Here is a 144,179-nt window from a genome sequence, read left to right on the forward strand (position 1 = left end):
CCTCCCCAGAACTCTTTTCAGGTGTTGATTCGGATGAAGCCTATGTGGATTCGCAGGTATGTGTTCATGGAAGGGATACTGTTCTGTCCGACCCACCTGCACCAGGGGTAGAGCCCACTATGGGGATGTCAGTGTTGGTAGGTGCGCCTGTGGTGGTGACGGATGCAGGGCCACACTCCGCAACATCTGATCCTGTTCCTGGGCCAGCAATTCAGAGGGGAAATGCAGTCCTGCAGCCTCAGGCAGTGCTGACACAGCAAGGCGCAGTTCGCCTTGCCCCAGACAGGTGTGGTGCCCGCCAACGCGGTGGCCGTCCGCCACCAGGCAATACCGCATGGGAGCAATCCATTTACGGTATGGCCAACCAACAGGCAGCATCATCCGAAATGATTGCTCAGGCCATGGAGAGGGTGGCCACTTCCATTGTCCCCTCAGAAAGGCAGATGGAGCTACTACAGCAGGCAACAGACTCCATTTGCCAATCAGTCAGGGAGGACATGTTGGCGTCCAACAGGGACAGACAGGCGGCCCTGGACAATCTGAGGGAATCAATTTCTATAGATGCCCAGGGACAGAGGGAAGCCCTGAGGGGAGAGGTCCGGCACCTCAGGCAGACTCTTGTAGACCTTGAGGCTTCCACTGTCACCAGGACGGAACAGCTGCTTGAGCGCATCACCCGTACGCTCTCAGCAGAGATGCAGGCAACTCGGGCTGAGGTCCGGGCAACACGCCGGGTGTTGCATGGGCATCTCCGCACCATATCCCTCCAGAACGAGGCCTTCCAGGCCCGCATGCTTGCTGCCATGGAGGACCAAACTAGGGCATTGCGTGGGCTGCCTCCCATGGCACCACCACCTCCTGTGGCAGCAGCAGCAGAGGTTGAGGAGAGCGAATCCAGCAGTGAATCTCCCACTATTTAGTAGCCGTGCAGGCCATGAGCCCATGGAGGTGTTTTTTTTTTCGTAACATTCACGCAGGTGACTGTTGGTGGGCACCCTGTCCTCGGACCTCCTGGGTGGCCTCCCCCACCACCCATGGCCCACACATGGCCATTTTTGATTTTTGATTTTTTGTTGCAGTGTGTTGCCTTGTGTGGCTCCCGTGGGCATCCACTGTATTCCGGCTGGGCACATGCAGGCTTGTCCTGAGTTTGGGTTAGATGCTTGGGTCAGTGAGACACACACCCCTCCTGCTTCCCGTTTCCATGGGCTTGCAAAGGGTGTGCCCAAGTGACAGTGAATTACACAGTGACGTTGGACTCCCATGAGCTGTGTGGGCAGTCTGTAGTCAATACTGTGTATACATTCCTAGTGCATATTGTTGTTGTATTGTGCACTGCATGGTGTATTGATATGTGCTTGTGCATCCATGTCTCCCTCCTGATTTGCAGGTTCATTCCTCATGTCTTCACAAGGCCGTCCACTTTGGAGATGGGGCTCATGTTGTGAGCAGTGGACTTCCAGATGTGAGTGGCAACAACACTGTACAGTTGGAGGTGGTGGATGTGCTGGCATTCTCATGTTGTAAGACTACGTATCCTTTGCCTTAGTACTGTCATGTTTATGCTATGTCGATTGTATTGTGGTAAGTATTTGGTCATGTGTGTTGTTGTTTCTACATTCATGTGGGCATATTGTGTGTGGCCAGTTTCCATTAGGGACACTGTACTTTGTGACACGTGTCATGTTTGGGGGATGACTTTGTTTGCTCTCACATGGCATGTCATGCCATGGTGTGTTGGGTGGTGGTGCTGGGGAGGGGTTGGGTGACATGGCACTGTTGTGTCTTGCAAGGGGGTAATGATTTCAGCAGCATAGTGTGTCTTTTGAACACAACATTGGTGCTGTTTGTGTAGTTTGGGAAGCACACAATGGAACACTTCCAGATGTACAATCTCAGGCTGGTATGGTTGTGACAGTTGACTGTCCATTGACACATCATAATTGTCAGTAACAATCATCATTGATTGTCAGCTGGTATGTGCCAGGGCTGTGTGCACTCCACAGGGGTGTGATTTTATGTGAAATAATTAGCCAAGAGCTGCTTATGGGCTCCCTCACCCTGTGCCCTTTCCCCTCCCATGCGCAGTGGGCATGCATGTGGTTGGGGATGTGGGGGCACCACCATGTCCACGGCCAGGCCCCGGCGTGTTGCAACGTTGTGCAGGACACATGCTGCCACTATGATCCTGCACACTACTGGAGGAGCGTATAACAGCTGCCCGCCAGAACGGTCAAGGGAGCGGAAGCGTGACTTGAGCACTCCGAATGTGCGCTCCACGATGCCCCAGGTTGCAATGTGGGCTGTGTTGTACCTTATCTTACGGGGTGGCGTGGTGGGGTTCTGAATTGGCGTCATCATGTGGGTGCTGAGAGGGTAGGCACTGTCCCCTGGGGAGGTGGTGATGGGTATCATCAGTGGGGTTGTGACATTACTCAGTATCTGACATGCATGCATGCGCAGTGGCATTTATACTCGCCGAGCAGCCATGTATCGCCATGCCGCCCAGCTTCTATGTCCCGGTTTAGGGTAGACATTCTGTAGATGAAACTGTCGTGGGTGGAGCCTGGATAGTTGGCGTATACTGAGGTGATGATTCCCTTGGCATCACATACTACCTGGGCGTTGATGGAATGCCAGTGCTTGCGGTTTCTATAGATGTGCTCAGTTGCCCTGGGGGGACGTAGAGCCACATGGGTGCAATCAATGGCACCTAGCACTTTGGGGAATTGTGCCACCCTGTAGAAGTCCTGGGCAACAGCCTGCCTTTCTGCAGGTGTTCTGGGCAGGTATATGTGCCTGCGGACTGATGGGCGTGCAGTGATGATGGCCAAGACCTGGTGTAGGCAGCGTGACTGCATGGCCTGTGACACCCCCCCCACTATGGCACTTGTCCACTGAAATGATCCAGTGGCCAGGAAGTGCAGTACATTGAGGACCTTCTCCAGGGGGCTGAGTGCTTGGGAGCACAGGGTGGTTGATGTGAGGTCATCCTCCCACTCACTGACCAGGTCGAGTATTATGTGAGGTGGAAACCTGTACCTCCCATACACATGGTCATCAGGCATCCCAAAAAGGCTGGTTCTGGGTGTAAAAATTCTGGCCCAGACTATCCTCCTCCTCCTCCTTCTGTATCCCACGGCCACTGCTGCTAGGAACGGTATGTTCATCCTGGCGTCTGAGCTTGTTTGTTGTTTGCGTGCACTTTTATGCTGTGCGGGTGGACGTACGCCTACTTCCTACTGGCGTACGTGTTTCCAGATTGGCCACGTTCGTTTCCATGAATACGTGTTGTAGGCGAGCGTGTAAAACTTCCGGCGCAGCCCTGGAATACCCGCACCCAGCCCAATCGCGTGTGGTACTTCTCACGCACCCCTGAAATACACGTACCCCGCTCCCACAGGCCCGATCGCGTGTGAAACCACCCGCGAGCCCCTGAAATGCACGCACACGCTCCCCCAGGCCCGATCGCGTGTGACACCACCCGCGAGCCCCTGAAATACACGCACAGGCTCCCCCAGGGCCAATTGCGTCTGAAACCACTCGCGAGCCCCTGAAATACACGCACACGCTCCCCCAGGCCCGATCGCGTGTGAAACCACCCGCGAGCCCCTGAAATACACGCGCCCAGGCCAATCGCGTGTGGAACTTCTCGCGCACCCCTGAAATACACGCACACGCTCCCCCAGGCCCGATCGCGTGTGAAACCACCCGCGAGCCCCTGAAATACACGCGCCCAGGCCAATCGCGTGTGGAACTTCTCGCGCACCCCTGGAATACACGCACATGCTCCCCCAGGCCCGATCGCGTGTGAAACCACCCGCGAGCCCCTGAAATACACGCACACGCTCCCCCAGCCCCGATCGCGTGTGAAACCACCCGCGAGCCCCTGAAATACACGCGCCCAGGCCAATCGTGTCTGGGACTTCTCGCGCACCCCTGAAATACACGCACACGCTCACCCAGGCCCGATCGCGTGTGAAACCACCCGCGAGCCTCTGAAATACACGCGCCCAGGCCAATCGCGTGTGGAACTTCTCGCGCACCCCTGAAATACACGCACATGCTCCCCCAGGCCTGATCGCGTGTGAAACCACCCGCGAGCCCCTGAAATACATGCGCCCAGGCCAATCGCGTGTGGAACTTCTCGCGCACCCCTGGAATACACGCACACGCTCCCCCAGGCCCGATCGCGTGTGAAACCACCCGCGAGCCCCTGAAATACACGCACACGCTCCCCCAGGCCCGATCGCGTGTGAAACCACCCGCGAGCCCCTGAAATACACGCGCCCAGGCCAATCGCGTGTGGAACTTCTCGCGCACCCCTGAAATACACGCACACGCTCCCCCAGGCCCAATCCCGTGTGAAACCACCCGCGAGCCCCTGAAATACACACGCCCAGGCCAATCGCGTGTGGAACTTCTCGCGCACCCCTGAAATACACGCACCCAGGCCATTCACGTGTAATACTTCTTGTGCACCCCTGAAATACACGCACACGCTCCCCCAGGCCAGGTCGCGTGTGTAACTTCTCGCACTGGTACAGGGTTGGCGCAGCCCTTTGCGATGGTTTTGCGATCTTGATGGGTTTTCCTTGTGCGAGGGCGTTCTTGGGGGCGCTGCTGCAGGGTCGCTGCGCCACTCTGCGCCACGTCTGCTTTTGGAGGTGGGAATCCATGAATACGCTGTGCACGGAAATTGATTTTATCGCACGCGGCTGGCGCAGACATTCGCACGGGCACGCTGTGCGCCAGCCGCGTGCAACACTTTTGAGAGGAATTACATGAATCGGCCTGTTTGAGTTTAGAACAGTAAGCAAGCAAGAAGTTAACAACATTATAGATCACCTCAAGCCAACTTTTTGCAGAGGGGATGTTTGTCTCACCACTGTTGTGAATAAATGTGCACCACTGCTGACTCCCATTATTACACAATTCATTAATAAATCCTTCATGATGTGTGTGGTACCACTCTGCATCAATCAAGCTCTGATGTCCCTGTTATTAAAGAAACCTACTTTAGATCCTAAAACACCAGCAAATTACAGGCCCATCACAAATGTGCCTTTTTTACTCAAAATCGTAGCCAGGCCGGTGTACATTAAAGTTCAGGACTTTCTTAATAATATCTTAGGCCATTGACAATCTGGTTGCATTGCCCATGGCACTGAGACCGCACTTTTAGATCTTAAAGAAAACATCTTACCGATATTTCAATATGGCGGTACGGCACTGTTCATGCTTCTAGACCTGTCTGCAGCCTTTGACCTCCTGGATCATGAATTGCTTGTTAAAAGACTATTAACACTCTGCTTTCTTTACATCTACTGCTGTGTGAGGAATTCAACTATCCTTACAGTGGGAGTGTGCTCGCCTGTGCTTTTTTAACTTTTAAATGAAATTGAACAATAGTAGGTCAACCTCCGGAAAATGTGTGGGGCTAATCCACACTCATTTCCTATGCTCCCTGCACGATATAAGCATAGACCTGTGTACTCTGGGTGGACACACACTACAGTGGCAGTCCCCCCTGTCATATTTAGTTGGGATATGACAGCCAGCAATAGACTATGTCATCTCAGAAGTGGGAGGGCCGAAACTTCCCCCTGCCATGGCCAGCCTAATTAGCTAATAAAGGCTTCATGATCCGACCTGTCCATTGTTGAGCTGTGTAGCTGGTGGCAGCATTCATATATTAATCAGAGTTTAATTTAAACAGGCCAACTGCAGAGGCTAACAAAGGAGAGTGGAAACCCCAACAAACTTTCATATGCACTGTGTGAACCTGATGCCAGTTCCCGCCCTCCGTATCGATTGTCAGTGAAATGTCATGCCTGGGACTGCGTGTTTACCATATTCAGAAGGTGAGAGTATGTGTGATTGACAGAGCCAGGTCTCACTGCAGCTTCAAGGGAGACCTGACACTTTAATCAAGAACCACAGAGAGCTTCATTAAACAGAGTCCCTTTGACCCACACCAGACAGAGATGGGTGGGACTTAGTGGTACAAGGTTTCACCCTTTTACCTTTTCTGTTGCAAAGCACTCTGGTTATGACCTCACCCATACAGGAGATTGTTGGTGGGGGACCCAGGATTGGTCAATTAAGGTAGACCCACCTATACACCAATCCCTGTGGTCAATTTGGCTTGAAAAGAGGGCTGAGTCCCTCTTTTGGCAGATCATCTGAAGGCTTCATCAGAAGGAAGAACTCATCATTTGATTCTGAACGTAGGATGGAAAACCATGGCAACATTTCAGGTATCTGAATCTATGTTAGATGATGAAACATTTTGGTGGAGATGTTTAAATGTTAAGAATACTTGGGAAGGTATTACGATATCGGCTTTCATCAGGAGTATGAATTTGAACTAATTTTTTTATGTATGTGAGATTACTGATGTAATTCATTAAACTTCCTAATGTTTTACCTTATGGTTGGATGAAACTTCATCTTTCTTTTTAACTGTTTTGATGTATCTATGTAACATGTCAAATATAATTTCCTTTTTATTCTGTTCTATTTGTAAAGGTTTTTGTTAAATCATAGACAATAAAATGAAATAATAATAATTGGAACCTGGCTGAAGGTACAGTCTGCCTTACATCCTCCGCCAGTGAAGGAAGGCCAGGAGCTCCAAGAGGGAAGCAAATCTCTCCCCTAAACATCTCCCAGGGAACAGAGGGAGATTCCGAAACCAGAGGGCCCTCCAGCAACTCCAGAATCTGTACCCAGCTAGCACACCGCATGCCCTGCTAGGCTATGCAGGTGGGAGGTGCCAGAGAGTCTCTGAACCCAACCCAAACCAAGGGCAAGGCAGCTTCCTGCAACACTCTCCTCAGCTTTGGGCTGTCCACCCTACAGGATGACCCAAGCCAAGTGAAGAAGCCAGGAGAAGTGCATCCACAAGCAACTACCAACGTCTGCCTTAAAGGACATTTTTGAGCCAGTCGAGTTTGTTGAGCTGCAACCGACTGCAACGCTGACCGTTGCTATGCCGCAGTCGCTAAAGCCGTCCAAGACACCTCGACCAGTGCTTCTGATCTGCCGACCACCACTGAAACAATGATTTCTGACCCTATTCCGCAGTGTAGGCCAGCCTGCAGCTGTCAGTCCAGCTTTGCTCGATGAACTGTTGCTGCTTGATACCCACAGTTGTCTGCCATCTGGAATTCTTTCACAGAAGCTGCAAAGTGTCCTGAAACCGTATCAACACTGTCGAGCACCAAGAACTCCTACAGCACAAGGTACATTGTGGTTCTGTCCGAATACCCTCCATCAGTATCCATAGTGCATCCCTTTTCCTTCTTTGAAACGGTATGTGCTCTGCATTATTTTACAGGGTGGGTTGTATTTTGTTGTGTGCTACAACTGTCTGTTCTGAGAATAATGAAGTAGATATTTTTATACAACCTTGACTGGACAGTCCCTTTTATCATTGTCTAATAATTGTATTTTCACTGTGTTGCAACTAACCAACGATCAACAACCTTTTGGAGATAAGCCTTCCGTTCCATCTATGTTACTAAAATTGGACAAAGAGGTTTATAATTTGCTTGTGTTTCCAATCTGTTTGGATCCCTTCTGGTGTAGTTCAGGTGTGGGGCTGATTGATGGTTTAGAAATCGAAATTCATCCCTGGACCACTGGTTCCTTGGAAGGTGATTCATCACATGCTGCCAACTGGGTTAAGTCCTTTTTAGCCAGAGTTTTCTTTGGTAACTCCATCTCTGATGATTGTAAAGTTAAATGTGGAGTCGCCCAGGGATCGTGTCTCCCCCAGGGATCGTGTCTATCTCCAACACTTTATAACATCACCAAGCCACTGTTCGAACTGCTGGATAAGAACGGCATCACATACACCAATTATGCTGATAATACCCAATGTTTAAAACCTCTGACTGAGAACTACACCAAAGATCCAAATAATGTCAATTCAGTCTACTTTGTGATCCAGCAATGGATGGCTGAAAACAACAAAGTTCTCAATGACTCAGAAACAGAGTTGATGATTGCGAGTACGGCTCATCATCTGAAGAGAGTTGATTGTAAATTAGCTACATTTCTTATAGCTGGATGTCCTATTGCAACCGTGCCCAAAGTCAAACCCCTCTGTGCCATGCTTGACCAAGAGATTAATATGAAGTTTCTGTGTCTGCTTATTACATCATGTTGCTTGGCCAACTAAGCCCCTTCCTTACGCCAAGCAACCGTGAGACCATTGCCAGAGCTATTGTTGGGGCTTAACTTGATTATTGCTCTGGCTTGCTGCAGGAGGTTGGAAAAGGTGTGATTTCCAAACTGCAGATCATTTTGAAACTCTGCTGTGCGTGTGGTTGAAGGCTGAAGCATGAAAGAACACATCACCACAGCTATAAGAACCTACATTGGCTGCCAATGGCTGCTAGCATTAAGGTTGTGTGTGCTCTGTTGTACACATAAATGTCTTTTTGGGCTTAGCCCAATCTATCTTTCTGAGAGATTGGGATGGTAGCCTGTTCGAGGAACATTGTGGTCCAATAATAATCAACTGTTGCAGGTACCCAGATCAAAATTGCCCTTGGTTAACTAGGGCGCATTTCACCATGCAGCCCCAAATGCTGGAATGCCCTGCCCTCTGACCATGGGGGTTATGCTGTCCTTAATTGCTTTAAGCAATGATTAAAGACTCTCCTATTTGATTAAATCCCTGACTTGTTATTTTAGTAACTGTGCATTGCGTCCAGGCATCCTTTTGCAAAGTTGAGGATATGTCTTTGTCATTTGTTTTTGTTTGTCTTGTTAGCTCTCTGATGACTACGGGCTGTGTTTATAGTGCTCTACAAATAAATAAATACATACATACATTGTGGGATGTTTTTAAAATGGAGGACTACCTGCTCCAGATCTGCCCCCAGAGTCTACCAAGATTCTAATTACACCACCCTTTCCTATCCTTCCATTTAAAGTAGGACATGGGCATCGATAAGGTTTATTATGGTTAAATGGGGTGACATTGCGTGGAACCAATTGTATTATTAGGAATTGATGAATGGTCACACATAGTTGCTAATGGGCACGTGCAAAGGCACTTAATTCGGTTATTAATCACTCAATACAGTCAGTGTGTATAGAAATAAAATAATGTCTACCTTATTTATCCAAATTAGAATATAACGTAATCTAAAACTATTTTCATCGATTCTTTTAATGCTACAGAAACAAGGCACATTTTCAGATAAATGTGTTCTTTGTTGGTACTGAAGTCATCACCAATTTCACTGAAAATAGGGTAGGTATTGAGGGGTCCTTAACTACATTAAGAGAAAACCTCTATTAATTAGCAAAATTCCCCCAAAACCAAAGCAAGTGAGATGATGAGAAAATGGGAGAAAAAAACAGGGACGTGGTATTGGTAGGCATAGATGGGGGAAATGGGGTGAAGTGGAAGTAGATGGATGGGATACCCCGACCCCCTCATAGAGTGAAGAAGGGGCAGCACTACTACCAAATCTGCCAGATCCCAATGGGAACACAAGACATAGTTGGACATGTTGTGGGACCCGCTGATTGTTAAATGTGGCTGTGAATGTGGGGCTAGACTTATGTCACCATTTTACCGATCTTCAAGATTTGCAACCATTTTTCCGGTGACGTTTGGGAGCAGACTGACTTTACGTGTCCGCCTTCTGATCCCATTCAGCCTGACACAGGTGCTTCACCATCAGCATTTCTTTTCGTGCTTGTGATAATGCAATGGATTCCTACGACATCTGCCTGAAGTCACCACTTGATTAAAAAGATGGCATCAATAGGAATGCATTGGAAATGCCTCCTGCATTTTCATTTACTTTTCTACAAATGGAGTGGAAAAATAAAGTGTGTAGGGTATTTTGCCCTTGTGTCAACTGTTTACATTTCCACGATGTGGTGGGATAGTTCAGAACTGAACAGAGGAGACATTTTGCATTCAGTCCAGTCTTTGCAATTCGGGGATCCATTGAAAAAGACCCCTAAAGGGGATCATTTTCAATTGAAAATGACCCTCGTTGGCAGTCATTTTCCCCAAAGTGGATATTGCATAGATGGGACAGGATTCATGTTCACTTTTGTGCAAAAAGCTTCCCTCCATGCAACATTCATAATTTCTGTGGTGTAGTCTAATACAAATATGCAAAACCTGGAAGCTACAGTTTTTACACGCTTGTTTTACTCTAAGTTTTCAGAAAAAGTGGAGATGCCTCCTGTAATTTATGATTTCGCAAGGCACTTATAAAGTATTCCAATGGAATCTGCCTGTTATTGCAGGTGAAAAAAGGCAGATTCCATTGGAATCCATTGGTTTCTCTCCAGCATGAGATATTGACAGATTTGGCAGTCGATTGCCAAAGCTGGGGGATGGGTTTAGTACGTACAGCTTCAAATATACCCCCTGAATGACTTAAAATTCTGCAGAGCGTACAAAAAGTGCACGTAAACCTTTACCACAACTTTACTGATCTGCGGAATCTAGAAGATTATCACCACAGATCCCATTTCTAAATCCAGAATCCTGTATCCCCTGTGCAAGTATGCAAATCTGAATGCTTATCAGGAAGTGTTTGGGCAAGTGACATTGTCTTGGACATTCAAAGCCCTGATTGTCGCATGATACAGATGGGATACATTTCAAGTGTTGGCCTGTTAAAATCTTTGAAATATACGCGGCCGGGCGCTAAGTTTAACACATTTTAGGTAGAAGCTGATTGCAACATTGTCTGAGACAATTACCGTCACATGCATTTTATTGTGTGATTTTCACAGGGTGGGACACACATTTAAAAAAAAAATGGAGCGATATCTGACGCTCTTCCCTGATCCTGAATTGAGGAGGTTCATATTACTAATGGGTTTGGGCCAACTTCCAACATTAGCAGTTAGGGGTTCTGAAATGAATATACCCTTGGAAAATTGAACTGGTAAAATTTGGAGAATTGAAAACATGACTGGGAAAAATAGACACCTGCTGGCCTCTTTCAGAATTCTGGAAGACATATATATATGCTCTTCTTGGGACCATTTGTAAATGGTTATCGTAGTATTACATCTGAGGAATTCTGAACATATGCACGCAACTCTGAGAGCATTGCATTAAAGATTGCTCTGCTCAGACTCTGGAAAAAGCTTAAAGAGCATTCTCCTGATGTAGTCAAGAGGCTCAGTAAATGCTCACATGGACAGTTCTTTCTCAGAAATGCCAATTGACTTCTGTAAACAAAACAGCTGTGGCTTTGTGGTATTTTGCTATTATTTGTGTTGAATTGCAGATTGAATAACAGACAGTGGATTGTTTTCGGTTGTGATATGTGTTATGTTGTCAACCTTGTCTGGAGTGCGTTTTATATATATATGAGGGGTCATTTTATGTAAGAAATGTTTTATACTTCTGAATTATTTTGCAAATGTGTAATTTATATGTGAAAAGTTCTATGTACTGCGGCACATTAAAGAATAATCATTTATGAGTTTTAGTCTTCAAATGCTTTGAATCAATGATGATTATTCCTAAAAATACAGGCACCTTTACCATCAATATGAGCTCCTCCGCCAGCAACTCTGCACTCGTAGGGGCTAATTTTCGATTTCCCTGTAAATTGACATCGGTACCTGTTACGTACACACTTTGACATACACGGGTTCCCGCCGCCAAATTTTCCTCATTTCCACACACTTTGACATACACGGGTTCCCGCCGCCAAATTTTCCTCATTTCCACGATGCCGTGCACAAGCATGGGGCCGGGGCAAAACTCTGCCGTGCAAATTGAGAACATGCTGGCTGCCATGTACTTTGGCAGGTGGCATTTACAATGGATTCCTATGGAGTCGGCATGCTTTTTGCTGACTCCATAGCAATCCCCAGCATTTGTGCCAGAATGAAAATCCACGCCGGCGCAAATGCTGGAGTATTTGTATGGCAGAGAGGAAGGGAGCGGCGGTAACATAATTTACGTGAAAGATATACGAAAGGCTTTTATGCATTTTGCTTATGTTATGTCTCTTTGAAATATGTTCACCACAATGTTTTGAATCGAGAAATTGTTAATTCATGACTAGTGCAGCTTTCTACATGTTCTATATTTTTTGGTCAATAAGTGATGTCTTGTTTAAAATGATTTCATCTGCATCAAAGTGCTAATTCTCATTTTGGCAAAGAAACTAGGCTTCCACCGACACCTATACTAGGGACCATCATATTAAATATGCTCTAATTCTTCAAAAATATTTTAGGAACGTTTGAGCAGGTCCACTGGGCTCCCACAGGTTTTCTGGATCCCCAAACTTATGCACGTGTTGCGACCTCGAGTTGATGTCTCAGATAGATTTGTGTTTGAAATCACATTCAAATTTCTGAAGGTGGAGCCTCATGATGATTTGAATAGAGCTGGCGGAGCCAGGGAAATCTAGGGTAGGGCTGATCCAGGGCCGAGCCTGGGGGTCTGGCCTGGCTGTAGGGGCTAACGCGGGCCAAACCCGGGAAAAACAAGAAGAGGGTAAGGGGAGGGGCAGTGTCAGGGTCAAAAAGTGGGCTTTGGGGAAGAAAAGGGTTATAAAAAGCACAAGAGGAAGCACAACCTTACCGCCACATTGAAACACTGATCCTTGGCTCGCCGGCCTCGTTTTCTTCAACAGTCTGTTTCTTCGGCCGACAACATTGCCCGACTTCCTGGCCTGCCCCAGCCAATCAATGTGGGGCTCGGGAGGCACTGGCAGTCAGGCGGCTGGGATTGGAAGATAGGCAGACACCCTCCTGTAAGTGTTCCGGCAACACTTTAAGGAGTGTTTTTTTTTTTTTTCTTCTTTTTCCAAGGGACCCAGTGGTGATCGTGCCGTTCCCTGCTCTGGGCAAGCACTGGCCTGAGGTGGGGGTTTGGCCAGAGCCCTAGGTGGAGCTCGGGCCAGCCCGAGCCATGCCGTGCTTGCCCAGCTCTAGATTTCAAGACCCACTCAGGGAAGGTCGCAAACTTCAGGGAGGAGGTTTAAGAAGCAGAAGTTTCAGATTTCCATAATTAAGTATGAGGCTCTTAAAAAGGTACAGGCCCATGCTGTTCCTTTGTGGTTGAGTTCATAACTGGATAGATGTCAGCAGAGTTTTTATTCTGTTTTGTAGTCAGGCTAAGTACTTTTTGTTGTACCTAGACAGAATGCTATCTGTGATCATTCTCATACACGGGATACCAACAAGTAGAGCCCAGGTTTGATACAAGACATCAATATATATGATTGAATTAAAATTTGCTCAGAGCATTTAAAGATAAAACTGGCCTCAATGAAAACACTAGAACATATACCCTCAAGTACACCCACTAGCAGAACCTCAGAAGTAATGTCAATTCAAACTATTCTGTGCAATATCCTTCGCAATCCACAGTGAAGGCAGCATACCAAACTCCAACACCTATAGGCTTTGAAAAAGACTGGCATGGGCGAAACACGTGTTGGCTGTACAGAGCAAGGTTACACTTATCACTAAGCCCTTCTTTTTGAAAGCAAGCATGCTAGGAAAAATCATTACCTGGATGAACAGACATTTTATCAGATTGAACTCAAGCACAATTTATACGTGTATTAATGACCATTATATCAGAAATTGTCTTTTCAACATTAACTTATTTGTGTTCCAAGAATATTCAGAACAACTACATTACAAGTCTTATCCGAGTCAAACATACCAGCTGTTATCACAAATACAAGCTGATCCGTGCGACTGTGCCATTGTAAAGATTTGTGAACTAGATACACTATTGTTGTTTGGAGCAGAGCCACTCCTTTACTGAAGCACACACTGGAGCCAGTATTCCAACCCGGACACTGAGGCACGGTTAGACATGCACAATGCCGCCATAGACCTTTGAGCCTCTGAGGGCACACTAGCCTTATCTTTTTTTTTTTTTTTTTATTAATGATACAGGTAGCTCTGTCTCCGAGTGTGATGTTTGTAAATTCATAACAACTGCCCTATTTCCTGAGGACAAAGCCCTCTGTTTATGATCTCAGCAGGATCAAGATTCTGAAAATCAGCCAGGACTGGTCCCTTTAACAAAGACTAGAAGAGAACAAATCAGCTACAGACAATTGCCTGGTTAACGTTGTGATCTCTCCCTCTTTGTTAAATCATCGTTGAACATCTGAAGAGAAGGATTTAATCTGGAAGTCTGTTGGGAGAAGAGTCTGCTCCAAGCCTTCTTCCACAGAGGTAAAGACAGACACCCCTAAGAAAAGGGCATGCCTTTTACTTTAACAATCTCTGAGGAAACTTTATTTTGATCCACAGAATGGACAAGCGCTACTGCAACAGAGTCCACAGGTACCTAGGAGCCTGTTCACTGGAGGCGACAGAATCCTGTATGTGCTTTTTAAGACCTTTCTTTCTTTGAAGTGCAAAATAAAATGTTTTACCTTGTCCCTGGATACCCTTGACAGAGTCCCCAAGCAACCAAGAAATCAGTGATCCAAGCTCCCTGTGTATCTCTGAACCGCTTTGACCGTTTGGATGCCTTCAATGCCATACAAGCTGCTGCAAGTGACTGGAGTAATTTTATACCTTGACACTCATCCGCCTCGGGCATCTCTGAGCTTCACTGATGCCTGCGCTGAAGCTCTACTGTCTCTGCATCCGAGACCTTCTGAGACATAAAGCATCCCAAACTGGACAAGCCTGCATGTTTATCAGCTTCAACGGGACCCAAGACATCACTGCAGCAGTACCACAATGTAGTGTTTAGCTAGTTGATCCCATTTGCTCCTGAATGCACGTATCCGCTTCTCCACATCTGAGGAAACTGAGTCTTCAAGTCCTGCTGACCTGACCATCGCCACTGCCATACTGCACCACATTTTTGGATCCCATCGATGCCGCTTCCCGGCTCAATCCTTGCTTGGTGCCAAAATCACCCACACTTCTGGTTCGACACAGAAGGACCTGAAAAGCAATGGTAAATGTACTGACAGTGGTTCTGTCCTCGTGCCCTGCTTGAAAGTGCCCTTTTGGCATTTAAGACCCCATTGCTTACTGTTTTAAGACAAAACATTAAACTGGAGCATGTGCTGCCGTAATTATTTTCCTGGCTACCACTGTCGCCACACCCACAGTTCTCCTTCATCCCAAAGTCTGCATTCTCTGTGTTGTCCCTTAAACTGGTGGGTCATAATTGTGTTTATTAGTTGTGTGTATTGTTAGTTTAATTAAAGTATCCTATTAGTGTTGAACCTTGTTTGAACATTATTCTAGTTTGGTACTGGAGCAGTATTGCTGTTTATTCAGCTTCTGCACTAGCTTGCACCACTCTTGGAGAGTATATTCTGCCCTGTGCCCATACCACCTTAAAGAGGTGAAGGATATCTAATGGTCCAGGCTGTGCTGTTTCACGTTTATGACCAGGATCATTTTTAGTTTAGTATTAGTGTGGGGCTGAGTAGGACTTTTATCCACTACTCATCCATGTTCTCCTGCACAGCAGCAGTCATTTTGTCACAGTACCGCGTTCTGATTTTGTGTGTTTGACTTTGTGAAGGGCCTGCTTTCTTTACCCGTATCTTCCCTTAAAACATATAAAAAAATGTCTCCATCCCTTCTTGTACTTTCTTCAGGAACAACAATATTAATGTTAAAGGATATTTGTACCGCACACTATCACCACTGGAGTGGGCGGGGGGGGGTTGAGTTAGTGGGAATAAGCTGGAAAAGTGCAAGAGAGCAGTGATGTGCTGTTGGCAGCCTCACCCTGGTGGGTCCGTTGGCTGGGCTTGGGGTGTTTTTCCGGTCGGTAGTCTTCGTGTTCTGTTGTGCGATTCTATGTGTAGTTTGTTTTGTTGTTGCAGTGTAGTGAAGTTTGTGCGGATTGTTGTGTTATAGGCTTCTGGTTATGTTTGGTTACAGTTTGGTTAGAGTTTGAGAGGTGTATGCAGAGGGGTGAAATTGTTATTGGATTGGTTAATTGGGCAAATGCTAACAATCAAAATTCTATCTAAGTGTGGCATAATAACAAACAAAAAGCATACCTTTTTGTCCGTTCCATTTCCCCTTTTGTCATCTCCAAGTTTATTGTTTGTACTTGTGTCGGCGTGTTTGGATTTTGTTTTACTTTTCTTTTGCGTTTTATGGAATTAGTGAGGCGCAGCAAATGTACAAAGGGAGAGAAAATATCACGCAAGCAGTTGTTACGATAGCTGCTTCCCCCCCCCCCTTGGAAATAATAGGCAAAGTGGGCGTGAGGGAGAGAATCCTACATGCAGGGGACTATAGAGTCCAACAAATAGTCATACAAATGTGATGGGGATGCCATTGACTTGTCAGGTGATGAGAACGGGATGCTAGTGCACATGGAGGGTGGTGGTGAACCTGCTCTGCTTGTAAAGTGGGAGAAGGGATTAACTTGGTCAGAAGGCCTTTGGTTTTAGGTGTACAAGGTTTGTGGTGTGGTTGCAGTTTAGCAGGTTATGGCTCAGTCCTGCATTTACCTGATTGTGCTTCCTCTATTCTCAGCACAGCTAAACGATTGCCTCTTCCTATTTGTGTTAGGTCCCACAAGAAATAAGGAGGATTGTGATACATATCGGATTACATACATGCATTGTGGTCTTTTAAAAATGCACACCAAACATGACACATGCTCCAAATATGAGGGTGTCTGTGATATATTTTTCATTTTAACGTGCAAATTGGATATCTCACCCATGCAGAGACTTTCTTTATGTGCCATCTATATTTTTAATTTATTTCTTATCTCATATTTATTGCAGTAACATAATTTATGTGCACTTTACAGTTGGGGACGTTAGTGTCTGACACTAAATAGCAGATGAAGAAAGTCCCCAAATGACTAAAAAAGGTGGGAGAGAGAAGAGAGATTTGGAGAACAGTGACAGAAGTGTCCAACGGGGGGTGGAGGATGAGGAGTTTGTGGCGAAGACTGGTGATAGTGTGGATGAGGTTTGTGAAGGAATTCAGACGTAGGATGGTTAAATACTGCAGGAGGTCGGAGACTATCAAGTAGCGTTAGGCTGGACTTGGAGAAATCTACATTGACAAAGGCAGTTTGGAGAGGAAGCTGAAGAGAGATAGATAGACAGGGGTGATAGAATAAGAGAATGGGTAGGCAGGATGATAACAAGCACTGGCTGAAAAAAGGAAGGAGGCATTTAGAGAATATCAGAGGTCTGTTGAGGAGAATAATGAGGAACCCAAAGGACACCAGGAGGAGCCAAGGGAAGCTGAATATAGTTAGAGAAGGAAGGTTGCATTTAAATACGTTGGCCCGAGGTGAATATTAAAGGGAGGAAGAGGAATGAGAATGCGAGTTTACAGTAGGCTGAGAATTGGGCGAGGGGAACGAGAACCAGGAGCTGGTTGTAGGGCATTGACAGATTCAAGAGACGGTCCTCCTCCGTAGCTATGCCTAAGTCCATGGGAACAGCATTCCCCAGAAGGTGCAATGTGCAGAGGGGGCTTGATGCCCTTCTGAGTGGTCACCTTGGCTCTCGCTATACTTCCATGAGGAGGCACAAGAAACCTGTGGGCTGGTGATGGAGTATCACCATCTTCCCTGGCTGGAGCCTCTTGCTTTCTCGTTTCTGGGGTTGTCTTCACCACCCTTCTAACAGCTTATCCACCCTCTTCTTTCATCTTCTATCTCTTTTCCTCCTCAAAACTCCTGCCAACCACCTCTCTGCCGTTCTTCCAAAGCTTCCTCACAGTACTATCTCTTCCTTCCTCTTCTCCTCGCTTACTATTCTCCTTACTCCACATTCACTCCAAATCCATGTTCTGCTTTGCCAGAACATCCTCTCGTCTGCACTCTGTTCGTTTTTTCACCCACTGTAAGACCCACCCTGAAGGTAAGGTGGTTGCAGCTATTATTTGGCTCTAGTCCCTCCTTTTGGGCTGCTGATGCACCTGCTGCAACCAATAATTGATTCAGGGTTTTGGTTGGTTTACAGTATCTCACTGCCCCTGTGCACCTGTAGGCAATGTGAACCAGCAGAGCCACAGACTGACATGGACAGATCTCTCATAATGCTTGTCCGCTGTTAAGACGGATTTCTGAACTCTCTCCTGGAGGCGCATAGGTTCAGAAGACCAACCTAATTACTTGGAACAGGGTAACCTCTGGACAAGCCAGACCAATCAGGGTAGCGATCGCGGCGGTCAAGACTAGATCTGAAGAGGGGTGAGGGTGACTGAAAGCCCCCAATGAGCACACAAAGCAACAACACTTACAAATTACTCCAAGCAGGTGTTATATTAAAAATATATACACATTTATTCGATGGCCTTTGCAACAATGACCGTAGCGAATAATCACAATAAAACTCTAGTAAACCAACACATACCAAACCAATACAATATATATACAAATACAAACGCGTCTAAAGCGTTAGATGCACGAAATGTGTAGTCCACCTAGAAGGGGAGGAAAACAGGCAGTGCGAAATAGTGATTAGACCCCGTCCGCCTTCAGAGGCACCTAACTAAAAGGAAGTCCAAGCCCTACGAAGAGTGGAGCCTTGTGCTCAGAAGTACCTGCACACGCTGGTGCCAACGGGCAAAAAGGGGAGTCTCTTTGAGGGAATCAGGCAGTTCAGTTCGGTGCACAAAAGAAGATGAACAGAGTTCCGTGACTCAAGCGCAGCCTCTACTGTGGGCAGAAGCAGAGCGCGAGTACGGAAAGGCGTGCTGTTTGACACAGCGGGGAAAAGCTATGGGCTCCTGCAGGAGGGCGACCACTTCCTAGCTATGCTACTCACCGGTCCCCGATGCAAGCAGACCCAGGCTTCTCCGCGTCAGTTTCAGTGCTGGCAGGTTCAGGGGAGCAGGGGACGTCTCATTGTCGTGTAGATTCTGCAGCAGCAGAGTTGAGTTGAGGGAGTCCCAAACGCAGTGAACCCGCACAGTTTGTTACCACAGCAGGGCAACGGAGCAGCCGTGTGTATCTCAGCCAAATGTACACTACTCACTTCAGACCTGGGAATGCCAAGTGTACGAATCGTGTGAGAGTGACAAGGACTCGAAATACAACACAACCTGGCGGCGGTTACAGAGCAAGACTCCTGGGTAGGCTGGTCAGTCTGCTGGATGGCCCAGAGACACTTCCGAAGGCTTACGTGCAGGAGATGGTGAAGATGCCGAGAATAGCTGTCCCCGCTATTCCAAGGGTCGAAGTACCAGTACAGGCCTTCTGGTTTGATCAGAGGTAGAAAGGGTTTCACAAAGCGACAGCAGTGCAAAGGAGCAGTCCTTCAGCGGGTCACCAGCGATTCCTCGGTTCAGCCTCGTGGTTGCAGGATACTTGGCTCCTGTATTCCTTTGTTCGTGAGAACTCAGGAGATCGACCTGGTAGTGGTGTTTCCAGCCTCCTCTTATCCACGGTTCCCTTTGCGCCAAAATGGAGGGGACCCAATGGGAGATCTGCTCACAAAACACTCACACCATACATGGACCTATCACGGACCACGGTGGTCCCAGGCATTCACACCACACTAGACTCTCTGCCACCCAGGATGTGTATTGGGACCAGACATCCCAGTCCACATCCTGGAGGCACACACAAGGCCTGTAGAAGCCCGCAAAAGCATCTGTGTTTCGCGGGAAAGTACATGCCCAAATAAGGAAGGCCCCGGGTCGGCTCGACCTGGAGGAGGTGAAGGGGCAAGACGGTCAGCAGACAGGACAAAGAGCCTCGTGGCCTGGCCATTTTGGGAGCCAGGCCACCATTTTGGGCTAAGCATGAGAAACGCACTTAAAATGCCAAAAGGAGCTCAAAAACACAAGAAACAATCGCTGCCACCATTCCCGTACGTGATTCACTTGCACCGATCATTTACAATCCAAGCAGAGTATCTAGGGCCTGTAGAAGACTAGAGACCCAAGAGAGCAGTAACTTAGCTTACAGTGCCCTCTTGTGTCATGTTGCACGAAAGCTGCAACATGATAAAGAAACTACGGAAAACAGCGTTTCCCGGTACTGACTGTCTTAAGGGCATGTCAGTTTCCCCGTAAGAATGGAGCGAAAGCCCAGAGGAGTGCAGCAGAAGGCTGCACTTCTCTGGCAAAGTCTAGATCATGGTGAAAACAACAGCAAAAAGTTTAGGGGTTGCCACATGGAAGGAAAATTACCCACAGTTACGAAATCTTTCCTAACATCCGCCATCTTCGGTTGGACATGCGCAGTTTGTGTTCTGCTGGACAGGCAGCCTCACAAAAAGGTCTATTGCAAGGTGACTGCAGCCTCTGCACTGCATTATGTGATGCCAAACAAAACACTGTAATCTCATGAGTTAAATTATATTTATTTTGAAGCTGCTCTTTGGCTACTGGGCTGATTTAGCGTTAGAAAAAAAACTGGACATGAAAGCAGCAATGTGAGTTCTACACCAGGATGCCCCTTCAAGGGACAAGCAGAGCATGCTTCCAGAGGGCAGCCCTCTGCCCCAGAACTGGGGCGGGGTGAGATTGTCCAGGGGAATCCTCAAACTACCGCCTCCTGACTGAGCATCACTCATTGGCTAATGGGAGGTGATGTGTCCTTCTCCTCTCCATCCCCAGGACATGGATATATCAGCAGCACGTGGCATGCAGGCAGACATGGACAGGAGTCATGTGCCTCCCTTCACCCTTCTCTCACTCTGCATCATAATCAGGCTGGGAATATGAGTTACTCTCTGATCCCTCCCATGGCCTTGGGCAGAACATGATAGAATGAAGTGAAGAGTCCTTCATTGTGTCCAAGAAGCAGCCAAATTGGCCACTATTTATTTATTTATTTATTTATTCATTTATGCATTTATTGTATTTGTTGCTAGCATCCAGACCCAGAGGTATCACAGTGCTAATACCATCCGTTACAACAAGGTTAGGAACAGTAAGGTTACCTTACATCAAAGGTAGTCCAAGTATAGATAGTAGGCTGTTGGAGTTACACATATTTGTTGAATAGTAAAGTTTTTACTTTCTTACGAAACAGTGTGTAGGTAAGCTAGTTTTGGATGATTTGAGGGAGTGCTTTGCAGAGGGTGGGAGTGATGGTGGTGAAACAGGAGCCCCCAGCTGTCTGTCTGGCAAATCGAGCTATGCGCAGGGCAGATGGAGGAACAGAGATTGTGTGTGTTATGTTTCTTGGTGATACAGTTCTTGAGGTAGGGGGGCAGTGTTATGTAGGCAGCGGTAAGTGAGGGTGAGGAGTTTGAAGTCGATGCAGGCTTTGATGGGGAGCCAGTGAGTCTCCCGTCTGATTTGTGAGATTTGGTCGGAGCATTGCATACCCCAGACAGCTCTAAGAGCGTTATTTTGAAGCAATTGGAGTTTATTGATGTTTTTGGTAGAGGTCCTAGCTAGGATGTCATTGCAATAGTCTAGTTTGCTGCCTATGATGGCTCTAACTAGGGGGAGGCAGTTGTTGGGAGTAAGGAATCTTCTAGAGAGGTTTATTAATTTGGTGGAATATTCTGCTGAGGAGGAGATTGATTTGACATGTTTTTTGCATGTTGAGTTCAGCATCAAGGTAAACGCCTAGTGTTTTGACATGGGTGGAGACCGGGATGGTGTTGCCGTCATTAAAAAAGGAAGAGAAGGCAGGGCTGAAGTGTTTGAGGTGGTGTGGCAGCAACCTCATTTTACTGACTCCTAACACCCTGCACAATGCTTCACATGGATCATGGTCTTGGTGGCCAGTGGCCAGATCCTGGCGGATGCACAAGTCCATAAAGAGCATTAGGCACACTAATATTTGCACTTGAAAAGAATCAGACTCGTTTTCGAACCACTGTGAAGTGGGAGAATGGGAGAAAAAGCTCCCCCCAATCTCCTCGCGACCATGGCCCAGAGGATCGCGGCCCAGACACCCACCACGAGATGAATTCGTCTATCCACCAGACGACCAAATACCCTGGTTCAAGAACATAAGGATATGCCCACCAGCCTGCCCTACTTAAGCCGACACCTGCGCATGGATGAACTCGACTAAGACCTCAACAACAAGCACCCACATCGTTAGAGATGCCATGACGACCTAGCCAACTGCAAAGAACACACGTGCCACCATGCACACTGGACACTCACGCACCAACCCACACAAAGAATATATTCAGTGCTATGACGTAGGTGACGGATACACCCACTGACGCGCCTCTTTATTATTTTTCACATAGGATTTCCGTAATGCAGAAACGCAAGACGCATAAAGCACTCGCGTATACGCTTGCTGACGCTTCTCCCACCCCTCGCATCGTGATGAGAATATAACGAAGGCGTAATACTGCCTATGAAGCCATGTCACACCGCAACACAGGTGCCGTGCATTACACACCCCCACCCATGAGCCAGGCCCAAGTAGGCCGCAAGCAAGAGCTGCCATGAACACTGAATGAGCGAGAGTACAAGTGCTGATCCCGCAGAACGAGCCCAGCGAGAGCTCACAGCCAAGGGGGCGATGTTGCAACTCGTATGCTACCAGCCGGCGCCAAGGTCACACCTGTAAGCAAAGCCAAGCACACAGAAGCAAAATACAACTTTAAATGTGCAGAATTCGGCCCAGCCACGGTCTCTTCCACACGTGACCAAGCCAACCTGACAGGGTGCCAGACCCACGAGGGAGAAGTCGCCTGGGTCCCACGTTTGGGACACAGGTTGCAACAATGAAATGACCCGATGGACACCTACAGCGATGGGAATGGTCTGCTCTCAAGCCTATGAGCAAAACCGCACATTGTCTGCACGAACACATAGTTACACATTGTTGCTAGTGACCAGTACACCGCGAGCTGGGAACAACGATGGTCCCAGACTGGGGGCTCGCGGGTGGACCAATCAGAACATGGGGGCACTCATTACTGATGCCACTAACATTAGCCAATCATTAGGGGTCTTCGTGTAACAATTTTCAAGTATCTAATAGAAGGGACAACCCAAGTACACCACCTGACTCATCCTCAACAAAAAATACTGTTCTCTATATGTATGCTGTACTAACCCTACCACTCGAGGAACCAATCCAGAGTGGCAATAGGTTTTTCGCTAACTTTCCCAGGTGGCGCAAGTAGCACGTCATACTGCGGCAAAAAGGGCCTGCGAGCCCCACGAATTTTGAGAGTCTGGACGGACACGTACGATCCTAGACCCATCCCTGCCGTTGTTTTAATAAACAGCAGAACCACCTTGCTTCTTGTGTGTGTCTCATACTCATTTTTGGGAACACGGGAGGAGTTGGGCCCTCCCAGCCCAGAGGTCCGCGGACGGCCCATCCGACCCCGGGAGAATCACCCCGACAAGTTGGAGGCACTGCTGAGATCTGTTTACGATCTTCGTTTTTATTTTTCCAAGCCTCTCGTTGCGAGGAGGCCCGGCAGCGCGGCCCCCTCTGCCGCTGCCCCCTTTTGAGGACTACAGGACCATCGCGGAACTGCGAGAAGACCGGACGGCGCAATCCGGATATTGGCCCTCGGGAGCCGGTTGAGATGTATCCCGCCCGCGGTTGGCGAGTGTCCAGACGTGGTCCAGACGAGGGGAGGTGGCGAGCCGCCTGGAGGGGTGCACGCAGTCGAGCAGCCCCACTTCAAGAGAACTTGGTGAGTATGTCACACCCAACAAGCAATGTGAAATTGTGAGGGAGGGGGGAGGAGTGCAATAAGGGCGGTGGGAGGTGTTACTAAGGTGTGCGGCGAAGATTTGATCAATTAGTGTTAACGGTAAAGTGAATGGTAGCAGGACAGGCCCGAGAGCCGTCCACTACCACGTCACGGGAAAAGGGTGGGAGGAGCAAGAAAACATCACGTGCGGTTGCTCGTAGACACTGATTGGCCTAGGTCGTGGCCACCTGTAAGGGGGGTGTGTGTGTGTGGCTTCCTATGAATTGGCGGTTATTGATCAATGAGTAGATGAGGATCCCTATTGATCGAGCAGTGAAACTCGATAGATAGATGACGTTTTCCTGTAGGTGGTAGCTAACTGGTTGCCTAGTACAGAAGATAATTGGCTGGTTAAGCCCTCCCATTGAGGGGCGTATCACACGCGAGGCGACGCAGTGTGCGCAGTCCGATTATATTCTTGGTTACCTTGTTCCAGGCGTAACAAGGGGACAGCTGTGGGGTTAACGGGGACAAACAGCAAAAAAACCTATTGCGAGCTTTCTGAAGTGTAAAAGATCTTACCGGTAGTTTTGGAAGAGGTCAGTGACGTCACCCGTAGGGCTTTCATAGGATACCTTGACCACGCAGCATTGTTGAGGGGTGTTGGGGAAGTGAATAGAGGACAAGGGGGTGTGCACGGAGGTTGTCGGCCACCCCAAATACGAAACAGGTGGAGAGGGGGGAAGTGACCATGCACAGAGAACGCCGGCCACGCAGAGTGAGGTAGGAGGAAGAGGGAGGATAAAAGTGGGAAGGCTGTATAAGCACGTCACACAGGGCACGCAGCCGCAGGGGGCTTCGTGCGCCGTGGCCGCAGGGGGCCGTAACGGTATTAAGGAAGAAAAACAAATACAGGATATTTGCAATTGTTATTTTCCCTTTTAGCGGACGGTCGCAAGTCCCCAGACTACGGGGCCAGGTAACATATCTGCAATTGTCATATTCGACTGGTTTTCTTTTAGCGGACGGTCGCAAGTCCCCAAACTACGGGGCCAGGTAACGACAACTATATTGAAGGGAGCTAACAACACAGTGTAACCATGTCATACGGGTCAGGATCGGGAGGGTGGGGGAATACCCTCACTACCCCGCTGCAGCATATGTGTAAAACACTATCGCCCCATAGAGGAAAAACTGATCAAATACAGCATAGAATGGACACAAGGAACAGACAACAAAATGACGACACCCTGGCCGCCTAACGGCAGTTTCGACCCGTACGTCCAACACTCACTACTGACACATATACATAACACATACAAGGGGAAGAAGTTGGCGCATCACGATGAGGTGTTTAACTTATGGAGGATGTTCCAGGGGTCCCGACCAGGACCAACCGGGATGTTCACTGTGGAGGAAACGAAGGAGGGGAAGAAGATTAAGGAGGAAGAGGTAAATGGGGAAAAGGAGGTTGACAGCGCACAGTGCGCGGGAAAAGACCGGAAGGGGGAGGAAAAGCTTAGCATCGCAAATGAAATAGAAATAAAAAAGGAAAGGACCGACGACATGCCTTTAGCGAAAGTAGTGAAAAAGGAGGAAGGGGGGGTTATATCCTGTGACGGAACTACGAGAAGCGGTAAGGCAACAACTAACGGCGGCTGAGGGGTATTCGAACCCAGCGTACAGCCCACCCCCATTTACAGCTACAGGCGGCTACACAGGAGGGGAGGTGACAAGTACGGTAGGCCCAACTCATACGAAGATGCACGCAAGGGAAGGGAAGAATAGTGAAGAACCAATCCCAACCATAGGACACGACGAGTGGGTAGCAGCGCAGGTGCTGTTAAAATTGCGAGGGACACTAACGGGAGAAGAAAAGGAGGTAGTAAGGAAAATGAACGAGGACAATGAGGGTAGCAGTGAAATAAGAGGGGAGGAAGGTAAAAGGAAAGAAGGGGAGCTGTTACGAGCAGAGGAGATGTTGGAGGAACGATTGGCAGAATTAAGGAATGAGCAAAACGCCCTGATCAAACAACTTGAGAAAGAGGAACGAGAAAGAAGGAGGGAAAGGAAGGAAAGGAAGGATGAGTTAGAAAAAATGAGGGAACGAACTGAAGAACGGAAGAGGGAAGCTGAAAGGATGAAGGCGATAGCAGAAAGGGTATCTCGAGCAGCACAACGTGACAGGAAAAGAGAGGAAGAAGAGAAAGAAAAGGAAATGGAAATATGGAAGAAGAAAATACTATCAGAAACCACCAAGAAATACGAGGAAGGCAAAGTAATAGAAAGCATATTAGAAAGGGAGAGAGAGAGATGGGAAAGGAGGAGAGAGGAAGAGAGGATATAAGAGAAGGTGAGTAGTGAGGTGATGGAGGAATTAAAAAAGAAAAGAGAGGAAATAGGTGGTGAAATAGTGGAGAAGAGGGAAGGGGAAAGAAGAGATAGGAAAGGGGAGAGTGGGGTAAGGAAATATGTACGCAGGGATGAAGAAGTAGCCACAACATCAGCACAAAGGGGAGCAATTGGTAAAGAAGAAGTGGAAGGAACGGATTTAATAGACTTAAAAACAGTGACGATTAGGGGGAAAAAGACAGATTGGGGATTGTCGCTCCTGGATGACTTTTGCAGCGAAGAAGAGGATGGAATGGGGGGAGAAGGAAGAAGCGGCGATAGGGAAAGCTTAGACAAATTGTACATCACCCGCACCAACCGGGAATCACCATGGGCATGCAGAAAGAAGGAAGAACTGGGGGGAAGTGAGGAGAAAGAACGAGAAGTGGCGGGAAGACAAACACGTGCAGCTACACCCACATCATCCCGTCCAACATGTCCGCCCACACCCGCTCCTGAACACACCCCCTACGCCAGCAGGCTTAGAGATCTTTCCGGAAGTAGGCAGGAAGAACGGACACACACACCCACATCAAATAAAGAAAATAATAAGAGAAGGGGAAGAGATGAAGGGGAAGCTGCAACAAGCGGCGGTATTATGGACATGACAGATGATCTAGACGACACAGAAGAAGAGGAGGGGTATGCGGACTCCACACCGCGACAACTGGGGGGACAGACGGGACACAATTTAATGCCACTATTGGAGAGGGGGGGGTTAGACCACAATACGTCCCTTGGAAGCATGCCAATAAGGAAAATATAAAGTGTAGGCTCCCATCACTAAGTGGAGGAGCGGGAAAATGGATATACGAGATGGAAAAACACACTGCAGGACAGAAACTAGCAGTAGGAGACGTGAAGGGCCTACTCGTATCAATATTAGGGGATGCGGCAGATGACATCTGGAAGAGAGCGGGTTTCCCCGGGGTCACAATAACGAACACATCACACGACGGGGCGCCATTTGCGAATTGCAGGCATGCATTATGGCAAGCTCTGAGGGTACAATACCCAGACACCTCAGACATAGGAGCAATTATGTCGCGCAAAATGCGTGAGAATGAAGATCCTGTTGATTATATCGAGGAGATTCAGGAGAAGTGGCGTATGGAAACTAGAGAGCAATGGGACAAGACACCGGCAATATTTTACCACTTTACCACATACTAATACAAGGGCTCCCGGAGGCAGTACAAAAACAATTGAAGAAAGTAGTGGGGATGGAAGCCAAGGCTTGGCCGGAAATACAACTGACAATAGTACACCATTGTAGGACGTGGCAAGAAAAGATGAAACAAAAGGAAGAAGATAGAAAAGCAGAAGAGGCTAAATTAGTGCAGAAAAAACAGACTAAATACACCATGGAAGGTGCACTAATAACTACACCAACAACAATGACACCAAACCCCACGCAAGTAGTGGCCGCACAGGATCCCTCACAACTACAAATACCACCATTTCCACAATCACCACGACTTATAACACAACAGCTGTCACCACAACCCCACCATACACGGCTAACATGGGAGGAGGGTACATGGCCCCAGGAAATGGATATTATAATAACATAAGGGGAAGGGGAGGAATGATGAGGGGGAGGGGATATGGCCAACCTGCACAACAGCAAGGGGGAGGATTCTGAAGCTTCTACCCCACTGGGCAACCAGTGTACCAAGATAATGCAGGAAGTTTCCCATGGCAGACCAGGGAACCACCTGTATGTTGGGTTTGTGGGATGTTAGGACACATGTCACATACGTGTAGAATGAGACCCTCCACACCAACATGGGGGGAACAAGGACAACACGGGCCCATGAGGGAGCAGCAGGGTTACCAACAACCACAGGGGCTACCACAGAGCAGCACACAGCAACAATTAGCAACGCAACAACAGCTGCCGACATATTCACTACCGCAACAACAGGTAGCAATAACAAAACAACACCAAGTGCAGCCAGTGCAGCAGCTCACTCAAATACAGGACCATAAGGTAACCTCCACCGATACACAGCTACAACAAACACAATTGGGAAGGGTGACTGTCCTGGGACACAACCCTTACACTGGAAGCGGTCAGTCATTATACCCACAATAGGACAGCCCACAGACGTCCTTGGTGTGCCCCATCCTGTCGATAACACCTAATAGTGCGGAGGAACCACGCATTGAGGTAACGATAGGTGACAAAAAATTATCATTCCTTGTTGACACTAGGGCAACCCGGTCTTGCATAAGGGAGGGTAGATTTAAAATGTCAGGTGAGGCCATGAACACCAAAGGATTCTCTGGGGCTAGGGGGTTGGTTTGCTTTACTGATAACATCTCCTTATCGATTGGAGATTATGACATGTCTGTCCCACTCCTGTATTCAAGGGAGTCGCCAGTGAACATACTTGGGAGGGACATAATGAGCAGGCTAAATATGACAATCTCCTTCACGGAGGATGGCATAATTTGCTCCACTCCAGGAATAAACATGCTTACTGCACGACAAATACTGCAAGCGTACTGTGGCCAGACAGTAGCTCGGGCTGAGCCAGTGAATGGCGAACTGTTCCAGTACGGAACAGACATGGCATTTACCTGGATGCAAGTAATAGAAGGAAAGATATGGAGGAGGCCAGCAGCATATTTGTTCAGGCCTGAGACACCAGCCAATGAACAAGAAGGGAAGGTGATTTCGGTGAGCATCGAGAGTATTATAGCGACTGCTGATTATATCGCAGTACATGCCCAAGACCGGGAAGGGAGAGCATGGAGGGCAGTGATAGCCCTGGCTGAGGGGTGCAGGCTCACCTAGGTGTCTGATGAAGAGCTCTTTTCAGAAGACAAGGAAGAAGGTGAGATGGTATTTATGATGAGTGTAGATATATGGCTAAAAGTGACCTATAAGCAAGTGGCGCAGAAAATGGCCATGGCACTTGAGGCACCCACATCTACCCCAGTTCCATTCTATGAGGAAGATATGGCAAAAGTTCCATAATCACTGTGGACCACCAGTCCCTATGACGTGGGCTGCATAAAGAGTATCGGGGGAGTGAGAATAAAGCTGAAGAAGGGTGCAATACTACCTAGAGTGAAACAATACCCACTATCAAAGGAGGCAGATGAGGGCATATACGAAACCATAACGGCCCTAATAAACAATGGCATATTGGTACCATCAGAATCACCATGTAACACGGCCGTGTACCCAGTGCGCAAAGCTAAAGGAGGGTCTTGGCGTTTTATCCAGGACCTCAGACCCTTGAACAACATCGTAGAAGCAGAGTACCCCATAGCAGCAAACCCGGCCACAATATTATGTGGAATTCCGGCAGAGGCCTCATGGTTCACCGTGATTGACCTCAAAAATGCCTTTTTCTCAATACCACTGCACCCGGATTCACAAGACTTGACAAGCTTCACATACAGAAACACAAAATGGAAACACACCAGGCTACCACAAGGGTACTGCGAGTCACCCTCAATTTTCAACAGAGTAATACAGATGGACTTGGGAAACATTGAATTGGAAAGTACGGTGCTACAATATGTTGACGATATAATAATTTGCAGCACAAGCAAGAAAAGGTGCAGGGAGGACTCATTGAAAATGCTGACAGTGTTGGCTGAAAAGGGTTACAAGGTAGACAAAGAAAAGTTACAGTACTGTTAGGAACAAGTACTATACATTGGTCAACTAATATCCCAACACGGAAGAAAGATTGCACCACAAAGAGCACAAGCTATATCCAACACGCCACTACCACAAACGGTGAGGGAGCTACAGCAGTTCCTGGGATTATGTAACTACTGTAGAGCATGGGTTTTTCACTACAGCTCATACATAGGACCCCTACTTGAAGCATTGAGAGAAGTACACAAAGGGAACAAAACATTGGGATGTACAAGGGAAATGAAGGAGGCATTTGACGAGTTGAAGCACGCCATATCCACTGCTCCGGTACTAGCCACCCCAGATTATGAGCGACAGTTCTTTATCTTTTCGCATTGCGACTCAGCAGTAATGAAAGCAGTATGGACTCAGAAAACCAGCATGGGACACAAGCCAATAGCGTTCTACAGCGGTCACTTGGACCCTGTTATGTTAGGACATATTCCTTGCGAACAGAGTCTCGCCGCGGCTGCATTTGTGGTAGAGAAATCATCATCAATTACAATGGGGTCACCAACCACACTATTTGTGGAGCATGCGCTGTTTGCAATATTGAATAAGCCTAAGTCCACACTAACAACACAGAGGGCATCAGGTTATGAGATCATCTTGTCTAGACCTGAACTGTCAATTGTCAGATGCAGTACAGTTAACCCAGCCAGATTTATAGCGGAAGTTATTGAGGAAGGTGATTATGCTCATGATTGTACACAGACTATCGAAACGTACTCATGCACTAGAAAAGTTGAAGAGGGTGCACTCAAGGGTGGAGAGATTTTGTACATTGATGGATCATCAACAATAGACCAACGTGATGGGATAAGGAGAACTGGGGCAGCAGTTGTGAAAATAACAAAAGATTTGATTTATGTACCGGTGAAATGTGTGCAGTTACCACAGCATTATTCGGCTCAAGCAGCGGAATTGGTTGCGCTGATCTTGGCGTTGAAGGAAAGCGTTGACAAAAGAGTTACTATATATTCTGATAGCGCATATGTCACGTGAACTGTCCACTCGGGGTTGATAAAATGGCAGAGAAGGGGGTTTAGAAGAGCTGATGGAACCCCAGTGCAACATGCTCTCTTGTTAGCAGAATTAATTGAAGTAATAAATGATCCGCAAGAGATAGCTTTGGTTAAATGCCCGGCACACACTAATGGAGACGACCATATTTCGAAAGGGAATGAAACAGCAGACGCACATGCCAAACATGCGGCATACTTTGGTGAAATATGGAACCCCCCAGAGTCAGAGAGAGAGAGAGGGAGGGGGATGGCAAAACAGATGTTGATGAAAGAAGGGTACACCCATCCCCCCGCCACACAGATAATGGAATTACAGGCAGCCGCACCAATGGCAGAAAAGGAACTATGGGTAAAAAGAGGATGTACGATGTCCCCAACTGACGCACTGTGGCGTCAAAATAATACTGGAAAGGTGGTCATGCCGTTGGCACTGCTGAACACCGCCCTGGCACAGCTCCAACACCCAGCTCATACAGGAAAGGAAGTAATTGCAGCACGAATTAGGGAACACTTGTTCTGCCCCGAGTTAAATTCTCATGTAACAAATTTCATCAGCAATTGCCTCACATGCCAACAGTTTACGGACGGTCACACGCTGCAAGTGATAAAAGGTACTATACCCCGGCCAGAGGGACCCTTCCTGCACATTCATATTGACTACGTTGATATGATCAATGTATGTCAAGGAAATAGGTATATGATTGTAGTGGTGTGCCCATTCTCCAGGTGGATCGAGGCCGGACCCAGCTCACACGCGGATGCGTTCAGAGCAGCAACATTTTTAGTGAGAGAGGTTTTCCCCAGGTGGGGTGTGTGCGAAGTGCTGCGGTCAGATAACGGCCCACACTTCGCTAATGAAATGTTTCAGCACATCACGTCCTTGCTGGGTATTAAGCATAAATTTGCATGTGCATATCACCCGCAGGCCAACGGTCTATGTGAACGCCTGAATGGCCTATTGAAAGAAGAAATAGCAAAAATCCAGCAAACTACAAAGAAGAGCTGGTTGTACTGTCTCCCGCTAGCTCTATTTGAGCTAAGGAATAGGCCAGGGTCTGATCACCACCTCAATCCTCACGAGGTGGTGACAGGACGTCAAATGCGCCTTCCTCTAATGCCTACATCAAGAGCAGTCACAGACCATGAAAACACTGCAACTGTTCTTGGTGACAAAATGTATCAATATGTGTCTTCTTTGATTACTAGTGTAGCGTTTGTATCTCAACAGCTCGAGCGCACGCGGGGCGGGTCGAAGAGTTCTCAACAAGAAGACACCAACAAGGAACTGGAAAAGGAAGGACTATGCAAAATTGCTAAAGGCGACCATGTGCTACTGCGCAACTTCAATAGAAAGTGGAACGGCCCACGCTTTACTGGTCCTCATTTGGTAGAGGAGGTAGCTACCAGAGCGGTGAAATTGCAGGATAAGCGTGCCTGGAATCACCTATACGACGTGAAGATCTACAAACTCCAGACCCGCCCTAGCGTTAACGACAGGGCCATTGGAAGAGCAACGACAGCAACAGCATCCGCTACAGAGAAGGAGACGTCGACCACAGCTGATGACAGCAGTGTCACTACACCTGATCACCCCCCAGATTCCCCAAAGGCAACTACTGAAATAGACATTGGACGCTTGCCCACAGCCCATCCCATGGTCACGAGATCACAAAGTAAATTACCGCCATTGAGCCCCAACCCCCTCCCCTCTAAGTTTACACCCGATTGAAGGACATTGTATAACAAACTTGGGTATTGCACACACACACATGTAAAACACTTGTATGTTTTCTCTTTTCTTCTCCCGCACATGCAGGTACCGTGTATAATTGTATTATTAAGGAAATAAGTAACTAACAGTGTACTCTGCCCAGGAGTAGATGCTGCCCACAGATGATAACACCCCTGAAGCCCTATCACACCAATTTGTATATCACGTAAGAAGGCCAAAGTACCTAAAAAGAAGGAGGGTATGCGTATATTACACCGAATTTGTTTTGGCCATAGAACAATCATTTCCCCATCTTCACCAGCACTTACCTGGTCTAAGAGATAGATCACTAAGATTAGCATGGGAACAGCTCTTCGCCTGGGGACTGAACGATTACTTGATAGGGAGAGCTTAATAACAACGACTAACAATAATAACAAGCGTATTGAGGATTTTCACGCGGGCACCTTTAACGTCGCAAGAATAAGCTGCCGGACTGCAGCAAGGTAAGAGCAAAATGCCGGTGAGACTAGCTTTTGTAATAAAAATGATAGGAGTGTTGGTCATCACTGGTCTGTTGGCTGCCTCTGTATGGCAGAAAAGTTATGCTATCAATATTATGGCTGTACCCAAAACTAACATGCCCCCTCCCATGGCTGCCACAGGTATGACGTCAGGTGGTACTAGCAACCCTACGCATAAGGGAAGTAGAGTTAAACGCAGCACATATACAGATAACAAGGGTATTGATAATTACATAACAGATTCAGCGCACGTCTCAAACAACATGTGGTACCAGCACATGACCCAAATTGGTAAGCAGACAACAGAAGACAGCTGTTATGTGTGCTCACTGATCCCATACGCCATGAGCGCCTCTCGAACATTCGTCGCCACAGAAATACAAGAAAAGACGGCGCGATGTATAGTATATCTGGCACTATTTCAAACGAGAGGACGATTTCAAGGAACGGTGGTGAGAATGCAGTGGGAAACAAGAGACACATACCCATACGAAAACAATTTCCTCAAGTCATATTTGAGTTACCATAAGAGCAGTTTACACGCTGAAGCGTTCAGATACATGACGAGTGGCCCTGATAAGGGAGAAACGAAGGAAGTAACACTACAATACCTACCATGTGATTGGTACGCCACTGAAGTTCCTGGTATACAAGGCTGTTGGGAAAGGCCACTGATAACAATAACAGGGAAGGTATACATGAACAATGAATGGGAAATAGGAGTGGTCGGTAGCAACATGATAACAAGAGAGAATATTACCACCATGCAGGAACACAACGACAGATGTTGGACGACATGGGGCAAATACGTACCCATGCTGACATGGATGGAGAAGGATGAAGACCCAATAAGCATACTACCGCTGACCGCGCCCAATTTATGCTACCAACACAGAGGAGATGTGGAGGTGGGATACAACACCAACTGTGGAAGTGTGTTAGAATTACCAGAGGGGGGTGCTGGAACGGCAGTGATAATGGATCACTATTGGGCCTGTGGAAATAAGGCATATCACACCCTGCCCCCATTGTGGAATGGTATATGCACAATGGTACACATCAACGTACCATCACTAGTGGTGCCCCAAAAACATGTCAACATGGCCAATTTCCCCAAAATGGATGAAGGGAACAAGAGGAAGAAGAGATCCGTACAACCACAGGAGGGAGAGAACAACAACAACAACAATAATGTCCTAAAAAGGATAAAGAGACAAGGAGAACCCCTGACAGGAAACTACCTGTGGGGAAGTTCGGAAACAGCACTCACTTCTATCCCACCAGAACATAGACTATTTAGCAGGGCTGCTATGTTCTTCTCGTCAATAATACACCCTGGGCTGCAAACTTATGCAAACGCTAAATGGCTCCAGATCACCCGATGGGAACTAATGATGACGATTAATTCAACAGTAAACGGATTCAATGCAATAAAAGAGGAACTGCGAGCGGTAAGAATGGTAGCACAACAGAACAGATATGTACTGGATCTTCTCACAGCGATGGAAGGAGGAGTTTGTGCAAAAATAGGACAATCATGCTGCACATTTATTCCTGCTAACGATGCAGACAATGGTACACTCACCGAAGCAGTATCACAACTGGCCCAGATGCACTCCAAGATGATGGAAGAAAGTAAAGGAGTAAAGAAGGATGATAGCTGGTTTTCATTGTTATGGTCATGGATGCCATCATGGTTGTCGGACGGGCTGAAGATAATAGTTGGATGCATAATACTGGCTGCAGCTGTATTGATTGTAATAAGGTTTTGGAAAGCCAGGAAGGCACGCACTACAGACGAAATGATCGACATGCACCCCTTGATGCCAACTGACGATGACCAGCACACCGACGTGATAATAAAGGAAAGAGAGAAACTGCGCAAACAGATCATCACCAATCACTTAGACCCACCATCCGTAAAGCTTGAGAACCCAAGAAACCCGAGGAGCTATATCGGAAGATGGGTATACTGCAAACCGGGAGGAAGCTGTGTATACATGTACTGGTCATTTGAAGACCATGTCAACCACTATGGACACCTGGGAGGAGTGACGAAAATATGGAGAGTAAGAGGAGATAAAGAAAAAGATATGTTTGTGGTCGACAAGTCGACCAGAGGGAGGACTGAAGTGGGAGAATGGGAGAAAAAGCTCCCCCCAATCTCCTCGCGACCATGGCCCAGAGGATCGCGGCCCAGACACCCACCACGAGATGAATTTGTCTATCCACCAGACGACCAAATACCCTGGTTCAAGAACATAAGGATATGCCCACCAGCCTGCCCTACTTAAGCCGACACCTGCGCATGGATGAACTCGACTAAGACCTCAACAACAAGCACCCACATCGTTAGAGATGCCATGACGACCTAGCCAACTGCAAAGAACACACGTGCCACCATGCACACTGGACACTCACGCACCAACCCACACAAAGAATATATTCAGTGCTATGACTTAGGTGACGGATACACCCACTGACGCGCCTCTTTATTATTTTTCACATAGGTTTTCCGTAATGCAGAAACGCAAGACGCATAAAGCACTCACGTATACGCTTGCTGACGCTTCTCCCACCCCTCGCATCGTGATGAGAATATAACGAAGGCGTAATACTGCCTATGAAGCCATGTCACACCGCAACACAGGTGCCGTGCATTACACACCCCCACCCATGAGCCAGGCCCAAGTAGGCCGCAAGCAAGAGCTGCCATGAACACTGAATGAGCGAGAGTACAAGTGCTGATCCCGCAGAACGAGCCCAGCGAGAGCTCACAGCCAAGGGGGCGATGTTGCAACTCGTATGCTACCAGCCGGCACCAAGGTCACACCTGTAAGCAAAGCCAAGCACACAGAAGCAAAATACAACTTTAAATGTGCAGAATTCGGGCCAGCCACGGTCTCTTTCACACGTGACCAAGCCAACCTGACAGGGTGCCAGACCCACGAGGGAGAAGTCGCCTGGGTCCGACGTTTGGGACACAGGTTGCAACAATGAAATGACCCGATGGACACCTACAGTGATGGGAATGGTCTGCTCTCAAGCCTATGAGCAAAACCGCACATTGTTTGCACGAACACATAGTTACACATTGTTGCTAGTGACAGGTACACCGCGAGCTGGGAACAACGATGGTCCCAGACTGTGGGCTCGCGGGTGGACCAATCAGAACATGGGGGCACTCATTACTGACGCCACTAACATTAGCCAATCATTAGGAGTCTTCGTGTAACAATTTTCAAGTATCTAATAGAAGGGACAACCCAAGTACACCACCTGACTCATCCTCAACAAATAATACTGTTCTCTATATGTATGCTATACTAACCCTACCACTCGAGGAACCAATCCGGAGTGGCAATAGGTTTTTCGCTAACTTTCCCAGGTGACGCAAGTAGCGCGTCATACTGCAGCAAAAAGGGCCTGCGAGCCCCACGAATTTTGAGAGTCTGGACGGACGCGTACGATCCTAGACCCCTCCCTGCCGTTGTTTTAATAAACAGCAGAACCACCTTGCTTCTTGTGTGTGTCTCATACTCATTTTTGGGAACACGGGAGGAGTTGGGGCCTCCCAGGGCGGAGGTCCGCGGATGGCCCAGCCGACCCCGGGAGAATCGCCCCGACAACTGAAAAATAAATAATCGCAAATTCAGAAACGTTTGCATTATTGAGCAAATGAAAGACATACACTCCACAATACCTCATTAAGTATTTGGCAGTATTTCCTATGTCAATGCCAACAAACTCAGTTACCATTAAAACAGTATACAGTGATTGTCCGTCCCATTATAAATTGGGGTTTATCCCCTTTACCAGGTAATACTGCATGCACAGTTACCATCACTGTGAGTAGAAGTATTACCTCCAGCTATAACCCATAATCAGTCAGAATGCTAAAACAGGCAATAATGGTATAACTGTCTGATTTGACCGCTGCTGCCAAACTTATAAAAAGTCCCCAATTAGCATTTGCAGGGGCAGAGAGGGCCCTGAAAAGTGGAGGAGCAGTGCCCGGCTATCCCAATAAAACAAAACAGTAACCACTAAGAAAATCACTATATTTTATAAGCAGAAACCAAACAAGACCCTTTTATCAGATGAGAGTGAACACATTTAATTTATAGAGATGAACAGCTAGGGGTTGAGTTCTACCTGGAAGTCATCCTGTCGATCCTATCCTAATATTTTTAATTTGTCCTCTTATTGACGGGGAAGCTTGAACTTTTACAATTACTCTACTCTTAGCTTAATATAAGAACATAGTCTCTCTCTCTCTCTTGCTTTCTCTCTTTCTCTCTTTCTCTATCAGTGTCTCTCTCTCTCTCACTCTTTCTGTCTTTGTCTCTTTTTCGCCCTCTCTTCCTCTCTCTCACTTTCCCCACAGAGGAGCCACATAAGGGGTCAAATGTCCAGGCTCTGGAATTTGCCACACGCTCATTTGAATATGGTGTCCATCCATTGCAGTTGGCTACTTCACAGGAACTGGTTGTAGTAAAGCAGCATCCACACATCTGCTGGGAGACTAAATAGCAGCATAGGTTCAGGAGGAGAACTGTCTGGAGGGTGAGGCTCAGGGGGATGTGGATCCTCAGTAAGAGTAGTAAAAGGAGCAGCAGGATGACGTGGAGGTAGTATCCTAGATGGGGCAGGTAGCTCACCTGAGCCTGCTGTGGTGGAGGTAGATAGGCTAGTTCCGAAGACCCTAGAAAGTAAAATTAAGGGTTGGAAGACATTACCACCAATTGCACTACTTGGCAGATGGTCTAGGTATCACAGTTTTTCATTGTAGCTACAGTGGTGGAAAATAGGCATTGGAGTTCACTGTGCTGTGCACTCTCTACAAGAAGGCAGTCAAGTGGGAAAGGAAGTCTGAGGGCTCTATAATTGGCATGACTTCCCTGCTCCACCACATGCAACAGCGTCACAGTGATTCCCATGCGTGGCACCTGCTGAACGTACCCTGCCACTCCCCCATAGCACTCTCTAGCATGATAAGGTAGCCATTGGCATATCCTAAAATGCTGGATTTTCACCATAGTGAAAGGGCACGCCAACCCAAAAAGACCTTAGTCGTCCACCATCAAATTGGCCTATTCCCAGACAGTGTACATGCCAGTTGACACACGCATGAGCCAAGTTGTGTTGCATTGAAAGGCCCCTCTCAAGGATTTGTACGTGCCACCTTTTGGGGAAACCAGCAAGCCCAAATTCAGGTGCTCATTGCCTACCTTTTCTTAAGATGGACCACCAAGGGTAACTAGACTTTATGGCCAATGTGCATTCCCTGGTGGGGCAGAGGGGTCACATGTTCTAGCACCATCATTTCCTCTTGTAGGCGGCCATACAAGGAGTGAAGGAAAGAGTCTGTCAGTAAGGTATCCTTGTCCTCTGTTAGAGAGCGATAGCAATTTATTTGGTATAATCTAGCCTGTTGAGGCGTTTTATGCATACGGACAACAGAGTTGAAATACACAAGTGATACAAGTAATTAAGCATCCAGCAAGCATAAACAATAGATTATAATACATATTCTAAAAAACAATCAATTCTAAAAATCTTTTCGATAAAACTCCACATTTTAGTCAATTGAAAAATGAAAACAACATAATTTCCGCTATATAATTCTTCCACAAAAAAGTGCCATTCTCAACCAAACCCCTTCCACATGATAGCAGTGTCTTTGTTCTGAGTTCAACCAGGCTGTCACATACAAGTGAATGATGTTTCGCCGTTTCCAGCGTCTTGTCCCAAGTCGGAACACTCGTCTCAATTCTTCACGCCCCCCAATACCTCTAGTGAATTAACAGCATTAAATGGAATTCGCACATATTTATGAGCACTCTAATTATGAGGAAACTGCATGCAGTGTGCAGAGTGAGGGGTTGCTGTAAACTTGGCATTGTGCTATGCATTCATAGCGCAAGGATTTGCAGACTACGTTAGTCGTGTTGTAATCATTGTCTAAGGCATATCATTTGTAATTGCCTTGAATCGAACAAAGGAGACATCAAACGGGTCAATAGACAGTCGGTAAGATTTGTTTGCCAAAGTAAGCAAAGAGATAGGGCTAAGACAGGCCGGCCTGTTCTCCATAGATAACAGAGATGCAGCAATGTGTGCGGAATAGAGTTCATTCATTTCCAATACAAATTGAGCTTTCTTGATTTCATAGAACTAGTGATATAGATAAGATCAAACTCAAGATACAAAAATGCAATCGATATATGCTTTTAGTAGTTTAAAAGGGTTTTGAGACAAGTACTTTCAAATGTCATAATCTTACTCTCAAATCCACTGCCCCAGACTATGGCACCATAGTCACCATTTACAGCATCTTTGCATTGTAAAATTTCAAAATAGCATTAAGAGAGTATCTTCCATGATTCCTAGCAAACCATCACATACTCCTGTTGTCAGCTTGCTACCCGTGACATTGGGACAGTGGGGACTAGCACAGCTGCGGGTGTGGGTCACAGGAAAGGCCATTCTTAATTTTCCATATTACTGTGCGCACTGACCCAGACTGACATTGTTGCATTTACTTGCAAATGCAATGTAGCACAGCCCATTTGGTCCAACATCACTCACACGCCAAACCTATGTGGCCTGCTCCTGTGTTTTGAAAAGGTGAAAACAGATTGTGCAGCAGCTCTGGGGTGTGGCCTGTTGTAGGGCTGCTCTGGAGAACTTGCACCTGGAAAACAGGCCTACATTGTTCAAAAGCCTTCCCCATTGTGGTGTGTTTGTAAGGGTGTACTTTCCCGAAAACACTCCCCACATTCCTCAACACTGTCCTTTGCCGCTGTCCATGGGTCTGGATTGTGTCACCGAAATAAGGGCCCACATGCCGCGTGGGTGCGGTCGCATGGTGACGTCGCCACTGCTCTCCTTTTGAACTGCTGTCCGCAGGACACGTTTTGGGTGGAATGTGTTGTGCGCATGTGCATACTGTTGCCACTTCTGTACTGAATAATAGGGTGCCATATGGGTGCCGAGCATTTTGGGAGATGCTGGCTGTTTATAGGGTGTAGCAAGTGGGATTTCTATCTGTATATGTACCTGTAGGCCGTGGGTGGGCGCCGCAACCTAATTAACGCTCGATTGCATATGCTGCACAGTGGCAGTGTTACCAGGACACAGAGGAACAGATACACATGCATGTACTTGCACAATGACCAAATGTCCCCTTCCACATGTAATCGTAGGTGGAGGACAAGATGAGGACATGCAGAGCGTGCTGGCATAGTACGGATGCCTCCATTGTTATAATTGATAGGGCGGGCTACTGCGGTGTCTGTAGGACAACTAACTTTTCCTTAATTGGGTTCATTCCAATGATGAGTTTGCACCGCTGAGTGAGAACGGCATTTCAACAAAAAAACAACACATATACACTCAACAACCTTTCACTTCTTAACGTCTACTTGTACACATTCATACACACCATTAGGAAAGGAAAGGGGTAGCATAAGTGGATACTTATTGTAGGGAATTGGGGATTTCCTCAAGTTGGTTGTAAGGTGATGAAATAATTGAGGTATCACCTTAACGTCTCCCATCACATGGATTTTGAGGGGATGGCACCCTTTGCCATGGGGAAGGGGTACACGTGCAGGTCTGCCTGTGCTGTTCCATTTTGTCATCAATGCATCCTTGTACGCAACCTTTCAGGCGGCACAATTGTTCACCAATTTTATCAACTTTGGCTTCCAGCCTGTCATTTCTTCTATGCACAGAGTTTTTTTCTTTTGCTATGGCTGTATGCTGTTGTGGAAGGGTTGCTGCTTGTGCTGCCTTGCTTTCCTTTCCAATATGTTCTCTCACAGAAAAGACAATGTGTTTGCTGTACATATAGCAATATATATTACATAATGTACACTTCACAGTACTGTGCGTACCAATTTGGTTAGTAGTATAATTCATTGCGTCATGAGGGGAATTTTCTTCCAGCCACTATAAGGTGCTTGCCATTGCTCTGTAACAAATGAAATATTATGCTTCTCTACTATTGTTTACTACAGCACCTATGCAGTTAGTAGACAAACTTCAGTGTGCTTACTACATTGTAGTGACGTTCTGGCCTTGGTACTTTCCAGTCCGTACTCTCTGAAAACACTATGCTAAAGCAACATTTTGGTTACCGTGCCCTACTAAAAACCTATGAAATTCACTAACAAAAAACGTTGTTAAAGTGACGTTATGGTTAAGTTGCACTAGCAAAAACCTATGAAATTCAATGAAAAAACGTTGTTACAGGGGTGTTATGGTTACAGGTAAAACCGAAAAAACACAGACATTCACCAATAATGGTAAACTACGCAAACATAATTCGTGCCACCAGTGTGCACTGCAAGGACTAACACCCACGACATCAAAGATGGCATCACAAATCTCATTGATGACATCACTAATGACTTCATATGTGTGGTTCCCTCTTTTTTGTTCACTGCCATAAGTAGGCCAGGTGCTTATCTTCACTATCAGTCAGGAACTAACAATTCAAAAGGTTCTATCTTTGTGTACGGCACCCTTCTCATATGTTCTTACACTACTTTCCTTACGGTTCACTCACATCATATGATACATATACATATAGGGGAAGAGGAAAGCATACAGCACAGCAATCATTTCTGTGCATGAATGCAATCAGTTATGTTATGAACAGTTTCTGGTAATCCTGCTCCTTTTTTGCTTACTTTAATTTCCTTGCATATGCGCATATTTATATGCATTGTGGTGTCTTTATGTTGTCTGTGCAGTAGTGCAATGATGTAGTTATTAAGGCAATGGTAGCTACTTCTTACATGTTTCACAGTAACCCGAAACTCTAAAACGGAAGCACTCATGATGTCACTATGTAACATGGGAAGATTTTTTTTTAAATTTAATTTTATTGAGGTTTTCAGGATCATAAACAGGGCATATTACAAAACATTGGTCAAAAACAGATACAGTGTTTCAATCACACATGAACTTACTGACCTCCCAATTGAAAAATATTTTCTTTATTCAAAATAACTTTTCCCTCCAGCAACCTGCCCCCCACCCTGGAACAGCTTGTCCTCCTTAAACTGTAAGGATATATTGTTTTTGAATAAAGAGTAGAAACTTGTTTGGAGCACATTATGACTTCTTTGGTAATCATACTGATGTGGTTTGTTCAATCATACATTTTGTTCAATTATAGAGTTTTCTGGGTCACGATGTTTGTCTATCTCATGGAAATAGGCCTGGGTGTTCACCCCAGGTGGAGGTGCAACCTCACAGTTTTGCATCTCCACTCATCATTTAGGTTCTGGCATATACCTACAGACAAAATCCCCCCATAACATGTCGCATTGAGCTGATTTTCCATGCAGGGTTGAAGTAATTTTTTCCATAACACAAATGTTCATTGCTACGTTTTCACATTCAACCTTGCTTGGTTTGTGTTCAGACTTCCACTTGATAACTATAGTGGTGCGGGCTGCCAATAAAAGGTGGGCTGCTAGGCCCTTAATCCTCCTTCTGTCGTCGTCACATTGTTCAAATCCAAAAAGAATCATAAAGGGGTCTGCGGTTCTGAGGACCCCATCAGGGTCAAACTTAATTCCAGTAGACTTTATTTCTGGGGCAATCCCACCACATGTGCCAGTAGTCAGCTATACCACCACACTTGTGCCAACATAACTTGCTTAGTGACTGAAACATTCTGGAGAGCCTGAGGGGGTCATATTCCCATCTATGTAACAGTGTGATTGCATGGAGTTTGTATTGGCTAGCTATAGAGACCTGTGGGGCAGCTCTGCACATCCTACCCCACATGATCGGGTCAATTTCTTCACCAAGATCTTTCTCCCATATGTTTCTCAAATGTGAGGTGGAACCCCTTCCTGCTTCAATCAATTCCCTGTACATAGCGGATATCAAACCTTTCATTTCCGTTCTGGAATTCAACAATTTCTCAAAGGGGGTAAGCTCTTGTCAAAATCCCCTTGATTTTCAAGAATTGGAAGATGGGGAGAGGACCCACCCCGAGGTTCTCACCTAACTCCACAATCGTGACAAAAGACCAATTTTTCCACAGCTGGCCCGCCCTCTCCAGGCCCGCCTCGAACCAAGGTTGGAATCTGTCCAAATTAGGAATGTGCTCCATAACACCGGGGGCCCATAGATGACTCACAGGGGATGGCCATGAAGTAACTTTCCGCATGTCGCTTCCATCCCTCCATATTTCCGAAATGGTACCCATTATCAGATGATCTTTCAATCTCTGCAATAGTTTGTTTCTCGGGACCCATAGCCACTCAGAGACCGTTGCTGGGAAGAGGTAGTGGTTGTCCATCAAACCATGGGAAGATTTTGAAGAATAAACTTCTATGGGGCATGGTGCAGACAATACCTATGTTTCCACACGAGTTGGTACATGTACTACAAAGAAGTCTGTAATACAGTGGTCTGTATAGCAATCCACTGCTCAATGAACTACTTATCTTATGCCAGTTCTTCCAATGATCTTTGCTAGTTTTCTTCCACATTACAATAACAATCCCTTGTGGAGGCTTTCCAAGAAAACTAAATGCACATGTGATGTCATCAGTGATGTCATCAATGAGATATGTGATGGCATCTTTGATGTCATGGGTGTAAATCCTTGCAGTGCAACTGGTGTGCTAGTTATGGTTGCGTAGCTTACCATAACTGGCACATTTCATTTTTTGTTAGGTTTTACCTGTAACCATAACGTCCCTGTAATAATTTCCATTGAATTTCATAGGTTTTTGCTAGCGCGCAACATATATATATATATATATATATACGTATATATATATATATATACATATATATATATATATATACGTATATATATATATATATATATTACATGGACGCGGTAGCGTCCATGTAGTTATGGTTAAGATGGTGTTTCCATAGGAAGAGCACTTTTTGGGTGGCTTATAACTTCGCTCCCTCTGGACGAATCCTCACCAAACTTTTGTGATGTCATCTTTGATGTCCTGGGTGTTAGTGTTAGCAGTGTACGGTGGCGTGAGTTATGGTTGCTTATCTTACCATAACTGCCGAATTTCAGGGGTTTTCCGGTTTTACTTTGAACCATAACGTCCCTTTAACAACGTTTTTTTTACTGAATATATATATATATATATATACATTTATTCACTGAAAAAAACTTGGTTAAAGAGACGTTATGGGTACAAGTAAAACCGAAAATCCTCAGAAAATGTGCTAGTTATGGTAAGCTAAGCAACCATAAATCGCGCCACCACTGTGCACTGTTAAGACTAAAACCCAGGATATGAAAGGTGACATCACAGATGTTATTGATGACATCACTGATGGCATCACATACTAAATTCATTTTACGAAAGAGTCCCTACAAGGGGTTGAGTTTATACCGCAGGCCCTGTAATAAAAGTGAAAATGTGTGAGTTTGTGGTTTGTGTATATTCCCTATATAATTCCACACTGTTCTGTCACACTGCACAACATTTTGCACAGTCAACTGTTAGGATCCTCCAGACATTACAGGCAGCATTACATTTGGACACCCCACCCCTTACCCTGGATTTCAGCAAACGTGAACATTTGGGTGTGGGGTTGTGGGTTTTTGACTTTGCATTTGTTCTCCATACAACTCCACACATTTCACCAATCTGCACGATATTTTGCACAGCCACCCGTTACCACCCTCCGGACATTACTGGCTACAAGACATTTGGACACCCCACCCCTTTCCCCGGATTTCTGCAAAAGTCTCTGGGTGTCTGGGTTTGTGGCTTTGTGTATGTTCTCTATACAATTCCACACCGTTTCATCAATCTGCACCAAGTTTTGCGCAGTCACCTGTTAGGATCCTCCGGACATTACTGGCTACATGACATGTGGACAACCCGCCTCTTTCCCTGGCTTTTAGCAAAAGTGAAAATGTGTGGGCGGGTTTGTGATTTTGCGTATATTCCCTATACAATTCCACACTGTTTCCCCGATCTGCACCAAATGTTGTACAGTCACCTGTTAAGACCCTCCAGACATTACTGGCTACATGACATTTGGACGCTCCACCCCTTTCCATGGATTTCAGCTAAAGTGAAAATTTGTTTGTGGCCTTGTGTCTTGGTGAAGCATTGTTCCTTATACAATGCCACACCGTTTTACCAATCTGCACCAAATGTTGCACATTAACTTGTACCTGTGAGGGAATTAAAGCCCAGCCAATTCCGGGTATATCAAATAGTTTCAAATAATTTCAAAATGACCAAGCCCACTTTTCTCATCTTCTTTCTTGGTCTTCCGTCCTCATTGTAATTGGGCTTAATTATTACTGATGATACATGAATATCAAGTATTTTCTGTATACACTTTTCTTTCTGGAGCTGCCTGCATAAACGTATTTTCCTGCATTTAAGAGGGCCTCTTTTTAACAGAGGATTTTCTCAGAACTGTCTGATTGACAGACCAGCAAATTGTACTCGAAGCATGTGGGCGGAAGCTGAAGAGGCTTGTCATCATTGACTGCAGAAATATAGCCCAATTTCATTATGGATGGCACCATTAACCTGCTGCAATTAATGGCTGCTCTCTCGCTTGCAAGTGTATCGAGAACAATGGATTGTATGTACAAAAATGTGGGTAATCCTTTGAAAGATATTTTCTTTGAACAGATATATACAGTCCCCTTCACTTCGGGGCACCAGATGTTCATTTCTTCAATTGGGTTTCTTTGAAAGGCTTTTGTTGTGTTTAAAGCAGGCTCAGATGATGCATTTTCTTTACAATTGAACCAGCTGCTGCATAATCTTTTGTGTGTGTGCGGCCCTCTTTATTTGCTCCTTTTGTATCAAAATGGCAGCTTTCATATGTGCCGGCATTTGCTATGGTTTACTTTAGCAAGTGTTTTGGAGCGACAAGTATTTTCTTTTATTTAGCTGAAAAAAATGAGAAATACAAATGCTAGTTTTTGAAGAGGTCCCTTACTAATTTGCTCCCTACTTCCTATTACAAACACTAAAACCTACTACATCTACTTGACGGTGGAGTTCAGAAGACAATAGGCGGCATTTGAAATTGTGCTAGGCTGGAAACAGAAGCGTAAAAGCAAGGCGTACAGTGTTTTTACTGCCATTTCCAAGTCTGACCCAATTTGCTGCTGGGACGAGACAGAGGAAGAGCATGGAGCAGAGGAACGATCTACGTCATGCAGTCCTCGTTCGTCTCGTTAGTGCGTCTCGTTCTACATCTGTATGGGATTCTCATGCATGGTACAACAAATGGACTCCTATGGAATCCGTCTTGGTGCTGCACTTGGTCAAGGTTTATAGTCATAATGTCGAAAAAAAAATGTCGACAGACAAAAATGTCGAAAAAAAAATGTCGAAAATAATAATGTCGACATCCTATACTTATAATGTAAAAAGTCATTTTTTCGAAAAAAAAAGTCGACTTTTTTTTTTAGACATGACTATAAACCCTTAAAACTATCAACACCTCACCCAACACCCTCCTGCAACCCCCCCACACCCCCACCACCACCCTCCCACCCCTCATATGCAACACATTCTATTTATATATTTATTTATTTATTTATTTATTTATTCAATAAACAAATAAATCAAAATAGTATCATTTACTATGGGGGGGTCCCCCCCCAACCCCCCTCACCCAACACCCCCCTGCCACCCCCCCACACCCCCCAACCACCCTTTCACCCCTCATACTCAACACATACCAATTATATATTTATTTATTTATTTATTTAGTCAATAATTAAATAAATAAAAATAGTATCATTTACTATGGGGGGGTCCCCCCCCCAACCCCCCCTCACCCAACACCCCCCTGCCACCCCCCCACACCCCCCCAACCACCCTTTCACCCCTCATACTCAACACATACCAATTATATATTTATTTATTTATTTATTTAGTCAATAATTAAATAAATAAAAATAGTATCATTTACTATGGGGGGGTCCCCCCCCAACCCCCCCTCACCCAACACCCCCCTGCCACCCCCCCCCCACACCCCCCCAACCACCCCTCATACTCAACACATCTTATATATATATATATATTTATTTATACAATAAAGTCAAAATATCGAAAAATGTCGACATTATTGTTTGTCGACATTATTTTTTTCGACATTTATTTTTCGAAATTTTGACTGTCGACATTTTGACTGTCGACATTATGACTGCACACCCTTGGTCAAGACCAAGTGAATTCCATACACATATATTGGTAAACTCTGCCTGCAAAGTGTATTTGCAGGCGTCTTTAATTTCCACAAGACCGCTTGCAAAATAGAAAAAGTAGAGTTGATCTCGCTTTCAATCTTTCATTGTCCACTCTGTCTTGTCAACCTTTAAAATTGCAGCAGGAAACTCCACAGCACACAGGTGCTAACGTGGGTGTTCAGCTCCATGAAAATAAGATTGCTTATAAAAAATAACCCAGAATGCGTACACTGTTTGACAAAAGGGAATGCAACTCCTCCCATTTTTATTTGAGGTTGAAGGGGGGAGTCGTATCATGTGTTTGCTTCTGACCCCTTTCTTTTCATTCTGTCATTACATACCAGAGGTCAGAGTATTGCGGGGGTTGGGAAAGCCGGTGGTGTGTACAGACTCTTTTGACTGGGGTGGCCCAGGTGGGGCACTGACTTATGGAGGGGTGTCATGCAGTACAAGTGCGTGCACACACACACATGCACGCACGCACGCACGCACGCACGTGCACGCACACACGCACACACACACACCTGAATAACATAACTTTGTTGTCTCCACTACCCATAACTAATTTAATTACTTACAATAGTGTCTTACATTCCTGTGTTTAAAGTTGTATTTCTTATCCTAGTTTATGATAATGGGGTGACGCCTGGGGTGGCCAATCAGTTTCCAGGGGTAGCACGTGACACCCCATGCCACTCCCTGGACACGCCTATGGGTAAAGCAGGTGCAGGAGGACCCAATGGGAAGTCAAGTAATTTCCTGCTAGTTCTGCTTATCTAATCTCAGAAATAAAGAATGTGTTTACCAGATTGCTCTGTAGGATATCTCACTTATCTATCCCTCAGATAACAAGACACTGTTGACAAAGCAGCTTTGCATACCCACACACACTGTCACAGATGCTCACAGATGAACGTGGCAGGTACTCTCCAAGGATTTCCGGGCTACTTACTGGCAACTGGTCATTCTCAGCAAGTCACAGGATGCGGCACACCTGCATTTCTTGCCCGCTGCTACTTGATGTCCCATGGCTACTCCTTGAGATTGTCACTGACATGGTGGTGTATATGGGTCATGTCTATCCTTGCCCCTGCTGCAGTACTGAGTGCTCACACTACCACCCACACCTGCTTATACCAGGCAGAAGCCAGCATGCTCGGCATACCTTACATCTCCTCACCACGGGCACAGTGTGTCAGCAGAGGACAACTGAAAGAACTCCTACTGAGCATGGATGTTGTTACCGTTATTGTAATCAGTGAAGTGGAATACCTGCCTTTTAGCCCCCACTGAGACTGACTCTCAACAGCATCTACCACTATGGCTCAACCTATTGCCTTTCCATGAAAACATCAATTTCTTAATGCTATAAAATACAAAGAGACCACATGCACATTTGACCTCCACATCCTCAGCTCAGATGTTGGCAGTGGATGTGCATCTTGAAGGCTGTCAAACACCCGAGCCTTATTCACATTGACAATCTCTAAAGTACAATGTGTTTCCCCTGGCTCTTTAAGGGCCTTGTCAAGGTAAAAGTTTCCCAGATCAAACTACACATCAAAGACACTGTGTAGCCTCTGGCTCAGCATTACAGCAACAATTTGTATCAAGTTCCAGCGCCCTGTGGTAGGCGAACTCCAATCGCTGCAAGACCAGAACATTCTTGGGTTTAGGTCTATTTGATCGAAAAAAAATTGACCTTTTCCGATTTGACCAAATTTCCTTTTTTCGTGTTTTAAAAAAAAATGCGGGTGGAGACCCCCCGGGTCCTCTACATCACCCTACCTTAACCTATTCCCTTACCCCACCCACATCTTCATTTGATTAAAATTTTACGTAATTCCCAAAGAATTTGAACAAATAAATGTGGTCAATTCGGAAAAGGTCAATTGGGCCACGATCAAGTATGCCAATACTCATTATTGAACCTGTCTGTCAACCACACTTTGGGTATTTCCCATTATCCATGTAGCAGAAAGAGAGAGAGAGAGAAAAATGGTAGCGGTAAATACCCTATCTGGGTGAAAAGGCACATGCCCAAATCAGCTATACAAAAGAGAACAACACATCAATACATGTATCAACAACTTGATTTACTGCCTCATTGGTGCAGCAGTATCCTCCAAACTGAACCTCATAAAATGCTACCAGCAGCTGGAACTGGATCCTGCCTCCAGGCATGTCACCAGTTTTGCAACCACATGTCTTCCACTGCTGAAGTCTTCCAGAAAGAACTTAGAAATATCATAAAACATGTGCCTGATTGCCGCAACTACATCAAGGATATCCTGTTTTTTGGGACATCACAAGCCAACCACGATAATACTGTCAGATGGATACACATGATGCTGGAAGCCATTCAACACACCCTAAACAAATACAAATGTGAATTCAACAAGTCTGCGTTTCCATTTTCTGAGGGCATTCTCACTCCTAAACCCCTTGAATCCTCTGCACAGGTGGCCATGGAAAAGCCATTGCTCTTGGATCCTGACCCTGGGGGCAGAGAAGTGAGGGAGGATCACCTGGGTGGAGGGTTCTTGGGGACTGGGAGTGCAGAGCCCTTGAGGGGGACATGGCATCCCCCTTTCCCTACTGACAACCAACCCAACCCTTCCCCGACCTTAATAGGTTATTGTAAGTCAGTTCCCCTTGTTTCCCCACAAGTAAACCCTGACAGAACTCAGACGAAGAAGAGGCAACTAAGAGCAGTGAAGACTAAACTCTGTTACCACTCTGGTTCTGGGACAAGGTCGATGCATGTTAAGAGCAGTGAAGGTCAGTCATGTCCCTTTAATTGTGGTCAGGCAGGGGCAGGTGTATAAAAGGAGAACAACCCACCATCTAAGAGAAGGAAAGGAGAGCAACAAGAGTGGCAGGAGAAGCAGTAGGAAGACTGGTTTAAGCCAAATGGAACTTTAATTGGAAACCATGGCGAATCGCTGAGGTCTGCAAGGAGAGGTGGTCTATGATAGTGTGGTATAGGAGCTGGGACTCCAGAGAAACGAATCAAGAATTGTGAAGGGAGCCGTGTGGAGAGGATGTCCCTTTTCCCTGGGAACAAGATCCTCATTCGTTTTGAATGGCATATGGTCATAAGGATAAAGGGTAAGGTGTGAAAATGCGCGAAAGTGGTGGGTTGGGTACATTGGGGAGTTAGAGTGTGACCTTCGTCAATAGTTTAATCAACATAATCGTTCAGATAGTAGATTCTGCCACAAGCCCTCTTACCTATTCTTTTGGTAGGTATGATATTGCTTCCCATGTTCCTTCTGGATTTCATATCCATCACATTCAGTTTCACTTCCTCCACTCTTCTGGCTCTTTCTTCTTGTTTACTCTTTTAGTGTTCTTTTTTGGACGTCACTGAGAAGTTGTGCTGCATTATTATAATTATATAATTATAATTGGTTATTTATAAAGTGCTTAATACCCAGAGGTTTCTAAGCGCGGACCCAGGGAGCGAACATGTGTTGCTCTGCATCATCTTGCTTCCAAGGCGAGCGCGTTGCCCCTGAGCTTTCCTCCAGAGACAATGCCACTTACAAGGTCGATTACTGTTTCAGATCTTCCATCCATGGTTTTGATGGGTCCATGATATACCCATATCACCTTGAACAGCTGTAACCAGGATTGTGTTTGACTATGTAATGTTACAGACAGCTTCATGTGAACCCCATCACCCACTTGCCTTTGTCTGATTTTCCTTTGTGCATCCTGCCACTTAATATGTGATTTACCTGCTCTCCCCAACCACGAAAACAATACCCTAGTTCATTCCTCTTACTATTTCAAAAGGAGATACTCATATAGTACCTTGGAGAGTAAATATGTGTGCTGCTACTGTTTTATTGAATGCTGCCCTCAAATGTTCCTTTACAGCTAACGACCCTTGGATACTCACCTTGATGTCTTGATTGAATCTTTCTATCATACCGTTTGTTTCAGGATAATACACTGAACTGTTTTAGTGTTCTATTCCATTCCTTTTAAGAAAGGTTCCATCGCCTTGTATACAAGTTGCACTCCGTTATCTGTAATTATAATTGAGCAGTATTCATATCTTTGGAATTTTTCATCAAGAAATATAATTATATCATGCAAACATATGTTTTGAACACATCTTACTTCCACCCACCTAGATAACAAATCGAAGAGGACCATGCACTATGACTGTGACTCTCAACTTCTCACAGGTCCTATTATGTCTTCTGACCCTACACTCTACATCAGTACTCGGAGTACGGTAACTAACGTCACAAGATTGGTTCTGGTTGAACACTATATTCACACATATAACACTCCCTGATTGTTCTTTCCACTTGTCTGCCACCCATTGGCCGCCAATAATTTTGTCTGACTCTGCTTGGTTTTAAACAACAACTAGTTGGAGACACACACTCACTTAAATATACATTTCTTTGAAAGAAAATAAATATTGACAATACTTTTCAAAGACCTTCAGATGCGGATGGGAAGTATAAAAAAAAATTCATACCTCAAATACTATTGTCAACTAATTCCTCTTTGAAGACGTTACATTGTAGTCCTTCCTCTTCCAGCTGTACTATTCTTGCTCCTTCTTGAGGTATTATTTGGTCACCTCTCATACCTCCCATTCAGTATGCCATCCCTTTGATGTTTTGTAACATAATTGATCGTTTTCTATCGTTTTTATTCTGCTCACTGTTTTTCCTCTAAAATCGCGGGGCCTCATTACAAGATTGCCGGTTCGGTAACAATTGTACCGGTAAGATTGCCAGTACCATTTCTACCAGCCCGGCAAACTACGAGTTCTGCTTGCGGGTGCCTTCCCGTCTGCCAGGTCTGAATTGGCAGGCATACTGGCACCCGCGAGCAGACCTCGACGGATACACCTGCACCATTCATGATTGGTGCCGATGCATCCGGACTCCTCATTCCCATTGAGTCCAAAAGGACTCAATGGGAATGGGGAGTAATAAATACTGGCACCCGGCAATGGGCAATTACCGGGTCCACCAGGGCTGAAATGCCCTGGTAATTGTCCATTGCAGGGTGCCGTAAATTCATGACTCTGCCGTGAGCCGTGCCAGTGTTTACCAGCACGGTTACCGCCGGACTCATAATGAGTATCCTATTCTTCTTTGGATACAACATCTTGTTTAATAGACAGTACTTGCTCCTCATATTTACTTTCATCTGTGCACTCTACATTGTTGGTTAAGTTCGACAGGCAGACAGCACCTTTGATTATTTTGCATTGTGCATATTATATATCCCTCGTGTATTCCTGTCAGTAGTTAATCCATTTCTGTATGCGGAATGAAACTCAGTTCAAATCCTGTTTCATCAGTATCTCCCTTAATGGTTTGTGATCTGAGTGAATTCCAACTCTTGTTCCCAATAGATTTATTAAATTTGTATTGTTTATTTGTTTAGCGCCGGCAACATGCAGGCATCGGGGCACACAAATACACGGAAGGACATACATATAGAAGACGGGACAGTGAGAAGTCAGCATGTGCCGTCAGGGCAGAGTAGGTTGGACTCTAATTAAAGAGTAGAGTTTTCAGCGAAGAACAAAAGGAATGTATGCTCTTGTCCAAATGTAGGGTGGATGGCAGAGTATTCCACAGCTTTGCTGCTAAAGTTGGAAAGGCCCTTCCAAGTCTGTTAGCCCATTTGACCATGTAGCTATTGACTAGGGCAAGGGTTGTTGAACATAATTTACGTTTAGGCTCATGTAGAGTCAGAAGAGCATTCAAGTAAGCTGGGGCTTTGCCATAAAGGCATTTTTGCTCAGGTGCAGCTGTCTTGAAATTAATCCAAGCTGGAATTGGGAGCCAATGTAGGATGATGTGGGGTACATTTACCAGCCCAGCAGAATACCCCTACATCACCAAACTGCATTTCAGCAGTTACCAGCAGAATGGCTGCACCGGATCTGTTGTGCACTATTGCCTTGCATAAAAACTGCATTTTGCAGTCACCAAAATAATGGCTGTGCTGTCTTTACCAGGCACATATGGAGCGAGATGAAACATAGAACACCCCAAGAATTGCTGCAAGTTATTTTCTTCATTTGCATTAAAAAGAAGAATTCCAAAGCAGCCTACTGCAGCGCTGCTATGCTTTCAGCTTAAAAACTTCCAACAAAAAAAAGGAAATGTTCTGCGTTTAAAATGGCTTTGCACTGATGGCATTTCGATTTTTTTCAACATTGCACAGATGGTTCCAGTAAAACACATTCATGCCCATTAATGTTCAGGCTATACACCAGCAAAGGAGGGCAGACATCCATGAAAGGCATTATGTATCAAGGAAAATCTGTGAAATAGCAGAGATAGTCAGTCCAGGCCGCACAGCAAATGTTTTACTTTTGCAACAATCTAACACTGTCCAAACTCTTCAGAAAAAGCTCTCTCTCTCCTTGTGCTTGATGTCAGTTTCAGAGAACCCTCGTGTTGGACAGATTTCTTTGTATTAGAATATAGATGTGAGAAAGAACCACATTTGTAAAGTGACATTCAAGAATATTAACTCACTTGTAAAATGGTGCTTTTGCCAAACAAGAAAATGCCTTTTGAAAAGTGAAATGTTAAACTAAGGCCCTGGGTTTGCAGAGAAATGTGATGAGAGATGGGGGTTTGATATACATATATACATGATATTTATTCCCAGAAAGACTTGTTTTCTGTTTAAAGAAAGAAAAATACATAGATCAATAAGATTACTTTTGAGGCCAGCAGAACAGGGTTGGCAGGCCGTGGCTTCAAAGGGCCCTGCCTCCCCTGGGAACAGAATCACCTTCCCCAAGTGAACCAGCCCCTGGGCACATGAAAGGGGCCAAGGTGGAGAATCTAGCAACCTCGTCAGATGGAGCGGCACTACTCCAGCATGAGACAAAGGACTGTTTGGCACACAGGTGTGAATTCCTGGTGACACCTCCCCTCAACCCAAACTGAAGGTGAATCAATGGCAACACTGGGCCAAGCTGACCAGAGCCTGACATTTGGCTGAGGGTTGGAAAGATTGTCCATATTTGGAAAACAAAGCTAGCCCTTTTGATTTCAGAGACTTCTCAGATCATGTCATTTATTTCAGTAACCAAAAGACATATTAATTTGAAATTATGATCGCGTTATGTCACGTTTGCGCCATTAAAATAAGATGTTGTAGGTTTTCCTAGCTTGTTGTGGACACAAACGAGAGGAAAATGTAATTTCTGGGGAAAGTATACATGTTACAGCTTTGAAAGGTAATGAAAACATGCCCTGTGATAATTTGTATACATATATACAATTGTAGAATTTAAGGTGAAATGTTTTCCATGGAAATGGCGAAAGATTGTCAGAATGACTAAAGAGCATCGCAGTCTTGGGATTTGAATGGTATATTCTTTGTAAAATATGGGATCTGTCTATCTAATTTTAGCAAGGATGACATGTGTAAAAATAAGTGTTTTGCTCCATAGCTTATTTTGGCAAAAATAACTTTGGTGAAACAAAGGTACATCATAAAACACCCACCCTATAAATGAGTCACCTCCTTCAGTCCAATCTGCTTACAGGTAGCAGGTGACTTCCATAGGCTGACTTATCCAATTTAGGGGTTTGTCTAGCTTAGTTCTGCCCCCATTGTAAAAATACTCTGATGTCATCCGCCCTGTAAAGGTGGGGACATTCAAAGTTCAAGACACAGAGACCTTCCAGAAAATACAACGGACAGACATTCAAGAAAATCCGGCATTCATAAATCAACTTCCAGAGATCCAGCTATTCCCCATTCACCCTGAAAAATTCCAGATTCCAGAGGCCAGGCCAGAGCTAGCTGACCCTACCCAGGCTGAACCTCTGATTCAGAATTAAAACCCTACTAAAATCCCAATTATTCAGGGAGAAAGGGGGAAAAGCTTTGGTACCCTTTTTGGGAGTATCCTGTGATCATACTGGCTTTTGCCCCGCTACCTGCTTGCCTAGCTGATGCACCTCACTGTCTCCATTCACCAGACTAGGCTCAGCTGTCCCTTCTAGGAGAGCCCGCCGCCACGCAGTGACCAGATCTTGCTTCACTTCCCAGAAACCAGGTTCGCTGTCCAAACTATCCCATTCAAGGCTCTTTGTAAGTATTTCCCTTGCAGAGCAACCAAAAACTGTATCTCTTGCTTTGTTAGCTGGTATTATGACCAATCCCATAGAAATCCTATAAATGCCCTAACAAAATCCTTAAAAGTGTCAGAATCCTCTGTGTACCCTGTTCTTAGGAAAATCTGTAGTGATCTCCATGTGTTAGTGCCGTTCTTTCCCAATCATTTGAGTTTGTTGTATATGTCCTTAGCACTATTTGGAATAAATTAATTTAATTCCCATCTAAAGAGACACACAGTGTGAAGGGGTTGCAGTTGCAAAGTAACGTGCTTCACGGGCGGCGTTCCTCTTTTCTAGCCAATAAAATATAGTCTCAGTCAAACTTGTCATTTTCCTATTCATAACTGATTTTTCCTGTGCAACTGCTTGCATTTTCAAAACCGATTTTTCCTTCTCCTTTAAGAGACCTTTTTACTGTCATCCATTCAGAGGTACCCTTTCACTTTCATATCCTACCTGTGATGTGTCTTTGTGCTTTAGCATCAAAACCGAATTCCGATTTTGCTTGTTTAGCCCAAATTCCAAACCGTTTTGCTATTTTAAACCCGTGAAATGCATCAATTGCAAGTTCTCCATATGTGATTTTGCTGCACTATTTTTCCTTCCAAAGTTGATTCTCGGAACTGTATGCCCGTTGTTAGTACATTGACGTGTAGTTTGCTAGTTTTCTGACTTCTTTGATACTGCCATACTCATTTTTGCCCATTCATTTAACCGCACATGTAAAATGAATATATACAGGCCGATTCATGGAATTAATGTGCGCTGAAATTTTCAGCGCAAGCGTGCGAGAGCGTGCGAATCGCAGTGCCAGTGCGAAAATTGCAGCAAAATCCGCGCACAGCGATTCATGGAAGTCAGTGCGCGTGTAAATCCCAGGATGTGCGCCAAAATTCTGCGTGGCGCATGCTGGCGCACACGTCTCCAAACAGCGTGCACTACGCGCACAGCGAAATCGCACATAGCGCAGCGCACACAACAAAAGTAGGAGGAACAGAGGGCGTGGCACACGGAATGGGGAACAATGCGTGAAAATGTGGGCATCACGGGAGAAGTACAGGAGGCAAATGCGCGGAACGCCCACACGCACATTCAAAACACGTATTCATGGATTCGAACGGGGCTAAAGTGTGCGCCAAAAAAGACGCGCTAATCCGGAAACACGTACGCCAGCAGGAAGCAGGCGTACGTGGACCCGCGCAGCATAAAAGTGCACGCAAACAACAAACAAGCTCAGACGCCAGGATGAATATACCGTTCCTAGCAGCAGTGGTCGTGGGATACCGCAGAAGGAGGAGGAGGATAGTCAGGCCCAGAATGTTTACACCCAGAACCAGCCTTTTTGGGATGCCTGATGACCAGGTGTATGGGAGGTACAGGTTTCCACCTCACATAATACTCGACCTGGTGAGTGAGTGGGAGGATGACCTCACATCACCCACCCTGTGCTCCCAAGCACTCAGCCCCCTGGAGAAGGTCCCCAATGTACTGCACTTCTTGGCCACTGGATCATTTCAGTGGACAAGTGCAATAGTAGGGGGGGGGGTGTCACAGGCCACGCAGTCACGCTGTCTACACCAGGTCTTGGCCATCATGACTGCACGCCCATCAGTCCGCAGGCACATATACCTGCCCAGAACACCTGCAGAAAGGCAGGCTGCCGTCCAGGATTTCTACGGCGTGGCACAATTCCCCAAAGTCCTAGGTGCCATTGATTGCACTCATGTGGCTCTACGTCCCCCCAGGGCATCAGAGCACATCTATAGAAACCGCAAGCATTGGCATTCCATCAACGTCCAGGTAGTATGTGATGCCAAGGGAATCATCACCTCAGTATATGCCAACTATCCAGGGTCCATCCACGACAGTTTCATTTACAGAATGTCAACCCTAAACCGGGACCTAGAAGCTGGGCGGCATGGCGATACAATGCTGCTCGGTGAGTATATATTCCACAGCACATGCATGCATGTCAGATACCCACTAATGATACCCATCACCAACTCCCCAGGGGACTGTGCCTACCCTCTGAGCACCCACATGATTATTATTATTATTATCGTTATTGTTTTGGTTTTTATAAACCTTTACAAAATTATTCATGAAATTCTTTTTACAAAACATTTTTAAAATGCACAATTTAAACCAATACAAACAAACTAATCATACTCATTACAATCCTATGAAAACTAAAGTGTATACCTTAAGATAATAATTCACTTTGTTAAAACAAACAACCTTTCTTAAAATTACCAAACATTAAAAGACCATTTTACATCACATTAAAACACGTAAAACTTCATCATTTTAAACAGTACTTATAAAATTAATTCATAACATATCTCATATAATCCTTCAGTTCGTTTCACGTATTTCAGTAATTCATGTTACATCACATATTATCCTCAAGAATTCATTAACTCATATTTTCATTATCGTTGAGTTATCGTGAAGCATCTCGTACCAAATATTTTCTCTATTTATATTTGATTTATCATTAACAAATTTTGAGAAATATTCAATACTTTGCTTCATCAGTCTTGGACAAATCAATAACAGATGTAATAGTGATTCCTTTGTATCAGGTATATTACAATGTCTGCAAGTTTTGTAAATCATCTAATTTTTGGCACAAATGCTTTGCATCTCATAGGTATTCAAAACGTTAAACTGGAATCTCATTGTTGAGTTACGAAGGATCTCGATTGATATTTCATTAAGTATTTCTCTGGTACTGCGTACCATTTCCAAAAGGAGATTAACTGTGTATATAAAGACGAGTTTAGAACCAGCACGTTGTTCTCTAGCCAGTCATATGCTTTTATCAATTTGTTTACTTTCCGTTGGTTTACTATTAAGGTCTCATTTGTAAGTCCGAGATCCAATAATTTCTTATCACATAACTTTTTTAGATCTTTCATAAAAACTCCATCTAGATCCATTCCCAGTGTTTGATACAATTAGTTTGTTTCTCCAAGAAGACACTTACGCAGTAAACCTTTTTTGCGATATACTATACTTTGTAACGATGTCAATCCTAGTTCATAGCGTATCATTTCCATAGGAATACATTTCGGTAAGTGTCTCAATACCTTATGCCATATAAATGCTTCAATGTTTTTCAGATACGGTAACAAATCATTTGAACAGAATTCAAGGCCGTAAGCCAATTTTGGGATTGCTTTTGTGCGGTAGAATAGAATACAAGCGCTTAAAGTAAATTTTCCATATCTCCTTTCTATTATTAACATCTGATTCGCAGTGCATAATGCTTTCATTTTGAGTTCCTTCCTCATGTAGCTAAGTGTATGTGTACTGGAGAATGTATAACCCAAATATTTCAAAATTGGTTGATTTTTTATTTTTATGCCATCACAAAACATTACCAAATATTCTTGTTTCAGTGGTTTGGTCCCTGTTTGATAAATCACCATTTTGTTAGGGTTTACTAGCAGTTTTCTTTCATTTGTAAATACTTCAAAAGAAGTCATCATTCTCTGCAGACCAATTTTTGTTCCATCGAACAGGAGAAAGTCATCTGCGTTTGCAGTCCACTTTATGGTTGTATTACCAATCTTCGGGGAGATTAAACCGCTAGTATCCAGAATTTTAACTACCCGGGATACATATAGATTAAATAATGTAGCAGCAAGTCTACAACACTGACGCAGTCCATTGTTCGCAATCATTTGTTGTGATAAGCCACCTTTATTACTTAGGCGTACTTTCAATACGGTATCTGTATATAGCATTATTATGAGTTCTAATAGACCTTTATCCATTCCTAGATCATCAAGAGTCCTCCACAGTATATGTCTATCAACCTTATCAAAGTCCATGGAGAGGTCCATTAATGCAATATACAGGGCATGATTACCTTTCGTCTTAGCCTTCTCCTGCAGACTTGTTACTATCAAACCTCCCATATCCGTTCCCATTGATTGTCCAAAACCTATTTGTCTTATATCCAGGATATTATTGAGGTTAATCCATTTATTTATATCTTCCAGGACTATTGCAGTAAATATTTTTGATTCAACATCTGATAGCATAATTGGTCGGTAGTTTAGAGGGCTAAGTCGGTTACCTTTTTTGAATATTAGGATTGCATACGACAACTTCCAAGATATCGGAATAATTTTATCCCTTATGATCTGGTTAAATAAGCAGTTCAAAAGGTTGGCCCATAAGTCACTATTATGTTTTAAAGTAGTGTATGATAAATTATTTGGACCAGGGGTGGACGACCCTTTTGCCTTTCTAATATACTTCAAGATGTTCTTTGTTGAAATGTCCAAAACCCATGGATGGATGCTATTATAGTTGATCATTTCCTTCACATTCGAACAGTTATATAAATTCTCAAAGTATTTCACCCATACGTCTCCTGCTATCGGATTCATTGAGAGCTGCAACTGCGTAATTTCAGTGCCATTTATGAGTGACCAAATTTTGCGAGTACTATTACCTTCCATAGCTATCATTGCTTCACCATCTCTTTGAGCCATATGTGCTCGATGGGATATGATCCAATTTTTATATACTTGTTTACAATGCTTGATTTTTTAAATAATTTCGTCTGAGGTATACTTATATTTTTTTATGCTACACACCTCTTCACGCAGTTGTGACTTTCTTTCCTTTATTTCTTTATCAAACACATGAATACTCTTACGTGCTATTTTTTTATCATATGTTTTCCTTACATTTGTTCTGTCTAACGTTTGTTGTATATAATCTTTGAAAGTTCCACCGGAGTAGGTTACCAATTTCCACTCAAGCGGATAAATCTGATAGTCATGTAATAGTAAAGAATGAACCTTTTCTAGGTTATGACTGGTCCATTTAACCCTATTTCCTGCTACATTAATTTCCAAGCGTACATCACATAAATCTGTCATCAGTTTTTGTTTATACCAGGGAAAACATGTTGATATCATTGCATGATCACTTTCCTTAATATTATGAACTTTCAGATTACATCTAACTTCAATAAAATTATTGCTTACTATTATATAGTCTAGAATTGAATTCAAACCTCTAGATTGCCAAGTAGGAGTGGTGTTATACATTGGTTGCATTCCCCAATTTGAGGCGAATTCCAGCCATAGGCAACCTCTATATACTTTGTTTGTTGCTGAGGTAGAATTAGCTCTTAATGATGCTAACACCCAAGTAGCATCAGGAATCTCTAGATTGCAGTCAGCGTTCAGATCACTGGCTAATAAAAGTGCCCCCATTGGATATAATTCAAGCAAGTCCGCTATCCTGCAATTTAGGTAATCCAACAGACCGATAAGCTGTTCATTTGTGCGTGACACTGCATTCCAATAAATATTAATTATCATAATATCTATGTCTTTTGGGGTTGTTTTTAATTTAAAGGTTCCAATTATCACGGAATCCATTATCAGCTGATTGGACATCATGGTGATATTTACATCTGATCTGTACGCCATTAAGAGACCTCCACTGGGGCGACCGGATGAGCCTTTATTTGCTTTCAGATTTATGGCACCATAGCCATCCCACAACAAATTTCCAATTGCCCATGTCTCTTGTAATAATACAAAGTCGTACTCCTCAAGTGAATTCACAAGTTCCTTATTTGTAACCATTTGTGAGTAACCCCTTGTATTCCAAGAGACAATGCTAAAGTTCTCATATTGGCTAAAGCGGTTTCTTCGCCGATTTTAAATTCTCTATCGATTCTCTAAGTGACATTGCAAGAGACCTCCATTCCTGCATGTCGATCAAGTGAGACCTTGCTTCCACTAGTGCTGTTCTATCATATTCTTTATCTACCGGTATCTGGGCTCCACTTCTATCATTACCTGAGACCACTGGCATATGTGTGTTAAACTCCTGATTTTTAGGAGCGTCACTACGCACAACATCCTGAAATTGCAATACATCAAAGCCTCTCTTTTGTAAGGCTCCCGCCTCCTTTAATATTAATGTCCTTACCAGTGGTGAGTTTATAATCAATCTAACATAATCATATCTCTCATTATGAATGAAGTCCACAAGTTGGATATCAGCAGATGATATGAATCTTAATTCAGGTATTTCGCTAAATAAAGATAAGAGGTAATGTCTGTTAAGTGAGCTCGGTCCTCCTTCATCAAACACAGTATATTACAAGGCTTGGTACATTTGGAAAGGCAAGACGTCTTAGATTTTGAGTTACAGGTCTCTTAGCATCTTTGTTCCAATAATTGGAATCATACTCTGATGCACATGTATATCCACCATTTTGCGTGGAGTTAATTACAGGCTCCTTATATAACGAATAATCGTTTGTTCTGAGTACGTCAGCAGAATGATATAGATTAGTCACCATGTGTTTTGCTTCACTGAGTTTCTGATTCAAAATATCTTCTATAAGTGTGCTTATATCAGCACTATTTAATTGTGGCAATTTTGCCGCATTAGGGCTAGACATCTCACGATCAACACTTGTTTTGTTGTATGTATTATTGTCTATTGTCTTTTACTGTACTTGCACAGTATTAAATACTTGTGAGTCATCTAATCTGCCTTCTAAACAGCGTTCACTAGTCCTGTTCGTACTATGCACATTGCTTTTTGGTGTATCCATCGTATTAGAATTCTTGCTTTTTGCTTAGTTAAATTTTTGTTTCAATAGATCTTCAATAATTGAGCTTATAGCTTCACCATTGAGTTTAGAATCTTGCATGACAATGTTATTCAGAGTCTCCGTTGGTATCATTACACCATTTATTGTTACTTTGCTAGTATCTTCATTTACTATGGAGTTACTGCATTTAGATTTAACCTCCGATTCCATAGATTTATTTTCAATTATCATTGCAGAAGGGCCAGTTGATACGTTTACACTTTTATATCCATGTGGAATGTCATTTCTATTTTCAGTGTTAGAGACCAGCTGAATGTTGGTTACCATGGCTTCTGAATTAATTTTATTAACTGGAGTGTTTGGTCTGGATGAAGCCTCTGGATTTGTGAAGATGTCAAAGATATCTTGCACACCTCTTTCAAGCGCACGTAGATTACTATCTATCTTTTCTGAGGTAGCTTTATTCTTCATTACCTCAGAAAGCATAGATGTCCCCTCGCTGTACCCAGGACGGGGGGATAAACCATTCTCATCAATGATACCAGTCACATTTTTAGTAGATGTGTCATTAGTGACAGTAACGCTATTCTTACTTAAGACTTGTACGTTCTTATTTTTATTTGTTGTTTGGCATTCCGGCCATACTTCGCGTATATCCATATTTCTCAGGAATTTACGCGAGGTCACATTACTAGCCTTTGTAATTTAAGCCTGTTTTTTTCTTAGTTTTTTCTCTTTTCTTTTCGATATTTTCTCAACAAACGTTGAGTTTTCATCGTCGCTTATCACAGTCACACCACCATTTTCCACGTTGTCAACTCCTATATCTTTCCCAGATACATCTAGTGCTGGTGTTATATTCGCTTCAGGGATGGTGTGTGTTGGGTCTTTTGTTACATACACGTTTGTTGTTGATTCATTTATTTTTAGGGATTCGCTTGCCAATGTATTATCGTACTTATTTTCACTGACTGCTCTGTTGGGATTAATTGACGAGCCCTTGGAAGCATGCATATATGTTTGCTTGTATACTGTGGTCACTTCACGTATTTTATTAATCAAATCGTTGATGAGTTCAGGTAAAGCTATAAATGCCATCACCATTTCTTTTAGTAAATTCGTGTGTATTTTCAATTCCGCCAGAATTAGTGAGTGTTTCTCTGTATTTACAGACTCTACATCAACTTCAGTGTTTACATTACCAATCAGAGGCTCAATTACAACTTCAGAAATCATGCTCTTATCTAAATGCTGTGACATAGCTAGCAGAGAGTTTTCAACTAAATGGAATATTTGTGGAGAATCTGCATACTTATGAGTCACACTCTCGTTTTTTCCAGAGTTGCTAACCAAACCTGCTAATTGAATCATCCCATTCACAACTCCATCCTCAGCAAACAGTGATTGTGAGCTTTTGCTCAAATGAACATTATCACTATCATCAGAGATTTCAGCTCCTAATCTCTCTTCTAGTGAGCCATGTTGAGCACAATCAAGAAGTTCCTCCGTTAAGAAGGGTGAATCAGATTGCGAGGCTGCGACGGCATGCGCAACACTCATGCGAGTAGCCATCTGATTGATAGGCAAAGCTGGAGCCAACTGTTTGCTGATTACTGATTTCTTAACACTCATGATTTGGACAGTATATCTCTTTTCCTCGTTTAATTGTAAGTATAATATTCGAGTCAAAACAGTGTAAGCAATTAGTATATATAGCTCTTACCAGCCCCACCAGCCCCACAGCCTAAACAGGCGAAACAGGCCACTTGAGAGGCCACTTGCTGAGGCGCACGCACTGATGGCGCGCGGTCTCGTATTTTTATGGGGTCCTCCCCGTCAGTGGGCGTGGCCAAGTCTTTGTCACGTGTTCACTCGAAGATTGCGTTCCTTTCTTCCGACTCGCCCGCTGTCTCCAGCTTTCCCCGAGCGTCAGGTGTAAGCGGCTCACACGAGCACCTACATGATGACGCCAATTCGGAACCCCACCACGCCACCCGAGGTAAGATACAACACAGCCCACATTGCAACCCGGGCATAGTGGAGCGCACATTCGGAGTGCTCAAGTCACGCTTTCGCTCCCTTGACCGTTCTGGCGGGCAGCTGTTATACGCTCCCCCAGTAGTGTGCAGGATCATAGTGGCAGCATGTGTCCTGCACAACGTTGAAACACGCCGGGGCCTGCCCGTGGACATGGTGGTGCCCCCACATCCCCAACCACTTGCATGCCCGCTGCGCATGGGAGGGGAAAGGGCACGGGGTGAGGCAGCCCGTACGCAGCTGGTGGCTAATTACTTCACTTAAAATCACACCCCTGTGGAGTGCACACAGCCCTGGCACATACCATCTGACAATCAATGATGATGACATAAGGGACAGTCAACTGTCACAACCATACCAGCCTGAGATTGGTCACCTGGAAGTGTTACATTGTGTGCATCCCTACCTACACAAACACCACCAATGCTGTGTCATCAAAAGACACACTTCTATACTGCTAAATTCATTACCCCCTTGCAAAATACAACCTGACAACAGTGCCATGTCACCCAACCCCTCCCCAGCACCGCCACCCAACACACCATGGCATGTCATACTATGTGAGAGCAAACAAAGCAATCCCCAAAACCTGACACAAGTGTCACAAAGTACAGTGTCCCTAATGGAAACTGGCCACACACCATATGCTCCCAGTAATGTAGAACTAACAACACACATGACCAAATACTTACCAACAATACAATGCAGCTACACAACCTCAAACATAGCAAAAACATGACAGTACTAAGCTAAAGTAGTGGTAGTCTTACGACCTGATTTTGCCAGCACATCGACCCCTTCCAACTATACAGTGTTGCTGCCACGCAGATGTGTAAGTGCACTGCTTACAACATTAACTTCATCTCCAAAGTAGACGGCCTTGTGAAGACATGAGGAATGAACCTGTAAATTAGGAGGAAGACATGGATGCACAAGCACATATCAATACACCATGCAGTGTACAATACAAAAACAATATCCACTAGGAATGTATACACAGTATTGACTACAGACTGCCCAAACAGCTCATGGGAGTCCAACGTCACTGTGTAAGTCACTGTCACTTGGACACACCCTTTGCAAGCACATGGAAACGGGAAGCAGGAGGGGTGTGTGTCTCATGAACCCAAGCATCTAACCCAAACTCAGGACAAGCCTGCATGTGCCCAGCCGGAATACAGTGGATGCCCACGGGAGCCACGCAAGGCAACACACTGTAAAATAAAAATCAAAAATCAAACATCAAAACTCAAAAATCAAAAATCAAAAATCAAAAATCAAAAATCAAAAATGGCCATGTGGGGGCCAGAGGGGGGGCACCCAGGAGGTCCGAGGACAAGGTGCGCACCAACAGCCACCTGTGTGGCTGCACGGCTATGCCAATGTGGGAGAACTGCTGCTGTCGCTCTCATCACCCTCTGCTGCTGCCACAGGAGGCGGTGGTGCTATGGGAGGCAGCCCACGCAAAGCCCTGGTATGGTCCTCCATGGCAGCAAGAATGCGGGTGTGGAAGGTCTCGTTCTGCAGGATTATAGTGTGGAGATCCCCATGGAGCACCTGATGTGATGCCCGGATCTCCTCCCGAGTTGCCTGCATCTCAGCTAAGAGCAAACGTGTGAGCTGCTCCAGCTGCTGTTCTGTCCCCAAGTTAGTGGAAGCCTCAAGGTCAACATGAGTCTCCCTGAGGTGATGGAGTTCTACCCTCAGGGCTTCCCTGTGGCCCTGGGACTCTATTGATATCGATTGGCGTAGAGTCTCCGTTGCCGCCCATCTGTCCCTGTTGGACGCCAACATGTCCTCCCTGTGTAATTGGCAAATGGAGTCTGTTGCCTGCTGTAGTTGCTCCATCTGCCTTTCAGGGGGGACAATGGAAGTGACCACCCTCTCCATTGCCTGAGCCACCATCTCAACTGATGCTGCCTGTTGGCTTGCCATACCGTACATGGATTGTTCCCATACGGTATTGCCTGGTGGTGTACGGCAACCGCGTCGGTGGGCGCCACACCTGTTTGTGGCAAGGCGATCTGCACCTTGCTGTGCTGGCACTGCCTGAGGCTGCAGGACTGCATTCCCCCTCTGATCTGCAGGCCCAGGAACAGGATCAGATGTTGTGGAGTGTGACCCTGCATCTGTAACCGCCAAAGGCGGACTTACCAACACTGTCATCCCCATAGAGGGTTCTACCCCTGGTGCAGGTGGGTTGGACAGAACAGATTCCCTGCCAGAAACACTTACCTGCGACGGCACATAGGTCTCGTCATCCGAATCGGCACCTGAACAGAGGTCTGGGGAGGTGCACCAGAGACACCCCTGGACAGAATGGTCTGCAGCAAGATTGGGTTCTCACCCACCACCACACCACGTCCCCCACTGGTGCCCGGTCGTGCCTGAGATTCCTCCTGGGTCTGCACCATCTCCTCAACCTCAACAGCATTAAGTGCGTCATCCCCTGCAAAAACATAAAAGACAAAAAATGGAAACAGGCATTAGCACCATAGCACACAAATAGGCCTGACATGCTACAGAACCAGTACATGATTTACACTTGTCCCACATGACTATAAGCCTCCCATGCATGCACTGTCACTGAGTTGGAAGGGGAGGCAAAAGGCAGACACTGATGACACCAAGATGGAAGAGCAACACATTTGCTGCATGCTGGGTAGCACTGCCATCACACATTGGCCTGTGAGTGGCATGTCCAATACACATACATGACACATCACACAGATGGCATGTACCATAGACATGGTACATTTCACAAGTACATCCATATGTCAGTGAATGAGTACTGTCAGCTATCCATGTGAGATGGACATGCTGAGATGAAAAATGCTACATAGTGTGACAACATACGCATGTGCCACACACTGCAACACATGCAGTGTACAAAATACAGTGATTGCAGGCCGATGTACACATCAATGGTTGTGCACTTTAACATGAAAGGAAACAACTATCATGTTCCACATTCAAACAGGCCCCAAAAATGTATGTGATCAGGCCAATACTCAATCAGCCTGAATGGTCAAATCATTCACCTAACAAGGTAACACATGTGGGCCAATGTGGGGTTCATCAATGACAGAAGCATGTCACAAATGTGACAATAGGGCTGAGGAATGCATAGCAAAAGTGGGAGAATTGAAACAATCAGCCTGAACGAACACTGAAAAATACAAACAATGTTGTTGCAAGATGCCACTTCAAGGGCAACTGCCGTAATGTTGCACGAAATTACTACTGTGGGCAGAAGAAATACTGTCACACCCAAATCCAAGGCCGCTGAATGTTTTGGGTGAAGCACATGGGTGACCCATACCACCCAGGCACACACACCCTCACCTGGCACTCAATCAGAACCCGTCACCCAAACAACATACGCATGCATTACACACACATGCATGGGCACTCACCAGACAATGCATCATAATCAGGTAGTCCTCCCACACCTTGGATCTGTTCCTCTGTGACGAAGGCCCCAGCAACAGACTCATGTTCAGTGAGTTTGTTGTCCTCTTGTTGAGACCCACCGCCAGTCACCAGAGTAGCGGCATGATTTGAGGCCAGCTTGTTCTTTGCTCTGCGTTTCAGGTCATTCCACTGCTTGTAGCAATCATCAGCTGTGCGCATCACAAATCCAAGGCACTTATGCGGTCCGCGATGGTCTGCCTGTGTGCCCTACGTTGACCAGGTGTGGTCTTGCACCCTGCAGTCACCAACATTTCACGGCTGTGTGCCGACACATAGGACACAAGTGTATCAAGTTCCGCCTCATTAAAGCAAGGCTTCGTTGACGTGCCGGAGTGTGTAGCCGTGTCTGGGGTCTCAGCCTGTCGTGCCAGAGCACCCTTCTTCCTCTTCTTTAAAGGTGGAGCGGAGCCAGAGTGGCTTACGCCACTCTGGTCAGTAGGGGCAGAATCACCGGTGGACTGGGTAGTAGGAGTGTGGGGATGCACAATGACCATAGGTCTTGATGCAGGCATTGGTTGCAGGGTAATGTTGCCAAGGGAACGTCAGTTTGATGGACCTGGACTGACACTGTCCTGGCTGGGAGAGTCAGAGCTGGGGCGGATGGAGCTGCAGCTGCCCCTGCAGCCTCCCCACCCTGCATACTTGGGGCAGCAGATAACATAGCTGCCCCAGATCCACGTGGCTTGGTGACAACTTGCAGCGCCACACGAGACTAGACTAGACTTGCTGACCTGGAAGTCAGCCTGGGAGTCATCCTGAGCCAGGTCAGGTGCCACAATGGGCCGGTACAACAAGGGCTGAGCTGGGATGGTGTCAGCCACGTTTCCCTCAACCATGGGGGGGGCATGGGTGTCCCTGATTGTTCCTCCACACATGGGGGTATAGGGGCACCCTGCAAATCCTGGCCACGTCCCCTACTGCACCCACCACGCCCACCTTTTGAAGGTCGGCCACCTTTGCCTCCCTTACCCCTTGGTCGCCTCCCAACCATGGCACTGATGTTGTTGTGCGTATGGGAGTTGCAGTAAACTATTGTCCTGGGCAATTGGGGGCCAAAGGGGTAGGATACTAGATGGAATTCGTACCATAGTGCTCTAACAAGGCTGTCTGTGACCCCTGGGGGAAGATGACGGGTCACGCAATGCACAGGCAGCCCAAAATCAAAAATAAATGTGCACGCAACCCCTCGTAGACCACTCGCATGAAAAAATAAACCCGCACTACGCTGTGGCACCCAGAAACACAAAAATAAGTGTATGCGTAATACATGCAGCCTACAATGACCTCTGAAGGGGAACGCGATACACGGGGCAAGCACAGTTGCTAAGTACGAGCGGAACTCACCGTCTGCCTGGAAAAAGAACTTGAAAAATATGCACGTGTGCGCGTTGGCAACACCCCCGCCAAAAGAAGAATTGTACGCTGTCTGAGGATACAGGACAAAAGGAGAAGTGAAATCTGTTTGAGGAAACAGGCCCAACAAAGAATCAGAAAAGAGCTGTCAGAGGTAACAGGGAGTACGAACTAGAAACACTGTGAAGTAATCGCGTGTGAACCGACAAGAAGTACAGATTTCACCCACTCGCTCTCCACGAAAAGCATGTACAAGGAAATGGCGTCCTACACGTAGCTTTTAAACCGGCCCACACATACACATCAGATACGCGTGTACGCGGGCCCTTTCCTCCAATTACACTCGATGACACTCGGACGTGCACTTTTTCCATGTGTGCTCTGTCATCACGTGCTATGAGGGAAACGCCCGTGCGCGTAATGTAACTTACACGCTTAGGCGCTAAGGGCCTTTGGTCCAATGAAATCATGTGCGTGTGCTGACGCGCTTACGTGCTAAGGCCCTTTCCTCGAATTACACGCTGACGTGCAATTTTTTCACGTGCCAAATCACTCCGTATCAAGCTGGCCACGCAAAAACACACGGAAGACCACGCTCCTGCCTAGAAGGCCGAATTACTGCCCCCCAGAGCCCCGAGCATGCTCCCACCTGCCATCTGCTGCTGCCTGACTGCCTGCTGCCCACGTGCCCTGCCATTTGCTGCCTGCACGTCAGCCAGGGGTGTAGTTGCTGTGACCACCCCTGCTGGAACCAAAGACTCCCGACTGAGATTCCATCGCTCAACAGCCCATCCCCAGGACCCAGTTGCCCACCCACTCCTGCCTCTGGGGTTTCCATGTCCAGCACAACACCATCTGGCAGCACTGGCAACACCCAGCCAGAGAGGCAGAGGGCCACCAGCTTCACTGCCACCGAAGTTGGTGTCCTGGTGGAGCAAGTCCTGGGGCAGTATGATGCCCTCTTTGGAAGTTCGCGTGCTGACAATGAAGGCCGGACCAGGATCTGGATGGACATCGTGACTGCCATCAATTTGGAGGGGTGGCAGTCCGCGACTTACATCATGTCAAGAAGCGCTGGGAGGACTTCAGGTCCAAGACCCTCAACAAGGCCCGGCGCCTCGCTAAGGCAGCGGATGCCAAGGGGCGCCGGGGCCAGCTGTCGAACCATCAAATGAGGGTCCTGGAACGCATATGCCCAGCACTCTGCATCCGTCTGGAGTCAAGCGGTAAGTGTACATGCATGTTGATAGTACGCTGTGCGTGTTGTGGTGTGCCACTAGTGTGCAGGTTGCACATGTGTTTATGTAGGGCCATGTAGGGATGTGTATGAACATGGGCGTGAGGCTGCCACATGTGAGTCCTCTCAGTTGTGAGACACATTGATGGTGTATTTGTTGATAAGCATGCTGGGCAAATGCAGGTGTAGGAGCACACATGTTTGAATTTCTGTGTATGTACATTGGCATGGTTGTGGCATGGATGGTGGTTCATAATGCATGTATCTGCACTGTGTACATGTGCATGTATGTGTATCTGACAAGTGTGCAACTGTGATGCAACATGGATGCACGTGACACTGATATGTAGAAGGATGAATGGCAGATGTGACATGTATGTCAATCTCATCACTGCAACAGTTGGAGGAGATGTAGACATGCATGTAAGTGTGGTGGCGTGTGTGCATGTCTAGTGCACTCCTTGTGTCTCATGTGATGTCAGGCTCACCTTTGGATGTTCATGCTGTTGTGTGTGTATGGATGGTGCTGTCTGGTGCAATATTGCTGTTGAAATGTTCATGTGTGTGAGTTAAAATGACATGTGTGTCGTAGAGTGTGATGCCGTGTCCGTAGTTAAACAATGCCACTCATGTACAACTGTCATGTGTGTATCAATCCATTGTACAGTGCCCTGATGCCTGTGTTTTATCTCTCCCTGTCTGCAGCGTCAACTGAAGAAGAGGGCGGAGAGGGTGCTGTGGAACACAGCAGCAGGGATCATCCTGCCAGCCGGAGACGCAAGGCCCTGCTCCCCTCCCAGGTTGTCATCTTGTCGGGGAGTGGAGTCCAGTGCCGCGTCCCAGGCCGCAGCTGCCGAGGGAAGGTCCAAGAGGCGGAGGTCGGAGTTGGACTCCTCGGCAGCAGAAGGGGCAGCTGAGACCCCACAGGGTCCGATGGAGGAAGATGGCACAGAGTCATCCAGGTTGGTGGGGGGTTTGGTGGAGGAGGAGGCCGTGCAAGGGACAGACACGGGATCTGGAGGTGGGGATTCCACTGGTGCTAGTGGTGCAGTGCAGGGGCAGGGACAGGAGGCAGCACAGGCCACCGCGGAGGTGCCTGTTTGTAATCCTGCCCCCGATCCTGTGACTGCATCATCCCGCACCAGCAGGGATGCCTACGTCCAGACCCGTTTTCAGGGAGAGGATCCGCTTACAACAACTGGCCTTACTCTCCCTGCGGATGTGGCTATCCGGGACCGGGTTGAGCCTGTCATGGGCGGGGTGGCGTTGCATCAACGGGCCATGCGAGGTGACCTGCAGTCTTTTCATGAGGAGACTGCAAGTCATCTCGAATGGCTCGTTGACCACGTTGACCTACTGGGACAGCTCACCAGGGCCGGATTCCTCCATTTGCTGGACCTTGTTCCAACCCCCTCCTCAACTGAACCCCCTATGCGCCAGTCATACTCCATGCCATCTTCCCACCCATGTATCACCTGGATACCCTGTGGAGCTACCTCTGACCCTGCGGCCAGGCTGGTGGAGGACACATCCCTGCCACAGTTGGGAGTCGGACGTCCAGCAGGGGTGGCCACATCAACAACTGCACCCCAGCCGGAGGAGGATGTGCAGGCAGCAAGAGCCAGGGAACAGGCAGAGGCACAGCAGCAGCAGCAACAAGGTGGGAGCCATGATGACTCAGGGCCTTCGTCATAGGAGGGGCAGGCATCGGCCAGAGGGCAGGAGGACCCAGGACTGGAAGTGTCTTCCGTGTGGCGGCAGTTAGGCCAGGCTATAGATGCGGAGCGGCAGCGGGCAGAAGAGGCACGGCTCACGATGGTCAGGGTGGAGAACTCCATGACGAGGGCCCTGAGGCGGGCCGAGTGCCTCGAGGCAATTTGCAGGGAGTTGGAGGAGAACATGTCATCGTCCCTGCGAACCCTCGGGCCATGGAAGAGGACCGCTTCCAAGACATTGAGCAGGAGTTCGATGATGCCCTGGCCCGGGACATCCAAAAGTGAGCCGTCGGACTAGCCCGCTGCCATTGTAAATAGTTTTTAGAGTTAGGTTTCCTTTTTGTTTTCCTTTTATCTGTGGTCAATGGACAATGCCACACACATTTGTATATAGTTATATGTTTAGGTAGTTTCTTAGGTAGGTTTTATTTGTTTAGTTGGGCTCATGGACCCTTTACATCGTTGGACAATGGATTGATTTATTTTTGGGATTTTTGCACATGCATTAATGGATTTTTATTTTGGACAATGGATTGTATATAGTTACATCATGTATTAATTTGGATTATTTTTTTCATTATGGACATGGAGTAATGGTTTATTTTTTCAGGACAATGGCCCTCATTACGACCCTGGCGGATTTTTTCCGCCATCGACGGACTTTCCGGCCATGGCGCAAAGTCCCTTTACGCCATGGCGGATGGCGGACTTACCGCCCCATTCCGAGGTCGGTGGGGCGGTAAGTCCCCATTGACCCATTTACCCTTCCCCATTCCCATTTCGGCCCCATAGGGCTCAATGGGAGTGGGGAAGGAGTTAATTACGCCACCGTAAAATACGGTGGCGTAATTAACACCAAGGTCCCAGAGCGCCATGGATTTTTCCGCCCGCAAAAAGCGGGCGGAAAAATGACCATGGCGCTCCAGGAACTCGTAGTTGGCGGTAAGGGGTCCGCGCAGCTAACGCTGGCGCAGACCCCTTAGCGCCAGGGTCGTAATGAGGCCCAATGTATTGTAAATAGTTGGACTATGAATTTTTTTTTGCATTGCTTATCATTTTCATTCTTTCATCTTTTTCACATGCTTTTCATTTCATGTTTGATATTTTGGTATGCTTTCATGTCATTTATTTATTTATGTACATAATACATTTTCATATTTTAGTTCCATGTGTGGGATTTGCTCATTGGGTTGATGCATGTGAAATTGTGGGTTTACACAGGCAATGCCAATCAGTGTATGTGAGTGATGGACATGTGTTGATGTACATAGTTGAGTTTTGGTTTGTGTCTTGAGATAGGCATGTAAGTGTGGGGTGTGTTGGGAAATCATTGCATCTCAAGAATGGGGTGGTGTGATGTGGTATTTTTTGGTGTAGAAGTGGGCCATGACTGTGCATCTTTATTTCGTGTAGGGGGGGACATGAGTGGGACATGAGTATGGGCCTGTTGGCAGGTGACCCTGACTGCTGGGGGGTGGGGGTGCAAAGGGACATGAGTGGGGGCCTGCTGGCAGGTGCCCCTGATTGCTGGGGGGTGGGGGTGCAAAGGGACATGAGTGGGGGCCTGCTGGCAGGTGCTCCTGACTGCTGGGGGGTGGGGGTGCAAAGGGACATGAGTGGGGGCCTGCTGGCAGGTGCTCCTGACTGCTGGGGGGTGGGGTGCAGGGCGGCATCAGTGGGACATGAGTGGGGGCCTGCTGGCAGGTGCCCCTTACTGCTGGGGGTGGGGTTGCAAAGGGACATGAGTGGGGGCCTGCTGGCAGGTGCCCCTGACTCCTGGGGGGTGGGGGTGCAAAGGGACATGAGTGGGTGATCAGTAGTGCAAGCTGACATGTGGCTTGGCTGGGGGGCATGCCCATGGTAGATGGGCTGCCTGCGGGACATGACCAGGGGTGCAGGGTAGACCCTGTGGTGTGGCTTCCTGGAGGGGCTGTGTGGGGTATAGAGGGAACACCTGGGAGGACCCACACTGCCAATTCACGTGTAGGACTCCCCGCGCACCCCCGAAATTCAGTACACCACTCTGACAGCAAAATCGCATATGAAACTTCCCACGCACCCCCAAAATACACGTACCCCGCTCGCACAGGGCCTATCGCATGTGAAACGTCCCGCGAACCCCAGTAATACATGTACCCCGCTTGCACAGGGCCTATCGCGTGTGAAACTTCTCGCGAACCCCAGTTATACACGTACCCCACTCGCACAGGCCCTTTCGCGTGTGAAACCTCCAGCGCACCCCAGGGATACATATACCTGCTGGGGGGCGGGGGTGCAGGGGGACATGAGTGGGGGCCTGCTGGCAGGTGCCCTGTACTGCTGGGGGCTGGGGGTGCAGGGGGACATGAGTGGGACATGAGTGGGGGCTTGCTGGCAGGGGCCCTGCACTGCTGGGGGGTGGGTGTGCAGGGGGACATGAGTGGGACATGAGTGGGGGCATGCTGGCAGGTGCCCTGCACTGCTGGGGGGTGGGGGTGCAGGGGGACATGAGTGGGGGCCTGCTGGCAGGTGCCCTGCACTGCTGGGGGTGGGGGTGCAGGGGGACATGAGTGGGACATGAGTGGGGGCCTTCTGGCAGGTGCCCTGAACTGCTGGGGGGTGGGGGTGCAAGGGGACATGAGTGGGGGCCTGCTGGCAGGTGTCCTGCACTGCTGGGGGGTACATGGGGACATGAGTGGGGGCCTGCTGGCAGGTGCCCTGCACTGCTGGGGGGTGGCGGTGCAGGGGGACATGAGTGGGACATGAGTGGGTGCCTGCTGGCAGGTGCCCTGCACTGCTGGGGGGTGGGGGTGCAGGGGGACATGAGTGGGGGCCTGCTGGCAGGTGCCCTGCACTGCTGGGGGGTGGGGTGCAAGGGGACATGAGTGGGACATGAGTCAGTGTTAGGGAGAATTCTCTGTTTAGGCTGAATTTCCTAACCTAGTGAGACCCCCATCAGCTTTGCTGGATTTCCGGAGTTTGTTTTTTTCCATCCTGCCAAGAGTGAGACTCTTTTTCTCCCACTCTTGGACATGAATGTGTGAAATTCCTTTCAATGTCAATGTGTTTGATGGGCTACGGGGTCTTTTACTCCGTAGGGTCTCATATGTTTTTCTAAGTGTGTTACACCGCACCCTCCGTGCCGCAACACTGGGGCGTCCTAGCGGACCTCCATCATAGACTCCATACCCGGGGACTGACTACTGTCTCCCCGGGCATGTAAAGTCACCATTGGCTTTACTAGACCTAAATTTACTAACAGAACTAGTACAAACCATCCTATTGTGGACGTACCATTCTGTCTGGGTACCACAGGGGGTGTGGGAGGGGGTTTAGGCACCCTGGACTGAGTTGCCTTGCCAACTCCATTCGCACTCTGGTGTGATTAGCCCAAGTGGTGAGCCACTCCGCTCATCACTTAGCGTGTTTTGATTGACAGCTAGGCTGAATGAATGGGGGTTTTCTGCATAAAAGCAGGGCTTTTGGGACTGGATCTGCAGAAGTCGCCACAGGACCTAAGAATCCGACGAGGGTAAAGCTGAGCCGACCTGCAACGACGACACCTCCGGTGGAGCCCTGCTGAACCGACTCACCACTTCCCGACGACAGAGGAGATCTCCCTGCCGGAGAGTCTCTTCCCCTGACTGGTGGGAACAACCAGTCCCCTTTGCTTTTTCTTCGCTCCAGGACACAGTGGTCGAATTGCCCGTACAGAGCACCCCAGCAACCGGATAGCCACTACCCCTGTACCATGACCAAAAGGTGGTGCCTTGTGATGGAGCACTCCGCGGCTGGTCTCTTCCCTGGTGGTGCAACGATCTTCAACTTTCCTTCGACGACGAGATCATCTCTTCTCTTGGCAAAGACCCGACGTGCATCCACCACCAGGAACAACTGCCCCCGCTGGAGCTGTCTCTCCATAAACAAGGTACCGTGTCCGCCTGGCTTCCCTTTCTGCCGGATAGAGTGAGGTGTCTTAATCCTCGCCTCTCCATTGGGTCGCCTCCAAGCTTTCTTAACTTTCTGTTCTGAACTGGTCCAAACTTTCCATAACAATTTGCGATAAAGACTCAAAGCGCATTTCCACTGAGACACTTTTTAGGACATATCGCCTTGCCTCTCTCCGAGTGGGCCTGGCCTCTGAACTTTGTGATCTGCAGTAGACCCTGCCTTACTTGCCTTGCATTTGTTCGTAAAAGTGTTGGTGCCGAGTGATTTCATAACCTGCCTTTTTTTTCTCTCCCATCCTAACGAATACTAGAGTGCCATCTAGGTAAATCATTCACCTCTGTCTGCAAATAAGTGGTGCCGTTGAACCTAGACTTGTCGAACTATTGTTAGGGGGATTGATCTTTTTCTTATAGTAATTGTGATTGAAGTTGTTTGCCGTGTTAGTGCCAGAGTGTTTTCCATAGATGTGTTGTTATAAATAAATACCTTTATATCTTTACACCGAAGCCTTGTTCCGTGTTTGCTTGTTCTACTGTGTAGATTGCCCTATCTTGTATACTCCACATACTGCCTAACTCTTCTTGAGGGAAGTCTGACTGCTCAGCCACAGCTACCAAGTGAATCTGTGTGGTACAGACTGCTACCAAGTGGGTTTACTGCCAAACACCTGTAGTCCTAAATCTTTTGCAGTGGTCCCAGAGGGAACTGCCTAGGTTTCCGCCTAACACTGGTGTACAGCGGTGGGATTTGTATCGAGTATACAGTTTAGAGTGCTTTTCGACACTTTAGGATAACTAACCACAAAGCTTAGCACTAAAAAGCAACTTTCAAAAACATGTCTACTATGGAAGTTTACAGCCAAAATCCTTGTCAGGTGAAACTACTGAGAGCTCTCTGTAGACAAGAGAATCTTTCTGTAAGAGGCAAGAAAGTAGAATTGATAGCGAGATTGCTAGAAAACCAAAGTCTGGGTACTGGTTCAGAGGAACCAACTTCTCCAGCGAATGTAGAAAACAGTAATGGTATTGATCTGAATCAAAGTCTTGATAATGAGTCAGAAGAGGAAAGTGAACCTAATGAAGTTAGCCACTCTGAGCCTCTGTCTGCCTTACCTACTGTGCCTACGGGGCCCATACCAGGTCCCACATGTAACCCTGCTTATTTTGAACTTGAAAAAAAGAAGCTCGAATTAGAATACAAACGGTTCTTGGCTCAATCTGAAAGAAACCAAGAGCTCGAGTTCAGACGGATGAATGCCCAGGCTGAGCAGAAGACATGCTGAGTTAAGGCTCAGGGAAATAGAACTTAATCACGAGTTAGAGATGAAAAAGTTGTCTGTGGAAAATGCTTCTCTCTCCTCTGGTTCCTCTAGGAGCTCCAGTCCCAAAAGACCCGGATGCCGAAGGAATTAGTGGGTATGTATGAACCGAGATTGGATGTGTTGGATTGGTTAAAACTGTTTGAGTACAATCATGGGCTCCAGGACATCACCGGGAATGATTTACTTCCCTGGTTGTTCTCTAGGCTCCCCCTGTTGCGACTGATGTGGTAATGGAGTTGGGGGAGGCGGAAAAGACGGATTACGAAAGTGTGAAACTAGCTTTGATAGCTAGATTTGGGAAGACCCCTTCCCAGTATCTTAAGAGGTTTAGAACCCTCAGAAAGCATGATGGTACCCCTTGGGCTACCTGGGTGAGTGAAGGGTTGAAAAACTTAGAGGGATGGATTAAGGGTTACAAAGTGAACACTTATGAGGGTATGAAGAATCTTTTTATGTTGGAGTCGAGTTATGATGCCTGTTCTCCTGAGCTCAGACAGCACTTGGCTGATTCAAAGGAATTGGATTCCCGGAAGCTAGCTAAGGCTGCTGACTTATGGGTTGCCAACAGGGCTACTCATAAGGATTCTGGGGCAACTCAGAAAAAGGATGAGGGAAAACAGGCTAAAAAAGACTCAAAAGAGAATTCTAATAACTCAAATTCCAAAGAGGGCCCCAAACAAAACAAGAAGGGTAAGCCACAAGGAAAACCGCAACAGAATAGTGTGTCTTCTGGTGCCAAACCGGAAGGAGGCCAGAACAAGCCACCATTACAGAAAGCATTTGGTAAATGCTTTGTTTGTGGCTCGACTGACCACGTGAAAGGAGATCCCAGATGTAAGGGTAAACCTTCAGGGGTCCAGCTTGTCTCCTTAGCCTTCGCTCCAGAGGAGGAAGTCCAAATGGCAAGTGGAAACTTTCTACTGCTAGCTGATGAACCCATTGGAGTCTCAGCCAGCGTTTCTTTAGTATCTCTGGGGTTGTGGGAACAACAGAATTTAGATGTCTTTAATTCTATCCCCGATAATACTAAAGAGTATTATAAGGACAGTGTGCAGGTGAATGGTCAGGAGACTCCTGCCATTAGGGACACTGGGGCCAGCATAACTGTGGTGAATAAATCGTTTTTTCAGGCTGAGGATGTTGCTAAGGCACCCAAACGCCTCACCAAGTTAGCTGGAGGGCCTGTGCAGATGTTCCCCAATTACCAGTTCTCATCCAGTGTAACGACATGACTGTATTTCAGTGCAGCCAAAAGGACTTCCCCGCGGTTGTCCAAAGTTACACCCGTAACTCCACCTCCAGCTGAGGCTGAGAGGGAGGTACAACCCTGTGTGGTAGAATTAGACTCTGAGGAAGAGCTAATGGAAGGCCAGGAACTCATTGGAGATCTGGATCCAGTTGACCATCCTGAGCTGCAGTCTTTACTGGCAGAAGGTGGACCCAGCAGGGCAGACTTCAGTAAGGAACAGAGAGAATGTCCAACTCTGGAAGGTCTTCGCCACCAGGCAGAAGATCAGGCTGGAGGGCAAGAGCCTGGGAAATACAGGTTGCACTGGGAAGATGGCCTCTTCTACAGTGAACCAACTGAGTCTGCACCTGGAGACACAAACGACTTGTAGTACCGCAAGAGAACAGACCACAGTTCTTGCAGTTAGCCCACAAGATTCCTTTGGCTGGTCACTTGAGTTTCAAGAAGACTAAGGAAAGGCTCTCTCTCTACTTCTATTGGCCAAAGATGGGGGCCGAAGTGGAAAAAACTGCAGGAGCTGCCACACCTGCCAGACCTCTGGTAAGGTTGGCTCCAAGAATGTGGCACCTTTAGTGCCTCTCCCAGTTGTGGGAGTCCCATTTGAGAGAGTAGGGATTGGCATTGTTGGTCCCCTTGATCCTCCAACCTCCTCAGGCAACAGGTTTATACTTGTTGTAGTAGACCATTCTACTAGGTATCCTGAGGCCATTCCTATGAGGACTGTTACAGCTCCGGCTGTGGCTAAGGCCCTCCTTGGTATTTTTACCAGGGTCAGGTTTCCTGAGGAAGTAATCTCTGACAGGGGGTCAAACTTTATGTCCCACTACATGAAAGCCATGTGGAAAACCTGTGGAGTTACTTACAAGTTCTCAACAGCTTACCACCCACAAACCAATGGGTTGGTAGAACGGTTCAACCGAACCATGAAGAGCATGATAGGCGCTTTAGAGGAACCCCTTAAGCGTAAGTGGGACCTTCTACTGCCATGCCTTCTCTTTGCTTATCGAGAAGTCCCTCAGGAGGGAGTAGGTTATTCTCCCTTCGAGCTTCTCTATGGTCATCCAGTCAGAGGTCCATTGGCCCTGATTAAGGACGGGTTGGAGAGTGCTCCTTCCCCCAAGCCAGTCAGAGTGACTGACTACGTGATAGGTCTCCGGAGGAGAATGTCGCACATGATGACAGAAGCAAGCGATAACTTGAAAGCTGGACAAGCATTGGTCAAGCACTGGCACGATCAAAAGGCTAACATGGTTGAGTTCGCTCAAGACCAGCTCGTTCTCGTTATGATCCCAACAAGACAGAGGGCCTTGCAAGACAAATGGATGTGACCCTTCAGAGTGGTGGGTAAACTCGGAGAGGTCAACTATCTGGTGGACTTGGGCAACCCCAAGGAGTCTCCGACAGTCTTCCACACCAACCGACTCAAAGCGTATGTCTCAAGACCGGATGTAGGAGCGTTGCTTCTAGCATCATCCGAGGAGGAAGAAGAGAGTGAAGCTCTTCCGGATCTCCTCAGAGGCTTACCTTTGGATGAAAAAATTGAAGGAGTAAATCTCTCTTCCAATCTGACACCCGAGCAACAAGAAGAGTGCCAATCTATGTTAAATCAGTTTGCCTCTCTGGTCTCGCTCTCACCAGGCTTGACCCCTTGGGGCCAGCATGACATACTCACTGGTTACTGTCTGCCAGTCAAAAGCAGAGGATACCGAATGTCAGAAAACGTACGAACCCACATCAAAGGTGAGGTCAGCAAGATGCTCGATCTCGGGGTAATAGAGCCCTCTACTAGTCCATGGTTTAGCCCAGTTGTGTTAGTACCAAAGGCCGGATCTAAAGAGCTTAGATTCTGCGTGGATTATAGAGCTCTTAATGCAGTCACCAAGACTGATGCCCACCCTTTGCCAAGAACAGATGAGTTGGTGGATAAACTTGGCGCCGCCAAGTTCCTCTGCACATTTGACTTGACGTCAGGCTATTGGCAAATAGCCCTGACAGACCATGCCAAGGAGAAAACTGCATTTTCTACCCCCGCTGGCTTATACCAGTTTAAGGTAATGCCTTTCGGACTGAAGAACGCACCTGCTACATTTCAACGGATGGTAAACCAGGTTCTGAATGGGATGGAGGACTTCTGCATGGCACACTTGGATGACATAGCAGTGTTCAGCAATTCCTGGGAAGAACATGTAACCCACCTGAGAGATGTTTTGCAGGCTCTTTGACAAGCCAATCTGACCATAAAGGCGAGTAAATGCCAAATTGGACAGAGTAAGGTAGTCTATCTTGGACATGAGGTAGGAGGTGGAGAAATAAGGCCTTTGCTCAGTAAGATTGAAGCTGTGCAAAATTGGACAACACCTACTACTCAAACCCAAGTGAGAGCCTTCCTAGGCCTCACTGGGTATTACAGGAATTTCATCGAGAACTATGGGACCATAGCTTCTCCACTGAATGTCATCTCCTCGTCCAAATTTCCTAAAAAGGTTACATGGAACGAGGAGTGCAATCAGGCTTTTGAAAACCTGAAAAAGGCTCTTTGCCAAGCCCCAGTACTCAGAGCTCCTGATTACCGCCAACACTTCATTGTGCAGACAGATGCTTCGAATGTAGGAATAGGTGCCGTACTCAGTCAACTGGATGGTAAAGGTAGGGAACACCCCGTTTGCTTCATCAGCTGCAAGCTGAAGGATCCTGAAACAAGGTGGGCAACAATCAAAAGAGAGTGCTTTGCTATCGTGTAGGCTCTGAAGAAGTTTAGGCCATACTTGTATGGTTCCACTTTTGTCATTCAGACTGACCACCAACCCTTGAGATGGTTAATGCAAATGAAAGGGGAAAACACGAAACTATTGAGATGGTCGATCTGCCTGCAAGGGTTTGATTTCACCATTGAGCACAGGTCAGGGTGTCACCACCAAAATGCTGATGGTCTCTCTAGGATGTATGTCATCGACTAGAGGTATGAGATTCATCCAGGAGTGGATTAAATCCTCCTGTCCCTTAGTCTTTGGGAGGGGCGAGTGTTAGGGAGAATTCTGTGTTTAGGCTGAATTTCCTAACCTAGTGAGTCCCCCAGCAGCTTTGCTGGATTTCTGGAGTTTGTTTTTTTCCATCCTGCCAAGAGTGAGACTCTTTTTCTCCCACTCTTGGACATGAATGTGTGAAATTCCTTTGAATGTCAATGTGTTCGATGGGCTACGGGGTCTTTTACTCCGTAGGGTCTCATATGTTTTTCTATGTGTGTTACACCGCACCCTCCGTGCCGTAACACTGGGGCATCCTAGCGGACCTCCATCATAGACTCCATACCCTGGGACTGACTACTGTCTCCCCGGGCATGTAGAGTCACCATTGGCTTTACTAGACCTAAATTTATTAACAGAACTAGTACAAACCATCCTATTGTGGAGGTACTAGTAGGGGTAATTCGATTACTCCTGGGTCTGTTATTCGAGTGGGCACTGTCCCGTCCCCCCACGTCGAGTTTTGGCTGGTGGCAGTGGAAACTACTTGTTATATTCGACCCCGAATATAACTCTATGGGATTCTTCCCATTGTTGGAGATTAATACTTTTTCTCGTTAATCTCTAACATACCACCGGTTTACTTATCTTAAATAAGTCTATCGGGTGGTATTTTCTGCCAGAACTCGGTTTTTAAAATGGCGTCTGTGTTTGTCTCTGTGACTCCTAAACCAAAGGTTGAGCCCTTTGTTCCACTTTTGGCGGGCCTCTACACAGAGGCCCTCCAAAGTGGTGCCATTCTGTCTGGGTACCACAGGGGGTGTGGGAGGGGGTTTAGGCACCCTTGACTGAGTTGCCTTGCCAACTCCAGTCGCACTCTGGTGTGATTGGCCCAAGTGGTGAGCCACCCCGCTCACCACTTAGCGTGTTTTGATTGACAGCTAGGCTGAATGAATGGGGGTTTTCTGCATAAAAGCAGGGCTTTTGGGACTGGATCTTCAGAAGACGCCACAGGACCTAAGAATTCGACGAGGGTAAAGCTGAGCCGACCTGCAACGACGACACCTCCCGTTGAGCCCTGCTGAACCGACTCACCACTTCCCCACGACAGAGGAGATCTCCCTGCCGGAGAGTCTCTTCCCCTGACTGGTGGGAACAACCAGTCCCCTTTGCTTTTTCTTCGCTCCAGGACGCAGTGGTCGAATTGCCCGTGCAGAGCACCCCGGCAACCGGATAGCCACTACCCCTGTACCGCGACCAAAAGGTGGTGCCTTGTGACGGAGCACTCCACGGCTGGTCTCTTCCCTGGTGGTGCAACGATCTTCAACTTTCCTTCGCCGACGAGATCATCTCTTCTCTTGGCAAAGACCCGACGTGCATCCACCACCAGGAAGGAACAACTGCCCCCGCCGGAGCTGTCTCTCCACAAACAAGGTACCGTGTCCGCCTGGCTTCCCTTTCTGCCGGATAGAGTGAGGTGTCTTAATCCTCGCCTCTCCATTGGGTCGCCTCCAAGCTTTCTTAACTTTCTGTTCTGAACTGGTCCAAACTTTCCATAACAATTTGCGATAAAGACTCAAGCGCATTTCCACTGAGACACTTTTTGGGACATATCGCCTTGCCTCTCTCCGAGTGGGCCTTGCCTCTGAACTTTGTGATCTGCAGTAGACCCTGCCTTACTTGCCTTGCATTTGTTCGTAAAAGTGTTGGTACCGAGTGATTTCAAAACCTGCGTTTTTTTTCTCTCCCGTCCTAACGAATACAAGAGTGCCATCTAGGTTAAAGCATTCACCTCTTTCTGCAAATAAGTGGTGCCGTTGAACCTAGACTTGTCGAACTATTGTTAGGGGGATTGATCTTTTTTCTTATAGTAATTGTGATTGAAGTTGTTTGCCGTATTAGTGCCAGAGTGTTTTCCATAGATGTGTTGTTATAAATAAATACCTTTATATCTTTACACCGAAGCCTTGTTCCGTGTTTACTTGTTCTACTGTGTAGATTGCCCTATCTTGTATACTCCACATACTGCCTAACTCTTCTTGAGGGAAGTCTGACTGCTCAGCCACAGCTACCAAGTGAATCTGTGTGGTACAGACTGCTACCAAGTGGGTTTACTGCCAAACACCTGTAGTCCTAAATCTTTTGCAGTGGTCCCAGAGGGAACTGCCTAGGTTTCCGCCTAACGGTGAGGGCCTGCTTGCAGGTGCCCTGCACTGCTAGGGGGTGGGGGTGCAAGGGGACATGAGTGGGGGCCTGCTGGCAGGTGCCCTGCACTGCTGGGGGGTGGGGGTGCAGGGGGACATGAGTGGGGGCCTGCTGGCAGGTGCCCTGCACTGCTGGGGGGTGGGGGTGCAGGGGGACTTGCGTTGGTGATCAGTAGTGCAAGCTGACATGTGGATTGGCTGGGGAGCATGCCCATGGTGGATGGGGTGCCTGCGGGACATGACCAGGGGTGCAGGGTAGTCCCCTGTGGTGTGGGCTGCCTGCAGGGGCCATGGAGGGTGCAGAGGGAACACCTGGGAGGACGCACACTGCCAATTCATGTGTAGGACTCCCCGCGCACCCCCGAAATGCACGTACCCTGCTGAAATCGCGTGTGAGACTTCCCGCGAACCCCTTTAATACACCTACCCCACTCGCACAGGCCCTTTCGCGTGTGAAACTTCCCGTGAACCCCAGTAATACACGTACCCTGCTCACACAGGGCCTATCGCGTGTGAAACTTCCCACGCACCCCCAAAATACATGTACCCGGATCAAATCGCATGTGAGACTTCCTGCGAACCCCCGTAATACACGTACCCTGCTGAAATCGCGTGTGAAACTTCCCGCAAACCCCAGTTATACACGTACCCCACTCGCACAGGCCCTTTCGCGTGTGAAACTTCCCGCGAACCCCCGTAATACACATACCCAGATCCAATCGCGTGTGAGACTTCACGCGAACCCCAGTTATACATGTACCCCGCTCGCACAGGGCCTATCGCGTGTGAAACTTCACGCGAGCCCCAGTAATACACGTTCCCCGTTTGCCGTTTGCTGTTTGGCAGCCCTGTAAACTGGTCCAGGGTTAGCGCAGCCCTTTGCGCTGGATTGGGGATTTTGATGGCTTTTCATTGTGCGAGGGCGTTCTTGGGGGCGTAACTGGCACTGCTGCAGGGTCGCTGCGCCACACTGCACCACAGCTGGTTTTGGAGGCTAAAATCCATGAATACGCTGTGCGCGGAAATCGATTTTAGCGCACGCGGCTGGCGCAGACATTCGCACACGCACACTGTGCGCCAGCCGCATGCGCCACTTGTGCGCGAAATTCTATGAATTGCCCCCTTAGTCATTCTGAGTGCTATTTTGCTCAATTTTAATGGGTTTCAATCCAAATTTGCCTACCATTCAGAGGTGGAAGGTCGGACTTTTATTCTGTGTGTTGCCTAATATACCTGACTCCTTTCTACTCCTTTCTACCCACTCAAAATTCAGCTAACAGGAGTTTGAGGGGTTGTTGCAGGGGAAAATATTAACTGTGGTGCTATCGGAAAATAGCACCTGAAAAGTTATCTTGCCTTTATTCAATTGTGCACTGTATATCTTATGGAATTTAAAAATAAATAAATATTGTATTATTACACAACGGCCTGGTTCATGGTCCATTGCGATCCAGGGTATTTGTAAAGGGGGGTGTGAGACGGGTTGGGTGCCTTCTCAAACTGAATTCATAATAAATAAAGTAAAAGTGTTTTAATTGTGCGCTGCACCCCCGGCAAGTAGAAAAGAGTCCTGGTCTGGAGTGTACCGTGCCTTTAAAATCCTTAACCATGATATGTGCTCTCGTCGAGGGATTCCCTTGCAGATGTGAACTGCATCATTTTGAAGGATCTAAAGTTTTTGGAAGTCTTTTTTATTTGCGCATATCAGCAAAGCTTTACAGTAATCAAAACAAAAGAGACTGTTTGTGCGATTGATAAACAGTTTGACTCTGAGTTTAAGGGTTTAATATTTTTAAAGAGTCTAAGATGATATTGGCAGTTTTTGGAGATGTAGTTTACCTGTGTCTCAGCACTGAGTGAGGAATCAAGAAAAACACCCATGGTCTTAACCTTTCCAGTGACTGATATGGTACATTCCATAATATGAAAACGAGAATATTCTTTCCCAATTTGACTCTGGCTGCAGGTGTTCCAAACACCAATAATTTGTTTTTTCCTCCGTGTAAACAGAGCCAATTTGCAGTCATCCATTGTTCAATTGTGCCATAGATGGAGTTAAGCTTGATGGTATCAGAGACCTAGTCCCCACTGATTTCCATAATTAGCTGGGTGTTATCCGTATAGCTTGTAAAAAAGATCCCCTGTTTCTCTGAAAGACTGCAGAGAGGTCTAACATGTTGGTTTGAAGGTCGAGCAATGCTGTCTCAGTACTGTGATTGGCTCTAAAACCTGATTGTCTGATTTGAAATGTAGAGGTAATTTCAAGAAAAGACTGTAGTTGGAAGGTAGCCACTTTAGCCAATGTTTGTAATAGAAAATTTGAATGATTTCTCTCAGGTTTTTTGCATCTTTAGCGTCCATCCCTACTTTCTTCACTAATGTGGTGATTGTAGTAACCTTGATGGAGTCCCGAACAGAATTATGGCTGAATGAGGAGTTTAGATATGTAGTGAGGAAAGGAATACACATTTTGTTATTGTTCAGTACATATTTGGCAGGGAGGATGTTTTCCCCTACGTGATATAGGATGCATTGAAGTAAGGATCATATCCATCTCCAAACTCATGATTCATTTAAAGAGGAATCAGGGTTGTTCAATGATTTGTACTGGTGGGGGGAAATTGTAAGGAAATGTAACCCTCTGATCCATTGAGACATTTTTTGGGTAATTCTTAATTTTGTCATGTGCTATGGCAAGTGTGTTAGCAAATGTCTGCTCGGCATCATCACAATCCTGATCAGTGGGATGAATAGGTAGGAGGACTGCTTTGGGTTTTTCAAGCAGTTTCAAAATCTTGAAAACTTTTAGAAGTTTTTATTAGCCCCGGAGATTTCTTCATTGAAGAAGCTTTTTTTTGGCTGCCATGATCTCTCATTTGTATAATTGCTGTAGGTTCTTCCCACCTGCCTTATTAGGGGCAGTTGAGTATTTTAGCCAAAAGTGCTACCACGTCTTTTCTTTTCTTTAAGATGGAGAGATCTGAGGTATGCCATTTTTCATGATTGGAGTTTTCCCTCACCGTTTTTTCTTAAAAGGGGCTACTTTATTTAGCATGTCTGTCAGAACATTGTTGTAGGTCTCTACTAGAAGTTCAGGGGTGTTCGAGTTGGATGCATTTGACATAATGTCATGGAGACAGTCCTTAAGATGGAATGCTTTGATTTTCTTGAGGCTGAGACTGTTTACCTCTTTAATCGGATATGGTAGGTTTTCTGGAATGTTATGTAGTGGTACAGAAAAGTTAATGATGCAATGGTCTGACCAGCATGGGGTGGTGTTCTTCATGTCAAGATTCAGGTTTTTTAATATTACCCAGTCCAGGATGTTACCTGTATTAGATGTGGGTTCATTATTCTGGACCTGCAAGTCGATCTCTTTGAGTGCCTTTTCTAGTGCCACTGCTTCCATATCCCTAGCATTGTCATGCCATTGGTTAAGGTTGTCCACTAGTAAAGTGGAGCGGAGTTGTTTTTAGTATCTGAATTATGTCTTCATTGAAGTTACCAATCTCACTAGGAGGTCAACATAGTATGATGTGATTGAGACAGCGGCAAGGAGTAGGACTGAGTTTCAGGTGGAGAATCTCACAATTATCACATATACTTGGGCATTCAAAGAATTGGAATCTTTCTTTGGAAAAAACAACTATTCCACCCCCATGTCCCCGATGTCAGTTTTTGCAAATAATGAAGTATCCTTCCAGAGTGGCCATATCAATCATAGGACCGCTCGTATCTGTTATCCATGTTTCCATCAAACACAAGATGTCTAGATCATGATGTCTGATGTACTTGTGGATGTCTGAGGCGTGTTTACTAAGTGACCTGGTGTTGAGTAAGGCCATTTTTATATCATTGCCATCAATCAGGTTCAATGGAGGGCTTGCAGGAACATGGATAGCTTGGATCCCACCAGGTGGAAGTTTGTTTGTACTGCAATTGCTATTACTTAGGTATTGTATGCCTGCCAGAGTTTGCTGCACAGGACGAGCTGCTACTGGATCAGCATGGCCACTAGTATTCTCTGATGGCAAGTGAGTAATGTCAGTGGATTCCGGGATTAGGCATTTTAAGCCTGCCGGAGTTAGCGGCACAGGAAGACCTACTCCTGGATCAGCAAGGCTACTAATCTTCTCTAATGGCAAGTAAATATTAACGATGGGTTCTGGTCTTGCTAGGGATGGAATGCCTAATGCATTGGTCACATCCTTTTGTAGCAGCAAGGTTAAAGGCATTCCTAGAGGACGTATGGTCATGTTTAATGCAGCCTCAGAACAAGGGTTCATGTGAAGGATGTTATGAAATTTGTGATTCAAGAATGTTTTAATAATCGCTAAGCGCAATGCTTTTTGGGCTGCTAAAAGCACATTCATTTTGTAGCAATGACCTACCGTGGATCGGAGGCATAGTCATAGGGTTAGTTACTAAAAAGCGCACAGTAAACCCTCCTTGTAGTTACAACTTGCATTGCCCTGAGCGCAATGAAAATGTAGTCAACCCTTGTACAGTAGCAGAAGGTTTTAAATGCGTGTCAGATCAAATACAGCGCGCTGCTAAAAGAAAAGATCAGCACTTTTACTTACAAAGACTCAATTGAAAGGAACCGTGCGCTGAATCGCTGATGTCGGACGATGACCGGCGAAGACTGGATTGTTTCTGGGGTGCCAACGCTGGTGCAACTGGTCACAATATTAGTAAACCACTCGGGCAGATGGGAACTGTAGTTTTCCCGGCTTAGCAGCGTGTCTACATGCATCAGTGTTAAAATGTAGCAAAACCGAGCTGCACAAATAAATGTGGCTCAAACTGTACTGTGCAAACAATGCCCACAATGCAGCTTCATAGTGTACACAGTTAGAACGAAATTCACACTTCAGGTATTTTTTTTTCTTTCAAAGTGAAACGAAACTGTACAATTCTATCTCACTGTATTAAATTCAAATCCAGGTAGATGCATCTAACTAGCTGTTCAAAAACACAATATTCGGAGTTGCGAGCCTAGCTCTTTCAAGTACATGCCCAAGTCTAAAGATATGTCTTTAGATATGGTCTAAATTTCTGTGTGGCCCATTTTATCGCTAATAACTTCCTTTCTATTGTGGAATAATTGTGTTCAGCTCTTCTTAGTACTTTTGAGGCGAATACGACTGTATATTCATGTGTTTCCTTTTCCTTTTGTCAGAAATGCACCCAGCCCTTTGTTACTGGCATTGTTTGTGATTATAGTTTTTCTAGATGGTGAGTAGTTCTTTGGAGATGGTGTCTTATTGAGTGCTTATTTTGCTGTTCTGCATTCCTCTTCTCACTGCTCACTCCATGTGGATGTTACTCTGTGTTTTGCTAGCTTCTTCATATTGGACGTTGCACCTGTGAAATTCAGAATACATTTGCCATGATATGCAGACATTCCTAAGCATTATACTAATCATTTTTTTGTTGCTGCTTTGGGGCCTAGTTGTGTTGTTAATGTCACATATCAACTCTTTCCTTGGCTTAATTCCCTCCTTTGAGATTTCATTTCCCATATATTGTATCTCGCTTTTGCATCCTTTACACGTGTCTCTTCTCAGAGTCATCCACGCTTTTCTTAATATGTCTTGCACTTTTTCTAGATGCCCCAGGACACCGACATAAAAGCATATTAAACCCCTTTGATATATAATCCTTTGAAAAACTGTTGACACCACTATCAGACCAAATGGCACACATGTAAACCAAAATAAACATTCTAGTAATCATCGTAAGTTCCTTTTAGACATCTACTCTTAAAGTCAAGGGTATATCCTTGGTATATTCCTAATTTTGTGTACAACTGGAATTGATACAGGTTTGATTCTTAAACTATGTTCAAATCCCTCTTTAACAGGCTAACTCATCTCTGAACACATCACATATTTTAACATATTGCCTTAATTCTTCTGTTGTTTTTCTGTCTTTTCCACATTCTATCTTCTCTTCAAATGCAAAAACCGACTCTGCTCCATTAGGATCTATTTTTATTTTAAGTCTCCTTTGGTGTGACCAGCGCAATAGTCGTGAGGTTGCTCTCTGAGACGTATATTATTCCACTGGCATTGCGATCCTTTAATTTCATCTCAACCAAAAGACATCCAATCAGTTCATTTTGTTTACCACAATAAACCAATGGACATATATTTATTCTATATAGTGTCATATCAATCTTGAATATTTCACAAAATCCTCCCACAATTCTGCTTCGCTCACCTGTCTCAGTGCTACCTGGGTCATACCTCAATCCTGCTCAAAAAGTCTTCCATTGGTCATCCTGGGAATGTTTCCTTGCATGTTGTTCAATAGCAGTTACTCCTCTGGTGGGGTTTGTGACCACCCATCAACCTGCTTGTCGGCAGTGTAATAATGCACTGTCAGTGGTGGTAAATGTGATTACTTTCCTTTATTTCTACAGCCATCATTTAGCCTCACCTTCTTTTCTCTCTGCACCCCTTCAACGTCCCCGCCTTCTCTCCACGTGTACAGCATTTCAGAGTCCTTGTGAGGATTCTACTGTGCAAGTGAATTCTACAATTACCTGGGCTAGTGGTGGTAGACAGTGCATTTCCCTCAAAATAGAGGAAATGTGTTAATATGTTCTATACCTGCGATTAGTCTTGCTGTGGAATGATCTACTGCCATGAGTGGAGTGAGAGCTACAACTGAGATGCCCAGAGGGGAGTGTTTTGCCATAAGTCAAGTGCGCTATAGCCATGGGTCGTACAGTGGTTCCCAGGAAAGGGGTGACTACAAAGGTTTCATTTTGAATAGCATTGTTAGTACGTAACAAGCCATCAGGGAATTGTTGGTGATGCAATTTTGGAAGTAGAGATTACAGGTAATAATCAAGCGTAGCAATTTGCCCGGCAGCATTCATTTCAGTGAGAACCCTTTGAGGTTCTTGTTTGCTAGCCATGATTGAATGAGTGCTTGACGAATAGGAATTCCAAGGAGAACAAGTTCCATGTTTGGTGATTTGTGGTTAAACTATGAGGTTGTGATCCATATCAAATGAGCATAAATCAGTATTTAAGTCATGCATCTGACCCTTATGTATAGCTGCTTGTCCTCTGCTTATTGACACACAGTGTTGAAGGTCATTGAAGAACACACCTGGAGACTACATGCAGAGATGCAAGATGATTTGTGCTAGAATGGGGGACTCCACATGTGACTCGGCAGTACATTAATCTGAGCTTCCCCACTTAGACTTACTGGTGCCTTTCTGACACGTGTGAAGTAAACTTAACAATTACAGAGTCAGAGACCCACATTCCTGCAGTATGAACTATGAGAAAATGATGCATTGTCAATTGTGTCAAATGCAGCAGAGAGATGGAGCAGGAGTAAGAGGCAGGTGTCACGATTGTCCATGATGTGCAGGGCATTGTCAATGACCTGCATGCTTGCTGTCTTGGTGCTATATGAAGGCCTGAACTCAGACTAGTAGACCTGTAGCAGGGCTTGATGATCTATATGATCATGCAGCAACCGGACAACTTTTCTTTGATGGGCAGGAATGGAAGGTTGCTTATCAAATGAGAGTTTATATCTAGATTCACTTTTAAGGCAACCTGCACACTAGGCCTGTTTTGAGAGATGAGAGCAAAGTCCCTTCTCAGAGGGATTGTAATAGAGCAGATGGGTATAGACCACTCAGTACACAGGTTTATGACTTGAACTGTGTTTATTTATCTAAATTCGCAACCGTAAGAGCAAAATGCCCAACAGCTGGAGTACTGACTTTGACTCTTTACTTCGTCAGCCAGTGTTTCTCTTCTTTGTGTTGCCTGGTGTGACGACTGTGCTTGTTAGTGGAAAAGAGTCTTTAGGCCTTTGCAAGTTCGCCTTCTTGTCCTTTCATTACATGTCCACACAAACAAATGACTTTGCCTTTCTTGTAAGTTCACTTTCCGTCTTTTACGTGGCAGAACGTGTGGCAACTGAGGGGTTAATGAGATATTACAATTGGGCTCAAGTTCTATTCATTTTTATCCTCCTAAAACAATTATTATTAAAGTCATTCTCTGTTCTTCCCGTCTCAGTTCACTTTCTCTCTGTTCTTCACCCTTTCAATATAACTTTCAATCCAGCGGCTAACTCGGCAATTCAACCTTCTCACCTTTCGTAATATCTCTCAGTCTCTTCCCGAGTGCTTCCGAAGAAAACCGGCCCCTCCTCGACTTGTACAAATCAGGTGTTTCACTGAGGTCGACTTCTTCGCCACGCTGGATCTGGATCGGAGTTGCGCTGAGTCTCTCAGCCGGTCTGTCATCTCTGAAGGCTTCAGTGCCGGCTCCTCCCCCACACCGGTGGGGGCTGTAGCGATGCTATGGGGCACCTCTCAGCTGCTCTGGATGGTTTCGCAGTGCCGGCTGCTCCTCTGCAAAGGTGGGGGCTGAAACGGAGCTGCGTTATCCCTCTCAGCTGCTCTGACAGCCCCACCCTCTGCACAGGTCGTGCTGGAGTCGTGTCGATCAGGCGGTTACAGCCGGTCGGCTCTACTTCTCATCAGACGTCCGGCCTTCATAACGCCTTCCCAGCCTCTTCGCTCACTTCTTTCTATGCACATCTTCTCAGCTCGGCTCAAACAGTTTTAAACTATATCTTCACAAGACGCTCAACAGGAGCATGTCTCGGCTTAACTCTTGGGGCAACCTTTTGTCAATAAGCCCATTCATAAACGACATCCTCTTCAGAGGAAACCCTCTCCTCCTCACTCTTCTCCAAAGGCTAAACAAACCAACAAAGAAATCCAGTATTAAAGAAAAGCACCTTTTCTTTAAACATATCTTTATCTCTCAATGGGCCACTGAAATGTCTTTCCAAGAGAGAGGTACCTCCCTTCATGATAGTTTATGACATCATCACCTCACTCTTCCTGGTTTGCTGATGAAACAAATGGGATTTAATTATTTAATTGGCTCTAATCTGCCTCATCTTCCTCTGCCTCGTCACAGGGATACATTGAGTATGGGGAGATGGGACAGAGGAGTCTGGCCCTAAGTTAATTTGAGGATCATAGAGGGCAGAATAAGATCCTCATATTCAGTATGTCTGTGAGCATGTTAGAAAGTTTGGTAGCCAAGATAAGTCCAAAGATTGACAATTTGTGTAACTTTGTTGGAGAGATCTTTGGTGGTGCAGGGTTTGAGATGCTGTTGTCATCCATCAGAGTCCTAATTTTTGAGATGTCATCTTTAAAGAGATAGTTTATGGCATCACGGTTGACCTCTGATTGGGGAATGTGTTGTTAAGGGGAAGGATTTCAGCAATGCTTAATTGCCTCAAACATGGATTTGCTTTTATTTGGTGCTTTTAATACTGTTGTCATTTAATATGTGGTCTTTTTTATGAAGGTGTGATTAGTGCTACTCAAAAGCAGTAAGATCGGATTGTGTTTTGTTCTTGGAAAATACTTTTTTAGCCCAGCAAATGGCCCATTTAATATCAATGAGCTTCTTGGAGTAAACAGGGGGAAGGTGGATTTGTCTTTTTATGGGACTATTTTAGTGACACATGAGTGTGCTTGAGAGTGTAGGGCCACAAGCAGATAGTCATCTCCGGTTGTTGGGCAGGCGTTGAGTGTCACGCCGCATACCCTAACCTCCAGCGCTTCTGTGTGGAAGTCCTTCAGGGGGCAGTGGGTGATGAACTTGGGTGCGCATTTCCCTTTGTTAATGAGTATCAAGGAACATGAGTTGGACTGGGACTGGGGGGTGATGTGATGAGTACAATTTGATGGGTGAATGCAAATGATTTTTTAGGGATGAGGATTAGACGAGATCTGGCTTGTTAGCCTTGAGCTTTGTAGACCATATGAGGTGCTGTGTATTTTCAGGGTGTAGCTGGAGACCAGTAATCTCAATCCGATTGAATTTGTGACTGTGAAGGGCAGGATGTTATAGTCACCAAGAAAGATATGATTGGTGTTACTGAATGAGGCTGATGATCTGAGATGTTTATTACAGTATTGTTGCCTGGATATGATAGGAAAGAGGGCAGAACAGGAGGATACCAGGAAGACAGCAGATGACAAGATATTTTAAACATTGCACAAACAAGCAAGATGTTTCATACAATTAAATAATGTCCATCTTAAAAATGCAACTGAAAGGGGTAGCAATGCAAAGTATATTAAAAGCTGTAATTTTGAACTCTAATGTTCAATTTAATTTTCTAACTTTGAGGTTTTTAAACCAAAGTGCTATAGGCCCAGGAAACAGCAACTCCACATCCTCATAATACTCAGATTCATCTTTGATTGGCTGCAGGAACTGAGGAGGTAAAGGGGTATTAAGAAATAAGGGGAGGATGAAAGGTAGTACGCCTGAAAGACAGTAAGGTTGGATATAAGGAGGAAAACAAGGAGAAGGAAGGAAGGAAGGAAGGAAGGAAGGAAGGAAGGAAGGAAGGAAGGAAGGAAGGAAGGAAGGAAGGAAGGAAGGAAGGAAGGAAGGAAGGAAGGAAGGAAGGAAGGAAGGAAGGAAGGAAGGAAGGAAGGAAGGAAGGAAGGGAGGGAGGGAGGAAGGGACGGAGGGAGGAAGGAAGGAAGGAAGAAAGGAAGGAAGGAAGGAAGGAAGGAAGGAAGGAAGGAAGGAAGGAAGGAAGGAAGGAAGGAAGGAAGGAAGGAAGGAAGGAAGGAAGGAAGGAAGCAAGCCTTACCATTCACAGCCCACTCAACCATATTAATCTCATTTTGGTGCAGTTGGACTAGCGTGCAAGTGCCCAAACATTTGTCGTCACAACTTCCTAATATTTTGCCCAAGCCCTTGAAGTTGAAACCTCTGTGTTGAACCTCCTCCAACTTACATAAACCCAATCTAAAATTGTTGATACCCTTTGGTACATTGCAAGACGTGTACTGCAGCCGTTCATTGTAAATTATCAAAACTCTCCGTGAGTGGATTCGATCAAAGATGAAAGCTCTTTGCAATTAGCATCAGTCGAAGAAATCAACGAGAATCACTTGCTATTAGTTTGGCCTTTTTGATACAAGTGTTTTAGCAACCATCTTCCCAAGACTGCCGGGCTGATTACACATGTCACCTGCTATTCTGAATGAACACAAAACTAACAAGTTGACAAAGGTAATTATGGTAGCCTACATCTCAATTTAAGAAAGGTTTCATTGCACCAATCTAATGGAAAATGAAACAGAGAAAGTTAAGCATCGCTTTTTTTAATTAAGTGCTTCTTGGAGCAAATCAATATTTAAATCAAAAGAGACATCTGCAGGCTTAGATATTGTGGTAATGAGTTGTATCAAATTAAACTGATATGGAATTTGCTCACCTCCTTTCATCCTAAGTAGGGCAGAGCCAGTATTTGAATAATAAATAGGCAAATCTCAAATAAATGGCACAACATTTGACACTGAGGGAAATTATATCATAGAATATTTTCCTTCTTCGTGTCTTCCCTGTCCCCCTTCATTACTATTCTCCTCTTTGTCACACTTTCTGCATTCTATCCTTCTTCATTCTACACTGTCTATAGATACTTGATTACTTGGTACTCCATCGTGTCTGCCCAGAGCTACTCTAAAATGCACAGCAAGCTGTTAAGAATGGGAAACAACTCTGTTAGTCAAACATGCATCTGTACGTTGACCGGAAATGTATACTTACTAACATAATTACATTATTTTATGTTCATGTAATTGATATTCAAATTCCGAAATTGTGTGTAGATGAACAATCAAAGCTTTGACATATGCATATCATACATTTATATCACCAGTCCTTAAACATATAAAAATGATCAAGTATATAGGACATGTCAGACCAGACAAAATTGTTTGTTATTGCATTAGCTAAATACTTGAATAATACCTGCTGCTGACTGTTCCATGTTATACGGTGTGCTATATGTATGGTTTATCAATACAATTGATATCTCGTTCACATGTTTGCCAAATAAGCGCCATATTGTCTACACAATATGTATGTCGCCATAAACGCCCTGCCTTCATCAGGACGAAATCAGTTAGTGATAATTAATGTTTTCCCATGCATCAATCACTTGAACAGGTCTCCTCAATTTGACATATTCTGAAACCAAATACATATATACATTATAGGTGTGCCACTTAATATCATCATCACATGTATCGAGAGATAATCAATTTAATTTCCATTAATCCTAAGTAATAAAGTGTCTATATGCATTAACATTGCCTATATTTCTTATTTACCAATCAACATATCGTATTACTCACGTTTTCTTCTATTTGTTTTCAAAAATAAGCATTCATCAGATTCCATAACATTTATCCTTGTTACAATTAACATAATAAAACTCAAAAATATTTTCATATTTTACTACCCTCATTCTATTCTGCCTTTATTTTCTCTCGTTTCCCTCCCTCCCTCCCTCCCTCCCTCCCTCCCTCCCTCCCTCCCTCCCTCCCTCCCTCCCTCCCTCCCTTCCTTCCTTCCTTCCTTCCTTCCTTCCTTCCTTCCTTCCTTCCTTCCTTCCTTCCTTCCTTCCTTCCTTCCTTCCTTCCTTCCTTCCTTCCTTCCTTCCTTCCTTCCTTCCTTCCTTCCTTCCTTCCTTCCTTCGCTAATTCGTGCTTGCAATTCATATTGTTTTCCAATCCCACAAGGGTGGGTTCAGAGGAAACGTCCCCAGGAATAACCTGACTGGTGGGTGCTACAGCAGTCAGTGGATTCTTTCCAATAAGATTAATAAAGAAAGGCCAAAAAGGTACCTCATGAAATGTCTCCGGTGTGAGATGCAATGACAATACTGGTAATACTCCCCTGCCGCCAGCAGGGCCTATACGTGTATCTCCCTATTCATGAAGAAGACCTATATTGGGATGGCGGAAATGTGAGAGCAAGAGCCGGGCAATTTTCACCCTCACCCCAATGCATGTGAAGAAGGGACCTATAATTCAGATGCATTGCCCAACTGTCCACATGTAGGTAGAGGTAAAACGTGCAAGTGATAAGTACATCATTAAAATAATGTAAAAACCTGCACGATCCGTGATGATGTGGAGTGTGAAGAAACTGTCACTGAGTGTCATAAAACCTTGAGCCTTGAGCCAGTGGTTAAGATTCAGTCTAAACCTTCCAGCCATCACCTCTTTGTTTTTGCTTTGTCACCCCGAGTGGGACGGGTATGCCCAGACGTGGGCCCCGTGCCTGCTGGGCCTAGAGACCCAAGCTACTCCTCACTGATGAGCCCCAACAAGGACGAAACATGTTTGGGGATGCTTGTGGTCTCGTGCAAAAGGGATGTGACCAGCAGTTAGGGATGGACTGCCCCTTTTGGGGTGGGGCCAAGCCTGATTTTCATATGGTCTTTCCCCTTCTGTAATGGCTTGGCAGGCGAAGAACGATGGTCTGGAGGGTTGCCCCGAGCAATGCCAGTGGTTAAGATTCAGTCTAAACCTTCCAGCCATCACCTCTTTGTTTTTGCTTTGTCACCCCGAGTGGGACAGGTATGCCCAGACGTGGGCCCTGTGCCTGCTGGGCCTAGAGACCCAAGCTACTCCTCACTGATGAGCCCCAACAAGGACGAAACATGTTTGGGGATGCTTGTGGTCTCGTGCAAAAGGGATGTGACCTAGCAGTTTGGGCTGGTCTGCCCCTTTTGGGGTGGGGCCGGGCCTGATTTGCATATGGTCTTTCCCCTTCTGTAATGGCTTGGCAGGCAAAGAACGATGGTTTGGAGGGTTGCCCCGAGCAATGCCAGTGGTTAAGATTCAGTCTAAACCTTCCAGCCATCACCTCTTTGTTTTTGCTTTGTCACCCCGAGCGGGACGGGTATGCCCAGACGTGGGTCCCTTGCCTGCTGGGACTAGAGACCCAAGCTACTCCTCACTGATGAGCCTCAACAAGGGCGAAACATGTTTGGGGATGCTTGTGCTCTGGTGCAAAAGGGATGTGACCTAGCAGTTTGGGCTGGACTGCCCCTTTTGGGTTGGGGCCAAGCCTGATTTGCATATGGTCTTTCCCCTTCTGTAATGGCTTGGCAGGCGAAGAACGATGGTCTGGAGGGTTGCCCCGAGCAATGCCAGTGGTTAAGATTCAGTCTAAACCTTCCAGCCATCACCTCTTTGTTTTTGCTTTGTCACCCCGAGTGGGACGGGTATGCCCAGACGTGGGTCCCATGCCTGCAGGGCCTAGAGGCCCAAGCTACTCCTCACTGATGAGCCCCAACAAGGGCGAAACATGTTTGGGGATGCTTGTGGGCTCATGCAAAAGGGATGTGACCTAGCAGTTCGGGCTGGACTGCCCCTTTTGGGGTGGGGCCAAGCCTGGTTTTCATATGTCTTTCCCCTTCTGTAATGGCTTGGCAGGCGAAGAACGATGGTCTGGAGGGTTGCCCCGAGCAATGCCAGTGGTTAAGATTCAGTCTAAACCTTCCAGCCATCACCTCTTTGTTTTTGCTTTGTCACCCCGAGTGGGACGGGTATGCCCAGACGTGGGTCCCGTGCCTCCTGGGCCTAGAGACCCAAGCTACTCCTCACTGATGAGCCCCAACAAGGGCGAAACATGTTTGGGGATGCTTGTGCTCTGGTGCAAAAGGTATGTGACCTAGCAGTTCGGGCTGGACTGCCCCTTTTGGGGTGGGGCCAAGCCTGATTTGCATATGGTCTTTCCCCTTCTGTAATGGCTTGGCAGGCAAAGAACGATGGTCTGGAGTGTTGCCCCGAGCAATGCCAGTGGTTAAGATTCAGTCTAAGCCTTCCAGCCATCACCTCTTTGTTTTTGCTTTGTCACCCCGAGTGGGACGGGTATGCCCAGACGTGGGTCCCGTGCCTCCTGGGCCTAGAGACCCAAGCTACTCCTCACTGATGAGCCCCAACAAGGTGTCAAGCTGATTGGCCCTAGAGGACCGCGTACCTGTAGTCTTGGTGGATGGTCTTGCAGAGGCCGCCAGTCTGGAGTCCGGAAACTGATGAAATAGCGGCACGAGGAATCAGCCTCTCCACCACCCAAAAGAGGAACTGGGTGAAGGATGGACCGACCCCCAATGTCACGTTAAGTACTCTCCAGAAAAGCGTGACAAGAGGATTGAAGGCTCAGCTGGGTGACACCACAGTCCAGGTAGAGTTGGTTGTCGAGAACATGAATCTTCCAGGTCCAGTGTAACAGCGAGGTATTTGCAGTTGATAGAGGAGTTCGATTGGTGCAGATGGTTCCAAAGGTTTGCAGGATAAAGTTCGGAGACAGGCAAGACAGGAAGAGCGAGAACAGCTGAAGGCTGGCTGACTCAGGGCAAGACCCAGGTAAGTACTGGAGGTTGGCAGACCCAGGACAGGCCACAGGTAAGGGCTGGAGGTAGGCTAGCCCAGGACAGGCCACAGGTAAGGGCTGGAGGCAGACTGACCCAGGGCAGGCCACAGATAAGGGCTGGAGGCAGGCTGACCCAGGACAGGCCACAGGTAAGGGCTGGAGGCAGGCTGACCCAGGATAGGCCACAGGTAAGGGCTGGAGGCAGGCTGACCCAGGACAGGCCACAGGTAAGGGCTGGAGGCAGGCTGACCCAGGACAGGCCACAGGTAAGGGCTGGAGGCAGGCTGACCCAGGACAGGCCACAGGTAAGGGCTGGAGGCAGGCTGACCCAGGACAGGCCACAGGTAAGGGCTGGAGGCAGGCTGACCCAGGACAGGCCACAGGTAAGGGCTGGAGGCAGGCTGACCCAGGATAGGCCACAGGTAAGGGCTGGAGGCAGGCTGACCCAGGACAGGCCACAGGTAAGGGCTGGAGGCAGGCTGACCCAGGACAGGCCACAGGTAAGTGTGGAAGCAGGAACAACGAGGCGAGCAAAGCGAACCGCGTTGAGACGCGACTCGCTGAAACTCGCGGCCTCTTTTATGGGCCGCCGGCGCCCGAGAGGCCTGGGACGCAGGCCGTTCCGTTTCCGGACGCCGGCGGACCCATAACGAGGCTTGGAAAGCAAGCCCCACCAAGGAGGTGAGCCCGGTCCACGGCGCATGCGCGGAACCGAGAGAGAGGTCTTCCGCACATGCGCCGAAGGCCGCCAGCCCCGTAGCCCGTCGCTCCCCTCCCGGCGAGTCCCCTCCCGGCGAGTCCCCGAAAGCAAACGCGCGGGTAGACTCGCCAGGAGGAAATGGGAGCGGCAGACCCCAGTCTCCCGCGTGACATGACACAAGGGCGAAACATGTTTGGGGATGCTTGTGGTCTCGTGCAAAAGGGATGTGACCTAGCAGTTTGGGCTGGACTGCCCCTTTTGGGGTGGGGCCAAGCCTGATTTGCATACGGTCTTTCCCCTTCTGTAATGACTTGGCAGGCGAAGAACGATGGTCTGGAGGGTTGCCCCGAGCAATGCCAGTGGTTAAGATTCAGTCTTAACCTTCCAGCCATCACCTCTTTGTTTCTGCCTTGGGAAGCCAGCAAGCGTAATGAGAAGCCAGAACGCATATTCGCTCATGGCTTATGACAAGCCATCTACTGTGTGTCTTTAAGCATTACCTGCAACAGACCATCATGACCCAACTCACGGCTTTCCATGTGAAAGTGTCATTGTCTTAGAAACTGTCAATATTGCAACATATTTTTGTGGCAATAAGACCTGAGGCGGCGGGCCAATACCGCCCCAGATAATGCCCAGGGCCGTAGTTATAGGCTTGAACGTAGCGAGGGCCTTAACGAAGCCCCCGGGCATTACCTGCGCCGCTATTGGCCTGCCGCCTCGGGTCTTATTGACATTAGTACCCCGGCCCGTTGGATCGGTGTGCTAATGGCATTTTTTTCTGTTCCGAGAAAACACGTTTCGGAACAGAAAAAAAATAAAAATAAACAGCAAAAAAAATGGCCGCCGCCATGGAAAGGGAAAACATAGTCCCTTTTCCCTTTCCATGGCAGCCACCAGGAGCGGACCGCTGGGAACAGAAGTGTTCCCAGCGCGTTCGCTTCCAAGACCAGAAGAAAAAAGAAGGTAAGTGGGGTCGGGAGGGCAGAAGGGAGGGGATGGAGAGGAAGAAAAAAAAAAAAACGTACCGCAGTCTCCGGCGGGGGAAGATGGAAGCATCCAGCCGTGTGGAGGATTGGAGTGGGGATGGCCCCGCTCCGAGTCTCCACACGGCTGGAGGTTTCCATCGTCCCCCGCCGGAGACCGTGGGATAGAAAGTAAGTGGGGTGGGGAGGGTGGAATGAGGAGGGAGGAAATGCTTGGGAAAAAAAAAAATATTACCTGAGTCCCCGGCAGGGGACGAAGGAAGCCTCCAGCCATGGGGAGGCTCAGAGCGGGGATTGCCCCGTTTCGAGCCTCCTCATTGGCTGAGGGGCTGCCACGCCCCTCGCCGGGACCGTAGTAGCCGGCACGCATGGCGTGGACGGGAATACCATGTGGTATGGCTCGCAAATGAGCCAATCACCACACAGCATTCCTGTTCAGCCGCACGTGCTGGGTACTAATGATTTATATTCCATTAAACTGTCTATTAGAAGCAAATAATCTAGCAATGCACTGTCATGTGCCAGACCAGTGCCAAAGAGAACCGTGAGAGAGGTTAAACATATCTCAGTTCCATTCTCCGGTTGGTGGATGGATGCTGGGACTGGAGTCCCAGTGGGGTCTGGGAGCTACTATATGATCCCTGATAGAGGCCGCAGAGGTGGTCTACAGGGTAGTCCCAAGTTCCCCATCCATCATATCCCTTATAAATGTAAGCTTCTCCAAGAACCTTCAGGACCACTGGCCGACCAAGGAAGACTAGCCCAGGAAGCTGAGAAAGCTGATGAATTGTTCCCAGCAAGGTCACAGGCAACAGGGGGGGTCGGCCTCATGAGAACAACGGAGAGTGAAACCCCAAGACTCCTTCTAGGTTTCAGGACACATGCAAATGACCTCCACAGCTGGGGGAGGTAGAAAGAGTCATTTGAGGGCACCTGTCCAACAGGAAGAGACCATGGCCTCCATTAACCCCAATCTAGAGAAAGCAGATCCCTTGGCCGTTGATAGGAAAGATTCTTTTACACGTCAGCTGGATTTTTAAACTAAGATGGAAGTCTTTGGAGAGCTCAGAAAGAATACTCTAGAATAACATGCCTGGGAGAAATGCCTCTGTTCCTGTCCAGAGAAGACTTGCTAGTGCCCCTAAGAGAAACACCACTGTTCCCATTCAGGAGTAACTTTCCAGAATCCCCCAGAAATGTGGCATTGTTACCATGCCAAGAGAAATTGTTAGTTCCCCAAGGGAAATGAGACAGTTAATGTTAAGATGGAACTTGGACATTCCCCTAGAAGAACTGCCATGTGTGCTGTTCCAGGAGGGCTCTTTGTTATTGTAACAAGAACTAAGATTTCAAACTCAGGGCCTGCACAAAAGAAGACCATGACCATGGGTTTCCACTGAATTTAAGACCAAGTTATTGAGTTGTTGTGAATTAGAAACTGTACAGTGACTGTGTAGGAAGGAGAGAGCGCTTGTACAAAGTTGTATTTCCAAGCGCTTGAGCACACCCAGTCTGATGGTGTTCACAAGCACATGTGTAAGAGAGAAAAACCCTGATTTACCCATTGCATGCACAGAGGTCCTCCAGAGTCTTCATAGCAGTTGTAACTGCCATGACAGAGAAAGGTAATCCAAGAAATAAGATGGCATGAAAGAGCACTTATGTAGCCACTCATGGGCTTGTCTGACAATCGATCACTGATGGGAAGCTTGTAGTTCTGTGGCAAGGGCTAATATAATCAACAGAATAAGGAAGAGAGCATTGGGTAACCCTGCTTGCTGTAAAAAATAGTGAGGATTAGGGAAAGATGTGAGAGTGGGGACTTTAATGCAAGAGGTGATGCATAGAACATCGGGAACACGAGGAGCCGGAAAGAGAAGCAGGTGAGAGTGTTAGTGAATGAAGGAGGAAAGTAATTGGTGGAGTGGGAGTAACACCAATGATACAGATAAGGGTGGGTGTTTAGAACACCAGAAAGTAAAGAATTAAAAGGAATACAGATTTACCATAGGGGAGTGATAAAATGTGTGGAGGGGTAAAAGATAAAAGTAAGAGGGACAGCTGTGGAGGAGGATCAGACGAGCACTTCTGAACTTTAACAAGGAAAGGAGGAGATAGACGACATAGGGGAAGAAGAGATTGAAAATTAGGATAAAAGAAGGGAGAGACCTAAGGGGAAGGCAGACACAGTGAGATGCCACCAAAAAGAGGATTGGTCACAACCAGAGTCTATCAGAGCTTCCAAGCTTGATGTATGCACACAGGTCTTCCAAAGTCTACCAAGGTGGTTAGATCCCACAACACGGAGTCCAACCTAGTCCTGCAAAGGATTGTAAAATGCCTGTCACCTTGCCACATCTAGACTACCCAAAGCGACCTGGGATTGTAATAGAAGTCTTTGTGTGAGAAGAAGTGGGACATCTTGTTTGAAAGCCAAGAAAGTGACTTCAACTGAGATGAAGGAAGTGGCGATTAATGAAACCCCAAACACTGTGACCGAATTCTGGTTTCCCATCAGGAAGGTGGAGCTGAAGGGAAAGATGGAAGGGCCGAGGACTGCATTCCTATGTAGAATCCAGATTTGCTTAAGTTCTGCTATTGTCCCACCAAATGACACTCAGTCAAACAAATACCTTAGATTTCTGTTTGTGCAATTAAGACAGTTCCATGATGAATCTTGACTTCGAGTTTCGATCTCTTTGCATTAAAAGTTAGGTTCCAGGTGTTGACCAAGAAACATTTTCCTCCATGTTCCGTGGCCAATGGTATGAGAACTGGCACAGTTAGTCAGAGCTCCCATCAATTTATTTTTAGTGCCATGGGTTTAAAGGGATAGGTCCAAAGGGCCAAAAAGGGACACCACCACAAAATGGGTCTTCAGTATTAGGGGTTAATCAAATAAACCCAGGCACCAGACTTCCTCACTAGAGGGCGCGTGTACAAGGGGTTTTCTAGCTCATACGAGGAACACAACAAACCCTAAGGGCAAGGATTATTGAGGTTCATATCAGCCTGATTAACGAAGACCCAACCAGGACAAACAGGTTATGGAAACCCTGCTGGCCCACCAGATACTAGGCATGGTTTCTGCCCACCATCTCCTGGCAGGAAGACAGCCCAACTGAACACATGCAGAGGAAATCACCCTGGAGAGAGTCTCAACTGAGAAACGTGTGGTCTGCTTCATTGGCGGAAAAAAAGAGTGACATTCTGCACAACCAGTAGTCTCAAAATACACAGTAGGTAATCTTGACTGAAAAACAACCAGAGTATACTGGGCCGGTCCTTCCTGAACACCCACGGCCTAGTCCCGTCATCACGTCGTTAATGTGAAACCTTCACATTCATTGTCAATTCTAATTTGTATCCATTCAGATATTATCTCTGGCCAAGGGATTCTATTAGTAGGAGGGTTCCACATATGCAAACACCTGTATCTCTCTACTACTGCCCCTTAAACACTTAACACAGCCTACACCCATGGGGTTTTGGCCATGAGGTTGTGCAGGACATTGGTATTGCAAGTTTTTAAAAGTAAGATATAGCTATTATGAATCATATATATAATATAATATATATTCTCTTAGGATGTCTGACCATTAAGACCTGGGCATGTGCATGGCAAACTTTGCCCTGAAACTCCTGCCCAGGGAATGGAAAGATTCTGCATGCATGATCCCTAAACCTGCACAGAATTACTGATGTTGCACCCATTCTATCCTCACCTCCAAATGTTGGAGTTGCCCGAATAAGTATGGAGATGGAGGAGTACATGATTGGTCCAATGATAAAAGCATGTTCATGTTAGGATAAATGCTGTAAACAATTAAATGAACACCAAGCCCATTGTGCATTATATACTTGTTTTTTTAGGCACACATCCTTTCTATCACAGATATTATCGTCACATGTAAACGTCTGTATTCATTCTTATGCTCCCAGAATGTACTTTCATTTTCTGCAAAGTCAGATATAACTCTTACTGATATGTGTCCCCTTTCTCGTTTTCATAGGGGTATTTTAGAATAGAACAATATGAGTGTATCAGACTCTCCATATTGGAATGATAGCTTTGAATCAGAAAACAATGTATTTGGTTATCTAGTTTTTAATATTGTGCATTGCTCTGTAAGAAACATGCACAATTCTTATTATGTCCAAAATATACACCTAGCTGTAGTTTTTTCATCTGGTTGTGCAGTTGTCAACAAATGCTGGTGTCACTTTAGCAAATGCACTCCTGACAATCTGCTCTTTCACACACATGGACATAGATAGGGAAAGGGAGATAGAGAGAGAGGTGAGAGACAGAGATAAAGAGAGATAGCACCAATGACAATGCAAAGCTAGTGCGTGTGTGTGTGTGAGAGAGAGAGAGAGAGAGAGAGAGAGAGTTACTGTGCTAAATCAGCTTAATATACTCTGAATATAGCTAGTTCACATAATTGTGCTATAGATTGCTAATTAATTAATCCTGATGAACCACATTGTCTTTAGTGTGAAACAAGTGGTTGCTTTGGTTAAAAAAGGGAATTGTTGAAGTGTCTGGAAAATCACATAGACAAGGAAACAAATAATTAATATATACATAAAGGAATAAACATGTTGTATTGAGAAATCTGTTTTTTTATTAAGTCAGAGTGCAGTTGATTTTTTAATTAAATATGCTCTTTTCCATTAATCACCTATGTGAAAGTGGACGAGGCCACAAGCACCTCGAAGATTCAGCATAGTGCAGCTGTGCAAGACTTGATTCTAAAGAACGCCTGAAGCAAAGGATAATTGTTGATAATAATCAAGCTCTAGTTAATACTACTTTAACCTGTTGTTACTGAGGCACCGTTTGGAATGCTTACCACTTTATGTTTTGTGTTTTTCTATCTTTGTGAGCGCCCCAAGACCTACGGGCAAGTGGTGCGATATAAAAAATAATATAGATAGATAGATAAAGTTTGTGCAGCTGCCTACGTGCCCCATCGACATGTATTAGAGAGGTTTGGGAAGGCTGATGGAGACTTGCAATGCCTAATGCTCCAGCAGATATTGCAGCAAATAACAATTTCTATAATATGTTAGGGCTTACACACGGCCCTAATGGACACAGGCTACATGCACAACATTCACCTTGGCAGTCATAGTTCTGTTGGGGGGTTGTTTAGAGGCCTTTTTCTTTACTAAACTTCTCATTGGATTCCCTGGTAGCCTTCTGTTATTTCTTTATTCACTTACCCAATAAAATGGGAACGTATCAAGAAGACTTGACACACTCTGAAAGGGCTGTACAACACATCATCTGTTTGTTGGTCAACAATATGAGTTTTGATGTGTTTGGACATTAGAGTCGACCCATCAACATTGTGTGTATTTTTACTTTTTACAGCACAGGAACTTTCTCTGTTACAGCAAATGAGAAATTCAGAAAATTGCCCCTGGCACCAGAATCTGAAGTGATGTCCAAAGGAATAGCCATTATGGTCTTTTATGAAGAAAGTCACATGAAGCTTGATTTGGACCTCTGCTTCATGATGCAGCATGGCCAATGTTTGGGAACCACTATAATGATCAATGGGGACTCATGAATTCTTGACATGTGCCAAATCCATTGGCAGATTTGCGTGAACAATTTTGAACATAATATCGAGACCTATAAAAATATAAACATAGGTTCTTTGAAAGTTTCATAATGTAGGTACAAAAATAGTGATATACCCTTGGTCACTGAGGTATAGCCTGTGGCCATAGACAGTGGGCAGATTGTCCGGGTCATGGCATAAGGTCATGACCTGGACAATCTGGCTACTGGCCATGACCACGAGGGATGACCAATGGGGATAAAGTAGCCATGTCCACCAGGGACGGGCTATGTGGTAAAATGTTTCAAAATTGGGATAGGAGTGAAAGGGATAAAAATGTGCTTGTGGTAATATATGGTCATAAGATTCTCTCTTAGCCTTCTACAGGCCGCCATGGAAAGCGAAGAGGGGCTCTGTATGGAGCCCCGCCTTCCCTTTCCATGATGGCCATCTTGGAATAGGATTTTCGTTCCTACAGTGGGTCACAGCGCGCATCCCAGTGTATGAAGAACATTTTTTTTTTTTTGGCAACCCGGGGTGCTATTGGCCTTCATCCCCCATTGCAGGGGCTGGAACGGGGGATAACGGTCATCAATGACATTTGTCATCAATGCCATTTGTGATGTCATCTTTGATGTCCTGAGTATTGGTCTTAGCAGTTCACCGTGGTGGCGCGAGTTATGGTTGCTTAGCTTACCATAACTGGTGAATTTCTGAGTTTTTACCGTTTTACTTGTAACCATAACATCCCTTTAACAATGTTTTTCCATTGAATTTCATGGGTTTTTATTAGTGCAACTTAACCATAACGTCCCTTTAAAAACGTTTTTTCAGTGAATATATATATATATATATATCTCAGTAAAAAAACCTTGTTAACGGGACGTTATAGTTCGAAGTAAAACCGAAAAAACCCTGAAATTCGCCAGTTATGGTAGGCTAAGCAACCATAACTCGCCCCACCACTGTGCACTGCTAACACTAACACCCAGGACATCAAAGGTGACATCACAAATGTCATTGATGACATCACTGATGACATCACGTGTCTAGCTCACTCTTTTTTCCTTCACTGATATATCTAGGGCAGTAACAGGCAGGAACTAAAAAGTCACTAGACTATAGTACAAAGTACAATGATGACAGCACAGATGACATTACGGGGGTAATTCATAGAATTCAGCGCACAAGTGGCGCACGCGGCTGGCGCACAGTGTGCGCGTGCGAATCCTTGCGCCAGCCGCGTGCGCCAAAACCCATTTCAGCGCACAGCGTATTCATGGATACCAGCCACCAAAACCAGCCGTGGCGCACAGTGGCCCAGCGACCCTGCAGCAGCGCCAGTTACGCCACCAAGAACGCCTCTCACGCAGGGAAAAGCCATCAAAAACCAATTCAGCGCAAAGGGCTGCGCTAACCCTGTACCAGCACGGCAAGCGGGCTACGTCTATCACTGGGGTGCGTGGGAAGTACCTCACATCATTTCAGCTGGGTACGTGCATTTCAGGGGTGCGCGGGAAGTTCCACACGCGAATGACCTGGCTACGTGTATTTCGGGGTGCGCGGGAAGTTTCACACGCGATATCAGCAGGGTACGTGTATTCCAGGGGTGCGCGGGAAGTTCCACACGCGAATGTCCTGGCTACGTGTATTTCGGGGTGCGCGGGAAGTTTCACATGCAATATCAGCAGGGTACGTGAATTCCAGGGGTGCGCGGGAAGTTCCACATGCGAATGACCAGGCCACGTGTATTTCAGGGTGTGCGGGAAGTTTCACACGCGATATCAGCAGGGTACGTGTATTCCAGGGGTGCGCGGGAAGTTCCACATGCGAATGTCCAGGCCACGTGTATTTCGGGGTGCACGGGAAGTTTCACACGCGATATCAGCAGGGTACGTGTATTCCAGGGGTGCGCGGGAAGTTCCACACGCGATTTCAGCAGGGTACGTGTATTACAGGGGTGCGCTTGAAGTTCCACACGCGATTCCATCAGGGTACGTGTACATCAGAGTTGCGCTGGAATTTTCACACGTGAATTCAGCAGGGTACGTGTATATCAGGGATGCGCGGGAAGTTCCACACGCGAATGTCCTGGCTACGTGTATTTCGGGGTGCGCGGGAAGTTTCACACGCGATATCAGCAGGGTACGTGCATATCAGGGGTGCACAGGAAGTTCCACACGCAAATGTCCTGGCTACGTGTATTTCGGGGTGCGCGGGAAGTTTCACACGCGATATCAGCAGGGTACGTGTATTCCAGGGGTGCGTGGGAAGTCACACAAGCGAAGTCAGCAGGGTACGTGTATTCCAGGGGTGCGCGGGAAGTTCCACATGCAATTTCAGCAGGGTACGTGTATCACAGGGGTGCGCTTGAAGTTCCACACGCGATTCCATCAGGTTACGTGTATTACAGGGGTGTGCGGGGAGCACCACACGTGAATTGCACGTGTGGGTCCACCCAGGTGTTCCCTCTACACCCTCCACGGCCCCTGCAGGTGGCTCACACCACAGGGGCCTACCCTGCACATATCCTGGAGGCACCCCATCCACCATGGCCATGCCCCCCCAGCCAACCCACATGTCAACATGCACTACTGCCCACCAACGCATGTCCCCCTGCACCCCCAGCACTGTGGGGCACCTGCCAGCAGGCCCCCACCCATGTCCAACTCATGTTCCCCACCACCCCCACCCCCAGCACTGTGGGGCACCTGCCAGCAGGCCCCCACCCATGTCCAACTCATGTTCCCCACCACCCCCACCCCCAGCACTGTGGGGCACCTGCCAGCAGGCCCCCACCCATGTCCAACTCATGTTCCCCACCACCCCCACTCCCCAGCACTGTGGAGCACCTGCCAGCAGGCCCCCACCCATGTCCAACTCATGTTCCCCACCACGCCCAAACCCCAGCACTGTGGGGCACCTGCCAGCAGGCCCACACCCATGTCCAACTCATGTTCCCCACCACCCCCACCCCCCAGCACTGTGGGGCACCTGCCAGCAGGCCCACACCCATGTCCAACTCATGTTCCCCACCACCCCCACCCCCCAGCACTGTGGGGCACCTGCCAGCAGGCCCCCACCCATGTCCCCACCACCCCCACCCCCCAGCAGTGCAGGGTCACCCTCCACCAGGCCCCCACCCATGTCTCCCACCACCCCCACACCCCAGCAGTGCAGGGGCAGCCTCCACCAGGCCCCCACCCATGTCTCCCACCACCCCCACCCCCCAGCAGTGCAGGGGCACCCTCCACCAGGCCCCCACCCATGTCTCCCACCACCCCCATCCCCCAGCAGTGCAAGGTCACCCTCCACCAGGCCCCCACCCACGTCTCCCACCACCCCCACCCCCCAGCACTGTGGGGCACCTGCCAGCAGGCCCCCACCCATGTCCAACTCATGTTCCCCACCACCTCCACCCCCCAGCAGTGCAGGGTCACCCTCCACCAGGCCCCCACCCAGGTCTCCCACCACCCTCACCCCCCAGCACTGTGGGGCACCTGCCAGCAGGCCCACACCCATGTCCAACTCATGTTCCCCACCACCCCCACGCCCCAGCAGTGCAGGGGCACCCTCCACCAGGCCCCCACCCATGTCTCCCATCACCCCCACCCCCCAGCAGTGCAGGGGCAGCCTCCACCAGGCCCCCACCCATGTCTCCCACCACCCCCACCCCCAGCTCTGCAGGGTCACCCTCCACCAGGCCCTCACTCATGTCCCCACCACCCCACCCCCCAGCAGTGTAGGGGCACCCTCCACCAGGCCCCCACCCATGTCTCCCACCACCCCCACCCCCCAGCAGTGCAGGGGCAGCCTCCACCAGGCCCCCACCCATGTCTCCCACAACTCCCTTCCCCCAGCAGTGCAGGGTCACCCTCCACCAGGCCCCCACCCATGTCTCCCACCACCCCCACCCCCCAGCACTGTGGGGCACCTGCCAGCAGGCCCCCACCCATGTCCAACTCATGTTCCCCATCACCCCCACCCCCAGCACTGTGGGGCACCTGCCAGCAGGCCCCCACCCATGTCCAACTCATGTTCCCCACCACCCCCACCCCCAGCACTGTGGGGCACCTGCCAGCAGGCCCACACCCATGTCCAACTCATGTTCCCCACCACCCCCACCCCCCAGCAGTGCAGGGGCACCCTCCACCAGGCCCCCACCCATGTCTCCCACCACCCCCACCCTCCAGCAGTGCAGGGGCAGCCTCCACCAGGCCCCCACCCATGTCTCCCACCACCCCATCCCCCAGCAGTGCAGGGGCACCCTCCACCAGGCCCCCACCCATGTCTCCCACCACCCCCATCCCCCAGCAGTGCAGGGTCACCCTCCACCAGGCCCCCACCCATGTCTCCCACCACCCCCACCCCACAGCACTGTGAGGCACCCTCCACCAGGCCCCCACCCATGTCTCCCACCACCCCCACCCCCCAGCAGTGCAGGGCAGACTCCACCAGGCCCCCACCCATGTCTCCCACCACCCTCATCCCCCAGCAGTGCAGGGGCACCCTCCACCAGGCTCCCGCCCATGTCTCCCACCACCCCCATCCCCCAGCAGTGCAGGGTCACCCTCCACCAGGCCCCCACCCATGTCTCCCACCACCCCCACCCCGCAGCACTGTGGGGCACCTGCCAGCAGGCCCCAACTCATGTTCCCCAGCCAACATGTCATCACAATCTAGATCCCTGGTCCCTATGGTCAGCCTCCAAATGCAAAACACCCACCCGAGTATTGCATCCGCCCACTCATAATTGGCAATTACATGACAGAACACCAATTGCAAGTTTCGAAACAAACACATTTCCCTCACATACACCCAATGGGTGTCAGTGAATCTCAAAACCCATATCATGATATGCATGAAACCAATGAGATACTACACATTGAAGTTCGATAAAAAAATATGTATTAAAGGAAACATAAATAGAATCAAAAATAAAGAAACAGAAATGGGAATGTACAAAAATGAAAAGAAGCATGTACGTCAAAAAAAGCAAAACCAAAAATCATAATCCAAAGTAATGGTGTCCAAAGTCACTGTCCACAAAAGAAAATCCAATGGGAAATAATAATTGAAAGCCATTGCTCCATGGGTAAATTGTGAAAGAAAAATACAATCCAACAGTGAACTATGTACAGACGAACAAGCCAGGGTCCATTATCCCAACAAAATAAATGAAACCTATCTAACTACACTAACTAATAAAATAAACTATATACAAAAATGTGGCCAATATCCAAAAGGTCCAAAATAAATTTAAAAAAAAAGGAAACCTAACACTACCTACATAACTATGTACAAGGGCAGCGGGCTAGTCTGATGGCTCACTTTTGGATGTCCCGGGCCAGGGCATCATCGAACTCCTGCTCAATGTCCCGGAGGCGGTCCTCCTCCATGGCCCCGAGGGTCCGCAGGGCCGTCGACGTGTCCACCTCCAACCCCCTGCGGATTGCCTCGAGGCACTCGGCCCGCCTCAGGGCCCTCCGCATGGAGTTCTCCGCCCTGACCATTGTGAGCCGTGCCTCTTCCGCCCGCTGCCGCTCCGCATCTATGGCGTGGCCCAACCTCTGCCACACGGAAGACACTCTCTGTCCTGGGTCCTCCTGCCCTCCCTCCGATGCCTGCCCCTCCGATGTTGAAGGCCCCGAGCCTTCATGGCTCCCACCACGTTGCTGCTGCTGCTGTGCCTCTGCCCGTGCACTGCCTCCTGCTGCCTGCACATCCTCCGCCGGCTGGGGTTCAGTCGTTGATGTGGGCACCCCTGCTGGACGTCCGACTCCCGACTGTGGCAGGGATGCCTCCTCCACCAGCCTGGCCGCACCATCAGAGGCAGCTCCACAGGGCACCCAGGTGACTGATTGCTGGGAAGATGGCATGGAGGACGACTGGCGCGTAGGGGGTTCAGTTGAGGAGGGGGTCGTATCAAGCCCCATTAAACGGAGGAATCCGGCCTGGGTGACCTGTCCCAGCAGGCTGACGTGGTCAACGAGCCATTCGAGATGACGTGCAGTCTCCTCATGAAAAGACTGCAGGTCACCTCGCATGGCCCGTTGACGCAACGCCACACCAGTCAGGACAGGCTCAACCCGGACCCGGATAGCCACGTGCGCAGGCAGAGGAAGGCCAGTTGTCGTTTGCTCATCCCCTGCCTGAAATCGGGTCTGGACGTAGGCATCCCTGCTGGTGCAAGATGATGCAGGGACAGGATCAGGGACAGGATTGCACACAGGCACCTCCGCGGCGGCCTGTGCTGCCTCCTGTCCCTGGTCCTGCACTGCACCACTAGCACCAGTGGGATCCCCACCTCCAGACCCTGTCTCCGTTGCTTGCGCGGCCTCCTCCTCCACCAAACCCCCCACCAACCTGGATGACTCTGTGCCATCTTCCCCCGTTGGGCCCTGTGGGGTCCCAGCTGCCCCTTCTGCTGCCGAGGAGTCCAACTCCAAACTCTGCCTCTTGGATCTCCCCCCGGCAGCTGCGGCCTGGGATGCGGCACCGGACTCCTCACTCCCCGACGAGATGACAACATGGGAGGGGAGCCGGGCTCCACAGCACCTTCTCCGCCCTCTTCATCAGTTGACGCTGCAGACAGGGAGAAATAAAACACAGGCATCAGGGCACTGTACAATGGACACATACACATATGACAGTTGTACATGAGTGGCATTGGCAAACCTCAGACATGCCATCACAATCCCCAACACACATGTCATTTCAACTCCCACACATGAGCCATACCACAGGCATATCGCAACTGCCAGCACCATCCATGCCCATACAACAGCATGAGCAGGCAAAGCTGAGCCAGACATCACATGCAAAACAGGAACTGCACCACACATGTACACACACCAGCACACTTGCATGCATGTGTACACCTCTGCCAAGTGTTGCAGTGTTCAGATGGGCATCCATGTCACATCTGCCAATCAGGCTTCCACATCCGGCTGTCACATGCATCCATGTTGCATCACTGTTGCACCCTTGTCAAATACACACAAATGCACATGTACACAGTGCTGATACATGCAGCTGAAAACAACATCCATGCGTGACATCACGGACATGTCTACTTACATACACATTCATCCAAACATGTGTGCCCACACAACTGCATTTGGCATGCAAGCCTACACACACAAGCACCATCCATGTCTCACACATTACAGCCCTCGCATGTGTTAGCCCCACGGCCCTGTACACCCCCACCCATACTCGACCCCATACAAACAGATGTGCAACCTGCACACTACTGAAACATCACCACACGCACAGCTCACAATCAGGATGCATGTACACTTACCGCTCGACTCCAGATGGGTCTGCCTCTCAAGGACCTGGACGTGGAGCGCTGGGGATATGCGTTCCAAAACCCTCATCTGATCTTCCGACAAGTGGCCCCGGCGCCCCCTGGCATCCGCTGCCTTCAAGAGGCACCGGGCCTTGTTCAGGGTCCTGGACCTGAAATCCTCCCAGCGCTTCTTCACATGTTGGAAGTCGCGGACTGCCACCCCCTCCGCGTTGATGGCAGTCACGATGTCAGTCCAGATCCGAGTCCGTCCTTCCTTGTCGGCGCGGGAACTTCCGAAGAGGGCATCATACTGCCCCAGGACTTGCTCCACCAGGACACCAACTTCGGTGGCACTGAAGCTGGTGCCCCTCTGCCTCTCTGGCCGGGGGTTGTCAGTGGTGCCAGATGTTGCAGTGCCTGACATGACAACCCCAGAGGCAGGAGTGGGTGGGCAACTGGGTCCTGGGGCTGGGCAGTGGAGCGATGGAATCCCAGTCGGGAGTCTTCGGTTCCAGCAGGGGTGGTCACAGCAACAGCACCCCTGGCTGATGTGCAGGCAGCAAATGGCAGGGCACGTGGGCAGCAGGCAGTCAGGCAGCAGCAGATGGCAGGTGGGAGCGTGCTCGGGGCTCTGGGGAGCAGGAGTTCGGCCTTCTGGGCAGGAGCCTGGTCTTCCGTGTGCTTACGCGTGGCCAGCTTGATACGGAGTGATTTGGCACGTGAAAATTCAGCACGTCAGGGTGTCATTCGAGGAAAGGCCCTTAGCGCGTAAGCGCGTCTGCACGCATATGCAATTTCATTGGACAGAAGGCCCCTGAAGCGCAAGCACCCCTGTGACGTGACGCGCACAGGCGTGCATGGGCATTTCAGCGCGCGTGAAAAACTGCACGTCCGCGTGTAATACGAGGAAAGGGCCCATGCGCGTAAGTGACGTGACGCGCGCGTGCGTTTCCCTCTGCACAGGTTAAAGGTGAGCAGGCCCAGCAGTTCGCTGTACATGCCTTTCGTGGAGACCGACGTGTGTTGCTGCTTCCTGTTGTTTCGCGCACCATCACAACTTCACAGCTATCAAGGACCTATCTCTTCTTTTGGCGGGGGTATTGGCTACGCGTGTTTTTCTGCATCGCGCTAATCAGACGGTGAGTCGCACACGCTCTTTTTCCCACTGCGGGTGCCCCTGTGTATCGCACCCATTTTCGATGTCATAGTAGCCTGCGTGTCCCGCGCGTACGCGTTATTCGTGTTACTGGGTTCCACCGCGTACTGCGGGAGGTTGAATCCACGCACGTAGGCTGCAGGGTTGCATGCACGGTTTTACTGCAGTTTTGGGGTGCCTGAGCATTGCGTGACCCGTCACCACATCACCGGGGTCACATACAGCCTTGCAGGTGCAGGGGGGCTGTTAACATCTTGCTTCGCACCCCCTTCACCCCAATTGCCCAGGTCAATTGTGGTGTACACCTCCCATTGGCACCACTCCATCTGTGTCAGCACTACTACATCTGTGCCATGATTGGGAGGCCACCAAAGGTGAGGGGCGCCTCAGCTGGGCGTCCTCCTCGTGGCGGGCATGGTCGGGGACGTGAACGTGGTGACCAGGGAGTAGGGGGACTCCAGGGTGTCCAGGGCGGCCACAGAGGGGGAAGAGGCAGGGGTGCGCCACTTGAGCACAATGTTGTGCCATGTGTCGGTGCAGTCATGCCACCACCCCCTGTGGTTCCGGGGGATGCAGCTCCTGCATCTGGCACTGGCACCCATTTGACCCGGCAGTCCATTCCATCGACTGCCACGGGCCCAAGGGTAGTGGTAGCTGCAGGTGCAGCTGTGGACACCGCCACCCAGGCTCAGGGTCTTCCAGTGCAGGCTGCGTTGGCACTTGAAGAGCCCTTGATAGATCTCCATCAGGCCAGGGGGGAAACCATAGGGGCAGGCCGGGCTGCTTAGACCAAGACACGTGTCCCTGGGGCAGTCATGTCATCTGCTGCCCCGAACAGCTGGGTGTTGGCAAGTGCAGGTGCAGATGCACCCAACAGCACCCCGGTTGTGAGTCTGTCAACCAGGACCGTTGGGGTCAATGACCCTGCCACAGCTGATGTTGCTGCGCAGGGTCCATTAGTGGGCACACAGCTGCCACTGACACAAGTCAGGCCTTTGGTTATCCCTCCACCTGCCACTCCCTTGGCTCAATCCACCGAACCCACTGGCCATACTGGTCAGGGCGGCATTAGCCAGCCAGGGTCTGCGCCACAGTCCAAGAGGAGGAAGGTTGTACCTGCAGCACAGGCTGGGACCCCACACACAGCCACAACCTCCTGCACGTCGAGGAAGAAGCCTTTCTGTAAGCAGGAACTGGACTTCCTTGTGGACTACGTGAGGGGCCACAGCCGAGACATGCTAGAGGGTGCCAATAGTCAGACTACGGCTGCCCAACGTGACACCCACTGGAAGCATGTCAAGAAGCGTTGGAATGTCATCAAACGCAGCACTAAGGCTAAGCGTGCCTCTAATTACAACTTGACTCTGGTGACTGGCGGTGGACCTGCACCAGAGGAGGAAGAGCTCACTCCGCATGAGGCTCTCGTTGCGGAGTTCATACCTCCTGAATTGGTCGAAGGAGTGGGAGAGATGCTGGACTTTGATGCGCAGTCCATTGAGTGTTGATGCGTGTTTGTTGAGGACATGTGTGTTTCACTTGTGGGATGTGTTGTGCATGATTGCCGCTACATGTGACGTGTACATGGTTCTGATGTGTAAGTAATGCAATGCTTCCGACATGCATGTCTCCTCTGCTTGCATGCGGGGACTCCATGTAGGTATGTTCCCTTGCCCCTCCTCCGCTACTCTGCACCCCAGTTCTACCTTTGCACTGGTCTGCTTCAATCTTGCCAATGTGTACTTTCTTGTTCATGTGTCCTGTGTAGATGCTAACTTCCAGCGTAGAATCTGCCAGACATATGCCGTGTGGTACAGCCTTAGTACTCGATGCAGGGTATCTCACTTGTACTGTGCATAGGTCAGATGTCCCGCAGGGACATGAGTGCCCATTCATGGTCCATGTGCATTGCACGCATGCCCCTATGTGTCCTGTAATACAAGTCCTTGGTTACATACATTGCCTGCCATCTCATCAGCCTTCCCATGTCAACTGTGGCTCAGTCCTGCGTTGCACACATGTTTAGGGTCTGTCAATCTGTGTGGCTCACAGGCCTCAGCCTGTTCAATGGCCAATGACTCTGTCCAACTGTTGTTGTGTCTTCTTCACACATGGGCGGAATCCAGAGTTTTCATCATGTGTCCTGCTTACTGTCCCAGCATCATTTGCAGTGTTGTCACTTGAATCACATTAAGCTGTTGATGCCAGTCAACACTGCCTGTCAATACACAGGTGTATGGTCAGCCTTTTGATACCATGCTAGGCATCCCTGCTTTGGTACTGGGGTGGAGGGGTGCTTGGCTTCTAGATATGGTACACATTGAATGCACAATGCACGTGATGTCTGAATTTGACATTGCACTGCCTTCCCATTTCCTGGCACACACCATGGAGTCCTTGTACATGTAGGTAGTGAGTGGCGTACACATTTTCTGCACTGCATAGACCCACTTCCATGGAAACTGCCACCTTTCAACAGGTCTGATCACAGAAGCTATTCAAAGTTGACCCAGCATGCATGCCAGGTTATGTGTTGTGTGTCACATGTCTGCCGGATGCGTTTGCTGTCGGTGTGTGTGTGTGTGTTGTGTGCTTCTGACATGTGTAGTGACCTTTTTTCTCTCTATTTTTCAGGTGATGACGCAATGGAGGCGGAGGATGGTGTTGTCATGCCAGACACAGGGTTGTTACCACCACATCAACCCGGCACTAGTGGTGGTCGTGGGGTGGTAGGCCACGAAAACCCCCAAGTGCTGCAGTCCATCTTGTCTCTGGCTGCCTATGAGTCCAGCCTTGATGACGACTCTGACGTCCATGTTGAGTTGGAAGAGCATCAAGTCCATGTGTCAGGGGTGAGTGATTCTGATGTGGACACTCCTCTGTCTGCGACCCCTGCACTGAGGGATCAGACAGTCTTGGTTCCTCCGCCCGTGGTGGATCGGGACGCAGGGTCACCCTCCACACCAGTCACTGATGTGCCTGGGACATCACGTCGACGGGGGCATGTAGTCGTAAAGCCGCGGGCGGTGCCAACACAGCGAGGACCCCCCGTCCTTGGGTCCCGCAGGGGTCACACCCGGCAACGCGGTCGCCGCGCGCAACCGCAGTATACTGAGTGGGAGCAAGACATGACTGCCAATTCCGAACGGCAGGGGGCAGCAATGGAGAACATCGCGGAGAGCATGGAGCGTGTGGCCCGATGAGTGCTCCCACCTGCTAGGCAGGTGCTTCTCCAGCAGCAGGCGGCACGGTCCACGGCCCGCTCGCTCAGGCTGGGCATGGCGGCCTCAGACAGGGCACGCCAGGCTGAAATGTCGTCTCTGCGTCAAGCAATTGCTGCTCACGCAGAGACGCAGATGGATGCCCTGAGGGAGGAGTATGCTTCCCTCAGATCCACTCTGGGTGTCCTTATGATGTCCCAGAGACAACAGGCAGAGGAGAGGTTTGCACAGCTTGAGCGTACCATCTCGGCTGAGCTACAGGCTTGCCGGGAGGTGCAGCGGTTGTCCAGCCAGGCCTTGCAGGAGGAACTCTGTGTTACACGTGCTACCTTGCAAGAGGAAGCACGTGTATCACGTGAGGTTCTGCATGCAGACCTACGTCACATCGCCACACAGAACCAGGCTCACCCGTCTGGCAGACTTGCTGCCGACGAGGGGCAAGCTGCGGCTAGGCGTGGCCAGGCTACTGTGCCACATCCTCCTTTCCAGGATGAGCCAGACTCGGACGACCATCTATCTCCCACATAGGTCGGGATGTGCAGGCGTTGAGCCCATGGAGGGTTTTTTTTTGGCTCAGCATCATCGCATGTGGATGTTGAGCAGCACCCTGTACCTCCCCCCTCCTGGGTGCCTCCCCTCCCCCCCGGGTCGTATGTGGCCATTTTTGATTTTTCTTTTAGTTTAGTTAGTTAAGTTTCTGTTTGATAGTTAGTTTAATTAGGTAATGTAGGTTTTCCATTGTTAGTGTAATTAGTTAATAGTTGATTTAGTTTAAAATTGCTTGTCTATTGTGCTTTCATGTGACCGTGCGGTGCTTTGTGGCTTTTTGTCACGCCACCTGTCCTGGGGTCTCCTTACCCGTTACGGCGCTCCACGTCTTGGAGGTTGTATCCTCGCTTCCGGCTTCGGGGTTCGGGGGTGTCCCGGGTCTCGGGCGCTTCCGGGTCTCCTGTGCACGCTGCTTTGCGCATGCGCGGGCGTCCGCTCTCCGCGCTTCGCGCATGCGCAGTGCGCAGGATGCTCGATTCTGGGAGGTATGCGGCCCAAGCCTCGTTGTGGGGTATCCAATGCCTGGGAGACGGAACGGCTTGCGTTGCAAGCCTCCCAGGTGTTGTTGGGCCTATTTAAGGAGCCCTGATCCTTTTCCAAACCGCGTCTCAACGCGGTTTGTTCGGATCGTGTCCTTGCTGCTTTGTGTGGAATTCCAGTGTTCCTGCTTGCTTCCTTCTTCCCTTGTTCTGCCTGGGGAACCCCTGTCTCTCTGTCCTTGCGCTCCCTCCTTCTAGTTCCTTCCTGTTCCTGAGTCCTCCCTGGCTTCCCTTGTCCTGGTCCCTGCCTGTCCCTCCTTGTCCGCCTAGCTCAGTCTTTCCTGACTCCATCCCACTCCAGTCCCCGTGCTCTTCTCATTACCAGCCTGCCCTGCTTGCTTCCTTGCCTTCGTTCCTGGTGGTACCATCTGCTTCCTGCCTCCGGATCTGCATTTCGCCGGAATACCTCTGAGGACTTTGAACCATCTACGCAGAGGCTCCCCCTGCCAGTGCTTGCACTGTCCTGACGCCACACTAATCAGGGGTGAGCAATACCGTGGCGTTGGGAGCCGGTTCGCCTCCAATCCGGTTCTATTCGGGCTGGGGTTGGGCTGGTTCCCCGTGCCATTAATCACGTCTCTTCGGATCCTCTGACAGCCTGGCCTCATCATCAAGAAACCCAACCGGACGAACAGGTACGCAGCGTTCTCGTGACGCTAGTTACAACAGATTGAGACGCCTGTCTTCTGACACCTCGGACTCTACAATGGAAGAAGATCCGGGTCTTCGTAATGAACTTCAAGCACTTCGTGCTGAGATGGCGGCGCTTCGTCAGGAAAATGTAGCCTTACGCCAAATGATGACACAGAATGTTGGTGCCATTCCACAACCCGAAGGTCCCATGGCTCACACGGCTCCCATCAAGTTCGATGGAGATCCCCGTCGTGTGGGAGAATTTTGTAATCATTGCCGTATACACTTTCTCTTCCGTTCATCTCACTTTACCAATGACAAAGCCAAGATCGGATACATCTTGGGCAACTTATCTGGGAACGCGCTTGCCTGGGCAACTCCATTGGTCGTTACCAATAATCCAATCCTGAATGATTTTCTAGCCTTCGAGAAAGCATTCTTGGATGTGTTTCAATCCCCCAATCTGGCTTCAGCAGCGCAGAATCAATTGATGGACATACAACAAGCCAATACCGATATCATCTCTTACATCAGCCGTTTCCGTCAGTTGGCAACAGACTCCTTATGGCCAGAGGTAACGCAGAAGACCTTGTTTCGCCGTGGATTAAGAGAAGAATACAAAGATGAATTGCTACACATTCCGGAACCTGACGATCTACAGAAACTTATTGAACAAGTGTTAAGGATAGACCAGAGGTTGGCCGAAAGAAGAGGTGAAAGACGACGTTTTGAGAAGGGAAACCTCAGACCACTGACTCATCCTACCGGGATGTCAGCACCTTCGGATGCTACCCAAGAACCAATGCAACTGGGAGCTGTAAGGGGCCCGTTATCGGAAGAGGAGAAGAAGCGCAGGAGAAGTCTGCGATTATGTTTATACTGCGGGGGTGCTGGTCATTTTCTGGGAACCTGCCCTTTGCGTCCTATCAAGAAAGGGGGAAACTAGAAGACCTGTCGTCTAAGGGAAAGGCTACGACAGGTCCTTTCTTACTTTCAGACCTTTCCAGCCCTGGGTTACAACTGCCCCCAATGCAGCCTGCCGCCCTGATGACTCTGGGGATAACTTTGAAGTGGCTTGATAAAACGATTGATGTCCAGGGTCTATTAGATTGCGGGGCCTCCGGCAACTATATTGATGAGGCATTTGCCATCAACATTGGTATGCCTTTACTTACCAGGAGAACTGTTATACCAGTAGAGGTCATCGATGGTACACCTTTGGCTTCCGGTCCCATCCGGTTACATACCATCGGCATGCTATTACAGGTCATGGGGCATGAAGAAAGGATAGCCCTCGACGTCATCAAGTCACCTTCGTATCCTGTGGTTTTGGGACTGCCCTGGCTTTTGCGACACAATCCTACGATCAATTGGGAGTCCCGTACTTTGACTTTTGTTTCTGCCTTTTGCCTAAATGAATGTCGCTGCCACAACACCTCCTTGAAGTCTACAACCTTGATCCCTCTAGTTCCAGGGGAGGACTCATCTGCTTTATGCTCTCTGTCCCAGATTCCAAAAGTTTACGCCGACCTTTGTACGGTGTTTTCGGAGCCCGGAGAAATACCTCTTCCTCCTCACAGGACGTTTGACTGTTCAATAGACCTGATTCCTGGTGCTGTGATTCCTCATGGGAAGTTATACTCTCTAACGCAGTCTGAAAAACAAGTACTCCGGAATTATCTAGATGATTGTTCTAAGAAAGGATACATCGTACCCTCCAAGTCATCCGCCGGTTTTCCGCTGTTCTTTGTTAAAAAGAAGGAGGGGACCCTGCGACCCTGTATCGATTACCGTCAATTGAATGACATAACACTCAAGGACAGGTACCCTCTACCATTGATTCGGAACATCATGGAGTCCTTACGTTCTGCCAATATCTTCACTAAGTTGGATCTCCGAGGAGCCTACCACCTGGTTAGAATCAAAGAGGGCGACGAGTGGAAGACAGCATTCAAGACACCCTTTGGGCACTACGAATACAGGGTAATGCCCTTCGGGTTGTGTAATGCCCCTGACGTCTTCCAACGGTTTATGGACAACGTGTTTGGTGATTTGGTGGGCATTTCGGTCTGGGTTTACTTAGACGACATCCTGATCTTCTCGGACGATCCAAAGTTACACGTCTCGCACGTTCGTGAAGTACTTCTGCGATTGTCACAGAATCACCTATACGCCAAAGCCGAAAAGTGCTCATTTCACCAGAATAGCATGGAGTTCCTGGGATACGTAATCAGCAATGCAGGTATCCACATGGATTCGGGCAAAGTGAAGGCTATTCTGAATTGGAAACAACCACATGATTTGAAATCCCTTCAACGGTTTTTGGGGTTCGCCAACTTTTATCGGCGTTTTATCCCACAGTTTTCACAGTTCACGGCCCCATTGTCACGTCTAACCAGTGTCAAGATACCTTTCCTTTGGGATCATGTGGCATCAACTGCTTTCGAGCACTTAAAGACGGCGTTTAGTACGGCTCCCGTTTTGCGTCATCCTAACGACGAGCTGCCATATGTCATCGAAGCAGATGCCTCCGACTTCGCTGTTGGAGCGGTCCTACTGCAGAAACATCCTACATCTGGCGACGAACACCCTGTGGCCTATTACTCGCGGAAACTAACCTCCAGTGAGCTGAACTACGCAGTCATCGAAAAAGAACTTTTGGCCATCAAGACGGCATTCGAAGAGTGGAGGCATCATTTACTTGGTGGTCGTTTTCCTGTAGAAGTACGTACTGACCATCGCAACTTGCAGTTCCTACGATCATTGCAGTGTCGCACTGCTCGTCAAGCCCGATGGGCCTTCTTCTTCTCTCACTATGATTTCAACATCACATACATCCCTAGCTCCCAGAACCAGAAGGCTGATGCCTTGTCCCGATCTTTGGAAAAAGAAGAAGTGGGGGACAGTTTGAACATGCCTATGATATCTCCCAAACACTTTCTACTAACCTTAGCTCCGCATCTTCAGAGGATCATTCGAGAGACCTTGAGGGATCCAGAACGTATCGACCTGCTGAAGAAACCCCAGATCTGCGAACGCAATGGGTTTTTGTTCTTTCTGAACCGGTTGTACATACCTTCGACTGCTCTTCGCTTGGACATCCTACATGGATTTCACGACTCTCGAGTAGCTGGTCATCGTGGTATCAAGGCTACCCAGGAATTAATCTCCAGACAATTCTGGTGGCCCGGATGGGCCAGAGAAGTGAAATTATACGTGGAAAGTTGTCCTGTCTGTGCTCAGACGAAGACACCCAGAAGAAAGCCTTTGGGGCTCCTCAAGCCTACTGAAACACCTCCCTACCCTTGGCATACTATCGCCACCGACTTCATTGTCGAGCTTCCGCCCTCTGCAGAACACACTTGTGTCATGGTGGTTGTGGACTGTTTCACTAAATACGCACACTTCATTCCATTCATGAAGATTCCAACCTCCTCCCAGATGGCATTGGCTTTTCTACACAACATATATCGGTTACATGGACTCCCTGAGAAGATCATCTCTGATCGTGGTTCGCAATTTCTTTCTTCTTTCTGGCGTCAGTTGTGTACTCATCTGGGTATCCACAGGGCCTTGAGCTCAGGCTACCACCCGCACACCAACGGCCAGACCGAAAGGACGAATCAGACCCTGGAGCAGTACTTACGTTGCTATGCCAATGCCACTCAGTCAAACTGGTTAAGGTACCTGGACCTGGCAGAAGTTTCCTATAACAATGCGACCCATGCTGCCACTGGCATCAGTCCCTTTTTGTGTTCAGCTGGACAACATCCCAAGTTGGTTCCCTTCTCACCTGTGGTGTCCAGTTCCGTTCCATCTGCTGATCATTTTGTCTACAAGATCCAGAAACAACATGACCTGGCCCGGAGAACCCTTACGAAGACACGCGAACGCATGAAGGAGCAGGCTGATAGGGGTCGAACCACGGAGCCCAATTTCCAGGTGGGCGATCTGGTTTGGTTGTCTTCCAAAAATTTACCTGTTCGTAATTTACCCACTAAGTTGGCACCCCGATTCTATGGACCTTTCAGAATTGCCAAACGTTTGTCTTCAGTGGCTTTTCGATTGGTGTTGCCCCGCACTTGGAATATACACCCAGTATTCCATGTCTCCCTTTTGAAGCCCTATGTGCAGGATGTCTTTGGACGTTCTGGTCCTCGACCCTCCTCTGTTCTGGTTCAAGGGGTTCCTGAGTTTGAGGTCCAGGAGATCTGTGATTCACGGATTCGTCGGGGTGTACTCCAGTTCTTAATCGACTGGAAGGATTATCCTGCTTGTGATCGCACCTGGGAGCCGCACTGTAATGTTCACGCTCCCCGGCTTGTCCGTGAATTCTTTCTTCGCTTTCCCTGGAAACCTGGGGCCCCGGGTCTTTCTGGGAGGGGGCATAGTGTCACGCCACCTGTCCTGGGGTCTCCTTACCCGTTACGGCGCTCCACGTCTTGGAGGTTGTATCCTCGCTTCCGGCTTCGGGGTTCGGGGGTGTCCCGGGTCTCGGGCGCTTCCGGGTCTCCTGTGCACGCTGCTTTGCGCATGCGCGGGTGTCCGCTCTCCGCGCTTCGCGCAGTGCGCAGGATGCTCGATTCTGGGAGGTATGCGGCCCAAGCCTCGTTGTGGGGTATCCAATGCCTGGGAGACGGAACGGCTTGCGTTGCAAGCCTCCCAGGTGTTGTTGGGCCTATTTAAGGAGCCCTGATCCTTTTCCAAACCGCGTCTCAACGCGGTTTGTTCGGATCGTGTCCTTGCTGCTTTGTGTGGAATTCCAGTGTTCCTGCTTGCTTCCTTCTTCCCTTGTTCTGCCTGGGGAACCCCTGTCTCTCTGTCCTTGCGCTCCCTCCTTCTAGTTCCTTCCTGTTCCTGAGTCCTCCCTGGCTTCCCTTGTCCTGGTCCCTGCCTGTCCCTCCTTGTCCGCCTAGCTCAGTCTTTCCTGACTCCATCCCACTCCAGTCCCCGTGCTCTTCTCATTACCAGCCTGCCCTGCTTGCTTCCTTGCCTTCGTTCCTGGTGGTACCATCTGCTTCCTGCCTCCGGATCTGCATTTCGCCGGAATACCTCTGAGGACTTTGAACCATCTACGCAGAGGCTCCCCCTGCCAGTGCTTGCACTGTCCTGACGCCACACTAATCAGGGGTGAGCAATACCGTGGCGTTGGGAGCCGGTTCGCCTCCAATCCGGTTCTATTCGGGCTGGGGTTGGGCTGGTTCCCCGTGCCATTAATCACGTCTCTTCGGATCCTCTGACAGCCTGGCCTCATCATCAAGAAACCCAACCGGACGAACAGGTACGCAGCGTTCTCGTGACGCTAGTTACAACACTTTTGAAGGCATCCACTGTCTGTTCCAGCTGGGCCCTTCAGGCTTGTCTTGTGTATGTGTTTGCTGCTTGGGGTCCTTGACTCACATATGCCACTCCTGCCTCCCTTATCCATGGGCTCGCAAGGATGGTTCGGTGTCACAGACTTTTACACAAGGGCTTTGGCCTGTCATTTCTGTGGCATGTCTGGTGCTGTGTGACTTGTGTTGACACCCCTAGTGGGGATGATTTTGGTGTTATTGTCCACTGTGCAGCTTTTGCTAGATGGGGTGTGTCATGATTAATGTGTACATTAATTGCTATGCATTGTGTAGTATGTTTCTTATCTTTACTGTACACGTGCTTGTTGCAATTCATGCTGTAGATAGTGTTCCACACTTTGGATGTGGAAGATGGACTGATAGTGTGATTTATGATGTGACTCTCTGACATGGTCAAGTAATGAGATGCCTGATGAGACACGCACAGATGACTTTGAAGCATTCATCATGTGTTTCATGCCCTTTTTGCAGGGGGATGAGCCTCCAGAGCACCTACACCAGATTGTCTGTTTGGAGAGTAGTTTGTTCCTATGGGGCATTTTTGGTGTCGTGTTTTTGTGTAATTGGCACGTACAGGTTGGTGACTGTGGCTCTCTTTGCAGCATTGCAGTGCTCCTGTAACCGGACCTGAGAGTGCTCAGGCAGGAGGCCAGCACTCAAAACCAGAGCTAAGTGTCTTGTTGTTTTTCTTTCAAACTGCTCTGCATAGGCTTGCTGGGGAGTGTGTACTAATGCATGGATGTATGTGTGGTTCAATTTGGTATGTTTTTTCCCCCTAATAACCGGGAATCCTATGCAATTTTGAACCCTGTACCCTCTACCCGGTGTTCCTGCTTCCCGTACCTATCCAAGCAACGTTCCCTAACCCTCTTTCCCCGCTAGGGTTGCGGATGCCTGTGTAAGCCCCGAACTTGCAGGCGCCAAAACCCTAGAGGGGGTGGTTGGTTCGTACCACTCCTAAGCCTGGACTACAGAAGGCCATGACAATGATGTCCAAGTTTGTTTGGATTGTGTATGTGTTCATGCAGGTAGTACATTTTCTTGCATTCCCTGGTTTCATGTGTCATTCCTCCTCCCCTCTCCTGCCACTCATTCCAGTCATCCAGTGTGTCAACATCTGTCCCGACTGCATATGCCTGAACCTCCTTCCCCACCAGGGTCTCAGGGGCTTGTGTGAGTTTGACCTTGCAGGCACCCGGGACACGGTGGGGGTGGTTGTTTCGTGACACTCCCGGGCCTGTACACGGGACCTGTGACAGTACACATCCGTTCATGGTGCATCATCCTATGTCATGTACCACACATGGTTCACATCCGGTTGTGACATTGTTTTACTCTGCTACCTTGGTTGTTGCATCATTGTGGTAGTACTTGGCCTTTGTGAGGTACTGCTACGTCAAGTCATCTACTGGAGGGTGTTCTGGTTCGTTTTTCTGGCTTGGATTTTGTCATTTTGGAAATGAGTGTGGATTCTGAGGGTGCAGGCACCTTTTTACACACAAGGTGGGAGATGGTGACGAAGGGTGAAGGTGATCCTGTGGCCAGGTGGAATTGAGGTTTGAAGGCTCCATGAACCAGGTGCAGTTGTTCAGTGGGTCATGGTCATTTGTGAGGGAGGGGGGGAATGTTGTTGATAGTTGCCTTGCCCTGCAGTGTGATGGGAACTCTGACATTGTAATGGTGGTATCCTATGTACATGTTGTGTTCTGCTGATCAATGCCTGTTCATGTGTTGTTTCAGGTGCGAGGGGATAGTTGTGGTTTTACATGCTGGGGTGTACACATGGTGAATGTTCACATGTGATATGTAGAGAACACTGATGGTCACTTGAGTGCACATGCATATGTGGAGTGCATGTCCTTGCAGAACCACACACTTGCACTCTGATGCACTACATGTACTCCCACCCTTGCTTATCCACGTGTACACTGTTTGCCTTCTGGTGGCCACTGTGTCCCTGCAGCACATGTTCTGTGACCAATCATGGATCCTGTACATGCCTAATTTGGTTTTTGATGTGGTCTGTCACTTAGATGTGATGCTCAGGGTGTGCATCACACACAATGGCTGTTCACTGTGCTCTGCGCTGAGCAGTGTGTTGCAGGAGTAGGACAGAGCGCACAGAAGCTGCAGTGTTGATTTTGCAATGCACAATGTGCATGTATACAAGCATTTATTGTTATGTTACGTCTACAACTCTTGTAATGCATTTTGAAATGACTTATTTTTGGTGTGAGGTTGTTGGTCTGTCATTTCATCTGATTCCATGTCAGGCATTCTTGTCTGATGCCACTGTAGATTTTGGACATGGCAATGTGTACCTTATCGTTACTGTGTTGGTGTATGGGTATTGCTTGCCATGTCATGTTGTGGTTTGGGAGGGTTTGAGTGACATGACAGTGATGGCCATGGCCTGTTTTGCAGGTGTGTGATGCACACCTTGCATGTCAGGGCCATCCGCTTCTCAGAGCAACTAGCTGGGGGTAGATCTCACTCCGCGGCAGGGCCCTCCATCTGGAACAGCCTTCCTGCCTCACTTGAACTTGAGGGGAACCATCTCCGGTTCGGGAAGCACCTCAAGACCTTCCTCTTTGCTTCTGCTTTCTCTCTGCCTCTCCCTTGTGGAATTCTTCACTGGAACTGCACTGGAGCTGCAACTGGGCCACTCTCACTGACCTCGGCCCCTGGCCCAGCCACTCTCCACTTGCACTGCCCAGCCACTCTCCAGTTGCACTGCCTCCCTGGCAACCCCTGCACTGCGGGACTGTCTCTTTATCCCTACAACCCCCCTTCCCAGCACTTGTCTGCACTTACCTTTGCAGTTTCCACCAGCCGACCTATGTATTTGTTTTTTGGTCTACTTCCCCTGTACTGCACTCCCCCCCCCTCCCCCTCCCCTTGCACTTTTACCTTCCCCCTACCCCTGCACTTGCACAATCTAAATGACACCTGGCCTAGTAGTACCGTTGTCTGTCTTCCCTTGTTCCCCCCTCCCTGCATCATCGCACCTTGAAATACTTGTGTATAGGCCATATCATGTCATATGTCATATGTGTGCCTTTTGGTCACACAGGATAGCTTGTGTTTAAGTAGCTAGGGATGCAGACGATGTGGCACTTCCATGGCAACTGTCTCAGGGTGGTAGGGTTGTGACAGTTGACTGTCTCTTTGTCATCATCGATTGTCACCTGGTATGTGCCAGGCCTGTGTGCACTCCGCAGGGGTGGGAGTTTAGGTGAAGAATGTGGCCACCAGCTGGGTCCGGGCTTCCTCACCACGTGCCCTGTCCCCTACCATGGGCAGCGCCTGTGCCTGTGGTTTGGGATGTGGGGGCACCACCATGTCCACCGGGACGCCCTGCCGTGTTGCAACATTGTGCAGGACACATGCTGCCACAATGATCCTGCACACTACTGGTGGTGCATAGAGTAGTTGCCCGCCAGAGCGGTCAAGGGAGCAGAAACATGACTTGAGCACTCCGAATGTGCGCTCCACTATGGCCCTGGTTGCAATATGGGCGGCATTGTATCTTACCTGGGGTGGTGTGGTGGGGTTCCGGATTGGCATCATCATGTGGTTGCTCAGAGGGTAGGCACTGTCCCCTGGGGAGGTGATAATAGTTGAGATTATGAGGGTTTGGGTATTTGTCTGTGTGTGACATGCATGCATGTGCAAGGGAATTTGTACTCATCTAGGAGCCATGTGTCGCCATGCTGCCCAGCTTCCAGGGCCCGGCTCAGGGCGGACATTCTGTATATGAAACTGTCATGGGTGGAGCCAGGGTAGTTTGCATAGACAGAGGTGATGATTCCCTTTGCATCGCATACCACCTGTACATTGATGGAATGCCAGTGCTTGCGGTTTCGGTAGATGTGCTCAGTGGCCCTAGGTGGACGTAGGGCCACATGGGTGCAATATATGGCACCGAGCACTTTGGGGAAGTGTGCCACCCTGAAAAAATCCAGGACAACGGCCTGCCTTTCTGCGGGTGTTCTGGGCATGTATATGTGCCTGCAGACTGAGGGGCGCGCTGTCATGATTGCCAGTACCTGGTGTAGGCAGCGTGACTGCGTGGCCTGTGAGACCCCCCCCACTATGGCAGTAGTCCGCTGAAATGACCCAGTGGCCAAAAAATGCAGGACATTGAGCAGCTTCTCCAAGGGGCTCAATGTTTGGGAGCAAATGGTGGGGGATGTAAGGTCATCTTCCCACTCCCTGACCAGGTCTAGGATGATATGGGGTGGAAATCTATACCTGCCATAGACCTGGTCGTCAGGCATCCCAAAAAGGCTTGTCCGTGGTGTGAAAAGGCATGCCCTGGCTATTCTCCTCCTCCTGCGGTGTCCCACGATCAGTGCTGCGACAAATGGGGCATTCATCGTAGCTGTATATACGTGTTTGTCATTTGCCCGCACTTTTGTACTGTGCGTGGGGACGCTTCCGCCTGCCTTCGTGTGGCGGACGCGTTGACGCCTGTGCGCGTCTTTTGCCGTGGGCGGGATTCCCGTATTCGAATCCATGAATACGTGTTGTTCGCGTGCGTGTGGGCTTTCCGTGTAGTTCCCTGCAGTACTTCCCCAGTTACGCCTTCTTTTTCACGTGTTGTTCCCCATTCCGTGTGTTACGCCCACTGTTCCGCCCACTTTGGTTGTGTGCGCCGCGCTATGTGCGCGTAGCGCACGCCGTGTATGCCTGCGTGCGCCATGGCTGGATTGGGCGCACAGACAGCGGGAAACACGCTCAGCGTCTTCCTTGAATCGCACGCGTGCGCCTGCGCTGCATTTCTCACACGTGCGCTCCCCTGCGCCTGCTTGCGCATGGATTTTCGGCGCACGTTTGTTCCATGAATCGGCCCCTACATGTCTAGCTCTTTCTTTTTTTCTTCACTGACATATGTAAGCCAGGTGGCTTTATTCTCTTTCGTTCAGGAGTTTAAGAAGTTAAAAGTGCTATATTTGTAGTCCTTACCATTCTCATACGTTCTTACAATACTTTTCTTAGGTTACGGTTAAATCATATCATACATATGCATAGAAGAAGAAGGAATCCAGAAACACAAGAATCTTTTCTGTGCATAAAGTTAATTAGTTCGGGTATGAACATTTTGTGTTAATACTGCAGTTTTTGGTGTATGCTTTACGTTCCCTGTATATGCTTATATTTGTATCGAATATGCTCTCTTTATGTTTTTGTGAGTAATAGTGCAATTATGCAGTAAGGGAAGCATACGTAGATACTTATGTTTCACAGTATGTAAACATCTGTAATGGTAGCATTTAGCAATGTAGTATGCAACATGGGAAGATTGCAAATATTGCACCTCTGTAGCGCATGCTGCAGACAATGCATACATTTCTTCATGAGTTTGTTCATGTACTGAAAGAACTCAGTAATGCAATGTTTTTTTTTCAGCAATGCATTGCTTAATAAACAACGTGGCATATCTTAGTCCTTCAATCATCTCTGATACTTTTCTGCCAATAATAGAATGGCAATCCCTTGTGGAGGCTCTGCATTAAAACTAAATGTACATGTGATGTCATCAGTGATGTCATCAATGACATTAGTGATATCATCTTTGATGTCCTGGGTGTTAGTGTTAGCAGTGCACAGTGGCAGGGCAAGTTATGGTTGCTTAGCCTACCATAACTGGCGAATTTCAGGGTTTTTTCGGTTTTACTTTGAAACCTAACGTCCCGTTTATAAAGTTTTTTTTTGTGAATTTCACAGGTTTTTTAGTAGGGCAACTTAACCATAACATCCCTTTAACAAAGTGTTTTTACTGATTTTCATAGTTTTTTAGTAGCGCAACTTAACCATAACGTCCCTTTAACAAAACTATAACGTCCCTTTAACAAAGTTTTTTTACTGATTTTCATAGTTTTTTAGTAGGGCAACTTAATCATAACATCCCTTTAACAAAGTTTTTTTTGACTGAATATACCCTTTCATCATGTGAATTTGGGAGATATGTACTATAATTCCCTTACTTTATATACATGTAACATAGAACATACTGAACCCCCTCGCTATTGATATTTGAAGGGTACGGACTGAGCGCCTTTCCGCGGACGGGCGCGGACGAGATCAACACTACCCAAACACTCAGGGGGTATCTGAAATTGTTCTATCATGCAATATGAAAAATGTACAAGTTTAAAAAGCAGCACATAAACACATTATAAGTAGTAATAAATAACCATTCGAACCTACACGTCTGACACATTACACATTCATTTAATTACCATGTAGAATGAAATGGATTATACCATAACAAAAAACTATATGCCTCCAACGTAATTACCTCACAGAAACTGTGCAGCTAGGAGTGACAGTAGATGAACACAACATAACAGATAAAAATTACAAGAAAGTAGTAAGTGAACTGCATTTTTCTTATATGTGTGTATACGTTTTGTATGAGGTGCAGAACAAATAATGTATTTCTGTTCTTTTGACACAGAAATGTGCAGTACTTTGGAGTGGCTGGAGGAGAATTTTCCGCATGGCGAAATGTCGGAAGATAGCGATAATAATAGTACACACTTCTCTACAAAAGCAAATTAGTAGTCAGTACTTTATGGGTACTTAAGATGTATATATTTCTTTTAACAGACCAGGGAAAAAGTGAAGAAAGTCCACCAAAAGACACAGTGCAAGACACCCTGAAATGCATAGAAGACAAACTGGACATGCTAAAAGAGAATTTTAATGGATTAAGACAATTTGTGGAGGAGTACATGAAAGGAAAAATCAGATATCACTGTCCAACCTGTACCTGTCCCCCTTCTCCATTTCCCAGTGAACTATCCCCAAATCCTCAAGAACAACATAAACGTTTTGACGAAACTTCCATCCCTTCATCCCCTCACAGCCAGCCTGTGGAAATCCCTAATTCCCCTATTTTTGTTTCAGTGTCTGCTTCCCCCTCTCTCTCTTAATTGCTGTATGTCTGTTTAATAAAAAAAATGTTATGTTACTTTTAGTGGAATTGTTTGGGTCAAATTTTGTTTTTTTAAAAAGAGTTAAAATGTCCGCGGACAGCACGCCTGTTTGGCCTGTCCGTAATTAATGAAATATGGATGTTCGAAGGACAATACACCTACCCGTACCATTCGCAACCAAGTTGAAAATGTTCTTAGAACACACAAACTGTCCCAGATGTCTGTAAATCAACAGAATGGGGCGTCCTAAGGACATTCTACCTCTCTGTACTGTTCACAACCAAGATGAAACTGTTCTTAGAACACACCAGGTGTCCGGGATGTCCGTAAATGAACAAAAAGGGAGTGTCCTAAGGACACTATACCTGTCCGTACCGTCCGCAGCCAAGATGGAACTGTCCATAGAACAGACGCGGTGTCCTACATGTCCGTAGTCAAACAAAATGGAGATGTCCTAAGGACACTATACCTGGCCATACAGTCAGCCGAACATCTACGCATATGTCACCAGACCCGTAAGTCTTGCGAAAATCACGCCTGTCCGTAACTGTCCGTCTCACTTGTGTCGCACTTTTAATTAGTTTCAGGACCCGAACACTGTCCGTAGAACACCCGCACGCATGCGCACGACCATTCCTGTGCATGTGGTGTCCTGCAGGCACCCATTTCCTTCGCGGATGGATTCACAACATCTTCATGTGACCGCACCCATGCTGAGCGTGTGTCCTAATTGGCGCACTTTGTCCGCTTCCGCAACATTTCAAAAGAATTTATGCAAACATGCCAAATTATTTTACAATGCAAAATCACCATTTCACATGTCGCATACAATGGCCCTAGCTTTCAACATATTGTTTGGAACTTTTTCAAAGCCTTTGAGTGTTCGATATGGTCACGAGGCGCACCCTTCCATCCCTATAAAAGGCCACACCCCCGAGCTCATCTTCACCTTTAGTGCTGTAGCAGAGATTATCTCATGAACCCTAATGGCATCCATGGCTGCTGTTGCTACAGCAGAGATTATCTCATGAACCCTAATGGCATCCATGGCTGCTGTTGCTACATCAGCCTCAGCACCACCCCCAAACCCTCCACCGCCACCACCTCCCCAAGGGCCTGCAGACGGAAATCGGCGTGAGGCTGTAGAGAGCGAGGAAGAAGAGGATGAACAGAATGAGGTGGAGAAACTCCCTACTACCAGCACTCGCCAGGGGTCGTGGGTGTGGAGGTTATTAACTGTTTTGGTAACGTACCAAAAGCACGAGCGAACCTGGTCACCTGTAAACAGTGTAACTTGGTGCTGAGTCGTGGGAGACCTGGTGCCTACAGCTTTGGTACGACAACCATGAAGTGATACCTAAGTTCGTTCCACGGTGCGGACATTCGCAAGGTGGTACCATGTAAAGAATGTAATAGATTGCGTTCTTCCCCAGCATCCTCTGTGTCCGATCCTCTCCCCACAAGAAACACTCCTGTGGGAGAGCAGTTCCCTCCAGTTGCCTCACAGGCCATTCGCAATGCTGTTGACCCTTACCTTTTGAGGGTCACAATATTATGTATGTACTGCGATGCAGTACTCTGCAGGGGGAGAGTCTTCGAAGTGCTTTCGAGACTACGGTCAAGGAGCACCAGAAGAACTGCTACCTACCTAAATAAGGCCCACCCTACATCTTTCTCTCTCCACCAGCCCTTTCTTATCCCTGTGGTTGGTGTCCCTTCCTTACCCTCTTTTCCCCTCCTCTCCTGGTGTGTCATGTGTAAAAAAATAAAAATATATAAAACAACAAAAACCACACAAAAAAATGGCTCTTTTCAGAGCCGCCTTTCACAGTTTAAAAATAGAAGTGTGGGCCCTGCGCATTTTTTTAAAGTCCGCGGACAGTCCTAGGACAGATAAAAATTTGGGTTGAAGCCCTAGCAAAACTAATGCACTTTTCTCTGGGAGTAAGTGATGGCTCTGAAAAGAGTCTTTTGGTGGTGTTTTGTGTCTATGGAACACTTGGATTCATCAAAATGTAATGCAAAATAGGTGACTATGAATCCAAAAAAGCTTGCAATGCATATTGTACATTTCAAAGAAAAATCTGATTGCCAGCATATGTAGGATGGACTCCATCTCTGCAAAAAATGAATGTGCTACGAAAGAAAATATTGTCATTGTGGAAAGAGGACATGCCAACATTCTTAGAAAAGCACAAACACCCTTATTGACATTGCACTTCGCTTTCTCCATTTTTGGACCAAATAAAGCAGGACGCAGCCACATTTGTCTTTGTGCAATACGAGAAAAAATTACTTGGCAATTTAGAAACATGTCCATGGCCTTCTCAAGTCCTTCCTTCATTGCAAATTGCAATGAAATTCCAGAGACATGCCCTAAACTGTTTCCTCCACAATGAATGATAATTATATCAGGATGACGCTCTGTCTGTAAAGTAGCACAGAGAGGTACCAAGTCCAACCAATTCATTCCATGCACTCCATGCCAGTGCACTTCCAGATGAGGGAATCCAAGATCTGCAGCTATACCGCAATGTTCTGCATGATCCTTCAAACAATGTATCCATGAGTCTCCCAAAATCCAGATAATCTGTTTTCGAGCACACACAGCCATAGCTGTCTGTTCTCCTCTCTGCAAAAAGACGTTCTCACTAATTCTCTCAGTTCAGAACACACCTACTGAACTTTACTGACCAATCCTTAGCTTCGCTCATTCTCATTTGCATGCCGCTCCACCCCAGAATCCCCGTATGTAATATGTGCCGCCTGCAGACTACCGCCATGTCCGCGGACATGTAGAGGATCTGAGCGTGACGACTGTACATTTAAATAGTATTCCCCTTTTCCCCTTTAAGGTGGGCTCTGAAAAGAGCCATTTTTCTTTGCAGATGCCTGACAGACACCTGTTATTTTGTATTTTTTTCTTTTTTTTCTTCTTAGTTTACTTCTGCAATCATCACATAACCTTCTCCAAAGCAAGCCTTACATTTCAAAAGAACATGGCATTTCCCAAAAAAGATAAAGAAACACCATCAGCTTCAAAATAAGCCACATTACTGGAAACAATGTTCTCGTGGCTGCAGAAAAACATACCAGCTCTTAACATGCAAGCACGCATGCTGCGATTGATGGCACTCCTACCAATACTTTGATCAGGACAAAAAACAGAACTGTTGTCCCATTTTGCTATAGGGAGTAAGCCAGAAACTACTACTTTCGCAGTTGGAAAGATGTTAATGACTGCTTGAACCAACTGTTCCAAATCTCCCAACAAAATAGGTGAACTCACGTAGCCCAAATGGGAAGCAACATAGTGCAAAACTAACACATGGAGACTGCTCATCCTACTCATATCTCTGCAAAGTAGGAGAATTGCCACTACATTGCAATCAGTTGCACCACTCTACACCACCTCCACTCCTCTGACATCGAAATTGTTTGCCACATGCCTACATTCTGAATAGTGCTGTAAACCATGGACAAAAATATCTCCGAGCACCAACACCCTGACTGTCTCCACCACTGCCATCTTCACTACACACACTCTCTTTCTACACAAATCAACAATGTCAATATCTGATTGGCTGATGCCTACAGTCCCCTTTCCATGCTGGATTTGCTTTCAAACCCTATATGTGGCACGCCCTACCCACGGACAAGCGCAGTGTCCGTGCGGCACGTAACTCTTAGCCAGTCCTCTACCCTTTCCACATCACTCACAAATCCATTCCTCATTGGACACAGCTAAGCAGTCACACAACCATCCACCAATCACATCCAAGACCTCTTCATCTAACTCCGTCATCAGAGTTCCGCACTTCAAATGTACTGTTGATCACTCGGAATACAATTCTCATATTATTGCAAAGCACCTACTACAAAAACTACTGTGCAAGTGTCGCAGATTTCTACTTACAGCTCCATGCATACCCACATGCATGATTACAAAGTACAGGTATGCATATTTTATTCAGAGGACACATGCAGCTCTTATGATTCCATTTAAACAAATGAATGCCACTAAATCTGCATAGCCAATACATACATACCAACGCTCCCGCTTTAAGCGCAAGACTTCCGATTTTTCATTCAAAAACCGTACTACTTCTTATTATCTCCCGCATAACCTATACATATGTAGCAACCCTCCCGATTTACGCGTGAAACTCGATTTTCCATTAAAAATGTCACAATTTTTTACTGTCTTCTGCCTAAATTAATGCTACTTCCAATGCGATCATATGAGAAAAGTAAACGTTCCCGATTGCTGTGGTGACATCTCCCTCTCAGGTGCTCCCGACTTTTCGCATTCCTACTTATAATATGAAAGTATTCAAATTTTTTACCATCTACTATAATTACCTATCACTTCCAACCTCTCTGCTATGTACAACACAGCTGAAATAAAACAAGGGAATTTCATGAACTGAAAATTGTATTCATTTGCGAAGCAGGTTCAGCTAACATACTGCAAATAACATATAAAGGCTGCACAAAGTGCAATGAAATGCACGCATACACTGTGTTGAGATATCAAACGAGAATACTCCCTCGAAAGCTGAAAAATGAACGTGTACATTAACATCACTGCTTTAAACACACAAAATTACAAACTTCTTCCTTTTACAATTGCAGTGAAGACAACCCCCCTGAAAATCAAAAGCATCTACACTGCAAACAACATATCCGAAGAAAACCTGGTCATTCCACAAAGAAAGTAAGTACAGTACTACCTTTATATTCTTACTGTTCCTCAAAGAGACTGTCTGGTCGATTCATGGAATTAATGTGCGCCGAAAATTCCCGCGCAGAGGTGCCAAAACGTGAGATTCGCAGTAAAAGTGTGAAAATCGCAGTGCAACTGCGAAAATCGCAGGGAAACCAGCACACATCGATTCATGGAAGTCTGTGCGTGAGAAAAACATTGGATGTGCGCTGAAAAAGTGTGCGGCGCACGCCAGCGCACAGGTCATCCAACGGCATGCACCACGGCCACTGCGAAATCGCACATAGCGCGGCGCACATCACAAAAGTAGGCGGAACACGGGGCGTAACACTCGGAATGGGGAACAACGCGTGAAAATATGGGCGTCACGGAGGAAGTACAGGAGGCAAGTGCGCGGAACACCCACACGCTCGCCTACAACCCGTATTCATGGAATCGAATAGCGCAAACCAGAGCACGGTGAAAGACGCCCACAGGGCCAAACAAGTACGCCACAAGAAAGCAGGCAATAGCGTCCCTGCACCTGAAATAAATGTGCGCCAAAATGTGCGCTAACAAAAAGCACCCATATACAGCTATGATGAATGGTCCATACAGTGACCCTCTAGGACAAATGAGGTGCAAAGGGGTACCGACAAACACGGACATGCGCTGTGTGAAAAATAGCATGTGCGTGTATTACGGGGTTCGCGGGAAGTTCCACACGCGATTGGCCTGGGCACGTGTATTCCGGGGTGCGCAGGAAGTTTCACACGCGAATATGCAGGGTACGTGTATTACGGGGTTCACGGGAAGTTCCACACGCTATTGCCCTGGGTCAGTGTATTCGTGGAGCGCGGGAAGTTTCACACACGAATTAGCAGGGTACGTGTATTTCGGTGTGCGGGGGAAGTTTCACACGCAAATTAGCAGGGTACGTGTATTTCGGTGTGCGCGTGAAGTTCCACATGCAATTTCAGCAGGGTACGTGTACTCTGGGTGCGTGGCAAGTTCCACACGTGAATCCAACAGCCTACGTGTATTTCTGGGGTGCCGGGGAGTCCAACACGTGAATTGGCCGTGTGGGTCCTCCCAGCTGTTACCTCTACACCCTTCACGGCCCCTGCAGGCGGCCCACACCACAGGGGACTACCCTGCACCCCTGTACATGTCCCGCAGGCAGCCATCCACCTTGGCCATGACCCCCAGCCAACCCACATGTCACCTTGCACTACTGCCCACCAACGCATGTCTCCCAGCACCCCCACCCCCCTGCATCCAGGGGCACCCTCCACCAGGCCCCCACTCATGTCTCCCAGCACCCCCACCCCGCTGCATCCAGGGGCACCCTCCACCAGGCCCCCACTCATGTCTCCCTGCAACCCCACCCCCCAGCACTGTGGGGCACCCTCCACCAGGCCCCCACTCATGTCCAACTCATGTCTCCTTGCATCCCCACCCCCCACCAGTCAGGGGCACCCTCCACCAGGCCCCCACTCATGTCTCCCAGCACCCCCACCCTCCTGCATCCAGGGGCACCCTCCACCAGGCCCCCACTCATGTCTCCCTGCACCCCCACCCCCCACCAGTCAGGGGCACCCTCCACCAGGCCCCCACTCATGTCCAACTCATGTCTCCTTGCACCCCCACCCCCCATCAGTCAGGGGCACCCTCCACCAGGCCCCCACTCATGTGGAACTCATGTCTCCCAGCACCCCCACCCCCCTGCATCCAGGGGCACCCTCCACCAGGCCCCCACTCATGTCCAACTCATGTCTCCTTGCACCCCCACCCCCCACCAGTCAGGGGCACCCTCCACCAGGCTCCCACTCATGTCTCCCAGCGCCCCCACCCCCCTGCATCCAGGGGCACCCTCCACCAGGCCCCCACTCATGTCCAACTCATGTCTCCTTGCACCCCCACCCCCCACTAGCCCCACCCCACCCCCCACCTTCATCCAGGGGCACCCTCCACCAGGCCCCCACTCATGTCTCCTTGCCCCCCCACCCCCCTGTCTCCACTCATGTCTCCCAGCACCCCCACCCCCCTGCATCCAGGGGCACACTCCACCAGGCCCCCACTCATGTCCATCTCATGTCTCCTTGCACCCCCAGCCCCCACCAGTCAGGGGCACCGTCCACCAGACCCCCACTCATGTCCAACTCATGTCTCCTTGCACCCCCACCCCCCACCAGTCAGGGGCACCCTCCACCAGGCGCCCACTCATGTCCAACTCATGTCTCCTTGCACCCCCACCACCCAGCATCCAGGGGCACCCTCCACCAGGCACCCACTCATGTCTCCCAGCACCCCCACCTCCCTGCATCCAGGGGCACCCTCCACCAGGCCCCCACTCATGTCTCTCTGCACCCCCACCCCCCACCAGTCAGGGGCACCCTCCACCAGGCCCCCACTCATGTCTCCCTGCACCCCCATCCCCCTGCATCCAGGGGCACCCTCCACCAGACCCCCCAATCATGTCTCCCAGCACCCCCACCCCCCTGCATCCAGGGGCACCCTCCACCAGACCCCCACTCATGTCTCCCTGCACCCCCACCCCCCACCAGTCAGGGGCACCCTCCACCAGGCCCCCACTCATGTCTCCCTGCACCCCCACCCCCCTGCATCCAGGGGCAGCCTCCACCAGGCCCCCACTCATGTCTCCCAGCACCCCCACCCCCCTGCATCCAGGGGCACCCTCCACCAGGCCCCCACTCATGTCCAACTCATGTCTCCTTGCACCCCCACCCCCCACCAGTCAGGGGCACCCTCCACCAGGCTCCCACTCATGTCTCCCAGCGCCCCCACCCCCCTGCATCCAGGGGCACCCTCCACCAGGCCCCCACTCATGTCCAACTCATGTCTCCTTGCACCCCCACCCCCCACCAGTCAGGGGCACCCTCCACCAGGCCCCCACTAATGTCTCCCAGCACCCCCACCCCCCTGCATCCAGGGGCACCTTCCACCAGGCCCCCACTCATGTCCATCTCATGTCTCCTTGCACCCCCACCCCCCACGAGTCAGGGGCACCCTCCACCAGGCCCCCACTCATGTCCAACTCATGTCTCCTTGCACCCCCACCCCCCACCAGTCAGGGGCACCCTTCACCAGGCCCCCACTCATGTCCAACTCATGTCTCCTTGCACCCCCACCCCACACCAGTCAGGGGCACCCTCCACCAGGCCTCCACTCATGTCCAACTCATGTCTCCTTGCACCCCCACCCCCAGCATCCAGGGGCACCCTCCACCAGGCCCCCACTCATGTCTCCCAGCACCCCCACCCCCCTGCATCCAGGGGCACCCTCCACCAGGCCCCAACTCATGTCCAACTCATGTATCCTTGTACCCCCACCTCCACCAGTCAGGGCACCCTCCACCAGGCGCCCACTCATGTCTCCCTGCACCCCCACCCCCCAGCATCCAGGGGCACCCTCCACCAGGCCCCCACTCATGTCTCCCTGCACCCCCACCCCCCTGCATCCAGGGGCACCCTCCACCAGGCCCCCACTCATGTCTCCCAGCACCCCCACCCCCCTGCATCCAGGGGCACCCTCTACCAGGCCCCCACTCATGTCCAACTCATGTCTCCTTGCACCCCCACCCCCCACCAGTCAGGGGCACCCTCCACCAGGCCCCCACTCATGTCTCCCAGCACCCCCACCCCCCTGCATCCAGGGGCACCCTCCAGCAGGCCCCTCTCATGTCCATCTCATGTCTCCTTGCACCCCCACCCCCACCAGTCAGGGGCACCCTCCACCAGGCCCCCACGCATGTCCAACTCATGTCTCCTTGCACCCCCACCCCCCAGCATCCAGGGGCACCCTCCACCAGGCCCCCACTCATGTCTCCCTGCACCCCCACCCCCCTGCATCCAGGGGCACCCTCCACCAGGCCCCCACTCATGTCTCCCAGCACCCCCACCCCCCTGCATCCAGGGGCACCCTCCACCAGGCCCCAACTCATGTCCAACTCATGTCTCCTTGCACCCCCACCTCCACCAGTCAGGGGCACCCTCCACCAGGCGCCCACTCATGTCTCCCTGCACCCCCACCCCCCAGCATCCAGGGGCACCCTCGACCAGGCCCCCACTCATGTCTCCCTGCACCCCCACCCCCCTGCATCCAGGGGCACCCTCCACCAGGCCCCCACTCATGTCTCCCAGCACCCCCACCCCCTGCATCCAGGGGCACCCTCCACCAGGCCCCCACTCATGTCCAACTCATGTCTCCTTGCACCCCCACCCCCCACCAGTCAGGGGCACCCTCCACCAGGCCCCCACTCATGTCTCCCAGCACCCCCACCCCCCTGCATCCAGGGGCACCCTCCACCAGGCCCCCACTCATGTCCATCTCATGTCTCCTTGCACCCCCACCCCCCACCAGTCAGGGGCACCCTCCACCAGGCCCCCACTCATGTCCAACTCATGTCTCCTTGCACCCCCACCCCCCACCAGTCAGGGGCACCCTCCACCAGGCCCCCACTCATGTCCAACTCATGTCTCCTTGCACCCCCACCCCCCACCAGTCAGGGGCACCCTCCACCAGGCCCCCACTAATGTCTCCCAGCATCCCCACCCCCCTGCATCCAGGGGCACCTTCCACCAGGCCCCCACTCATGTCCATCTCATGTCTCCTTGCACCCCCACCCCCCATGAGTCAGGGGCACCCTCCACCAGGCCCCCACTCATGTCCAACTCATGTCTCCTTGCACCCCCACCCCCCACCAGTCAGGGGCACCCTTCACCAGGCCCCCACTCATGTCCAACTCATGTCTCCTTGCACCCCCACCCCACACCAGTCAGGGGCACCCTCCACCAGGCCTCCACTCATGTCCAACTCATGTCTCCTTGCACCCCCACCCCCCAGCATCCAGGGGCACCCTCCACCAGGCCCCCACTCATGTCTCCCAGCACCCCCACCCCCCTGCATCCAGGGGCACCCTCCACCAGGCCCCAACTCATGTCCAACTCATGTCTCCTTGTACCCCCACCTCCACCAGTCAGGGCACCCTCCACCAGGCGCCCACTCATGTCTCCCTGCACCCCCACCCCCCAACATCCAGGGGCACCCTCCACCAGGCCCCCACTCATGTCTCCCTGCACCCCCACCCCCCTGCATCCAGGGGCACCCTCCACCAGGCCCCCACTCATGTCTCCCAGCACCCCCACCCCCCTGCATCCAGGGGCACCCTCTACCAGGCCTCCACTCATGTCCAACTCATGTCTCCTTGCACCCCCACCCCCCACCAGTCAGGGGCACCCTCCACCAGGCCCCCACTCATGTCTCCCAGCACCCCCACCCCCCTGCATCCAGGGGCACCCTCCACCAGGCCCCCACTCATGTCCATCTCATGTCTCCTTGCACCCCCACCCCCCACCAGTCAGGGGCACATTCCACCAGGCCCTCACTCATGTCCAACTCATGTCTCCTTGCACCCCACCCCCCAGCATCCAGGGGCACCCTCCACCACGCCCCCACTCATGTCTCCCTTCACCCCCACCCCCCTGCATCCAGGGGCACCCTCCACCAGGCCCCCACTCATGTCTCCCAGCACCCCCACCCCCCTGCATCCAGGGGCACCCTCCACCAGGCCCCAACTCATGTCCAACTCATGTCTCCTTGCACCCCCACCTCCACCAGTCAGGGGCACCCTCCACCAGGCGCCCACTCATGTCTCCCTGCACCCCCACCCCCCAGCATCCAGGGGCACCCTCGACCAGGCCCCCACTCATGTCTCCCTGCACCCCCACCCCCCTGCATCCAGGGGCACCCTCCACCAGGCCCCCACTCATGTCTCCCAGCACCCCCACCCCCCTGCATCCAGGGGCACCCTCCACCAGGCCCCCACTCATGTCCAACTCATGTCTCCTTGCACCCCCACCCCCCACCAGTCAGGGGCACCCTCCACGAGGCCCCCACTCATGTCTCCCAGCACCCCCACCCCCCTGCATCCAGGGGCACCCTCCACCAGGCCCCCACTCATGTCCATCTCATGTCTCCTTGCACCCCCACCCCCCACCAGTCAGGGGCACCCTCCACCAGGCCCCCACTCATGTCCAACTCATGTCTCCTTGCACCCCCACCCCCCACCAGTCAGGGGCACCCTCCACCAGGCCCCCACTCATGTCCAACTCATGTCTCCTTGCACCCCCACCCCCCACCAGTCAGGGGCACCCTCCACCAGGCCCCCACTCATGTCCAACTCATGTCTCCTTGCACCCCCACCCCCCAGCATCCAGGGGCACCCTCCAACAGGCCCCCACTCATGTCTCCCTGCACCCCCACCCCCCTGCATCCAGGGGCACCCTCCACCAGGCCCCCACTCATGTCTCCCAGCACCCCCACCCCCCTGCATCCAGGGGCACCCTCCACCAGGCCCCCACTCATGTACAACTCATGTCTCCTTGCACCCCCACCCCCACCAGTCAGGGGCACCCTCCACCAGCCCCCCACTCATGTCTCCCTGCACCCCCACCCCACTGCATCAAGGGGCACCCTCCACCAGGCCCCCACTCATGTCCAACTCATGTCTCCCTGCACCCCCACCCACCCAGCATCCAGGGGCACCCTCCACCAGGCTCCCACTCATGTCTCCCAGCACCCTCACCCCCCAGCATCCAGGGGCACCCTCCACCAGGCCCCCACTCATGTCTCCCTGCACCCCCACCCCTCTGCTTCCAGGGGCACCCTCCACCAGGCCCCCACTCATGTCTCCCTGCACCCCCACCCCCCACCAGTCAGGGGCACCCTCCACCAGGCCCCCACTCATGTCCAACTCATGTCTCCTTGCACCCCCAACCCCACCAGTCAGGGGCACCCTCCACCAGGCCCCCACTCATGTCCAACGCATGTCTCCTTGCACCCCCACCCCCCAGCATCCAGGGGCACCCTCCACCAGGCCCCCACTTATGTCTCCCTGCACCCCCACACCCCTGCATCCAGGGGCACCCTCCACCAGGCCCCCACTCATGTCTCCCAGCACCCCCACCCCCCTGCATCCAGGGGCACCCTCCACCAGGCCCCCACTCATGTCTCCCTGCACCCCCACCCCCCACCAGTCAGGGGCACCCTCCACCAGGCCCCCACTCATGTCTCCCAGCACCCCCACCCCCCAGCATCCAGGGGCACCCTCCACCAGGCCCCCACTCATGTCTCCGAGCACCCCCACCCCCCTGCATCCAGGGGCACCCTCCACCAGGCCCCCACTCATGTCTCCCTGCACCCCCACCCCCCTGCATCCAGGGGCACCCTCCACCAGGCCCCCACTCATGTCTCCCAGCACCCCCACCCCCCACCAGTCAGGGGCACCCTCCACCAGGCCCCCACTCATGTCCAACTCTTGTCTCCTTGAACGCCCACCCCCCACCAGTCCCCCACTCATGTCCAACTCATGTCTCCTTGCACCCCCACCCCACAGCATCCAGGGGCACCCCCCACCAGGCCCCCACTCATGTCTCCCTGCACCCCCACCCCCTGCATCTAGGGGCACCCTCCACCAGGCCCCCACTCAGGTCTCTCAGCACCCCCACTCCCCTGCATCCAGGGGCTCCCTCCACCAGGCCCCCACTCATGTCTCCCTGCACCCCCACCCCCCTGCATCCAGAGGCACCCTCCACCAAGCCCCCACTCATGTCTGCCAGCACCCCCACCCCCCTGCATCCAGGGGCATCCTCCACCAGGCCCCCACTCATGTCTCCCTGCACCCCCAACCCCACCAGTCAGGGGCACCCTCCACCAGGCCCCCACACCTTCCTACCAAGCAGTGTGATTTGCCTGCGTACGTGTATATCAGGGTTGCGCGTGTAGTCTGACATGCGATATCAGCAGGGTAGGTGTATTACGGGGTTCGCGGGAAGTTCCACACATGATTTCAGCAGGGTACATGTATTTCGGGGTGCGCGGGAAGTTTCACACGCGAA

The sequence above is a fragment of the Ambystoma mexicanum genome, chromosome 6q (assembly GCF_040938575.1).
Source record: "Ambystoma mexicanum isolate Mex_15411 chromosome 6q, UKY_AmexF1_1, whole genome shotgun sequence".
NCBI lineage: Eukaryota > Metazoa > Chordata > Amphibia > Caudata > Ambystomatidae > Ambystoma > Ambystoma mexicanum.